The 111,599-nt window shown below is 33.2% G+C and overlaps 13 protein-coding genes, 2 long non-coding RNA genes and 2 other non-coding genes across 19 annotated transcripts; 5 read left to right on the forward strand and 12 right to left on the reverse strand.

The window, feature by feature from the left end:
• Positions 1-16,313: 16,313 nt before the first annotated feature.
• Positions 16,314-21,838, forward strand: LOC108812862 (histidine kinase 1). Its single transcript, XM_018585243.2, has 13 exons — positions 16,314-16,949; positions 17,050-17,292; positions 17,422-18,213; positions 18,292-18,539; positions 18,626-18,785; positions 18,866-18,992; positions 19,082-19,171; positions 19,251-19,445; positions 19,529-19,598; positions 19,947-19,989; positions 20,067-20,204; positions 20,283-21,278; positions 21,352-21,838. The coding sequence occupies exons 1-13, from the start codon at positions 16,698-16,700 to the stop codon at positions 21,586-21,588; spliced, it is 3,591 nt and encodes a 1,196-aa protein (XP_018440745.1). The 5' UTR covers positions 16,314-16,697; the 3' UTR covers positions 21,589-21,838.
• A 165-nt stretch (positions 21,839-22,003) lies between these two features.
• TRNAI-AAU (transfer RNA isoleucine (anticodon AAU)) lies at positions 22,004-22,077 on the reverse strand. The gene has a single exon. It is a non-coding gene; the product is annotated as a tRNA-Ile (tRNA).
• A 2,518-nt stretch (positions 22,078-24,595) lies between these two features.
• On the forward strand, positions 24,596-30,180 carry LOC108809849 (ABC transporter B family member 5). Its single transcript, XM_018581985.2, has 11 exons — positions 24,596-24,814; positions 24,901-24,955; positions 25,204-25,379; positions 25,462-25,683; positions 25,779-26,017; positions 26,231-27,030; positions 27,159-27,979; positions 28,055-28,321; positions 28,846-29,109; positions 29,287-29,583; positions 29,677-30,180. Exons 1-11 carry the CDS (start codon positions 24,596-24,598, stop codon positions 30,025-30,027), a joined length of 3,711 nt encoding a protein of 1,236 aa, XP_018437487.1. The 3' UTR covers positions 30,028-30,180.
• A 684-nt stretch (positions 30,181-30,864) lies between these two features.
• Positions 30,865-32,692, forward strand: LOC130496090 (uncharacterized). Its single transcript, XR_008935116.1, has 2 exons — positions 30,865-31,458; positions 32,122-32,692. It is a non-coding gene; the product is annotated as an uncharacterized LOC130496090 (long non-coding RNA).
• Positions 32,693-33,690: 998 nt separating this feature from the next.
• TRNAI-AAU (transfer RNA isoleucine (anticodon AAU)) lies at positions 33,691-33,764 on the reverse strand. The gene has a single exon. It is a non-coding gene; the product is annotated as a tRNA-Ile (tRNA).
• A 361-nt stretch (positions 33,765-34,125) lies between these two features.
• LOC108808110 (uncharacterized) lies at positions 34,126-37,207 on the forward strand. Its single transcript, XM_018580304.1, has 2 exons — positions 34,126-34,319; positions 34,471-37,207. The coding sequence occupies exons 1-2, from the start codon at positions 34,126-34,128 to the stop codon at positions 37,205-37,207; spliced, it is 2,931 nt and encodes a 976-aa protein (XP_018435806.1).
• Positions 37,208-39,690: 2,483 nt separating this feature from the next.
• LOC108838567 (rac-like GTP-binding protein ARAC1) lies at positions 39,691-41,902 on the reverse strand. Its single transcript, XM_056987100.1, has 7 exons — positions 41,453-41,902; positions 41,249-41,336; positions 41,039-41,148; positions 40,895-40,958; positions 40,297-40,361; positions 40,129-40,194; positions 39,691-40,021 (listed from the first exon to the last, which is right to left on the reverse strand). Exons 1-7 carry the CDS (start codon positions 41,549-41,551, stop codon positions 39,920-39,922), a joined length of 594 nt encoding a protein of 197 aa, XP_056843080.1. The 5' UTR covers positions 41,552-41,902; the 3' UTR covers positions 39,691-39,919.
• Positions 41,903-43,171: 1,269 nt separating this feature from the next.
• LOC108806484 (vacuolar protein sorting-associated protein 35A) lies at positions 43,172-48,947 on the reverse strand. Its single transcript, XM_056989250.1, has 21 exons — positions 48,774-48,947; positions 48,527-48,623; positions 48,328-48,451; positions 48,056-48,241; positions 47,735-47,822; positions 47,489-47,545; positions 47,306-47,395; positions 47,095-47,217; positions 46,801-46,935; positions 46,311-46,427; positions 45,754-45,993; positions 45,602-45,667; positions 45,371-45,460; positions 45,052-45,141; positions 44,798-44,887; positions 44,493-44,564; positions 44,332-44,412; positions 44,120-44,227; positions 43,927-44,030; positions 43,737-43,850; positions 43,172-43,644 (listed from the first exon to the last, which is right to left on the reverse strand). Exons 1-21 carry the CDS (start codon positions 48,867-48,869, stop codon positions 43,443-43,445), a joined length of 2,370 nt encoding a protein of 789 aa, XP_056845230.1. The 5' UTR covers positions 48,870-48,947; the 3' UTR covers positions 43,172-43,442.
• A 1,524-nt stretch (positions 48,948-50,471) lies between these two features.
• Positions 50,472-54,174, forward strand: LOC130495675 (uncharacterized). Its single transcript, XM_056987121.1, has 6 exons — positions 50,472-50,814; positions 50,925-51,481; positions 51,616-51,723; positions 51,945-52,073; positions 52,170-53,797; positions 53,925-54,174. The coding sequence occupies exons 2-6, from the start codon at positions 51,158-51,160 to the stop codon at positions 54,172-54,174; spliced, it is 2,439 nt and encodes an 812-aa protein (XP_056843101.1). The 5' UTR covers positions 50,472-50,814; positions 50,925-51,157.
• A 1,553-nt stretch (positions 54,175-55,727) lies between these two features.
• Positions 55,728-56,805, reverse strand: LOC108810118 (uncharacterized). Its single transcript, XR_008935850.1, has 4 exons — positions 56,660-56,805; positions 56,484-56,573; positions 55,924-56,375; positions 55,728-55,826 (listed from the first exon to the last, which is right to left on the reverse strand). It is a non-coding gene; the product is annotated as an uncharacterized LOC108810118 (long non-coding RNA).
• A 49-nt stretch (positions 56,806-56,854) lies between these two features.
• LOC108808200 (uncharacterized) lies at positions 56,855-60,753 on the reverse strand. Its single transcript, XM_056987122.1, has 9 exons — positions 60,179-60,753; positions 59,653-60,090; positions 59,502-59,560; positions 59,353-59,426; positions 57,716-58,581; positions 57,320-57,628; positions 57,202-57,249; positions 57,049-57,135; positions 56,855-56,950 (listed from the first exon to the last, which is right to left on the reverse strand). Exons 1-9 carry the CDS (start codon positions 60,629-60,631, stop codon positions 56,855-56,857), a joined length of 2,430 nt encoding a protein of 809 aa, XP_056843102.1. The 5' UTR covers positions 60,632-60,753.
• Positions 60,754-61,958: 1,205 nt separating this feature from the next.
• LOC108845306 (uncharacterized) lies at positions 61,959-64,436 on the reverse strand. Its single transcript, XM_056989020.1, has 7 exons — positions 64,214-64,436; positions 64,036-64,123; positions 63,094-63,962; positions 62,697-63,002; positions 62,548-62,634; positions 62,277-62,351; positions 61,959-62,186 (listed from the first exon to the last, which is right to left on the reverse strand). The coding sequence occupies exons 1-7, from the start codon at positions 64,388-64,390 to the stop codon at positions 62,127-62,129; spliced, it is 1,662 nt and encodes a 553-aa protein (XP_056845000.1). The 5' UTR covers positions 64,391-64,436; the 3' UTR covers positions 61,959-62,126.
• Positions 64,437-64,775: 339 nt separating this feature from the next.
• LOC108845307 (DUF724 domain-containing protein 6-like) lies at positions 64,776-66,588 on the reverse strand. The gene is made up of 4 exons (XM_018618536.2): positions 66,473-66,588; positions 66,242-66,388; positions 65,547-66,152; positions 64,776-65,459 (listed from the first exon to the last, which is right to left on the reverse strand). Exons 1-4 carry the CDS (start codon positions 66,551-66,553, stop codon positions 65,004-65,006), a joined length of 1,290 nt encoding a protein of 429 aa, XP_018474038.2. The 5' UTR covers positions 66,554-66,588; the 3' UTR covers positions 64,776-65,003.
• A 4,029-nt stretch (positions 66,589-70,617) lies between these two features.
• LOC130495676 (uncharacterized) lies at positions 70,618-73,046 on the reverse strand. Its single transcript, XM_056987123.1, has 9 exons — positions 72,152-73,046; positions 71,845-72,069; positions 71,656-71,748; positions 71,450-71,551; positions 71,274-71,366; positions 71,064-71,165; positions 70,888-70,980; positions 70,680-70,781; positions 70,618-70,623 (listed from the first exon to the last, which is right to left on the reverse strand). The coding sequence occupies exons 1-9, from the start codon at positions 72,941-72,943 to the stop codon at positions 70,618-70,620; spliced, it is 1,608 nt and encodes a 535-aa protein (XP_056843103.1). The 5' UTR covers positions 72,944-73,046.
• Positions 73,047-74,574: 1,528 nt separating this feature from the next.
• Positions 74,575-76,253, reverse strand: LOC108807436 (uncharacterized). Of its 2 annotated transcripts, XM_018579725.2 has the most exons (3): positions 75,957-76,252; positions 75,351-75,654; positions 74,575-75,263 (listed from the first exon to the last, which is right to left on the reverse strand). In XM_018579725.2, the coding sequence occupies exons 1-3, from the start codon at positions 76,026-76,028 to the stop codon at positions 74,728-74,730; spliced, it is 912 nt and encodes a 303-aa protein (XP_018435227.2). In that variant the 5' UTR covers positions 76,029-76,252; the 3' UTR covers positions 74,575-74,727. The 2 variants fall into 2 exon arrangements, with proteins under 2 accessions (XP_018435227.2, XP_018435226.2); XM_018579724.2 differs by having other exon boundaries at positions 74,575-75,654; positions 75,957-76,253.
• A 12,989-nt stretch (positions 76,254-89,242) lies between these two features.
• LOC108808908 (bZIP transcription factor 27) lies at positions 89,243-90,526 on the reverse strand. 2 transcript variants are annotated; one of them, XM_056988050.1, is made up of 3 exons: positions 89,929-90,525; positions 89,718-89,794; positions 89,243-89,561 (listed from the first exon to the last, which is right to left on the reverse strand). In XM_056988050.1, exons 1-3 carry the CDS (start codon positions 90,410-90,412, stop codon positions 89,490-89,492), a joined length of 633 nt encoding a protein of 210 aa, XP_056844030.1. In that variant the 5' UTR covers positions 90,413-90,525; the 3' UTR covers positions 89,243-89,489. The 2 variants fall into 2 exon arrangements, 1 of the variants encoding a protein (XP_056844030.1); XR_008935292.1 differs by having other exon boundaries at positions 89,425-89,561; positions 89,718-90,526.
• A 10,124-nt stretch (positions 90,527-100,650) lies between these two features.
• LOC108805635 (aspartyl protease family protein 1) lies at positions 100,651-103,958 on the reverse strand. The gene is made up of 10 exons (XM_018577563.2): positions 103,410-103,958; positions 103,190-103,325; positions 102,420-102,655; positions 102,124-102,348; positions 101,899-102,034; positions 101,758-101,831; positions 101,402-101,501; positions 101,254-101,311; positions 101,093-101,164; positions 100,651-101,008 (listed from the first exon to the last, which is right to left on the reverse strand). The coding sequence occupies exons 1-10, from the start codon at positions 103,715-103,717 to the stop codon at positions 100,815-100,817; spliced, it is 1,539 nt and encodes a 512-aa protein (XP_018433065.1). The 5' UTR covers positions 103,718-103,958; the 3' UTR covers positions 100,651-100,814.
• Between the last annotated feature and the right edge of the window lie 7,641 nt (positions 103,959-111,599).

Here is a 111,599-nt window from a genome sequence, read left to right on the forward strand (position 1 = left end):
ATTAAATTTGTTTGAAAATATCGATAACAATTTTAAAAAATGTTTATTTGAAAATTTGGATAATAGTTTTTTAAAAAATAGGTTTGTCTGAAAATATGAATAAAATTTTTTAAAAAAAGATTTGTTTGGAAATATGAATAGCAATATAAAAAGATATAATGTTGTTTGAAAACATAGATAACAGTATATTAAGGAAATAATGAATTTATGTTATTAAGAAAAAGGCACAGGAAAATTCAAATCAAAATAATAATTTAAAGTTTATTTATATCAAAAATTGATTCAAATATATATATATATATATATATATATATATATATATATATATATATTCAAACATTTATTTTTACTAAAATATTTTCCAATAACCATTATTAAAAAATGTTTCCAATTAGTTAAAAAAATATACTCATGTGGAGGGAGTATATGTTTATTTTCCTTATTCAATTCAAAATATAGATATATGTAATTATTTATATGATACTAAAATATTATTAATTATATGTTTGTTATGTTTTTAAAGGAAAAAAATAGATTGTGAACTAGGGGTGGGCGTTCGGGTACCCATTCGGGTTCGGTTTGGGTCTGTATGGGTTCGAGTTTCCGGGGTCAAAGATTTCAGTCACATTAGAAAATTTCTAAATTTTGGTTCGGATTCAATTCGGATCTTTGCGGGTTTGTTCGGGTTCAGATAACCCATTCAAATTATTTTAAAAATTCTTTAATACTTTAAATTTTTCAAAATATATAAACAAAATAATATATTACATATAAATTTGAATAACATATATCAAAATGCCTGAACTTAGCATATAAATTGGTTTGACTTAAATATGTGGATAGAGAATCAATAATCCCCTATATATTAATCCTGGAGCATTACAACATTGTTTGGTAGCCACATGTCATCATGAGAATTATTTTCAGAATTGTTAGAGAAATGGTTGGTCCATCTACACATATATTATAGTTTTTATTAAATAATTATTAAATTAATTATTGATATACAAAATAATATTATCTATTCTTTCCTTAAATAAAAGATATGGAACTTCCTAATATGATTGACATATATATCACCATAATGATTATGAATAATAAAAATTTGATAATATTTTTATCCTCTATACTTTTCGTTTAATTTAGTTGTTAAAATAAATTAAAAATCACATTAAAAGCATATAATAAAAAAAATTATATTTTTTCTTATATGTTGCATTTCGAATTTTTTAAAACGATTATAGATTACTAAAAATGGTACAACCCTCACATTGAAAATTTTGTATCAATGGTAACTTTTTTTCATTTCAGCCCAATGTTTTTAAATGGACATTGACCATTTTTTAATGATTAACTAAATAAACCACGTACATAATAGAAAGTATTTTGGTTTAAAAATTGTTGCATACCCAAAATCAGTATGAACCATTGTCACTTTCATTTGAAATTTGGTTACAATAAAAAATATATGGTTGAGAAAATAATCCGAATGCAAATAACCGAACCAATCCAATCCATAAAATAGTATGGAACTTTAATCAAATTGGTTAGATATCTGAACATGTTTAAAATTTTGGTATCTAAAAAACCGGAACCTAACCCGATCTGGACCAAATATTTTGGGTATCCGAGTATATTTGAACCAAATTTATATACTTAAATATATTATTTAAAAAAAATTAATATCTAAAAGAAATATACAAAATACTTAAGATGATTTTAAATTGTCCAAACTATTTAGAAATATATAAAATAGTAAAAATTATATATTTAAAATAACTAAACATTACTCAAAATACCAAAATACTGAAAATATCTATTCATTTTATATCCAAATATTTAAGTTAAACCAATTTTTACGTTAAGTTTAAGTATTTTGATATACATTATTCAAATTTATATGTAACATATTATTTTTATTTTTCTGTTTTGAGAAAATTTAAAGTATATATGAACTTTAAGTTTTTAAAAAAATTAAATGGGTTATCTGAATCTAAGCCCAAACCGAACATATAAAGATTCGAACCAAGTTTGCAAAGATCCAAACCGAATCTAACCAAACTAAATGATACCTATCCACATGCCCCCTAATCAAATGTAAAAAAATTAATGATAACAAAAAATGTATTATCTATTTAGATACAACATATTTTTTAAAAAATTTGCCCCGCGCAAAGCGCGGGTTATCATCTAGTTATTTTAATTATTTTTGGTGTTTTAAATATACTTTAACTATTTTAGATATTACATTTGACTATTTATATATATTTTCAATTATTTAAACCAAATTAAAAGTACCATATATATTCTGGATGTTTTTATATACATCAAATGTAAAAAAAATATATAAGTATATAAATTTATTTTGAATACATTTGGGTATCCGAAATACTTTGGTTCGATGGATTTAGTTTCAGTTCTCTAAATACCAAAATTTTGAAATTTAATCAATTTCGGTTTGGATTTAATTCTTTTTGGATCGAGATCGGTTCGATTTTTTGGATTTTGGTTTTTTGCTCAACTCTAATATTGACATAAAAAAAATATTTTATAAAAATATACATCCGCACGGGCGTGCGGATCAAAATCTAGTCAGTCTTATTTTTCGAGGATGGACACTTATCATGTATTCCCCCGCCTATTGTATTCATTGCAGACACCCTAATTAATGTAAACCCCTTTTAAACTGAGATATTCATATTATCTTCATAAAAAACATTTAAAAAGTTATAACCTTGTTTGTACTAATTAAAAAGTGACATGCTGAATTGTCATATAATTGGAATGTTAATTTTGCTTACGTGGCAGCGTAAATATTAATTAAAAATTTTGTTAGTCTAAAATTAAATTGCTAAGAAATGTTATATTATATAATATGTCTATTATAGACCATTCATTTATCAAATTAAAATTTATTATCTATTGTTTCTTTAAATAAAACTTATAGAATTATCTAATATGATTAAAAATATATATGGTAATTAATAATTTTAAATAATAAAGATTTGCTAACAATCTATATATTTTCTATCATTTTTGTTAAATTTTTTACTATTAAAATAAATTACACAATTACATTAATCATATAATAAAATTTTAGATTTTTTATATATTTTGAATTTTTCAAAACAAGTATAAATTACTAAACTGTTAAAGGTATCACATAAATTTTTGCGATCCGAGGTCTGCTGTCTCAAGCCTTATGCCCCCACTGCAACTCAATGGAAACGTCCCTGCATCTCTTCTTCGAATATGCCTTTTCCAAACAGGTGTGGAGTTTGGCTCCCTTCTTAGTACATCATGATCTAGCAGAAACCAACTCTTTACAGGAAGCCCTCCGTGCTGTCTCGGCCTCAACTTGTCTTCCTCCAACAGGTATCTCTCTAAACTTAGTCTCTTGGGTATGTTAGAACATCTGGATTACTAGAAATTTGCAGGTTTTCGAAAGTAGAGCTATACCTGCTGCCCAATGTATGACTATAGCTATCTTCAGTGCACGAGAGTGGCAATCTGCTCATGCAGCAGTGCCCCTTCTCCCGCTGGTCGACTCTAACTCCCAGCAAGCGATCATGGCTCCACAAGACACTATCGTCTGGAACTCGGATGCAGCTTGGTCCCGAGATTCCAATACAACATGACTTGGGTGGATATCCTCTTCAGGGGTCACTCACCCCATTTCAGGCACAAAATCCTATCTGAATGTAGCATCTCCATTACTTGCTGAAGCTCTTGCTTTGAGAGAAGACGTAGCTGCAGCAATCTCACTCTCCGCCAACAACGTCTGGTTCAAATCCGACTTGCAAGAGCTCGTCAAAGCTTTACACTCGAGATTATATCCGATGGAGCTTTATGGAGTTCTCATGGATGTCGAGTGCCTATCCCGATCCTTTGATTTTATTTCTTTTTCTTCTGTTCCAAGAGATCAAAACTCTGTCGCTGATCGTCTCGCGAAATCTGCCATTCGCCCTTCTGCTTAATGTCTTGTATTAAACTACTTTTAAGATAATGCAAGTTTAATTGTTCAAAAAAAACTTTTGTGATCAAAGTTTAAATTTCTTATGTAATAAGTACAATGATTATAAAACAAAATGAATAAATAATTTTATTTTAATAGGTTTTATGTTAATATATATATCATATCGTTTAAATTAAACTATACTCATATGAAAATACATACTTATATTTGATATTTGCATTGAACATATATTGAAAAGTTGATATTTTAATTTTGAAATTTTAATTTGTTTTCTAAATGATTATAAATTATTGAAACCACTAAACATCTCACATTAAAAAAAATTTGTTGGTGTAAACTTTTGTTACACAAATATACAAATAATCATAAAATCATATAAGTAGAAACCTCATTTAATAAATATTCATATTAAAAATATATATATCTATGTTAATATCATTTAAATTTAATTATACATCATATACATAGATAATATTGATTGTTTTGATATATTTACTCTAAAGTTATTGCAAACAAACAAGAGTAATCGTTTGATTTATATGCGCACGCTAATTTATTACATAATAGTAACTGATTTCTTAGTTATTTAATACATAATTATTATTTTATATTTATAATATGCAGAAAACATAAAATATATAATATTATGCACAAGAAGCAAATCTTAATCTAAGTATGTATCTCTTTAATAATTTTAAATCTTAAACATTTCTACATCTCATGCCAAAACAAAACAACAAAATGAGAATAAACTTCAAAATCAATTTATATCGAGCAACAACCAAAATGAAAAAAATGACATAAAATTTGAAGATAGATAGGATTGGCACGTGAAAGTAAATTTCTTATAACCATAATTAACTTCTAAATTGTTAAACTATGATAACAAACCAAGCTAACCTAAAATATTTTTTAAAATGAGATCAGCTCATCAGTAAACAAATTATGTAATTAACAAAAAAATAAGTTTAAAGAATTGTTTAAGGGCCAAAAATATTAATTCGATTAAGAATATAAGTTTTTTATGCAATATTTTAAACAATTTTCATATAAATTTACTCTGCGCAAATCGCATATCTTATCCTAGTAATGTATAAAACCAAACTTGGTTGATATATTTATAGGGCATTTAAAAAATACTCATATGTTTCATAATAAGTGTTATTCTAACAATTTTTCTTGTTACATAAAAAGTGTCACTTTACAATTCTAATGCAAATTATATTTATTTTTAGCTGAAAATTAATTGCAACCCCATTGATTTTATAAATTATTTTATTTATTTCAAATACTATTGATCAAATAAGTGTAATTAATAACAATTTACATATATTCCGTCAATTTCTTAATCTATCCCGAAAATATCAAAGTGACACTTATTCCCAAATGGAGGGAGTATCACATTTCCTCCCGCCGCCCAAAAAATAAAGAGTTATTCTTGGGTTCACCCCTAGGGTGAACCTCTAGGTTCACCAACCAATAATTTAGTTATTTCAAATTTGACATCATTTAAAAAAGGAAACAAAATATTGTCAAATTATATTACGTTTTAAAAATAAAAAATAAAGTAAAAATAAATAAAATAAAGTAAAAATAAATAAAATAATACTAAAAATGCAAAAAAATAAATATTTTTTCAAAAAATAAATTAATACCACAAAAAACACTAATCTTTAAATGTTAAACTCTAAATCCTTTAGTAAACCTTTGGATAAATTATAAAACTTTGATTTAAAAAAACTATTTATAACACAATCAACAAAAAACTATACCCTAAATCCTAATCCTAAACCCTAAACCCTTGGGTAAACCCTAAACCCTTGGGTAAATCCGAAATTCTTGGATAAATCTTAAAATTTAAGATTTATCCAAAAGTCTAAGATTTAATATTTGTTGGGAGCGTTAAAAATATTTTTTGAAAATATTTTTTTTTAGATTAAAAAGTTTTTTTTGTGATTAGTATAATTTTTATTTAATTTTTATTTTAAAAGTATAATATAATTCAATAATTTTTTGTTTCACTTTTTAAAAGATACTGAATTTTAAATGACACAATCCTATTGGTTGGTGAACCTAGAGATTCACCCTAGGGAGTGAACCCAAGAATAAGTCAAAAATAAAGAGTTATTCTTGGGTTCACCCCCTAGGGTGAACCTTTAGGTTCACCAACCAATAGAAACTTGTCATTTTAGATTCAGTATCTTTTAATTAAGGAAATAAATAATTTGTCAAATTATATTATTTTTTCAAAATAAAATTTAAAAATAAATAAAAACAATATATAAAAACAAATTAAAAAAAATTAATGTTGTCAACAAAACACTAAACCCTAAACTCTAATACTAAACCCTAAACTCTAATACTAAACCCTAAACTCTAATCATAAACCCTAAACCCTTGGGTAAACCATAAACCCTTGGAAAAAACACTAAACATGTTGTCAACAAAACACTAAACCCTAAACTCTAATCCTAAACCCTAAACCCTTGGGTAAACCCTAAACCCTTGGGTAAACCCTAAACCCTTGGGTAAACCCTAACCCTTAGAAAAACACTAAACATTTGGATAAATTCTAAACTATAAATCTTAAACACTAAACTCCAAATCTTATAAATAAATATTTTTTAAAATAATCTTTATTGAGAACTATTGTTATTTTTATTTATTTAATCTTTTTGTTTATTTTAAAAGCATAATATAATTTGGCAAGTTATTTTTGTTTCCTTAATTAAAAGATACTAGATTTAAAATAACAACTTTTTATTGGTTGGTGAACCCAAGAAAAAGTCAAAAATAAATATCACAATATATACACACCTAGGCACGTTTCTTAGACTTGAAGTCTTAATTGATGGTTTCATTCATGGCAAGGCTTTATCTACGCATGGTAAAACTTCGTGAAATGAAATTGTGACATTTTCTTTACACTATTAAAATGTCACAATTGTCACAGTTGCCAAAAATAAAAATAAAAACTGTGGAATTTTTGACAAAACAATTTACTTTTAGCACTACTTGTGTATATATATATATATGTGTTTTATTTTTTTGTATATTACATGGATGATCCAATTCAAAAGAGCCATGATTGGAATTAACCTCAAACATCCCGGGAAAATGTGTATTTTATCCTAAATTTTATTACATTTTCCTTAAGTGCCTATTCATATTAAATAAAAAATTTAAAATATTACATTAATTTCATTTGTCGTATCCTTTTTTTGAATTTTATATTAGTGCATATTTCATATAACAGAATTCAAAAATACTACAAGCTCTCAAAATCATGCATATATAGATTGGCCGTCAAAGGTATTGATCATCCATTCATTCAAAGGTGTTGGTCATTTTGGATAAATTCTATAACATTTAAAATTTAGAAATACTTTATAAATTCTCAAAATTGTGCTTATATATATATTGACCGTCAAAGGTGTTAGTCATTCACTAATTTATCAAAATGAAGTCATTTTGGATACATTTTATAAAATTAATATATTTATAAGAAATTTAATTTGGTCTACCAGTGAATATGCCTTACTTGTTCACGAGTATGAGAGTTCAAACTTTCCAAATTTTTTTTTTTAATTTTACAGAATTTATCCAAAATAACGTCGTTTTGATAAATTAACGGATGACCAACACCTTTGACGATCAATGTATAAGCATGACTTTTAGAATTCATGTAGTATTTTAAAACTTTCAATTTTACATTATTTATCGAAAGTGACATTGTTTTGATAACTTAACAGAAGACTAACACCTTTGACAGTCAATATATATAAGCACGATTTTGAAAGTTTGTGTAGTATTTTTGAATTTTTGTTTAAATCAGTATTTGAGCAGACACTACTATGAAGTCCGGGAATGAAAATGCATAACGCGTAAAATTCAAGTAATATTTTTAAAATTTTGGTTTAGTTTAGTGTAAAATAACCATTATTACAAAGTTTGGGAAAGAAAAAGCACGACGTATAAAATTCACGTTGAAATAGACAACTTTTCCTGGGTAACCCTATTAAAAATATAAAATTTTAATATTTAATGAAATAAAATTATTAAAGACAATTTCCATTGAGATGGTTGATAGATTTTTAAATCCGATTCTATAACTAATTACACACTCCTTTAGTTTTGTGGAAAAATATCATTTTGACACATTTCACGCAAATTAAGAATTTAAAATATGCTAGTATATCTTTATTTAATATATTTAGTTAAATGAAAATAATTTAAATAAAATTTTATTGGTTATTCGAAAAGGTTAAAAAAAATTAAATATGTGAAGTCACGGGAAAAAATCGCATTTCATCCTGAACTTACACGTCATACATTTTCCTTCCCGAGCTTTATATTAGTGTGTATTCCATACTAAACTAAAAAAAATAAAAATACTACATGAACATTACGTGTCGTGTTATTTCATTCATGAACTTTACAGTAATGCATATTCCATGTTGAACTAAACAAAAATTCAAAAATACTACATGAACTCTCAAAATCATGCTTACAAATATAAGGATCGTCAAAGGTGTTGGTCATTCGTTAGTTTACCAAAACGACGTCAATTTTGATAAATTCTATAAAATCTAAAATACTACATGAACTCTCAAAATCGTGCTTATAAATATATGAACAGTCAATGGTGTTGGTCGTCCGTTAATTTATCAAAACGATGTTATTAATTATATAAAATTTAAAATACTACATGAACTTTCAAACTTGTGTTTATATATTGACCGTCAATGGTGGTCATTCATTAATTTATCAAGACCAAGTCATTTTAGATTAATTCTATAAAAATCAAAAATTATTTTTTGGGAGGTTTGAACTCACACATTGGTGGACAAGTATAAAGTAAATAATTAAATTAATAATAACTAATTTAAACTTATAAGATAATGATATTTAAATTTAAATTCAAAAACATCAATAGTTATAGATTTTTTTATAAAACTAAAACAATAAAAAATTTATAACATTTATTTGATTAAATTAAAACTTAGATATAAGTTAATGTTATACAACTTATACAAGAAATTTACTTTTGTCTAGCAGTCAATATGCTCTTACTTGTTCACTAGTGTGATAGTTTGAACGTCCCAAAATTTTTTTTTTTTAATTTTACATATTTTATCCAAAATAACGGTTGTACATATATATATATATATATATATATATATATATATATATATATATATAAGTATGATTTTGAGAGTTCATATAGTATTTTTAAAATTCTAAGTTTACCTTATTTATCCAAAATGATTTTTTTTGATAAATTAATGGATGACTAACACCTTTGAGGGTTAATATATATATATAAGCATAATTTTGAGAGTTTTTGTAGTATTTTTTATTTTTTGTTTAATTTAGTATAAAATATGCAATATTATAAAGTTCAAAATAAAAAGGTACGACGCGTAAAATTTTATGTGTTATTTCTGAATGTTTGTTTAATTTAGTATAAAATACATACTATTACAAAGTTCGAGAAAAAAGGTACGACGCGTAAAATACACGTTGAAATATACAATTTTCCTTGAAGCTACATTCAAAATATAGAACGACAGTTTTTGTGAAACAAACAAATAATTTAAAATAACATTCTTTGAAACATAATGAATAATATATAATGCTAATTAGTATAATGTAATTTAATTTGTGTAGAAAACCTGATCACATTATGTTTTTGGAATGTTTAGAGGTTATGTGCGAATCCAGTACATCTTGTAGAATGAAGCTCAAACCATTTAAAATTAACTTTTTCTTAAGAGAGTTGACCCTTGTAATCCCTCCAATGTTGACTATCAATTCCAGAATTTTCTACCTTAAGTTCTCCAGCAAAGAAGGTTGAAAATAAGGCGGAAGACCCAATGAAAGGATGCAAGAATGTTTAAACATCTACGTTTCATTGGTCATCCTTTGTTGGAATCTACCACTAGTATAATTACCAATAAACGTTTTCAGTTAATAGTCTATGTTTTGGAATCATATTAGCTTGGACGAGTTTGCTTCGTTCAGGATCGATATGTTTAAGCTTACAGCGCAATATTTACAGAGTTTTACAAAATAGGTCTTAAATATTGCGCTGTAAGCTTACAAAATAGATCTACAGTCTTTGAGATTTATAAGAAAACTATAAAATATATGTTTTATTTTAGTAATGCATGGTGTCATTAGTTCAAACTTTACTGGCTAATAACTCTTTTGTACCAAAGGTTTATCAATTGTATTTTCAACTTACTAGATTGTTTAGCACATGAACAATTCTGATACATAACTAAATAATATGTTTATCCCCTATATATTAAAGAGAATCATTAGAACATTTGGTGTATCCATGTGTCATCACCATAATGCTTCTTAGAATCCTTAGAGAAGTAAGTTGATCCACATGAAAAATATAATAAGTTTTTTATTAAACTAACAATAAATTAATTATTAATGTTCTTCATTATTTCCTTAAATAAAATTACGGAATTTCCAAATGTAACTAAAGTATATATATGACAATTAATGATTTTGAATAATAAAAATTAGAATAGAGTATCTTTTATTATTTATTTTAAAAAATTAACTTATTAAAATAAATTAATAATACAAATTTAGATTTTTCTGTATGTGTTATATTTTAAATTTTTTTAAATGACTATAAATTATTAAAACTATTGAAAATCTCATATTGAAATTTTGTGACCATGATTTAAAATTTTGTTATGAAGATACAAATGATTACAGAAATCATATAAGTAGGAAATCTTATTTAATAAATATTAAGATTTATATATATATATATATATATATATATATATAATTAAACTATATACCATACTATACCATACAAATACATAAATATTTAATTTCAAAGCTTTGAACAATCTTTTTTGATTCAAGTTTTGATCAAATATCGACAACTTAATATTAAATTATAAATTACTAAATTTATTAAACATCCCACAATTAAAATTTTATTATCAGTAATTTAAAATTTTTGTTATAAAAAGATACAAATGATCGAAAAAAATATGAATAAAAACATTAGTTAATAGATATCAGTATTAAAAATATAAATATCATTTAAATTTAATTATTTACCATATGAAATAGAAATAATTTTTATTTGGATTAATAAAATTATTTAGGTGTTTGCACCAATCTAATTATATATATAATAGTTACTGGATTTTTAATTATTTAATATATATTTATTATTTTATAATATGTAAAAAAAATATAGTATATAAAAATAATTTATATATAATCTTCATTCCGCGAAAGGCGCGGATCTTAAACCTAGTTACTATTTAAAAGCTGTAGAGATAACCCATGTGTTGATTATTTACGATCAACTTGCCCTTTGTGGCTATTGCTCCCCAACCACTAATGACCAAAGAGCACACAATGTTAATCAAAAGACAATATTAAATCATAACTATACATATCCGTATACGAAATGCGTGTGAAACTTTGAAGATTCAAAGGCTTACAAGTTTCAGTAATGCATGCACATTTTTTTTTTAAGCACACATCATTACCATTCACCTAAGTCTTCTGATTAGCCCCTTTTGAGATTTTCTCTAGATTTTCAAATCTTTTTTCTTTGGATTTTGATCTCCTTTGTTTTTGATTTTATGCTAAAGCTAGATTTGAATCTTGCTTTAAACACAAACAACACACGGAAATTCTAATACCATATTTTATATAGAAACCATACATTTTTGTTGTCATCTAGATGATTATATATATTTTATGTGAAATTTGAATATATGAGTTAAACTTTGAAATTGAAGTATGTGTTTTATACTTCAAATAATGACATGAGATATTTTTTATCTATGCACACAACAACAATGTACATTCTTGTTTTGTTAACATGAATATCAGAATATGTAAAAAAACAAAGGGCTTCTTTAGATATAAATTTCCATAGTGCGGATTTAAATCCTAGACAAAATGATCAAAGAATATACATACATCCACTAATTTAAGGGAAATCCTTCACAGCCTTTCAGATTTGAACTTGAGATATATATTGAGAAGAGTGTGGCCGACTATGACAGTTTAAAGATAAACTAATTAATTTTCATCCAACATAAAAAATGAAATTGAAAAAAAAATTACAATATAAAAACACCTAATCCTTTAATTGAATCATCAAAAGCATTATCAATGAATTTGTTACTTTTTTACCAAGTTCACGGGTCGTTTACTAACACCGACTATGCTTTATAGATTTGTTACTTGATCATGAAGCTCCAAGATATTTTTGCTAAACTTTGGTCAAAATTAATTATCGCCGTGATATAATGACATTGTTTTTTCTTTTTTACCACCAATGACAGTTAACCTTTTTCTTTTGTTAACCAGCGAAAGTTTTAGCACTGAAAATATTTGAGCTATAAAAAATTATAGGGATAAATTGGAAAAGATAAAAATCAACTCTTGATTAAAGGGAACCAAGCTAGAATAATATTTCTTCTTTTTTTTGTGTGTAATAATCTAACTATTAAAACTGAAATACAAATAAGAAATAACCATCAATTTATCTTATTATTTATAATTTATACCACTAAAATTATCTCTTCACATTTACTAATTATTATTGATATATGTCATTTACAAAATCTTAACTAACCGACAGATTTTTTTTTTTTTCATTTCGGATAATATATTTGTAGTTTAGAAAACAGTAGATGACAAAAAAAGTTTTAGAAAACAGTTTAGTAAGTTATTTATTATTTTCATATCTTGAGTTATATAAAGATGGATTTTAAGTCTTTGTTTTATACATTATATACCCTTCATGTCGTATAGATTATACTATTTGTATCTCAGCTACAAATTATATTTTTTTTCTTTATATAAACCAAACCATGACTATCACATATTATTCTGTATTGACACTACTGTATAATAAATTACTATTTAAAGTCTACTTTTTAGAATATTTATGGTTAGTGCATGCAAATATTATCATAATGTTTTGGGGACAGAAGCTGGTATTCAAGGTTGCATCAACGGAATATTTTAAGAACCATGAATTGTATCTGTAAAACTAACTTACCTTTTTTGATACCTACAATCTTCACTATCAACAAAAAATATTCTTAATTTTTTTGATATTTCAAGTAACTTAGCTTAAGGTGTGCCTAATTATTAGAAACTACAAAACCAAAACGACATCATTTTTTTCAGTTCCATTCCAAGTCTTAACTCTTAACTACCATTTAGTTATAGAAATGAATCCTCACTACACTTATCTAATTAAACAACTTAACATATGAATCCATGAATCTTTTTTTTTTTTGATCAACATGAATCCATGAATCTAAAATTTCATTCTAACAAACTTTAACTTTGGTACACTATAAAATAAGAACAGCAAATTAATATGAAAGGTTCAAGAATTTCCGAGGAATAAAAGATGTTACATTAAAAAATTATTGCATATAAAATTATTGTGTTTAGAAATATTATATTAAACAAATAATTAATATAGGTAAATATTGAAAGCATACCGTAATATTCATATAAAAATTCAATATATAAATTAAAACAAACACTCGCATGGACGTGCAGGCTAAAATATGATCTTGTTTAAAAAGTAGGTATACAATATCATTTAAAAGTTTATATCAAATTTATATACTATTCACCCTGTTTCACAAAGAGAGTTATTTTGATACTTTTTCTTTATAATGTAAAGAGGGTCAGTTTAAATTTTCAATACAAACTATATATATTTAACTTTAATATTAATTGTAAAACTAGATCTACCACATATAAGCAAGTGAACAACAAATATGGATCAATATTTTTATATGATTGTAGTAGATAGTGTTAGCACGTTAACTATTTGAAATAACCAAATAAATAAACATTTAAAAAACATAAGCTGAATATTTTTCATTTAATTATATATATATATATATATATATATATATATTTACAGCATTAATTTTATAAGGAATAGATCATTAAAAATTGAATATTTGCATTTAACTATTACATCTAAAATTTTAGAATGATAAATAATTTATACTATATGATTTTGGTATGTATTTTAGTATTTTTATTATTAAACAAAAGTTAAATTTACATAAGTTATGGATTTTAGTATTTAGATTATTAAACATAAGTTACATTTACATATGATTTTGATTTTACTATTTAATTTTAGTATGTATTTTTATATTTCAGAAATGCTTTTTAAAAAATACATAAACATGCATTTTAAAAAACACTGAAGGAATATCAATTTAAGCCACCAATTAAGAAATAACATATATAATGTCATGATATAAATAACTGAAAGAATATTTTAATTGCTATTATACAAAAACGAATTTACTAAATAATAGTTCTTGATTTTAGTTATTCTATCCAAACCATAATCACTATACATTTCTGATGATCATAACTTACACACGTTAAAATATTTATGATATAATGAAATTAACTAATAAAAAATAAACTATGCTTACTTTTATCAATTTCAAGTACAAAAAGCCATAGCAATCATAACCTTTGCTCGAATACTTTAATGAAATGGTCTAGAGAAAATGTTATGTATGTGTCTAGCATATTTTAGCTCTAATAGAATATTTAGGATTTTTGTGTTTATATTTTTGATTTTCTTTCAGAAAATGAAAAATTGTAGTCTTTTAAGTTGATGTAATAGCTAAGTTATAATTCCACTTGCGATTCTTATGGAAACTTCTATATATTATTTTTGTAAATTTATTTGTTAACTAAAACTAGAATGGAGTTCACTTATAATTATAGAAGTGAATTAAGAGTTAATTTCAAATTGTACTATAGTTTTAATAGTATTGATGTAATGAACGTATAAATAATTTATTTATCTCAAAACTTAAACAAATATAATTATTAAAATATAAATGAACTTCAATCATTTTGTAATTTTTATAGAAAATTTTAAATAATGCTCTTTTTTTAAATGATGCTCTTTAAAAAATAAATAAAGTAATTATTATTTAAAAAGTTAGTAAGAAAATACATATTCTGTTATTCCTATAAAAAGACAAACCCTAAACTAGCAAATCAAAACACTCCAATTTTTTAAAACCTCTGAGGAGAGAGACAACTCAAAGTTAAATGATTTTTTTTTCTGAAAATAAAAAAAAAATTCTAAAGTTAGGTCCGTTAATAGTTTCTCATTTTTTTTTCCCAAATTGAAATTTATATATATAATACGGGCCAAGCCCAATTACATGCTAAAAGGCCATACAACCCGGCCCAAACAACATGAACACAAAAACAAACCAAGCTAAACCGACTCCGGTTTACTCAAACCACAAGAAACCGAACTTTAAACTGTTCATAACCGGCACCGACACAGCCCTAAACACGTGTCGTTCATCCTCTTCTTTTCTCATCTCGGCGGAACCGCCCTAAACCTGCACGGCGCCGCACCGGCGATCTTGCACGGAGAGCATCATCGCCTATCCGCGAGCTCCTCCCAAACCAAACCGGCCATCTACTGAACATTCAAAGCCCGAAGATCGTAACCTTTGAAACCTTCTCTTGTCATCGTTGCCGTCATCTGAGAGCATCATCTTCTACAGAGATTTCATCTACCATAACCCGAGCAACCACCCCACCGACAAGAGCTCCCACGCCGAACAAACAGAGCCAAAATAAAAAACCAAACACCAAACACCCAAGAGACTACGGGTTCCTTACCGACAGCGCAGAACTATGTGAGCTTCCACCCTCCGGAGCCAAAGGCCGGCGAAGACAGACGTGAGTAAGTCTCTTCTTCCCGGAGACTAGAACCGGCGTCGGCGAAGCTGAGACAGCCTCCACCTCCCAGAAAAGAGCCGGCGACGACGGATCTGTGGTAGCCTCCATCTCCCGGAAGCGATTATTTAACAAGTGAGCCGTTCTCCTCTCGTCTAGACCATCCACACGAGCACGTCCTCCCTCCAGACACAGAAGCCACCAGAAAAAAGTGATTCCAAACCAGAGCTCCGACAAAGCGTTCGAGGAGAGGTGACGAAGGAGACGCAAAGGAAGCCTGATTTAACGGAGGAGCAAGAGTTCCGGCGACGGCACGGACGCTCACGCGTCGGCCGTACGCCGGATCCGAACTCCGATCTAGATTCTCTCTCTTCTCTCTCTTCTCTCTCTTCTGTTTTTTTTTGTTCGAGCGATTTTAGTTTCTCATTTATTTATGCCTTTTTAAGATTATTAAAAAAACAATATTAAAACTAGAAAAATTCCCTCACTCCGTACATTCCTCTGTAGCTTCTGTGCTCAGTGGACCTGAAGAAGCCAAATATAATCTGTATTACCTTCTACACATTCCCACTGGCCAAAATTCGAAGATCTTTGCTTTTTCGTTTATTTGATCTTGTTAAAAAAAAAAGAGAACAAAAGATTTCATCTTTCTGTTTATTCTCTGTATATATAAATAAGAACAAACACTGTCTCTGCTTCTCTATTCTCCAGTCTCTGCTTCTCTCTATTCATCAAAAAGTTTGAAGCTTTACCATTTTTGCTTCATCGGTTTCTAATTTTATAACTAAAATATTAATTTTTTTTGGGTTGGTATTGATCAAAGAGTGGGGAGTGACACAAGAAGCAGTAAAGTCATTAGCTTTCCACTAAATAAAGAAAGCACCGAAACAACAACAACAACAACAATAACAATAACAAAGACCCCAAACATGTGTCTTCGTTTCTGAACAGAAAGATGCAAAGAGATAGCTTCTCTGTAAGTATTGAGAGTCTTCCTGATTCTCCAATGGGTCCAAGGAAGAAGAAGATCACTAAACTGTTCGATAAAATGACTGAATGGGTTACCCCTTGGAGAAGTAACTCTGAGTCGTCGCCAAGAGAGGGAAGGATCATACGTGGAGATGTCGAGCAAGAACAGTTTCAATACGCAAGCAGTCACTGCTTGTCTTCTTACTACAGTGTCTTTGTCGTTCGCCTCGCTATAATGGTTAGTTTTGGCTTGTCTAGTTATTATTAATTTTGTTTAGTTAATGATCAACGTTTTGATGAGAAAGGTGGAAGCTTTATAAGTTGAGGTGTGTGTGCAGGTGATGCTAGCAATTCTAATAGGGCTTTTAACCATACTAACATGGCACTTCACAAGGATATATACAAAGCAATCGCTTCAAAACTTGGCATATGGTCTTCGTTACGAGCTTCTTCAGCGTCCAATCTTAAGGATGTGGAGCGTTTTAAACACCACATCCGAGCTAACAACAGCTCAGGTCAAGCTTTCTGAATATGTCATAAAAAAATATGACAAGCCAACAACTCAAGAAGAACTTGTTGAGGTTACACTTTCTGTTTTTTTCATTCAAAAAGAAAAAAATACACTTTCTGTTTTCCAGTTCTATTCTTTTTTTTTTTGTTTTTTTTTATTTTGAGATGATTTATATTAATTCTTAAAACTTTATAATCAGATGTATCAAGCAATGAAAGATGTGACATGGGCTCTGTTTGCTAGTGCTAAAGCTCTAAATGCCATAACCATAAACTACAGAAACGGGTTTGTCCAAGCTTTCCACAGAGATCCAGCAAGTAGCAGCACTTTCTACATCTACTCTGATCTCAAAAACTATTCCATCAGCGAGACGACGGGCCTTGAAGATGTAAAAATGTCAATGGGTCACGGCTGGAACAACCAGACAATACATGGAAACATGACCGCCATTTGGTACCAGCAACAGCTTGATCCAATAACAGGTGCAAAGCTAGGGAAGCCTCGTCAGATTCCACCGGATGATCTCATCAACATCGCAGGAATCTCACAGGTGCCTGATGGTGAAGCTTCTTGGCATGTGACAGTAAGCAAATACATGGACTCTCCGCTTCTATCTGCCGCTTTGCCTGTCTTCGATGCTTCGAATAAGAGTATTGTGGCTGTTGTTGGGGTGACAACTGCACTTTACAGCGTGGGGCAGCTGATGAGAGAGCTTGTAGAAGTCCATGGTGGGCATATTTATCTGACATCTCAAGAAGGATACTTGCTTGCTACTTCCACAAACGGTCCTCTGCTAACGAATACATCAAGAGGGCCTAAGCTGATGAAACCCATTGATTCAAAGGATTGGGCTATACAGACAGGAGCTCGTTGGTTGGAGAAAACTTATGGTAGTAATCTCCCTGACGTTGTTCATGCTGACAATGCAAGGCTTGGTGACCAACAGTATTACCTTGATTCATTTTATCTTAATCTCAAGAGACTTCCAATTGTAAGTTTTCTCTATCAAGAGTCTTTTAAGCATAAGATTCAAATCTTGTCTAATTTTTCGGTTTTACGCATTTTGCAGATAGGTGTTGTCATTATTCCCAGGAAGTTTATAATGGGAAAGGTGGATGAAAGAGCCTTCAAGACTTTGGTTATACTGATCTCTGCTTCTGTCTGCATCTTCTTTATTGGATGTGTCTGCATTTTAATCCTCACAAATGGAGTTTCAAAGGAGATGAAGCTAAGAGCAGAACTGATAAGGCAGCTGGATGCAAGAAGAAGAGCTGAAGCTTCAAGCAATTACAAAAGCCAGTTTTTGGCAAACATGAGGTTTGTCAAATTTCTTTTGATTGTTTAACATTCTTAATGTTAAAAACTGAGATGAGATATATTATTATTATTTTTGGATACACTAGCCATGAGTTGAGGACACCTATGGCTGCTGTGATTGGATTGCTGGATATTCTGATATCAGATGATTGTCTTTCAAATGAGCAATATGCAACAGTCACTCAGATCAGGAAGTGCTCTACAGCACTCCTCCGGCTTCTCAACAACATACTGGACTTGAGCAAGGTCAGAACACTAGTTTTGATATTAGTATTACGTTTGCATCTGTAAACTGTTCTCTGATTTATTCATTTTCCGCACCATAGGTTGAGTCTGGAAAACTTGTTCTGGAAGAAGCTGAGTTCGATTTGGGACGAGAACTTGAAGGACTTGTTGACATGTTCTCAGTGCAGTGTATTAACCACAATGTAGAGACTGTTCTAGACCTCTCAGGTACGTACTGCTTCCATCTTGTGTCTTAGACTGCTAATAACTGAATCTTCATTGAAATGAAACCCGGTTTATGATTTCTCTTTCCGCAGATGATATGCCAGCATTAGTCCGAGGGGATTCAGCAAGACTTGTTCAGATCTTTGCAAATCTTATAAGCAATTCTATAAAGTTTACAACAAGTAAGTTTCTTTACCTTCTCTATCTTCTCTTGTTTCTTTCATGACAGAGATGCATTGCTAATCTATGGTTACTTTGCAGCTGGCCACATTATTCTCCGTGGATGGTGCGAGAGTATGAGTTCTCTGCATGATGAGATGAGCTTAACTGTTGAAAGAAAGAAACCATGGGCTCCAATGAAAACAAAGCTGGTGCATCACAGAAATCATCTGCACAAGTCTTGTAAGAACGAGAACAAAATGGTTCTTTGGTTTGAAGTTGATGACACTGGATGTGGTATGACTCTTGAGCTCTATACAACTTTATTCTCCATCTTCCAGGTTCTGAAAGTCACTTTATTGTATAAATCTTGTTTACAGGAATAGATCCAAGCAAATGGGACTCTGTGTTTGAGAGCTTTGAGCAAGCTGATCCTTCTACCACTCGGACGTAAGTGATCACAATAAAGTGCAGACAATAAATGTATAAGCAAAACTAGGCCTGCGGATTCGAACCAAACCAGCCTAACCGAACCAAAATTTTTGGTTTTCGGTTCAGTTACGGTTTTGAGTTCAAGATTTTGAAAATGGTTCGGTTTTTGCTTGTTGAAAAATAAAAAATAATTGATTATCAAAAATAACCGAACCGTACTAACAATCTGAGCTATCTTTGGTTAAAAAATTTAAAACCTAAACCGATAATACCCAACCCGAATAAACCAAAAAAGTATCCAAAACAGCAGGGCTAAGCAAAGCTATGTTGTTTATTTGAGTCTTAACCCTCACTGTTCTTTTACAGGCATGGAGGAACCGGACTTGGACTGTGTATCGTGCGGAACTTGGTTAGTCTAGTCCGGAACATTACAGTTTGATGAGTCAAACAAACCATCTGATACCTCACTTTGTTGTAACTTTACAGGTAAACAAGATGGGTGGAGATATCAAAGTAGTACAGAAAAATGGGAGAGGGACTATAATGAGACTACACTTGATTCTGAGTATTCCTGACAACGCAGAGCAAATCTACCAGCCAGAGTTCTCCAAGTACGGTCTTGTGGTACGTAACGACATTGATTTATGTGGATCATTGATTAAAGCTTCTTTTTTTGTGAGCAATGTGTTTTGAATGGAACAGGTTCTGCTTTCAATGTCTGGAAGTACAGCAAGATCAATCCAATCAAAGTGGCTGCGTAAACACGGCATTGCAACAGTGGAAGCATCAGACTGGAACGTGCTGACTCAGATCATCAGAGACCTCTTCGAGACGGGAAGCCGTGAAAACAGCTTTGACTCGCAGCACACCATCGCTGAATCACTGAGAGCAGAGCTTTCGAACATACAAGAGATCAAGAACCCTGTGTCTGTCATAGTGGTGGACATCGGAGTTCTCGATCTCACAACAGATATATGGAAGGAACAGCTTAACTACCTCGACAGGTTCTCTAGCAAAGCGAAATTCGCTTGGCTGCTGAAGCATGACACCTCCAACACAGTCAAAACAGAGCTCAGACGAAAAGGGCATGTCATGATGGTTAACAAACCCTTGTACAAGGCCAAGATGATTCAGATTCTTGAGGCTGTGATAAAGAACAGGAAGAGAAACAGAGGAAACGCTAGTGATGAATCACATGACTGCTTAGAAATCGATCCAACACAGTTCGACGCTTGCAGCTCTGATGACTCCTCAGAGGCACATGGAGATAATACATCTTTGAAACCAACCTCATTACCCTCTCCAGTTCTTAAGAACTACCTTCTTGACATCACTAAAAGCAACGATGAGTCAACAACATCTGCAAGTACGCCTCAGAAGAAACAAGAAGAAGAGGAAGAAGACTGGAAAGATCGAAGTAACAGGTTGTATTCAGGAGTTGCTTTGGATGGAAAGAATCAGAAGTCTCTCGAAGGGATAAGGATCTTGCTAGCGGAAGATACACCAGTTCTTCAACGAGTAGCCACCATAATGCTTGAGAAAATGGGAGCAACTGTAACTGCAGTTTGGGATGGACAACAAGCAGTTGATGCCCTCAACTACAAGTCCATCAATGCACAAGAACACAACTTGTCTGAAGAAGAAACCAATCCGCAGAGCTCCTCCTCACCTTATGACTTGATCCTCATGGACTGCCAGGTACTAACTTTTTTTATTTCTTTTATACTCTCAACACATGCGAGTACATGACATTTTTGTTCAAACATGGCAGATGCCAAAAATGGATGGATATGAGGCAACGAAGGCGATAAGAAGAGCAGAGATTGGCACTGAGCTTCACGTTCCAATAGTGGCATTGACGGCTCATGCAATGTCTTCTGATGAAGCCAAGTGCTTGGAAGTAGGAATGGATGCTTATCTCACAAAGCCTATTGACCGAAAGCTTATGGTCTCTACCATTTTGTCACTTACAAAACCATCAACAATCCTTACTTCCTTTTCTGATTGAAGTTTAAACAAGGGAGAGGGAGAGAGAGACTTTCTTAGGTTCGGGATCTTGGCTTTTTTGTATATATATGTGAAATTGTAGTGTTCGGTGAGGTTTTTGAAGGGAAAGAGAATCAAAAGTTTCTGTTTTCGGGGTCATTCTTTGTATACTACGATACTAAAGAATGCTTCTTGTACGTAAATAAATAACTCTTAATACTATATTTTGTTTTGATAAAAAAAAAATACTATATTTTGTTTTATGAGTTTTATCGAGTCCCATTGCCTTTGCTCATCTATGAGGGGTCCTGAAGCAAGACCAACCAAATATTACTGCTTTCCGGTTTTTAAGTGAAGAGCTCATACACTACATGTTGTTTTTTAAGGAGGAAAGAGGACATATAAGGAGGACATATAAGGAGGACATATAAAAAAAATGGCCTATACAGGTTTCGAACCTGTGACCTTCGCGTTATTAGCACGACGCTCTAACCAACTGAGCTAATAGGCCTTTTGCAATTTTCTTCAATCTAAATATAAATAATTAAATGTACTAAGAGTGTTTTTGATGCGTCTGATCCATTATGTCTGTTTATGGAAAGCCTAACTTGGATATTCTAATTCACTAGATGAAGTATCATAGTTTCTATAATATGGTCTTTAGGATATTAAGATACTAGCTAGCTTTGTTTGATGGCATGAGCAGTCAAATCAAGTTCATGTTATCTAGTAATTCAGTTCTGTAAAAAATACGCACCTCTTGGATTATCTCATTAAGTCTACTGATTAAAACTCATGGTATCAACACGCCTAACATCATTTTCTGTTTGATGCAATGGTGAAAGTTAACAAGATAACCTTTTTAGTGTGTGTGTGTGAATTTGATTGAATACTTACAAGAGCATCTATATGAAGCTGCTATGTTTCATTGCAGGATGGGAGTCCAAATACCCATTCGGGTTCGGATCGAATATTTTATCTCTTTGGGTATTTTGGTGTAGAAATGTACTATTTAGTTGCGTGTTTTTTATATTTTGAATTGGGTTCGGTTTAGATATATCCGAACTTTGTATTCAATATTCAAAAATATATATGATATTGACAAGTTTTGGATTTTTTTACATTTGCACTTATATTTATACCCTAACTTATATAATACAACATGAAATAATATAAATATCCATAAATTGAATTTAAGATAATTAAAATACAAAATACGTCAACAATAGATATACCATGTTTTATTATATAATTTTAGATATACTCGGATTACTTTGAATTTTGAATCTGCAATCTTGGTGTCAAGGATCGACGGATCCATGCGGCATGAAGCTTCTAGGAAAAGGAAATTTTTGAACTGAATCGATTTGGATAGTGTCATATTCGGTTCAATTTTCTATTTTCATATAAAGCCAGAAACATATATGGCGGAAAAGAAAAGAAATGGTTTAAATATTTTGCCTCCAGAAACAGTTTACAGCTATTGTAATCATTTTATGTTCCCGCTTAATGAATATTTTCCCTAGCACTAATTTAGTGTTACAAAAAAAAATCAGATTTTATGAGTTTTAGTAGAATAGTTGGTGAATTCATACTACCGCGAACTGTTAACAATACTCATATTTCTTGTAGTGATAACTGAATTAAAAACTATTTGGAGTTGGTTTGGGTTTAAATCTGAAACCAACAGAAACCCAAAATCCAAGTTAAACCGGAAAAAACAAAAAAAAAAGTTTGGGTCATTCAATTTTTGAATAAATTTTATTTATATGTATATATATTTAATTTATTATTATTTTTAGTTAAATAAATTATATTTTGGATATCTGAATACATGTTTGATTTTTGATTCAGTTTTAGTTCAATTTCGATCTTTTGGGTTTTAAGAATTATGATTTGTTCGGGTTTCTGTAAGTGTTGGTCCGATTTCAGTTTCGGTATTTTGGTTTTCGAGTTTTGGATAATATGGCCATGACTAATTGACATGATAATTTTCTTTACCCACACAATCTGAATCACTTAGCAATCCAAATTAGTTGTTAAACATAACCAAAATGTCGAATTGGAGTTCCATTTGACAAGTTTACTCACCGGTTAAGAAGATCAACTAACTAGAGTCCACATCAATTTAATTTGTTTCCAAGCATTTCCACCAGACTAAGTAACATCAGATTTAGAGTTAGATTGAGTGATTGTAGGTAGTAAACTTGTAATCAATGAAATATTTACGCATTGAGTTCCTAATACGAAAATCTAAAACCTTTTTTCTCAAGTCAACCTGACCTAATACCTTACTGCGAATCATTGGATAGACACAACTCATATTAAGCATGTTTATATATACCACAAGGTATCTACATTCCATAACAATGAATATCAATATTTAGGCCTATTTTCTGTCGACTATCAATATTTAGGCTTATTTTCTGTCGACTAATTAAGCATGTTTAAGGCCCATCAAATGCCTTGTTAGGAATACAATAAGGAATAGTGGAATACACGACCAAGTTAAGCAAATGCAGAAATTAGTCGCTCCCCATGACACAAGAATGATGATATTTTCATATTATGCCACTTGAATATTAGTGTTAAGCATCTATACAATGATTTTAGGAAAATTATTACATGACAGAAAGCTAAAATAATACTACATGAAAGTTATGATGAATTAAACTGTTTTTTTTTTAAACTGAATTAAATTGTATTTGTTAGGGAAAGAACAAAAACATTCCACACTTTCTTCTCTTAATCTTTGTTTATGTCACAAGATAACAACATCTTCAAAATAATATTTATCTTACACCTCACTAATCCCTTCTTAATTATTTTATTAATATTAAACTAGATAGTAAACGGAAATTTTGAATGATCGTTCATATATATTAAGATCTCTCAATGGTAGCTTTTTCTAGGCTTTGTTTCACTTCTCATACATGTGGGTCATTTCTCTACGAAATTCTAGGAGAATGGTCGATGTATCTAGTTTTGAGACAAGTCATGTTCATTCAAGAAGTCCCACCCAGTCGGAGATGAAGCAGGGGAGAATTGAAGAAAATGCAAAGACCGTACCATTCTACAAACTGTTTTCTTTCTCAGATTCTACCGATGTGTTGTTGATGATCGTTGGTTCGATCGGAGCTATCGGAAACGGTCTTGGCTTTCCGTTGATGACATTATTGTTTGGTGATCTTATTGATACGGTTGGTCGAAACCTATTCACAGACGACATTGTTGAGTTAATCTCCAAGGTTAGATATAGATGCACAAAGGAAACAATCTTTCAAGTTTTACTTGGTTATGTTTACTTTATTTTGTTTGGTTTTCTTCGTTTTAGATTTGTTTGAAATTTGTCTACCTTGGACTTGGGACATTTGTAGCAGCCTTTCTTCGTAAGTATAATACTCTCTCTAGTTCAAATCGAATATCTTTAATACCATGTAAACATTATTAACGTAAAATTTGGCATAAATAAATAAAATTAATCTCAAGTGAGAACTAATAAAAAGTCAGAAAATATCATGCTATTAATTAACTTATGTAAAACATATCAAAACACAACTACTATATATTACACAATTTTTTTTTGTTTCTTGTTAAGGAAGAAAGCAATTTCGTTTTATGTTTTCCCCTGTTCTAGAGGTGTCTTGTTGGGTGATTACTGGAGAAAGACAGGCTGCAAGGATAAGAAGTTTATATCTGAAGACAATTCTAAGACAAGACATTGTATTCTTCGATGTCGAAACAACCACAGGAGAAGTAGTTGGTCGAATGTCAGGTGATACTGTTCTTATACTAGATGCTATGGGCGAGAAGGTAAACAAACGAAAAATACCCCCAAAATAGATGTTATTGTATAAATAGATAGAAATATATGAACTGTGAAGTTTTTTCTCAGGTTGGGAAGTTTATACAGTTGCTAACAACATTCTTGGGTGGATATGCTTTAGCGTTCGTGAAAGGATGGTTACTTACACTTGTTATGTTGACATCAATTCCTCTTCTAGCTATGGCTGGTGCAGCTACGTCGGTTATTTTTACTAAAGCTTCTTCTCAACAACAAGCTGCTTATGCCAAAGCTTCAACTATTGTTGAACAAACTTGCGGGTCTATTCGAACCGTAAAAATACTTCCTTGCCCTCCTTTACTTGTTGACTTATCACAAAATATACAAAAGTATGAAACATAAACCATGTTATTGCACGATTCCTCCAGGTTGCTTCATTCACGGGAGAGAAGCAGGCGACGAGTGGCTACAAAGAGTTGATAAACTCAGCCTATAAATCGAGTGTCAAGCAAGGTTTCTCTGAGGGTTTAGGGTTTGGAGTGATGTTCTTGGTGTTCTTTTGTAGCTATGCTTTGGCTATATGGTTTGGTGGAGAAATGATACTCAGAAAAGGATATACAGGTGGTGCAGTGATTAATGTAATGATCATTGTGGTCACAAGTTCGATGTGAGTAAAACATATCTTCCTTAGTCTCAATTCTCAAAGGCACTTAAAATAATTAGAATTATTTTATTAGGGACAAACATCCCACTTCCGAATTAAGTAACATCTTATATCGGAAGTGGGAAGAGATTTAAGTAATATATAAGCGAAATGAACCAATTCGCTTATAGCCAATTGGTTTTATCTAACTCTCTCTTTTTGTGTTTCTTTGGATAGGTCTTTAGGGCAAGCAGCACCATGTCTAACCTCATTTGCAGCTGGTCAAGCTGCAGCTTATAAAATGTTTGAAACAATAAAAAGAAAGCCGGTGATTGATTCTTTTGATCTAAACGGGAAGGTTTTAGAAGATATACAAGGCGAAATAGAGCTGAGAGATGTGTGTTTTAGTTACCCTGCAAGGCCTAGAGAAGAGGTTTTTGGAGGATTCTCTCTGATAATCCCAAGTGGCACAACCGCTGCTTTGGTAGGAGAAAGCGGGAGCGGAAAATCTACTGTGATCAGTTTAATAGAAAGGTTCTATGATCCAAATTCCGGCCAAGTGCTTATTGATGGTGTTGACTTGAAGGAGTTTCAGCTGAAATGGATTAGAGGAAAGATTGGATTGGTTAGTCAAGAACCGGTTCTGTTTTCTTCAAGTATAATGGAGAATATTGGGTACGGGAAAGAGGGAGCGACGGTCCAAGAGATTGAAGCAGCTGCGAAGCTAGCGAACGCGGCTAAGTTCATCGATAAGTTGCCTCGGGGTTTAGAGACAATGGTAGGTGAACATGGAACTCAGCTCTCAGGAGGACAGAAACAGAGGATTGCAATCGCTAGGGCCATACTTAAAGATCCACGGATTTTGCTGTTAGATGAGGCGACAAGCGCTCTTGATGCAGAATCCGAACGAGTGGTTCAAGAAGCTTTAGATAGGGTGATGGTTAACCGGACTACTGTGATTGTCGCTCATCGGTTAAGCACAGTGAGAAATGCTGATATGATTGCTGTTCTTCACCGTGGAAAGATTGTTGAAGAAGGTACATGATACACATTCTTACATAAGGATATATATATTCTTTTGGGTTATAACATTGTTTAGCTTTTGTTTTACTTTTTTTTTTTGCTAAACATTTTGTTTTACTTTTATTACATTTTACATTTTAAGGTTCACATTTGGAGCTACTCAAGGATCATGAAGGAGCTTATTCACAGCTTATACGGCTACAAGAGATAAACACAGAATCAAAACAACTAGAGATTTCAAATGGACAGCAAGACGGATCTATCAGGAATGGACCATCCAGAGGAAACAGTGGCAGTAGGATGCATGGTGATGATGATGAATCTGTTTCCGTTCTTGGCTTACTTGCAGGACAAGAAAACACTGAAATTCCTAAAGATATGCCCCAAGATGTCTCGATTACTCGAATTGCTGCTCTTAACAAACCGGAGGCTCTGATTCTCGTACTTGGAACCTTAGTATCTGCACTTGATGGTGCTATATTCCCGATCTTTGGACTTTTTTTTGCTAAAGTTATCATAGCATTCTTCCAACCGCCTCATGAGCTGAGGAGCGATTCGAGATTCTGGTCGATAATATTTGTGCTTCTTGGTGTGCTCTCTTTGGTAGTGTATCCAACGCATATGTCCTTGTTTGCTGTAGCTGGAGGGAGACTGATTCGTAGGATAAGATCAATGTGTTTCGAGAAAGTTGTTCACATGGAGGTTGGGTGGTTTGATGAGCCCGAGAACTCGAGTGGTGCCTTGGGAGCAAGGCTCTCTGCTGATGCAGCCTTGATCAGGACACTTGTGGGCGACTCTTTGGCTCTAACTGTCAAGAACGTTGCATCCGCAGTGGCGGGAATGATCATAGCTTTTGTGATTAGCTGGGAGTTAGCTGTTATTATCTTAGTATTGATTCCTTTGACAGGAATCAATAATTACGTTCAGGTTAAGTTCATGAAAGGCTTCAGTGCCGACGCAAAGGTTGGGACCTTTTCATTAAATAGGTTTAGGGTTTGTTACTTGTCCAATAAGAAACTAAAAATAAATTGTTTGCAGACGAAGTACGAGGAGGCGAGTCAAGTGGCGAACGATGCGGTTGGGAGTATAAGAACGGTTGCGTCTTTCTGTGCGGAGGAGAAAGTGATAGATATGTATAAGAAACGATGTGAAGATTCGATCAAATCGGGAATGAAGCAAGGACTAGTCGCAGGATTAGGGTTTGGTCTCTCCTTCTTCGTTCTTTACTCTGTCTACGCTGCTTGTTTCTACGCAGGTGCTAGATTGGTTAAAGACGGAAGGACGACATACAACGGTGTTTTTCAGGTTTTGTCTTCGTTCTTTTTTTTTTGATCAAAGTCTTCGTTCTTTTTCTTTGAAAATCTATGTGTTAATCTTGAGGATAGACATGGGTGTTGGGGTTCGGTCGGGATTTTGGGTTTTGCGTTCAGCCTCCTAGGCACCATTTGGATTTTATAATACTTCGGGTTCTAATTTGGTTTGGATAATTTTAGATGTCACAACAAAGTAAACATAAAATTGAGTATCTGAGATACTTATTTAGTTCTTGAATACAATTTGGATACCAACTCGGATTTTTAGGTTGGTTTTTGGATTATTAGATTTTAAATTTTTTGGGTTTGGTTAAAAAGTAATAATACTTAGGGTTCATGTATGTTGCACACAACTCTACATGATCAATTTGAGTATTTTTGTAGTTTGGCTCGGATACGGATTCATATTATTTTTGTTTGGATTTGGTTCGGATCTCAGATTGCACTTTTTTATTGCCTAGACCTACTTGAGGAGAAAAGGCTTAATATTTTTTTTATTGGATGGGTTTGCGTCAGGTTTTCTTAGCATTGACAATGACAACAATTGGGATATCTGCGGCGAGTTCATTCGCTCCTGATTCAAGCAAAGCTAAGAGTGCTGCTGCTTCAATTTTTGGTATCATCGATAGGAAATCAAAGATAGACTCGAGAGATGAATCAGGGGTGGTGTTGGACAATGTAAAGGGAGATATCGAGTTTTGCCACATAAGCTTTGCTTACCAAACTAGACCTGATATTCAGATTTTTCGTGACCTTTGTTTCTCCATTCGTGCCGGAAAGGTAACATTTTGTATACAAATTATACCTATAAATCTTAAGTAATATGTATATATATATATATATATATACTACTTATATTCAGTTAGTTTTAAGTTAAAATATATCTAACTTAATAATAAATTGATGCATCTTTAAAAGCTTACATGTTGACTTTTCTAATTCTTGTGCTTATTTCAGACTGTTGCTTTGGTCGGAGAAAGTGGATCAGGCAAATCAACGGTGATATCCCTGTTACAGAGATTTTACGATCCGGATTCCGGTCATATCACTTTAGACGGAGTTGAGCTCAAGAAGCTGCAACTGAAATGGCTGAGACAACAAATGGGGCTTGTAGGGCAAGAGCCTGTACTGTTCAACGACACAATACGAGCCAACATTGCTTATGGAAAGGGAGGAGAAGAAGCAACCGAGGCTGAGATCGTAGCTGCCTCTGAGCTCTCTAATGCTCATAAATTCATCTCTAGTATACAACGGGTCAGTGAAACAAGACCATTTGATATTTATAGTAAGAAATACAGAGATTATAACTTGTGTACCAAGTAAAAACTCTTTCCTGTTTGGCTTCAGGGCTACGATACGGTGGTTGGGGAGAGAGGGATACAGCTGTCAGGAGGACAGAAGCAGCGTGTGGCGATTGCACGTGCCATCGTGAAAGAACCGAAGATCTTGTTACTGGACGAAGCGACGAGCGCATTGGACGCCGAATCAGAGCGTGTGGTTCAGGACGCACTTGACCGGGTGATGGTGAACCGGACCACTATCGTGGTGGCTCACAGGCTTTCAACGATCAAGAATGCTGACGTCATCGCCGTAGTGAAGAACGGTGTGATCGCTGAGAAAGGGACGCATGAGACGTTGATGAAAATCGAAGGTGGTGTTTATGCTTCCCTCGTTCAGCTTCACATGAGTGCTTTCTAATTGATACAATATCATACAAAACCGTATATTTTTTCATGATAAACAAAAGAGAAGAAACAAAATAACAGGTATGTTTCTAACAAAATGTTTTGTTTTGTATGAAGATTTTTACACCGTTTGTTTGGTCGAAGAAAATAAAGATTTTTTTTTTGCTTAAAAAATTTGAAAAAATTGTTAAAACATAACCGAAAACAACTAAATTGTTCATTTACCATAAATCTCTTTTTTGTTCCTTTTAGAATACAATAATTAATCTATGATAAACCGGTTTAGTTAAACCGGTTTATTAACTAAACTTAATTAAACCTAATTAAATTTTAAGTGGAAGACATCATCATCATCTTTCAAACATTCCGACAACTTCTGAGCTCAAGATTTCATGGATAGCTGCATATAATATCCCCGAAAAAGCCACTAAACTAAATTTACAAAATTTCAAATCCAGAACTCAAAAACGGCCGTTAGAAAGTTAGCATTTCAAACCCAAAACTCAAAAACGGCCCAGAACCCAGATTCATCTTCATCCGCTTTTAACACTGTCGTATCCGTCTTAATTGCACCATCTACCGAGCAACCTCGTACGTAGAAAGTTAGCATTTCTCCAAGCCGTTGGATATGTTTTTTTCAAAATGATCTAACATCTACGATCTATTCCCATAAACCCATATATCTAACTTTTTATTTTATTATCTTATCATTTATCGTAACTACAATGCAAACGGTTCTCTTACGGTTTGCTTCATTAAAATCAACATTCCTCTCCTTAGCAAAAAAACAAAGTTATTTTATGTCCAAATAAAGACGGCCGGCAAGACAGAGTATGCCAAAGTTACTATAGTGCTGTTCGTTTGGTTGACGCAGGGCGGCAGCGGCTGCGACAGCGGCTATTTTTTCACAAAGTTTGTTCGTTTGGTTGACGCAGATACCTGCGGCTGCGGCTGCGTCTAGACGCTGCGTCAATGCGTTAATAAAATCTGGACGCCGATAAAATCAGCGGCTGAGACTTAAATTCTGCGTCTATCTACATAATTTACCATTTTGTCCTTAAAACATTTAAGTATTTACATAAAAACCTTAACCTAATTGACGCAAGACGCAGCTCTCTCTCATCCCTGACGCAACCTCGAGCTCTCTCATCTCCATCTCAGGCAGACCTCGAGCTCTCCCATCTCCATCTCACGCAGCCACGAGCTCTCCCATCTCCACGGCTCGAGCTCTCTCATTTCCATCTCCGACGAAGACCTCGAGCTCTCTCATCTTCAACTCCGACAAAGACCTTGAGCTCTCTCATCTCTATCTCACGCAGCCACGAGCTCTCTCATCTCCAGGCCTCGAGCTCTCGCTTCTCCATCTCACGCAGCCACGAGCTCTCTCAACTCCAAGACTCGAGTTCTCTCTTCCCCTCCGATTTGGGTTTCAAGCATCGTTGAGGTAATTGTCTCTTGTCTCTGTTTTTGTGTTTCATATGAGTTTCTGAGAATGGATTTTGGATCCAACATAAGAGAATTTGTTCTGATGGGAATGGTTTATTTATGTTTTATTTCATAACTAAGACAAGAAGAAGCTGATAGTGATGGTCTCTGTTCTAAAACATTTAGGATATGGAACGTGTTAATGAAATAGAGTTTCCACATTCTGATTATTTTAATCTCTGATGATTGTTTGATGCTCCCTAGTGAGTCTCTGTGTGATGTATCTTTGGTTCCATTGTGAAAGAGACCAAGCTTGCGAGACTTTTAGCAAAATGAGTTGGGGTTTTTGAAAGTCATTAGCATCTTATAGTGAAACCATTTCATGTTCTCAAAGTGCCTGCCTTCATTTATCATTTGATTCACTTGAATATGTAGTCTGAGACTTGATTTTGTGTTTGCTACAGAGTGGTCATGCATTGTGCTGTTAAAGGCAATCTACTTTCATTCTCATGCTCTTTACTGTATTGAGATTCATGTGACTGGTTTCATACGACATTCATGTCACCTCCTTGTCATCATCATCGTATCTGTTTTTGTTTCCACCTCCTTTGCTTTTCTAAGCTTGAGATTATCATGGGTTTTGCTTTAAACCGATTTTAAATGTGCTTTGGGCATGACTCAGGTTGTGGAAAGTTCAGATGTTGTATCCAAGCTTGTGAAGTTTACTGAACAAAGCAAAACCATGAAGGAGATGTTTGGTCTGGCCTTCACGCATCCTTCCTTGTTGACATCTCAGAAAGCGCATGGTTCAAGTGTTTTTTTGCAGGTTATTGCTGGTGTTACTGGCAAGAAACATAGCTAAATACATGCAATGATTTTCCCCTGTTTTCCTTACATTTAGATTCTCTCTGTCTTTAACTCATTCCATTCTCAAATGAAATATGCTAAGACCTCATGTTGTTTTTTACATAAAGGCTTGTGTGTAAAGTACACTGTTCAATCTTTTTATCACATGTATTCGGTTCTCAATGACCAAACGAAAAGCTTTAAACTTTTGTTGCCACATGAAAGTGCACATACATACATCACAAAGATATTAATTTACATTATGATGAAATTGCTAGTTTTACAAACACTCTTAATAGCTCTTTTACATCAACTTGATCCTCAATAGGTAGACCAAAAGATGATCAGTATTTGCTTGTAAATTGTAATGCACTTGAACATATATGCTTATGATAAATATTTTGATATATTATATTGTTTTAATTTAGCTTATGATTTATGAAAAAAAAATGTTGTTATATTTATAGACTATATGTATTATTTAGCTTTTTATTTGTGATAAATTTGTAAATTTGACTAAAAATTTATGATAAAAATGAGTTGTTAAATTTGTAAATTTGACTAAAAATTTATTACCAATAAATTATAATATTTGGATAGATGTAAATATATTTAAACTATATTTTATTTATTTAAAAAATAATTTTACAAATTTAAACTACATGTTTCTTTTATCTGTAACATATATTTGCCTTATTTGTTTGAAGTGCTAATTTCGAAAATTAAATGTATGATTTAGTTTTATGACAAAATATTGTTATATTTGTATATTTGACCAAAAAAATATTACCAAGTAAACATAATATTTTTGTGGATGTAAATATATTTAAAATACATTTTATTTATTTAAAAGACAATGTTACAAACTTTTAAAAATAAAATATGAATAAAATGATAATAGCCGCAGCGTCTGTCAAACGAACGGTATTTAATTCTGCTTCCTGCGTCGGCGTCAGCGTCGGCGTCAACTTCCTGCGTCTTCGAAACGAACAACAATCTGCGTCGGTGTCGGCGTCAGCGTCGGCGTCAGCGTCTATGAAACGAACATCAGATAAACGAGTTTGACGCAGCCGCTGACGCCGACGCCGACGCTGACGCCGATGCTGAAACCTGCGGCAACCAAACGAACAGGGCTTATGTCTCTTTTTGAGCAAAGTAAACACACAATATATACTTCTAAGGTAAATTTCCCGTAGAAAAATAAGGAAATTGCTATCTATTGTAGCTAGTGGTTGTAGGGCCTGTGGCTGTCGGTATATTTCTACATAATGTAGATACAAGTTGGTATGTTTTAAGTAAAGCTCATATACTACATATTTTTTTAAGGAGGGAAGAAGACAACATGGTGTTCATTCATATTTCTTCCAAAGAAAATCTATAATGTAGAAGAAAAAAAGAAAATAGATGGCCTATACAGGTTTCGAACCTGTGACCTTCGCATTATTAGCACGGCGCTCTAACCAACTGAGCTAATAGGACTTTTGTGTTTCTAATACGGTCTACGAAAATACTTAATGTATTATTACATTTCTATGTTTTTATTACATCTAATCATAATGCATTTTAATGGAAAGCCTAACTTGGATATTCTAATTCAACAGATGAAGCGTAATAATGTCTTGTAATATGATCCTTTTATTTAGGATATTAAGATAGGCGTCTAAAAGACAATGCGGAGGTTAAACAGATCATAAAAGATACATGGAACAACTCACCGCATCTACATGTCGAGGATAGACTAGCCTTAGTAAGAAGGGCTATTTGCAAATGGAGCAAAAAGTTCTATGAAAACAGCAGACAAACACTGGACAGCCTTAAAGATCAACTGGATGAGGCAATGATGGAACCCCTACACAATGAAGAGAAGATTTATCAGCTAAATAACAGCCTACTACAGAACTACAGAAAAGAAGAAGAATTCTGGAAACAACGTAGCAGACAGTTGTGGCTAACACTAGGGGATTCAAATACGGCTTATTTTCACGCAACAACTAAGGCGAGGCAAGCAAGGAATAGGCTATCAAGATGCAGAAGGTATACCTCACTACGAGGAAGATCAAATTACAGCCTCAATCTGCGACTTCTACGACAAATTGTTCACCTCGTCAGGACAAGATGGAACTCACATCATCGAAGATGCTATCAGACCCTATATCACACAAGAAACCAATGAGTGACTGATAAGGACACCAACTACAGAGGAGATCAAAGAAGCTACCTTCTCCATACACCCCGACAAGGCACCAGGGCCAGACGGATTCTCGGCCAGCTTCTTCCAAGCTAACTGGGATGTCATCGGACCAGCAGTTGTCCAAGAAATCAAAGGCTTCTTCGAAACTGGATACCTCCGAGCCTCGCAAAATGAAACACACGTAAGGTTAATACCCAAACATACGGGAGCTAAAGAAGTAGGAGACTACAGACCCATAGCCCTATGTAACGTGTTCTTCAAGATAATTTCGAAGATGCTATCATTGAGACTACAGCCGGTACTACAAGAGATAATTTCTGAGAACCAGTCAGCGTTCACAGCAGGAAGGGCAATCTCAGACAATGTTCTTATAACACATGAGGTCCTACACTACCTAAAGATGTCTCAGGCTCAAGTAAGATGCACTATGGAGGTTAAGACAGACATGTCTAAGGCATACGATAGGGTAGAGTGGAGTTTCCTAACTCAAGTAATGCAACGGATGAGGTTTCACAGCATTTGGATCAACTGGATAAAACAATGCATAGCTACGGTTTCCTACTCCTATCTCATTAACGACACATCTCAAGGTTCAGTTATACCGCAAAGGGGAATAAGACAGGGAGATCCCCTGTCCGCCTATCTATTTATTTTATGCGGTGAGGTACTATCAGGGCTATGTACAAGAGCAAAGGAAAGAGGAACCTTACGTGGGATAAAAGTTGCCAGAAATTGCCCGGAGGTGAATCATCTGCTGTTCGCAGATGATACAATGTTCTTCTGCCAAGCGACAAAAGAGAACTGCATCACCCTCAAAGCAATCCTCCTACAATATGAAGAAGCCTCTGGTCAGAGAATAAACAAGGACAAATCATCCATCACGTTCTCAACAAAAACACCAAAGGAGAAAAGAGACATGGTAAAAGAGATGATGGAGATTCAAAAAGAAGGAGGGTCAGGGAAATACCTAGGACTGCCGGAGCACTTTGGCAGGAGGAAACGAGATTTGTTTACTTCAATAGTAGATCGCATTAGACAAAGAGCAGCTACCAGGTCCACAAGATTCCTCTCTAAAGCCGGAAAACTCACGATGCTGAAGTCAGTACTCACGCCCATACCAGTCTATTCAATGTCATGTTTTGAGCTACCTGCAAGCTTGTGCAAACGTATACAGTCAGTGTTGACTCGATACTGGTGGGATGATTCGGAAGAAAAGAAGAAGATGTGCTGGGTAAGCTGGGATAAGATGACAAAAACAAAGGCAGAGGGAGGATTGGGATTCAGAGACATACATCTATTCAATCAGGCCCTACTCGCAAAACAGACATGGAGAATCATCACAAAGCCCAATTGTCTACTGGCTAGAATCCTACTAGGTAAGTACTGCCATAAGCAATCAATCCTAAACGTAGAAGCCCCATCAGCGTGCTCACACGGCTGGAGAAGCATTCTACATGGAAGAGATCTACTGAAAGGGTACCTAGGAAAAGCTATAGGAAACGGGCAGACAACCCGAGTTTGGCAAGACTCATGGATCTCTTTGACGGAACAAGTGAAACCATATGGTCCTATCCCTGAGGCAGACCTAGACCTAACAGTCGCTGACCTACTAACAGATGATATGCAATGGAACACTAAAAGAGTCAAAGAGATATTACCTCTCTTCGAGGAGCAGATACTACGCATCCAACCAAGCCAAGCAGGAACAGAAGATATCATCATCTGGCAGCCATCGAGCTCAGGCATATACTCTACGAAATCAGGCTACTCAGTAGCCTCCAGAGCCAGAAGCCACATCATAGAAGCAGAGACTTTCGATTGGATCAAAGACGTCTGGTCTAGCCACTGCTCCCCAAAGATGAAAGTATTCACGTGGTCTATCATCCAACGAGCACTACCACTGGGCGATAACCTACAAAACAGAGGTATAAAGGCACAAGAAAAGTGTATCAGATGCAATGAACTAGAGACAACAAAGCACATCTTCTTCGAGTGCCCTTTTGCTAAGGAAGTGTGGAAAAGAATACCGATTGAGAAGGAAGTCATCATAACCTCATCAATGGATTTCAAAGACGCCGTGATCGCCTTCGGAAAAAGCATATGTCTTCCCCCGTCAGGTATAACTTCTCCAATTCTGGCGTGGATATGTTGGTCACTCTGGATCGCTAGGAACAACCAGATCTTCAAGAAGCGACTTCTAACACAAGAAGAAGTAGCCACAAAAGGGATTCGATTAGCAAGGGAATGGAGCTCAGCCCAATCACCGAAGATTAAAGGAAACAAAGGCTTACCGAGAGACCATCTACACAAGACAAGCAGAGTGAGGGATCCTCGAACCCTAATCTGCAGAACAGATGCATCTTGGGATAAATCAACAGGCAAGGCAGGGTTGGCTTGGATCATATCGGAAGGGACAAGCAACATCAAGAAGCAAGGAGCTACTACTCAGGAGTTCGTCGCATCACCTCTCGTCGCAGAAGCCTTGGCTCTCCGACTTGGAATCATCGCAGCAGGGAATCTCGATCTCCAAAAGATCATGATGCTCTCTGACAACCAAACGCTCATCAGAGCAATCAACAACGGCATGCAGATCAAAGAAATCTATGGAATCGTCAAGGATATCCAGCAAATTTCTTCTGCTTTCACCGATATCTCTTTCTGTTTTCTCCCCCGTCTGGAAATCTATGGAATCGTCATTAGGACGACACGCGCCTCTTCCGCCTCAACTTGACCATCACCGTCTCGAGACGTCGCCGGAACAACACCACCGCAACCCTCATTTCATCGGAGCTCAGATTACCGTAGAGCCTCCACCGAAACCATCTCTTTTCTTCAACGCTTTGTCTTTACATCGGAGAGCATCCTCGATACAATCGAGATCTCATCAGACTTAACAAAGACGCAAACCAACGGAACCACGAATCGAGGACCACACCTGATCCACAAGCGGGACCCAAACCCTATCCAACAAACTGAACCCCTAAAGCCGGCGACGCAAGATTGTGAGAGTCTTCAACTCCCGGAGACAAAACCGACGACGGCGGAACTAAAGAAGTCTCCTCTTCTCTGAGACAAGGACCGGCGGCGAATGATCTGTAGGAGCTTCCACCTCCCGGAGTCGAAACATAACCTAGCAAGACGATTTCACCACGCCAACCCTCCACACGACCGCCCCTTTACTCTAGAAACGGAGCCACCATGGATGGGGACTGGGTCATAGCTTAGACAAGGCGAAGGAGAAACAAAGAACTGACATCTTTAATGGGAGCACGAGGGGCTCCGGCGACGACACGCACGTTCACACGCCGGCCGCTCGCCGAACCAAATCTTAATTTACTTTATCTCTCTAATTAACTCCGGATGTATGTAATTGTTTGGTTTATACCGTTAATTCATTATATCAAACGAATTTTCAAAATCTATATTATTAAAACTGAAGTACATTTAGTACTGTTTGAAAACATGTATAGCAGAATAAATGAAAATTGTTTGGAAACATAGATAATATATTAAATACTTTCTTTAATTTACATATCTAGCCATTGCATTTACAATAAATTAAGTATTTCATTTTGTATTTCTTTTTATTTACAGATTCTACCAATGCATTTAAAATAAATTTAAATTAACTAATTACAATGATTATTGTTTTTTCGTGGTGAAACTAAAAACACAAACTGAAATATATAGTATATATTATATAAAACAAATTTTAAATACAATATTACCTTGTTTAGTTTAGTTAAATATAAAATTTCGAAAATTTAATTTTCAAGAGAACAAAATAACATAAAATTAATAATAATTCATAGAAAATTAATGCAAACAATTAAAAAATTTAGTATGTTGCTCCATTTTAAAATAAATTCATAAGAAAACAACAAGTTAATATATAAACAGTATAATTACATCAAATTGCATCAAGTTATAATTTTTAATATAATATTACGCAAAAATAAAAATTATTATTAAACATTTATATTATAAAATAATATTATTATATTCTATATGAAAATTACAGATCATAAAAATATATGTGAATTTTTTTTATAAAACCAACAATTTATGAATTTACGCTGAAGAAAAGTTAAATCAAACATTCGCATAGGTGGCGAGTCAAGTTCTAGTAAAGTTCTATTTCTAATTACGCTGGCAGGAAATTATCAAAATTATACTTGTACGTAGCCCAATAGTTATACAATTAGCTACAAAATCCTACATAAACCCACAATATTTTTATAATTTTAATTCATTCATATCGATCCAAAAGTGTGAAGGCAAAACCGCGTGTGTGCATTTTTTTAATATTGATAATAATTCATGTATATTTGGATAATTATCCCCTGAACATATAACCTAAATATAGAGAATGAAGATGAATTTCATGTGCCAAAACGCGTATCCTCTAGAAAGGAAATAATTAAATTAGTTTTCTGTTACCAGAAAATTAGTTTTGTAAAAAATAGACAATTTCCTTTAATCACGAAGATAATTTTGAGCTATTTATATGTATAACCCCTATGAGACCCGGACAAACATTAGCTAGCTATTTCGCTTTTAACATGATTCCATGCATGTACGTTCTCCTCATTCTCGGAATCGCCTTAGTTCTTCTTCTCTGTCACCTCTTCGTCTTTCTCCTTGTCGTCTTCGTCCTCCAGATCGTCCTCGTCGACCTCCTCAGCGTCCTTTCATCATGTCTGAGTTTCCTCGTCCCCCGCACTCGTCGTGAAAAAACAAAATTTTCAATCCGCATTCGTCAAAAAACTTCCCCAATTCAATTTTTCCGAACCGGACCGAAGCGATCGCGCTGTTTGTGTTGATGGTTTCAGAAAAGGGGAAGATGGTGTGTAGGAAGCTTCCCGGTTCCGGACACGTGTTGTGTCGGAAGTCTGTGTGACACTTTGCAGAGTTTAGGGTTAGATTGATTCAGTAATTTCCAAACATACATTCTCCTTTGAGGCAGAAAACCGTTTGCTAGGGTTTAGATTTGAATTCAATTCTTTTTTTTTTCCTATGTCAAATTTTGGTTTCTGTGTCCAAGTAAGAAAACATTTGAAATTTTATGTATATTGATAATTGACACAATTAAGAACAGTATCATTGTATATTTGTATGTGATGAATACTAGTTCTTGTTTGGAACGGCAACATTTGAAGTGTCTACTTTTGCTTTTAAATGATGTGCAAGTAAGAAAAGAATTGAGAGAAAGAGAGAAGCATTAGTAGTGCAATATTTGGGTCTCAGCTAAAGCTGGAAACAATTTATCAGTAAAACAGAAGTAATCATGTCTTTTTCAAGGATTAAGAGAGCTTTATCACAACCAAATTTGAACCATCTTTAACACCAATGTGTCTTCTTCTTCTTCTTCTTCTTCTTCTTCTTCTTCTTCTTCTTCTTCTTCTTAACACTTCACTAGAGAGTGGCAGAGAGAAGAGAGAAATTACAAAATGGAGCAGGCCTTTTGTACTTTTCCCTTCTTTTTCTTCTGCTTTGGAGGTTGAAGTACCACTCTAATCGCTGCATCAAACACCCCCTTCACGTTCTGCATTTAATTTCATTTTAAAAAACTCAGTAAAAAGAGCAAAAACTCATATTCAATCTTATAGTATTCATCAAAAGGGAAGTTTTTTTTTTGGTTTTCTTTCTTGCCTCCTGTGATTTTGAACTGCACTCGATGTACGAAGGAGCTCCAATTAGCTTCATTAGCTCCTCGCCCTTTGATTGCCCAATATGTGGAGAATTGTTAAGCGAGTGCCATTTAAGTAAAGGTAAGAAACGGAGTAAAACAGAACCAAATTGAAATAATATTGTGTATACCTGAGCAGTGGTAATAGGTACAGCACCAGGGTGGTCAACAAAGAACTGTTTGTCATCCCTAAGATCTGGCCCATATTTTGATGAACACAAAACCGTAAGCAGAAGATGAAAAGTCAAGTAAACAAAATAGATTTACACGGACTGAGCTGACCCGGTATATCCCTTTTTCTAAAGGTTAAGTTTGAAAGATTTAGACAATGAGTGGCTGCTTATATGCATATGGGTAGTCTCTTACAGTGGAGGTGGCAGGTTAACAACTATCACGAGAAAGTGTGAGATGCAAGAAACCATTTGACTAATAACATATCCCAAACTTGCGGAAGAAAAAACATCAGGGACGAGCTTCTAAATCTTAACTACTCTAGCATTGGTATTACTCCTGAAGATCAAACCCTAGAATATGTGTGTGTGTATTTATAGACATGAAAAAAAATCAAAACAGACCCAATGAATACTAGTGTCCACAAATATCCAGAGAAGCTTACGCAATGAGAAAATAGAAAGCTTGAGAGCTTATGTTCAAAAAGGAATAGGCAGCCCAATATATGCATCAAGAAGTTAGAAGACAGATGCAAATTAAGAAGGGAAGGGAACAAACCTAGTTTGGTTCCAACAAGAACAATTGGGACACCAGGGGCATAGTGAGTCAGCTCAGGGATCCACTGCAAACAGAAAGACAAATCACAACCGATGAAGACTTTCATTTCAAGAAACTTGAAAGCAAAGTAGTTTACTCATGCACCTTCTTGGAGACATTCTCATAACTAGCCTTACTGATGAGGGAGAAGGCTAAGATGAAAACGTCAGCACCACGGTAACTCAATGGTCTTAACCTGTTATAATCCTCCTGCCCTGTTTATAAAATAAAAATAAAATAATAAGTTGAGCAAACCCATGAAACAAAATAGCCACAGCTTGCTACTAAAAAAGAGAAGATCAGGTAAGAGAGTACCAGCGGTATCCCACAAGCCAAGGTTGACAGTGGCTCCGTTAACAACAACATTAGCGCTAAAGTTATCGAAAACAGTCGGAACATAATCCTGTTGTAAGTAACCACAAGAGTGAGAGTAAGAGATACACAAATCTTGATTAATCAAACAGGAGGAAAGGATAATATAAACAAATAAGATCAAATATAATTATTTGATAATATTACCGTAGGGAAAGTGTTGCTAGTGTAAGAAATGAGCAAGCAGGTTTTACCCACTGCTCCGTCACCGACGGTAACACACTTTATGAACCTCGAAGCGCTCATTTTTCCTCCGAAGTATCAAAACCTCAGATCTTCTACACCTGAGGAACACAACAACAACAACAACAAGATCGTCCTCAATCGAAACAAAGTGTCTCCCTGCTCCCCATTTCAATCATTCGGCGCAAAAAAGAACCCTAGGAAAGATGATGTTTAGAATAGGAAACTCTAAGCGAAGTTGGAAATGTGAGAGAATGAGAGAACAAGTGTGTATGATCAAAGAAGAATGAACGTGATCGTATTGTGGGAGCTAGGTAGAGAGAGAGGGGAAGTAGACAAGTGATGGCCGAAAATTAATGCCATTGAAGCGTTCGCAATCTCTCCTCCATCCATTAACTTCCCGATTCTTTTGCATCTGTTAATTTGTTTATATGTTTCAAAAACAAAGTTTATGTGTTTCAAAAACAAAGTTTATGTGTTTTTTCTGCTAAATAATCTTATTATTCAGTTTGCAATGTAACAATGTTAATTAGTTTTGTTTACACTGTCTAATACGAAAACATACATTTTCTACCCAACATATCGCGACATATTCAATTTATACCGAATATTTACGACTGTACAAAAATATATATGCAATTTTGAAAAAATTAAAATAACATACATTTTGTTTATGTTAAAGTAAAATTAACAAAACTTAACTAAATAATAAAATTTAAAGATTATATAAGAGATATAGTCGTTATAACATTTTAATCATATTTGTTAGTCTTATGTATCTTAGTTATGTGTTTGTATATAAACTTTTTAGACCAGTTGTAATCACTAATCATGCGACTAATTTTGTTTTAAGAAATTAAGAATTTATGATATGTTAATCGAAATTCTTTAAATATAAATTAACAACATAACCAAGATAAATCGAGAGTAATACGACGGCAACACGGTGTTTAATTTAAATCATTACAACACATATAGAACTTATAAAAATGGTATTGTGATAGGATCAAAACATTATAACGACTCTCTCTGATATAAAATTATTTTTTTTGTTATTTAATTAAGTTTTGTTAATTTTATTAAATAATAAACATTTATAAACATTTACATTTTCTAAGAAATATTTATAAAACAACTTTTTAATTTATTATTATTTTTAAATGTTGTACACTTGGTATTCTCGTTAGTAAAGTTAGCTGACATATTATCCATGTCAACAAAATCAAATTATCAAATTATGTGGCATATGTATGTTTTGACTAAAAAGGTAAACAAAATGTATGTTATTTGAAGTTTTCAAAAATACAGATATATTTTTACATAGTTATACAAGCCATATATGTTGAATATAAAATGACCGTTTTTCGTCTAATACATTTTCCAGCATAAAGTTCGAACAAATGTTCCTAAATGATAAAAATAAAAAATTCCTCTGTTTGTTTAACAATAAAAAGTATTATTGATCAAAAATAATCAGAACGGATAGAACTTTTGTTATCTTTTTGCAACATTGATATATCACATGCCCTTCTTCATAGCTGAACACACATATAATGAGTATCCGACTAAAAGTTGAAGTCTCTCTCACAAAGGTCGCGACTAGTGATGGCTCTTAATTTTGCATCATACAACTTACTGGTATACAATCATTATTAACTTGATCAAACAATGACATGATAACAGTTCTAGGAAAAAAAAAACATTTATGTATTGTATGAGAACCTCATCCAATATCCCATGCTGAACTGGGTTTACTCACCAGTGATCAAGTAAGATTCTTATAAACACTGCAAACTCCACAAGTTACAAACCTTCAAAAATCCGAGGAATAAACCAGACCTAAACCGGGTATACATTTCAGAGCAGCAATTAACACACACAGAGTCCCTTATGATTTCTCAGAGACCCAACCAAAAGGGGTTTCAAAACAAACTCTTGTTACCAATATGATATTCTATACTTTGACCTGCTCGTATCTGTCACCAACGACACCGCCTTTCTGCTTCTGGAACTCCATGAACCGAAGCGTACTTGCCAAGAAGGATTCGGCAGATTGGTCTGATGTCAACGATTCTTCGTTCTTGATCAGTTGGATCATGCTCTCCACTGATTCAACTGTGATTTGTGGAATCCCTTTCTCAAAGAAATAGAGGTACCTACACATTTTACATTACATTAGCTTACTTAACACAGATGATGTTAGTCCCTGGGGATGAGATGAAGAAAAAGAAGTAAAGGTTTCTTCTACTTGTTTAATATCTCGATGAAGAGGGTAACAGATCCTGTACTACCCCGAGCTGCGCTGGTCATTTGTTGAGCTGAATTTGCAATTTTAAGCGCTCGTTTGAGACAACGCAGAACCCTGATTTCAAATATACAAATAAGATGGGGAGATGATAAAATACACATTGTGTTCTATCGCTCATGCCAAAATATACCTTTCTCCATCTTGTATGGTCTCATGATCTTCGAGCCAAAACAGATGAGAGCAGGCATAAACAGCTCGACACTGGTCGGGTTTCTTTAGAAGTTTTGCGGAATACTGCAAGAGGAGAAGTTTGCCCTTATCAGCTATTTTAGCAGAGACGATTGAGTTTAGCAGAGACGAATTAACATATCATGAGGAAATACCCCTGTGGCCTTATGTGTTAAAGTATCTCTGTTCTCAACACCGAATACGTGCATCCTTTGCAGAGTTCCAATTATAAGTTGTAAAGCGGTCACCTGGGCCTTTGAGTCCTGTTAAAAGGACAAGTTTTTGAAGTATGAGTATAGAACTCACCCGCTTATTTTGGTTTAGACACCAGGCAGGAAAACAGTGATAGCAAGAAATTAAAACTAACCGAAATTTCTTCTTCGTATAAGATGTATGCTTGGGTGAAAAATTCATATGCAATTGGCTCTTCATCACACTTATTCGCAGCCTGATCAATATAGGAAAAATATGTGAGCATTTTACTGATGCACGTTGCATACTAATGTGTACTTAGGGAAACTGATTTACCTCAGCACATTGCAAGTACAATCGGAATGCCAAGTCAGGTGATGATGGAGCACTAGGGAGCGCTTCAATAATCTGAAACAAGCAAAAAGACTCCAGCAGATCAAGACAAACAGAGTCGGAACAATACAATTGGTCTCCTTGCTAAATCTACAAGAACTGTCGACTGAGAATTTTCAATGTCCTCAAACAGCTCGTATGAGCTAGATTTGGCTAAGTTTGACTAAGGAAAATGTAGCTCTGAAACTAAGTTCCACTTAGAAAACCAGAAACGAACACCCAATGTATGTGAAACTATGAAAACGTACCTGATTTAGAAATTGGAAAATTTTAGTAGCAGACACCGAAGCCTCTTTTCCGAAAGGATTGTCTCCTTCCTCTGGCAACCGCCTGATTAGCTACAATTAAAAACAAAATAGAGGACCAAAATATAATTTTAGGAAGAGAAGTCCCACACACTACATCAGATGCACATTTATGTATTTCTGACGAGCTTTAAAGATTGGCATCACAACACTTAAAACGTTATGCATTTTCAATAACTTCATTTAAGAAATCAAACCTTCAGAGCAGACACAACCAGGGGTGGAATGGTGAACTTTAAGCGCTTTGGCCCTCCTGTCAGGAGATGGTTCTTGAGGACATTGATAATCTGAAATTCAGTTGAACAACTTCAAAGACTGAAAGCCAAAACCTTAAAAAAATGTTGAAGTACACAATATGACCAACTAGATATATTCAAACAAGAATAGAAGTAAGTGGGAATGAATGCAATAAACCTGACACCCTCAAACATAAAAATTCTACATAGAAGCCAATAACTAACCTAATGTCAACATAAAGACATGATAGTGGATTTGAAGTGCAAGAGATTCACGCACCTTAAACATCTCTTCCGGATCATCACTATATAACATGTGAATGAGACGCGCAACAGAATTTTGCTCCTCCTCAAAGTCATCTTCATCAACCTAAAAGCGTAGAAAGATATGTTCAAAAGTCAAAAATAAACTTTCTTTTGGGGTTTAGATTCTTTTTTTTTATCCACAAATAAATGAGAGAACAGGTCTCGAAGCATAAGATGGAAAGTATCACTAAATGCTTATAACAACCTCAAGACCTTGAGGCTCATCCAGGTCATTGATAAGTCCTTTGATCAGTTCAAGCAATGCTTCAACCTACCAAAGGTAATTAAGACAAAGCAATTTAATTTTTACCATACAAATGGTTCAACCAAAAAGGCAAGTGCGCGAAGGTATCCTACCTTCTCTGCTGTAGCAATTACAGTCTTGTTTTTCATAATGCTTCGAATTATAACCGTAGCCATTACTCTCTTGTTCTCGCTATCAAGGTACTCCATTACAAGGGGATAGTTTGTTAGTTTAAGGGCGATAACAACATCGTTATACTTCTCTAGAGGAGCACTTAAAAGGGTGACAAGCTCCTTTGTTGCACGGGTGTCATGAATCTTTCCTTTTCCAGACAATTGCTTAATACATGATCCCTAGGGAGAGAAAATGGAGAACATCAAATTCATACTCTTCCATCCAGTTTATCTTATTCCAGTAGAACATTTAGTATGAAATTTTCTGGAAAGGTAACTTGTATATAAAGCACATACATATAATAGAATAATACAAAAACTGCTGAAACCAGTTTTTTATATATAAAAGATTAGCTATCTTCTGACACAGCTATCATATATTTGTCGATGATAGAAAGAAAAATTTATCTGAATAATGAAATTTAGAGAGCCATTAAGCACCACTGAAAAGATAAGACGTATTTAAACTCGGCTTAAGAAGAGAAAAGAAAACTGACCAACACTTGGTCCGCATAATCAAGCCGATCAGGGTGAACATGAAGAGTAAACTTGAGAAGCGAAGAATACAGGGTTACTGCACTCAGAATAGGCATGTCTTCTTGTGCTTCTATTACCTGCAACATCATAGTATTCCTGTAAGAAATGTTTTCCACCGAATGAAAAAGGACATCAAAACCACGTAATTTAAGAAGTGGACCAAATATGAAGAAAGAGTCATGTTTTGCAGCGAATACGTCCACAACATGAAGAATACAGCACGTTTCTAAAATCTAAACGCTGATGGAATCAATCTAAAGTGAAGATTTTTAATTAAGAAAAAAATATCAAGCAACAAAATATTCGCGCCTTATCCATGCTTTCCATGATACTAACAAGTCAGGTCAAGGATTTCTAAGCTAGCATTACTTTCCTCCCCTTTTACAGAAACAGAACTGCTATCAACCGTACATACCCAGAAAGTTGATCGCGGCCTAACATAAATGTTACCTTTCCAATTGCATTATTCAACTTTGAGAAAGCTTCCACTTGCAGGAAATAAGGTAAAACTTCAGTATTTAAGGCAGCATAACTTGACAGCCTCTCCATTAAACGTGAAAGCACTGTCATAATGTCAACCGATGGCTGAGAAGAGAGAAAGTGAGAAATATAAGAGATTAGTAAACTACTGACATGAAAAATTCGAAAATGCAGTTGATACTAATACATATCGAAGGACCATGCATGATTTCTTGTCTAAAACAGCCAAATTGCCAACTCGGATATATGAGAATTTGAGACTACCTGAAGTTGTGGACAAGCCCCAAGAAGTACATCAAGAGTCTGCAAGTGATACTCGTCGGGGAAGACTTGAATGATACAGTCCATTAGGTAATATTGGGCAATCTCATCTCGGCAGTTCACTATCTGAAAAATCATCAGACAAAATCAGCTTTGCCTAGGGAATATGTTAAGTTTTCATATGTATGTGTGTTTATAAGATATAATATTTTACCTGCTCTAAGACTCTAGGAAGAACTGTATCTCTGTACATATCAAGGTCTACACCTTCTAACTGGCTCAGCACATGAAGGTTCTTTCCAACCTGATATGTGAGGAACCCACGCTTCCATCAGTACAAATCGAATGGTAGGCACTTTCAGAACAATGTTACCAGCTGTAATAAAAGTCATATTACAAGGTCACGAAGCTCACTCCTCTCTTTCTCCCGTTTCTCCTTTTCCCGAGCAGGTCCCTGCAGACCAGAAAGCCCGAAAGCAAGCCTCAAATAAGGATCATCAAAGGATAATGATTCACAATCAATACAGAACCTACATGATCAGAATCATGCCCTCATAGTACATATATATCTCCATTAGGCGCAATCATTCTGGAAAGTTCGTTTTCAAATTAAGTAGAAGGGTCTCTAACAATCATGACTCACCTGGTGTTGCATTCTGACCCAGAGTTTATTCATCTCGGTAAAGTTCAGTAGTACAAACTCCACCGCATCCGTGACTGTATCAGCATCTCTGCAGAGAGTAGCAAACGAGTTACCAACTAGATGAATCTAGATTTGAGTATGTTAGTAACAAAAGTTTCTTGACCGTAATAGATTGGATCATAATGAAACAAATATCGGACCCAGAAGACAGACAACATCCTAAGTTACGTCAAAAAAAACCACAGGCAAGAACCCCATGCGAGTCCCAGACTCCCAGCTGCTAGGAAGAGTACAAACCAAACGACTGTGTAAAGAGCTTACCCTTCATACTCGGAACCAATATCAGGTAATTTATCTCGACTAATTTGGGCAAGGTAACTTCTCAAGAAGAGACCACGTAGAGGATGCTGAATCCCACGGCACATCTCAACAAGATCCTTAAGAATTTCCTTGGCAGGAGCTTCCTTGGTTTTGATATAAACGGATCCTGCTGTACACAGGAGATATCTACACAAGGGAATCCAAAAACTAGTATGATCTTAAAATGATCAACAAGCCATTTTCCAAAAGGGAGTTGTATGGGTCACACTTACAAGCGTGGTAATATGTTACCAGCATGCTGAACAAGCTCATAGAGTTCAATGACGGAGCAGCCACGCCGAGTTTCCTCCATGAAGAAAATCTCAAGCTTCCTCAACTCATCAAAAGCTCTCATATCTAAAACCACCAAATCAAAATCAACTTAGGGATTACACGAAGCATATGATCAAGAGACGGAGATCAACAACTCACAGAGGTCATAGTACTTGTGAGGCGAAAGCTTCGAAGTCCGCAACTCGCTAAGCATCTGAGCCGAGTACTTGAGAGCATCTTTCAGATTATTCGAATCCTAATCAAACCAAAACACTACCAAAATTAGGGTTTCTATCTAATTTCCACACATCTATTTCAACAGTCCCAAACGAATTTTAGAAACTTTCTCAATTTTCCCGGAAAAAAAATTAAGGAAGGGGAAAGAGAGTAGAGAGAGCGGAATTACAATAGCGCGCTGCATGTAAAATGCGTTCTGCTTGAAAGCCGCAGCGCCGGCGGCGAGCCATTTCTCTTCGTCTTCTCCTGATCCGTCTGCGATCATTCTCTCTTCTCTCTAAATCTCGGATCTCTCTCTCTCTCTCTCTCTCTCTGATGGGTGGGTTTCAGGTTTCTTTTCGATTTGTCAAAAACGACGACCTCGTGAAAGTCTTTTTTGTGGGAGATTATACCGTGCTTCACAACGTGTGCGCTTTCTTCACTATACACCGTTCGATGTTTTAATGTGACATTTGATCTAACGGTCAAGAGAAGCTTTCAGAATCTACAACTGTGTGAGTTGAGAGAAAAACACCAAACCAAACTAAACCAAAATTTCTTCCAATTAAGCTACACTTTAGAAATATATCATGTTCATCTATCTTATTAAATCAGAAACATTATAACTTCTTCTATGTGGATTTTAAAAGTGGACTTCATATATTTAAATTAAATGTCTCATTCTTTATATATAATACGTACTATAGTCTAACTTTGCATTGATGTATTTCCTTAAATACAATTCTTCTTTTTGTCCATATTCCATATATGATTTTCACATTTATTATATGTCGATTTCAATAAGATAGATACTAAGAATACTAAAAATATTAATCGTTCTAGAATTATCCTATACAATTTATTTTAAATTGATCAGTATACTTTCATTGGCCATTCTGATTTTATTAGTACGAATAACATTAGATAGATAAGTCATAGACATATACATAAATATATGACTATTCTTTAACTACGTTGGACCTAATCTACTTTCTAAAACAAATAACACATAGCTTTATATATTGTATTGAATATAGTAATATTGTATAGTATTATACTTATACAATAATACTAAAAACAAACCAAACTGAAATATCGAAAATGTTTTGAACCATTACACACAAAATATATTAGACCACAGAGATAAAATTCACTTTGAAATTATGTAATTTCGTAATGTACAAAAAACATAAGTTTTATATAAAATTTTGTGTTACAATAAAAAGACACAACTCGCGCTTGCAAAGTGTTATTTTTACATACGAAAGACAGTTTTGATATTGTTCTTTAAACACATAATTGAATTATACAAACTCGATACTACATAAAACTAAACAATATAGAATACATTTTAAAAATAAAACCCGTGCGGGTGCGCATGGCCTTTGTAAAAATCGTAGATATGTTTATATAATATATAAATATATTATGTTATACATATTTTCATATAAATAATACCCCAATGTAAGTTTTGTATGATAAATGTTGAAAATACAAAATATATAGCACTATATATTTAAATAATATATAAAAATCTACTTTACGTTATCATAAAATTTAAAAATTAAATTTAGTAATTAAACACATTACTTATTTAAACACATTAGTACACATTGTTATTTATCAAAAATTTATATTAATACATATTGCAATCATGTATAACATTTAGTAAAAACAAAGATAAAAAAAATTGACTCCCGCTCGGTCGAGCGGGTCATGATCTAGTTCTTAATTTAAAAAAAAAATCATATAACAAGAACACATAAACATAAATTTGTGAGAACAATTTGAATTCGGAAAACAAAATTCGAAATCAAGAAAAATTTAGGGAAATTGCCAAAAATACAATTTTCATGATACCACTTTTTAAGTTTACCCTAACCAACTATACCACCAAATTTTTAATGATCAAAATACCATTGTACCCCTAACTAATAAACCTTTTAGAAATCCTTAAAAATCTTATATAATCTTCTCGTCGAAATCAAAACCCTCTCTCCCGTGTTCGTCGACTTCTCTCCGGTGACCAATTCCGACGATATCAAAGACGTTCCGGCGACGATCGACGATTCTCCGGTGAACAATTACAAGATCGATGATGCTCCTGCTACTCTCCGGCGAAATCAACGACTCTCTTGCGTAAATCTAATTACTCCGACAAAATCCGACGAGATCGACGATTTGCTCCGGTGAACACTTACAGGATAATCGACAAAATCATAGATAGATTTGTAAGTGTTTTTGAATTCCGACTTTAATTGAATCTATTTAAAGCCCTAAATCGAATTGATGTATTTTGAAGTAGGTAGATGAAAATTATATGTTGCTGGTTTGCGTTCAGATTTTGAAGATCAAAGAAGTTGGTGAGCTGTTTGAAGAAGCAAGAAGGACTCTGAACAAGAAGTGGTTTGTGCTATCAAAGAATTACAGATTTATAAAGCTTTATAAAAGTTGCAGAGTTGGCTTCTTAACACCATCTTTTCTATCATCTCATTTAGACGTCTCTTATACTTGAAGAGGTTAGTTGTACATCTAAGTGATGTTGATCCCTGTTTTTCTTATAATCAGGTTATAATGATTGAAGTGTGTTCTGTATGTGGAGAATGGAAGCTAATAAATGGAATTCATTGGGATTTCACAATCGATGTTGATAGAGGATGTTCTTTTAGTATGATTCATGAAGATATCAGCTACAATGACTTGATTGGGGTTGTTTTAGAAGATTTTGGGATCGATGACAACAAAAACAGTGTAAATCTTAGCTATCTCTCACCTTCCAAATTAAACTTTGGTACAAAAGAGCTTCCTCCAGTTTTTATTAGGAATGATCGTCAAGTAACGTCATATATGAACAAACTTCAAGAGAATGCAGACATTCATCTATGTGTAACTATTAAGGTAACCACATGAAATTCTTTTGCTAGCGTTTTCTGTTTATAAGCGTTATCAGTTATTCTTCAAGGTAGTTTATAGTACTCATGAATATAGAGATTCACTATTACATTTATGTTTTGTTTCTTTTTATGTTTCAGAGAAAAGCACAAATATCGCCATTGATTATATCAAACATGATGCAGACACGTGATGAAATTTCCAGTACTCATGATTCACCTATTGCTGGAAGTAGTAACGCATTTGAGGTACTTTTCAAAAGTCTTACCTTAATGTTCGTAATCATAATGCCTTATATATTGTTTTAGACATTAGGATTTAATGGAGTACTACAAAGAGGTATTGTTACTAGTGTTACTAGTGAGCTAATTTTGTATTTCCAGCTATTTTTGGTTGTGATGTTGTTTTAAATAAAAAATTATTTTATAATACTTTATAAAACTTAATAGATCCATGCTTACTTTTGCAGAGAGGAAAACACACACACCTCGACAGTGAATGCAACAACATTCATAGAGTTGACGAAGTCTCTGGTATAGAACATACTCGTATAAGATATACTCCTATTTCTCCTTCTAGTGGTGTTATTGGCAATAAGGTACATATAACTTTCTGTTGATGTGAATATATCAGTATCTTATAATGTGTTATAAATTATATTTTCTAACTGTCTTTCTAATTGTTTTTGTTTTAGAGAGGATTGCACTCAATGGGACCTGATGTATATGGATCTGAAAAGTCAAAATTGTCATCTTTTTCTAGTAGACGTGGTAGAGAAAGCATGAGAGAGGATTCACATTCCCATTCGGAAATCTTGTCACCAATTTGTTTTGCAAATCAACGCGATGATGATAATGATTTGTTCTGCGGGAAGTTTTTCAAGGATAAAAAGGAAATGAGCACAAAGTTGAAGCTGCATGCTGTTAGTCAAGGCTTTGAGTTCTCCACACAGTATTCAGACAAACAACGTTATATTCTTAAGTGTGTAGATGAAAAATGCAGTTGGGATTTTCGTGCGAAATCAGTTAAAGAATCTCAGAGTTTTGTTGTGCGCCATTATGTTTCTAAGCATACATGTGACACTTCTCTGAGACGTGTTAACCATCGGCAAGCTACTGCAAAAATGTTGGGAAGTATGATCAGCAATGGTTATAAAGGAGGAAAGATTGGGTTGAAGCCTAAACAGATCATAGACAAAGCTAGGGATGATCATGGTGTTGTGATTTCATATTCAAAGGCTTGGAGGTGTCAAGAGCATGCCCAAGATCTGGCTAGGGGTACTCCTGATGACAGTTTTGAAGCTTTGCCCAGCTGGTTTCACATGTTTAAAGAGAAGAATCCAGGTTCAGTGACTTTTATTGAAGTTGATTCTGTGGGGAAATTCAAATATGCATTTTTGTCGTTTGGTCCAACTATCAGAGGGTTTAAGCTGATGAGGAAGGTACTTTCTATTGATGGTGCACATCTGAAATCAAAGTATAAAGGAACTCTACTTGCTGCGACAGCACAAGATGGTAATTTTCACTTGTATCCTATAGCTTTTGCTATAGTTGATTCTGAGAATGAGGCCTCATGGAGTTGGTTTATGACGTGTATGAAAACCATCATTCCTGACGAGGAGGATCTGGTTTTTATCTCTGATCGTGCAGCCTCTATTGAAAAAGCTCTCTTACAACATTATCCTCTTGCTCACCATGGTATTTGCATCTTCCATTTTGAAAAGAATGTCCTGGACAAGTTTAAGAGTACAACACTTATCCCACTGATTGTTGAGGCTGCGTATGCGTACACCAAGGGAGATTTCCATTATTTGTTTGATGAAATTGAGGAGTCAGACCCTGAAGTAGCTGAGTATCTTCGTAAAGCGGACTTCAAGAAGTGGTCGCGAGCTTATTCTCTTGCCAATCGCTACAACATGATGACATCAAACTTGGCGGAATCAATTAACTCTTTGCTGAAAGAGAGTCGTGAGTATCCAATAGTTTGTCTTTTTGACACTATTAGGATGATCATGACGAGGTGGTTCACTGAACGTCGTGAGGAAGGAACTCGTCATATCCACCTCTCCACATTCAAAGTAGGGGGAAAGATGAAGGAGTTATATAATCTTAAGTCTCGCTGGCTTGAGGTTTCCAAAATCAATGACTTAGAGTATGAGATTAAAGGAGATACAGGAGATCAAGTGGTGAATTTTCAAAACAGGCATTGTTCATGCTTGGTGTTTGATGTCGAGAAGTTTCCTTGTGCTCATGCTATTGCCGCTGCAAAAGCTGGAAATAAACATGAAAATGATTATGTCGATGATTTTTTCTCCAATGAAAGGTGCGTTCTCTCAGTCATGTTTATAAATGTTTATAAATGTTATCGGATTTATAGTGTTTTATAAATACTATTCTTTAACACTTGTTTTACATTTTTTCCTTCTTGGTTGTATCTTTGATCTAATTAGGTTTAAGCAAGTATATTCAGAAAGCATATATCCTGTTGGTGATAAAGCATATTGGGATATTCCCTTAGATGTAGCAAAATTTGTTTGTCGCCCTCCATCTACTCGCTTTCCTAGTGGCAGAAGGAAGAAAAAAAAGAATTCCAAGTTCGTGGGAGTATGGAAAATACCGTTCCAAATCCCAATCAACACCCAAAGGTTACAAATGCAGCAGATGTGGGCAGCAAGGACACAACAAGAGTACATGTGTTGAGCCAATTGGATAACAAGAGTCTTTTATCAAAACTTGTCTTCATTTGATTATTTTATATGATGTTATAACAATTTGAATCTCATATCTTCTGAACCTTTTATTATTACTTTCATCATTTTATAGTATGCTTTACAGAATTTATAAGTGTTTCTAAAAGTTTTACGTTACTAAAAAATTGTGTGGTCATGTTAATCAACTATTTTTTATAAGATTCTTATAAATTTTAGAGTTGAAATTTATTGCAGAATTTATATGTTTCTAAGATACTTGATGTCATTGGCTCAGATAACCAATGTGAATATAGATCTAATAAGTTTCTTAGAAAAGGATTAAGTTCAAACCAGAATGATCAAAGTACAAACCAGTAGATGTTCTTTCAGCAAAGACATTAGAAAAGACAACACTATTTCAAAAGGGAACAAAAGATAGCACTAAAAACTGAACGAGCTTCATTTCTTCAAATTCACCATGGAATCTTTCCCAGCTTGTGTCTTTTGTTTTTCCGAGATGGAGGTGCCTGCAACAGCTCTCTTTATAAACAAAAAATAAGAGAAATCAATAATGATTTTTTGAAGTAGCCAATGAAACTCAAAAGAACATTTTATATGACGTTATAAAGAGATTTATTTTACCTTTGTTCCTACTGGTCTTCCTGGTTTATTATTCTTTTCACCTTTCTCCGGCTTCTCGGCTTCATCATCTGCTTCCACTTGTTGTTTTTTCTCCTCATTTGTTTTGCCCTATTACAAAAGAAAAAAGCTATAAACAAAAACTTCATTGCAAAACTATTTTATAAGACGTTATAAAGAGAGTTATTTTACCCTTATTCCTGCTGTTCTTCCTCGTTTCTTCTGTTCAACTTGCACCGGCTTCTGGGCTTCATCATCTGCTTCCACTTGTTGTTTTTTCTCCTCATTTGTTTTGCCCTATTACAAAAAAAAAGCTATAAACAAAAACTTCATTGCAAAGCTATTTTATAAGACGTTATAAAGAGAGTTATTTTACCCTTATTCCTGCTGGTCTTCCTCGTTTCTTCTGTTCAACTTGCACCGGCTTATGGGCTTCATCATCTGCTTCCACTTGTTGTTTTTTCTCCTCATTTGTTTTGCCCTATTACAAAAGAAAAAAGCTATAAACAAAAACTTCATTGGAAAGCTATTTTATAAGACGTTATAAAGAGATTTATTTTACCCTTATTCTTGCTGGTCTTCCTCGTTTCTTCTGTTCAACTTGCACCGGCTTATGGGCTTCATCATCTGCTTCCACTTGTTGTTTTTTCTCCTCATTTGTTTTGCCCTATTACAAAAGAAAAAAGCTATAAACAAAAACTTCATTGGAAAGCTATTTTATAAGACGTTATAAAGAGATTTATTTTACCCTTATTCCTGCTGGTCTTCCTCGTTTCTTCTGTTCAACTTGCACCGGCTTACGGGCTTCATCATCTGCTTCCACTTGTTGATTTTTCTCCTCATTTGTTTTGCCCTATTACAAAAGAAAAAATCTATAAACAAAAACTTCATTGGAAAGCTATTTTATAAGACGTTATAAAGAGATTTATTTACCTTTCTTCCTGCTGGTCTTCCTCGTTTCTTCTGTTCAACTTGCACTGGCTTCTGGGCTTCATCATCCACTTGTTCTTCTTCTTCTTGTTCCTATTTCAATGAAAAACAACAACATGTTTTATTAAATTCTAATTTGTTATGTGTATTGGTAAGTTAATCTACTTTGTAGCTGTCTTATTGTTCACACCTTGAGAGTGAGATCTTCCAATACACCTTCTATAACATCATCAGCAGAAACATCCGTAGGTTGTATTTTTTTGTTTTTTGGATTTGGAGGTGCTAGCATCGCCGACAGGTTCCTCATCGGTGTTCCTCTATTTAACAAAAAGCAGTAACCCAAAACACATTTCATTTTAAACCACATTGTAAATAGAGCTTATAAAAGTTGTTACCTTTTTCTCTTTTCTTGGTTTCTTATTCTTAACTTCCTTGCAAATGTTGGTTGTATCTTCATTTACTTCTTCAACCTCTTCCATCCGATCCTATTTAAAAAAAAAAGAATTTTTAGTGTCTTTAGATAATTTTATAAACTTTTGTAAACAGATTTTAAATATTTCGTACCTTCTTTCTTTTTCCTTGCTTCTTCTCTATAACTTGCTCGGGCTCTTTGGATGCATCTTCATTTACTTCTTCATCCTTCTGTTTTGATAAGAAAAGTTATAAAAGAGATTTACTTAACACTTGAAAAGATATTTCAAGTCATAAAAGTTTATCAATTAAAAAAAAAAAGTTTATTAATAAGCTTACTTCATCGTCTTTGGAGGTTTCACTTTCTTCACCACTGTCAGCAACTTGCTCGGGTTCTTTGGATGCATCTTCATTTACTTCTTCATCCTTCTGTTTTGATAAGAAAAGTTACAAAAGATATTTACTTAACACTTGAAAAGACTTTTCAACTCATAAAAGTTTATTAATAAGCTTACTTCATTGTCTTTGGAGGTTTCACTTCTTTCACCACTGATAGCAACTTCTTCACCATTTCGTTCTGCTTCCTCTATTTGATCCTATTATAAAGGTTCATACACATCAATTAGCTTTATCAAATCATAAAACAATGACAGATTTAGAAAGACTTATATTTTTTAAACTGATAGTGTAATTTTAGAAATCTTTATAAATTAACTTACTTCTTTGTCTTTTGAAGTTTCTCGTTCTTTTTCACTGTCATCTGCATCATTATCCACTAGTTGTTCTTCTTTATCTTGAGTCTTTTTCTATTTCATTAAAAAAAGATTTTATAAATGGTTATAACTTTAAAATAACTTAGAAATTTCGAGTTTAATAAAGCATTATAAAGCGTCAAAAATATAACCTTAGAAACTTGTTGCCTTATGGAATCAAAGAAAGACTGCAAACATTCATTCTCCTCCAATTCCCTTTCCTGATGCTTATCATTTTCCTGAAAAATTATATGTGAATACAAATAAACAGTATTTACAATATCAAGATTTTAAAAATAGCAAACCTTGGTTTTTGTGGCACCTTGAGGAGTCTCATGAAACTCATCAGTTTCCTGTTACAAGTTAGAAGCATATGAAATCTGATAATTTAAAACACGATACAAATACAGAAAATATTTTTACCTTCTCGGTTTCTCGACGAATGCCCAGACGATCTTCAAGCTTCTCCACTTTTTTTTTATAAATCTCTAGCTGCTTGGTGAGGAATTCAATCTTCTCTTTATCAGTTGCATCACTCCCTGGACCATAATTGTTTTCCTCTATCTCAGCTTCCGCAACAGCAATGTTGACACTTCCACTACGCCAATCTTGTCTCTTCAAACGATATCCTCTCTTGACAAGATCAACAACTTTTCCAAACTCAGTGTCGACATCTTCTTCAACCAAGTTGCTATGCAATTCCTGATCTCCAAGGATGCATTTGGCAACAACCTGATAAGTATTAGCATGATTAGACCATAGATTAAAAATAAAAATGCAGAGACTAAAAAAATTTAATAAGAGTTTATAAAATGATACCTTTTTGTTTCCAGCAATTTTGGTCACCTCATCCAAAGTAGGCGATTTTGTTCCTATCCAATGCAAGCACAATGGAAACTGAGTTTCTTCATCTTCATCACCAAAAAATGAGCCAAGTTGATCCACAGAAGACAAAGCCCAAAGCTGAATGGCATATATAAACCCAGAAATTCCATATTGCACCTTCACCAAATCTGTAGCTTCAATCTTCTCCACTGCAGCACGTAGAGCTTCATAGGTTTCATTCCCCCAGGGATACTTGCAGAACTCTTCAAAGTTTCTAGCTCTCAGCAGTCTCTCAACGGGTATTATATTAACTGGATTGTTGGCTATCAATATCGATTCCACAAGGATAGTAGCTCCTAATCTCAGCTTCTGGTTAGCTGTAAATTCCTTACTATTTTTAACAAATAGTTTAACCAAGGTCTTCACAGTATGATTCTTCACCATCCATGGATCCTTCTTCTTATTTTTCGTTGCTGAAGCCTCTTCTTCTTTTTCTTCTTCGCCAACAAGGCAAGGTAGACCTGTTGCCAAATGGAATTCTCGTAGAGAAAACCGCATCAACTGTTCTCCAAAAGAAAACCATAAAGTCTTCTTGCCTACTTTAATTCTCCTAAGAAGCAACTCATGGATCAGATTCCTTGAAAACACCATAGCGCTATTCCTCATCCCCATCTGAATTATAGGGCCTAAGAACGAATCTTCAATCTTCTTGAAATCACTGCCCAAAGCCTCTTTAACAATAGCAACATACTTAAGGGTGCAATGCTTATTGACTCGTTGCAAAACTCCTTTCTCTGAACCAGGTTCGAACATTCTTTTTGGCAAGAAAATTTTATCAGCAGAAGTACTCATCCTTTCACCTGAAACATTTCAAATTTTTGCAAGGTCAGTGATAGGTTTTATAATGGCTTATAAAGTAAATTTTATAGGCACTTGTAAATCATAATGGAACCAAATCACTATCGAAAGAAGAAGAGATGACATATATCACAAATAACAAAAAGATATAGTCGATTGTAAGTTGTGATATACTAAAACTCAAATTTCTAAAGCTCTTAAATAATTTATTGAAATTTCTTTATATAAAATGAGAAGAAGAATCACATATATGGCGGTAAGTAAAATCGATGGCAAGTAATTTATAAACACTTCTAAACAATAGGTCAAATTTTAATTTAAAATGAGAAGAAGAATAGCATTACCGACGTTAAGCAAAATCGATGGCAAGAAAATTTGACGGATCGAATCGGCTAGGGGAGCAAAACTGATGAACAAATCTACTAGGGTTTGAAACTGATAAAGATGCCGAGATCGGCGGAAGATGGAACGTCAGAGATGATGAAAAGTGATAAAAAAACCGTAAGTGTTGATTTATACATTTTTACTTCAGGACCCAATTTGCAAGGCCCATTTTTAAACCCATCGCAAGCAACACTTTAAAAATTTAAAAGCTTGGGCTAGTTAATTTTATTTAAACCTTTATAAGTCATTATACATATATATAAGCCTTTGTATATTATTTCATAAAGATTTAAAAACTTTTATATAGATTTATAGGATTTTGTAGGTCTTTATAAACTGTTATAAATACTTTATAATCACTAATCCTTAGTTAGAGAAGGTATTATTACCTATTGGGGGCTCAGCATCAATTGTTGTACCATTATCCATTTCATGATTCTTGTTCAGGGTATCTCGAGGCGTCCTGATTTATGTTGGAGAATCACTCATCATATCAACCTCAGAGGATTCTAAAACAGGAGTGATGCTACTGTGGTACACGTCAGAGCTTATGGCTGGGGTAGGAACATTTGCATTGTCTTCGTTTTCAAATCCTTTCTGAAAAATTATGAAGGGAATGTACCAATTAATGGTTCTTATTTCCAAAAGAAGAAAAAAAAATTGAACAAAAGATAAGTGCAAGAAGGTACCATATGTGCTTCAACCCAAACATTGTTTTGCCACTCCATGAACCGCCTAATGTCAGAGTTTTTAAAAACCGCCTCTTCTTTTGTGTCCTCGAAACACACTTTGTAGTTGTTGTCTATGTCAACTTCCCTCACTACACCTTTGCGCCAACCATATCCAACAAACACTTCAACAATGTTTAGCAACTCGTACTCTGCACAGAGATTAAGAGGACGAGATGGCCTGATTTTGCAAATGTCAACTGCTGTACATTTCTCTTCCTCACCATCACTCAAATGCTGTGAGCTTGGACCCAAATATTTCTTAACCAAAAATTCTCTTTTATCACCCCCTTGAATCTCTTTAACTACTAATGATTGGACCCAAACATTTTCCTTTTTACCAATCGTACGAGTCACTTCCACCAATTTCACTGTGCTAAACATGTCTTTACTTACTTCCTTCAATTCAAGAAACAGTCAAATATTAGCTAAAGCCCTCAACAATTCAAAATCTTAAAACTTTGAATATAAGAAGAAAATATAATACCCTGTCTTTTTCTTTCTGCCATGTAAAGCCGGTCCAATGATGATGAGGTCTCAGTTGGGTTTTGTCGAATTTTAATATGTCTGGTGGATGATCAAAGTAAACCAAAAAACTTCCATCTGCCTCTTCACCTACGATAACACCATTCCACCATCCATCATTGAGATAAGCATCCACCACCACCCCTTCCTTGAATTCGACTCCTTCGTTCGGACACTCTGGCGGGACGGGTCTAATGAAACATCTTTCAACATATTCCCTGCAATGCTTTACACCGTCTTCATCGAGCAAAGTTTTGTAACAGACCCGAAGCTTTTCCTCTTTCACTTTCTCCGGATCTTGCTCGAGGATAGCTCTAAACCAAGAACCTTGGAACCCATCTTCTCCAGGAGAGGCTTCTACTTCACAACCTTTGGAAATGGGCAAAGGTCTTTCTTTTTTCTTCAAAATTCCCATCCTTGGCTACTCCTTAAAACAAAATCAGAAACAACTCTCTTCTTCTGCTAAAACCTTGGAGACAAAACCATATATAAAGGAAAATTTAGTTATTCCGTGGGTGTCATAATCATTAACAACAAGCTTCGCTCAAATCATATTTTGTTTTGAGCTACGTGTTTTCATCTGGAAGCGATATTGACTCAGATCAACCACCAAATGAACTCATAAAAAAACGAGATAAACGAATCGGAGATAGAGAGGATACACACAAGAGCAAGAGGAAAATAAAAGAAAAAAAAACAAATTAGAGTGAATTCCGACCAAATTAACGACATGCATCCAACAAATTGAAACAAATTTAGATTATAGGTATATCAATTAGGTTCCAAAAATCAAAAATCAAGAAATTGATTTCGGCCAATTTAACAAGATGAATCCAACAAATTGAGATTTTGGGTATATCAATTAGGTTCAAAAGAACAAAATTCAGCTCGAATTAGAGTGATTAATCGATTTATCTAATCTCAATCATCTCATTTACCTTTGCCACAGTGTGTTACGATTCGAAAGGAGGAGGAACAAAACGATGGAGACGCGGAGAAGAAGAAGACGCGGGGGATTGGTAATTGAAAATTCAATCGTGAATTTTTGATTCTTCTTCTTTGAATTTATGGAGTTAGAGAAGAATAAAGAACACATAGAAGAAAGTGACTGAATCTAAAAAGGAGAGTCGGAGACGCGTTCTTCTTTTGTCGGGAGAAGATAATGAAAATCTAGCTAATTTTACGATTTTGCCATTTCAATGTTTAATGATAAAAAAAAAATATTCGTTTGATTCGAACCCGGGCTTAGAAAAAGTGAAGGTTTAAGTGACAACAATTCATCACTAGACGACATTTCATTCTTGTTTTCAATTTTTTATCGCTATTATAAATCTAAAACTCTTAGTACTGATTTTATAAGGGTTTTGTAAGACATATTTAATAAGGTGTTATAAAGATCATAAAATACAAAATTGTATAATAGGTTATAAGTGATTTTTCCAACCATCTGAAATTTGTTATCATTTTCTTAAACCTTAACTCTTATAACTTTTTTAAATAAGGTGTTATAAAGGTAATAATATACAATACAAAGTTTTACAATGTATTATTATTTTTTCCATAATTCTAATGCATTATTATTTTATAAATCAAATCCAATGAGAGTTTTATAGTGGATTATAATTGTTTTTATAAATCAAATCATTTTTATAAATCCAAAACTCTTATTACAGATTTTATAAGGGGTTATATTTTTTAATTTTTTGTAATAAAGATGATAAATGCATTTTTATAATGGGTTATAAGTTATTTTGGATAGCTTTATAAGCCCTTACAATGCAAAAGATGTTTCTCATCAAAGGCATCAACAAAAGATAACATTTTGAAAAATTGAAACACTGATTTTGGATTAAAAAAATATTGGAAACTGAAAGAGCATCATTTCTTCCAATACTCTTTATATCACAACATCAACTAGAACCCCAGATTGTTTTAGTTTTCTTTGTTTTGGAGGTGCTGGCTTCAGCTTCCTTTATAAGCAAAACAATAAATTAAATCAAGAATGTGATATATTAAATACAAACAACTTTTTATAAACAATTATAAACAGAGTTATTTACCTTAGTTTCTCTTGCTCGTTTCTTCTTTTTAACTAGCACGGACTCTTTAGAGGCATTTTCATTTAATTCTCCAACCTTCAATTTTTATAACACAATAAAAAAGTTAGTTAAACTATATTAAAATATTTGAAAGCTTAAAGTTTATAAAGATTTATAAATCAGCTTACTTCATTGATTTTTTATGTTTCACTTTATAAATCAATTTATAAAGATTTATAACTTATCAGTTTCGAATTTAATAAAGCCTTATAAGACATCAAAACATAACAACCTTAGTGTTTTGCTGCTTTCGGGAATCTATGAAAGACTGGAAAGTTTCTTTTTCACCCAATTCCCTCTCGGAATTCTGTCCATTTTCCTGAAAATTTATATGTGAATACAAATACACAGTATTTAGAATATGAAAAAAAAATAGTTTACCTTCTCGTTTTCTCGACGAATGTTCAGAAGACCTTCAAGATAACCAGCTTTTTCTTTATAAAACTCTGCCTGCTTAGTGAGGAATTCAATCTTTTCTTTATCAGTTGCATCAATCCAACCATCATAATTGTTTTTCTCCACTTCAGCTTCAGCGACAGTAATGTTGACACTTCCATTAAGCCAATCTTGTCTCTTCAGACGGTATCCTCTTCTGACAAGATCAATAAATTTTCCAAATTCAATGTCAACGTCTTCAACCAAGTCGCAGTGTATTTCAGGATCTCCAAGTATACATTTGACATCAACCTAATATATATTAACTGATTAAACAATCGATAAAAATACAAAGAATGCAAAGATTTTAAAACAAATTTATAAAACATTTGTAAAATGTTACCTTCTCACTGTTGTCGAATCTGGTCACCTCTTTCATGGTAAGAGATTTGGTTTCTACCCAATGCAAGCACAAGGGAAACTTAATCTCATTATCCCTAATTCCAAAGAATGTGCCTATTTGATCCACAGATGATAATGCCCATAGCTGAACAGCATATATAAATCCACAGATGTCAAATTGATCTTTCTTCAACACTTCAGAGCTAATACCCTTCACTTCATTGCGTAAGAAATTAAAGGCCAAATTCCCCCATGGATAGTTGCAAAACTCTTTGAAATCTCTAGCTCTCAGAAGATTCTCAACGGGTATACGAGTCACTGGATTGATTGCCATTAATATCCCTTCAACAAGGATTGAAGCCCCCAATCTCAATCTCTGATCATCAGTAAACTCTTTACTGTTCTTCTCAAGTAGTTTAACCAAGCTGTTTAAAGTTTGTTCCTTATTCATCCGTGGATCTTTCTTCTTCTTCTTTTTCCTTCCAGAAGTCTCCACTTGCTCTTCATCTATGTCAGCAATACAAGGCAGACCCGTTGCCAAATGGAATTCTCTTAGGGAAAACCTCATTGGTTGTTCTCCGAAAGAAAACCATAGATCCTTGTCTCCTATATCAATTCTCCTTAAAAGTAAGAGATGAATCAAATGCCTTGAAAACACCATATTTTTCTGCCTCCTTCCCATCTCAATTATAGGACCCAAGAATGAATCTTCAAGCTTTCTGAATTCAGGGCCCAAAAACTTTTTAACTTTATCGACCAACTTCAGGTTACTACGCTTGGTAATTCTATCCAAAAAGCGTACCTCTGTACCAGCTTCGATCACTCTTTTCGGCAATACAATCTTATCATCAGAAGTACTCATTGTTTCACCTGAAATAATTCAAAATGGTAATGTTATAGATATGTTTTATAATAGTTTATAAATACTAAAATCATTATTTACCTGTTGGTATCTCTTGATGGTCAATGATTGGGGAGGCAACATCATTCACTGTGTCACCTGATTCATGAGATAATGGTAACTCCAATTCCTACACATCATTAGAAAAAAATACATATAATTCAATAGCAAGGAAAATAGGCTAGTGACAACACACACGGAGTGATAGTGTTAAACTTACAAATATTTGGGTTTCATTTTCAGTGGCTTCTAAAACAGGGGTGTTACTGTAACTTCCTTGAGGGGTTATGATTTCGGTTGCATCATCGTTCATCATATCATCTTCATTGGACTCTAAAACTAAGGTGCTACTGCTGCTCTCTCGAGTGGCAATGGTTGGAGTGGGAGCATCATTCATCAAATCTTCCTCATGGTCGTCTAAAACATGAGTTGTACGGAGAAGTTGCGAGAATAAGATGATAAATATAAAATAAATTATTTTTTATATATATTTATAGTGTATTATAAATTAGTTATAAGAGTTTATAAATACCAAAATCATTATTTACCTTTTGGTATCTCTTGATGGTCAATGATTGAGGAGGCAACATCATTCACTGTGTCACCTGATTCATGAGATAATCGTAACTCCAATTCCTACATATCATTAGAAAAAAAAATACATATAATTCAATAGCAAGGAAAATAGGCTAGTGACAACACACATGGAATGATAGTGTTAAACTTACAAATATTTGGGTTTCATTTTCAGTGGTTTCTAAAACAGAGGTGTTATTGTAACTTTCTTCAGGGGTTATGATTTCGGTTGCATCATCGTTCATCATATCATCTTCATTGGACTCTAAAACAATGGTTGGAGTGCGAGCATCATTCATCAAATCTTCCTCAGTGTTCATCAAATCATTTTTCGATTTGCTTGAATGAGTTTCTTCTACAGATTCTATCTGAAAAACGGTGAAGGAAGTTTACTAATCATTTGTTATTCAGAATAAACCAAAAGTGAACACAGTTTATGTGTTAGAATATACCTCTCTTGTAAGTATCCAACGACAATTTTTCCACTCCCGTGACGGTCTAAGTGAATAGCTTTTAAAAACCGCCTCCTCTTTTGCGTTCTTGAAGTGCACTGAGTACTGGTTACCAGGGAGAACTTCCCTCACTTCACCTAGACGCCATCCACAGCTAACAAACACTTCAACAATGTCTCCCAATATATACTTTCCCCAAAAATAACGAGGCGGACATGGCCTGAGTTTGCAAATATCAACTTTTTTAAACAATGCATCGTCTTCATCATCATCACTCAAACGCAGTGACTCGGATAATCTTTTGATGATAACTTTTCTTTTACCATCCTCTTCAATCTGTTTAATGGCCATTGTTGTGACCCAGATATCTTCTATTTTACGGATTCTACGAGTCATTTCCACTTTTTCCCCTGGGCTATAAATGTCTTCACTAAGTTCCTTCATTTCCAAAGAAAAACATATATAAGTGAAAGTGCTCATCAAACCAAATTATAAAACTTTGACATTAAAATAAGAAAACAATACCTTTTTTTGGCTTTTGACCCATGTAGAGCCGGTCCAATCAACATTAGGTCTCAGTCGGCTTTTGTCGAATTTTAATACTTCTGGTAAAAAATCCAAGTAAACCAAAAACTTCTCATTTGGAAATTCCTTTACAATAACACACTTCCACCATCCACCATTAACATAAACATCCACCACTGATCCTCTCTCATATACGAAATCGTTATTCAGATCCCCTGGCTGAACCGGTCGGATGAGGCTTTGATCAACTTTTTCTGTGTAAGGAGTTAAACTATCCTTGTCCAGCAAAGTTGTATAGCAGACCCGAAGCTTTGCCCCTTTCACTTTCATCGGACTTTGCTGCAGGATAGCTATATGCCAAGAAACTTTGAACATTTCTTTTTCTGAAGTGACTTCTACTTCACAACCTTTGGCAATGGACAACGCATTTACAGATTTCTTCTTTTTTCCCATGTCCATAAGCGATTGTGTCGGTTTCTGTTCTTGCATACGTTTTTGAATTGTTGCAAGTCTCTGACTACTAGACTGTTTCTGCTGTCCATTGGCAATAGAGTTCTTCATCTTCAAAACATCAAGTGCTTCCATATAGTTCTGCACTCTCTTCACCTACGCATATATATATATATATATATAAAACAAACTGTTACAACTAAACCTAACCCAAGAACTAAACGTCGGTCCTTATGGTCCCTTACCTGCATCTTTCTTTGTAACTTCACATCTCCTTCAGCTACAATCCCATCCAGCTTGATCAACTCATTCATCAACAACTCAATCACCTTTGCAAGATCTTTCTCCGCAACTTTCCCTCCTTTTTTAATAACCATCTCAAACGCCGAAACCTACAAATCCCCAAAAAAAAAACAATTTCAAAACTCGGTCCAAAAAAACTAAACAAACCAAGAAAGTATTAGAGAGCAAATTACACGTCCTCCGAGCCTATCAACTTCGAGGCTAATATCAGAAATCGCTTTAGATGCCTTTTCTGTTTTGGCCATTTTCCTCATCTCCAAGAAATGTTTCTCTTATAAGAAATAGAATGAAAGAAACAGAGTTTAAAAAAAACGTTTTATAAGAGGTTATAAAGAGAATTAATTACCTTTTTTCCTCTTGGTCGTCCTGGTTTATTTTCTTTTCAACTTGCCACAAAACCAATTCAAGTTTTGAAATGTTCAAGAGGTTTGGAGTTGCAGAAAGATAGAGAAAAAGATGAAGAGATATGAGAAAAAAAATATATTTCCGTGAGAAATGTTAGAGAAACAAGACACGTGTTTCTATAGGTGACTGGTAGCTGTAAACCATTTTTAATTACATTTATTCTATATAATCCCTATTTTATAAGAGAACAAGACACATGTCTTTCTGTAATATATATCTCTAACACGTGTTTTTACAAGTGAATGAAAGTTGTAGACCATCAGTAATTTACATTTCTTCTTAAAAAATTTAGTAACGAGAATCCTCATGTATTTATATCACCGATTTTACTTTTTATCATGACTTTCATAATACTTTATAAACTTCTATATCTTAGTTTTATAAAGGTTTATAAGTGATGTTCAATAAATACTAATGCTTTTATAAATTAGTATTTATGAGTTTTATAAAGGACTATAAGAGATTTTTAATAATTATTTTACTTTATAAGGGGTTATAAGTTACAATTTTTTTATAAACTAGTATATCTGAGATACATGGGGCAGCTATAATACATTATTGTATTTTATATCACTGGATTTATCATATTTTTATAAACCCTTTATAAATCTTTATGGGCTTCATGTGTAACACATTTTTTATAAATCTTGGTTAATTACATTAAACTACCTTATAAACATTTATAATTCATTTATCAGCCTTTCATATATCATTTTTTGTTTAATAAACTTTTATCTCTAAGTTTATATAATACTTTATATAACTAGTATTTCCGAGTTTTATAAAGGTTTATAAGTGATTTTTAATAAATTCCAATACATTATTGTTTATGAATCCTTAGATAATGCTTAGAAATGTTTTAATTACCTCCTGAAAATCATTAGTTGTAAGCCTTTATAAATTAATTTACATAGATTATTAAGTCTCTATAACTTATAGATATATCTTTACAAATCCTAAACCCTTATTACTTATTTTATAAAGGTTTATAAGTCATTTTTAATAAGGTGTTATAAAGTTACCTATTAACTTTATAAATTTAAGCAGAGACATAAAATCCAAGACATAAACTTATATAATTTTTAAAATTCTTCAAACAAACAAAGTTTCTCAAGTATGAATAAAAACAGATAGTTGTTCTTTCTAAGTTTATTATTCACTGTAATTCTGAGAAGATGTCAACAGCCAACTTTTCCCTAATGTAGACAACTTTTTCTTCAGTCAGCTTGGTGAAGTCAACTATGCGCATGGCATGACACTCAATCAACTTCAACGTGTAGATTCCACTATCCTCTATTTTAACAACCTGAAATCAAAATTTACAAGTATTAGGCTTAAGAACGTAGGAAATAACTTATACTATGCACTTTTTCTTCTATTTTAAAATTCAAAGATTGATAAAAATGAAGTTACCTGTGGCAAACAATCAGAGACAATCTTTATAGAAAACTTGCTTGTATCCATTGTAATATCTCTGAAGATATTGCGAAGCATGAAAGGTAGTACGGTTGCATAAGCATTCAAATATGGCCCCACGTTGGCATCTGTAAACTTCAATGATGCGCTATTGAATGCTGTGATGCTTCTTTTCTCCAAATTGACCACAATTCCAAGCCAATAATATTCTTCAACTGCAATAGCCGAATTGAGGAAAGTGATATTCTTCTCTATGTTGTACTTGTCAAAGCCACTTGCAAACTGGAAACCTTCCTTGTCATCTAAAAACTCAACATAAAATTCATCTATTTCTTCAAGGAATTTCACTCCAACAACTAAGGCAGTTTTGTTCAGAAACAAATCTGGATTGTTTCTCTTTCTCAATTTCAGCAACTGCAAACCTGCTTCAATATGCTGAGACAAAAAATAAAACATAAATAATCATAAAAACCGATCATCTAATACTCGAGTAAGATGAATTTATAAGCGATTATAAAGAAGATTTTTCAATTATAGTCTAACCGTTTTCGAAAGATTTGTTCCTGGAGTTTCAAGATCTGAAAACCACTTTTCGTTTACTCTCTCTTCATTAATTATCAGTTTCCTACGTTGAAAACACATACTAATAAAATACTATGCAGGTATATATTTTGTACACCTCACTAAATATATAATACCTTATAAAATAAATCTTACTTGTTTTTGTTTGACATTTTCCATTCTGTCATTTTTTCCTTTCTGGTCTTATCAACTGGCTCAAAGGGATGTACTATTGGATGTTTCTTCCTTGCTCCCGTAAATGGCGGCTGTGTATGAATGGATGGTATTTGACCTCTTTCACTTCTTCTTAGTTCAACGTTACCTATATCAGCTTTATTCTTCTTTTTAAGTGGAGGTTCAACATCATCATTTACCTATGCAACAAATAAAACATTTCTTACCAAGATATATGTTTATGAAACTAGACAATATTCATAACATTCTGTGAAAACAAACATCGATATCTTGTTGTACCAATCTTTTTTTAGTTTCCATTAAAGGTTGGGACACGGACTTCTCCCCCACATCTCGCATAAGAACCTGAATCATGTAAAGAATTTGTTTATGAAATTGTTTAAGAGACCTTATCAGCTACGAATTTATTTATAAGGATTTATAAAATACCTCATTTGCATCCTTTCCACTATGGCGACTTTCCTGAGAAAGAAGATCGAACTTAGGAGTAGTAAATGTTGGAGTAGGCGATGTAACCTGTAAAAAGAATTATTTCGAAACGATAAACTGTATACATTAAAATTTACAAGGCCTTATAAAATTTATTAATTTTTGTACCCTTGTCTTGAAGTTTGGAGTAGTGAATGTAGGAGTAGAAGACGTCACCTACACAAGATAAGATTACTCAACAAGCTTTATATCAAAAAATTTTATTAACCCTTATATTATGTTTCATATTTTGTACCTTTGACTTTTGTTTACTGCAGCTTTCTTCTTCCATTTTTTCAGTCTCTTCGTTTGAAGTTATTTTCTCTGTATTCTCATTTTCTCCGAGAGTATTCACTTGCGTTAGTTGATGTGTATCAGAAATTTCTTCTTCATCACATATCTCCTCACCATTTTTATCATCTGTTGCACATCTTTTAACACGATAATTTGATTCTTCTTCATTATCATAACTGGGTGAACTTTTTGCATAATCAGAGTTGGCTGCATTCTGATGATCTTCATTATCATAATTGGGTGAACCATCAAATACCTTCAAGATATCATGTCATATTAGTTAAAAGAAAATAACATTTAAAAATATTTATAAGTGCCTAGTAAAGTGATTTGCTTACCTTAACTCCTAAGACATTCTGTATTATTTCAACTCGTTTACCCAAATCATATACCATTCTTATTAGCTTATCGAGTTTCTCACTGTTTGACCTGGAACCATCTTCACCTTGATCTTTTTCTTTATTTTTCTCATACGCATCATATTTTCTTTTCTCTTCATTCTTCCTATGCTCTTTCTCCTAAACAGATTCAAGATGGGTTATAATTGTTAAAATTAAAAGTCTAATCCACTTCTTATATAAGCATATTCATCCTTCAATTCTGATGAAACAATAGGAAAAGAACATTTATAAAGCATTATAAAGATAATTATTTACCTTATTTCCTCTTCCTCGTTTCTGCCTTTCAACTTGCACAGGCTCCTCCACTTCTGTATCAGCTTCCATTTGTTCATCTTCTTCTTCCACAACTGTATGCCCCTATTTCAAAAGAGAAAAAAAAAATAAGCAATATCAAATTTATAATGGCTTATATTTTTTTTAAAAAATGATAGTCTGGGTTTATAAAGGTTTCTAAATTAGCTTACTTCATTGGCTTTTGAAGTTTCTCTTTCTTTATCACCTTCGCCCACTTCAGCCTCAGCTTCCAGTTGTTGTTCTTCTTCATCTTGTGCTTGCTCCTATACAAACATATTCATCATTCAATTCTGATGAAACAATAGGAAAAGAACATTTATAAAGCATTATAAATATAATTATTAACCTTATTTCCTCTTTCTCGTTTCTGCCTTTCAACTTGCACATGCTCCTCCACTTCTGTATCAGCTTCCATTTGTTCATCTTCTTCTTCCACAACTGTATGCCCCTATTTCAAAAGAGAAAAAAAATAAGCAATATCAAATTTATAATGGCTTATATATATATTTTTAAAATGATAGTCTGGGTTTATAAGGGTTTCTAAATTAGCTTACTTCATTGGCTTTTGAAGTTTCTCTTTCTTTATCACCTTCGCCCACTTCAGCCTCAGCTTCCAGTTGTTGTTCTTCTTCATCTTGTGCTTGCTCCTATACAAACATATTCATCATTCAATTCCGATAACAAAATAGAAAAAAAAACTTTATAACACATTATAAATATAATGATTTACCTTATTTCCTCTTCCTCGTTTCTGCCTTTCAACTTGCACAGGCTCCTCCACTTCTGTATCAGCTTCCATTTGTTCATCTTCTTCGTCCACAACTGTATGCCCCTATTTCAAAAGAGAAAAAAAAAATAAGCAATATCAAATTTATAATGGCTTATATATATTTTTTTTAAATGATAGTCTAGGTTTATAAAGGTTTCTAAATTAGCTTACTTCATTGGCTTTTGAAGTTTCTCTTTCTTTATCACCTTCGCCCACTTCAGCCTCAGCTTCCAGTTGTTGTTCTTCTTCATCTTGTGCTTGCTCCTATACAAACATATTCATCATTCAATTCCGATAACAAAATAGAAAAAAAAACTTTATAACACATTATAAATATAATGATTTACCTTATTTCCTCTTCCTCGTTTCTGCCTTTCAACTTGCACAGGCTCCTCCACTTCTGTATCAGCTTCCATTTGGTCATCTTCTTCGTCCACAACTGTATGCCCCTATTTCAAAGAGAAAAAAAAATAAGCAATATCAAATTTATAATGGCTTATATTTTTTTTTTAAATGATAGTCTGGGTTTATAAAGGTTTCTAAATTAGCTTACTTCATTGGCTTTTGAAGTTTCTCTTTCTTTATCACCTTCGCCCACTTCAGCCTCAGCTTCCAGTTGTTGTTCTTCTTCATCTTGTGCTTGCTCCTATAATATAAAAAAAAAACTTAGCAATTTCAAATCTGAGAAACCCTTATAAAACATCAAAAGCGCAATAAATTCAGAGTTTTGCTGTACATTAACCTTATATTTTTGCTGAACATCTTTGTCTTCATTTCCTCTTTGTTGACCAATGTCTTCTGCTGTAAGAAAAACATCTACAAAACCTTGTTCCCAATCGCTTTTCCTTAGTTTGTATCCTTGTTCAACAAGTTTTACAACACTGTCCAAGTCCTTATCATCATCATGTGTTGGGTTAACCAAATGTTTGAAATTCTCACATAATCCTATCACTGTAGTAACCACACCCTGTAAAAAAGATAAAACAACGCTTTATAAGTCTCTGTGATTCTCTTATTAATAAATTTATAAACGTTAGTAAAAAACTTACATTGCTTTTCTTCTCCACTTCCAACACTTCGGTTATTGTGGGAGCCCTTGTTGAATCCCAATGTAGACATAATGGATCTGAGGAAGCGGTTACCTCGCATGGCTTTCCAAAAGCTTTACCAAGAATAGGCACTGATGACATAGCCCACAAATTTTTGGCTAGCACAAAACCTCTCACTTCGTAACTATCTCCTGTCCACCAACTTGTATTCAAACGCTTGATACTCTTTGACAAAATTTTGTACGCTAGTTTACCCCAAGGCAATCTGGAAAAGGTATCGTAGTTCTTATAACACAGTAACCTTTCCTTTGGGATTAGAGAGCTCGGGTGTCCTGCAAGAATGACCCCTTCTGTGATTATTGCTACTCCCATAGACAGCCTTTCAAGCCTTTTCATTGTTCTTGCTCTCTTTTTGAGCAGATCATATAAGTTCCTTACTGTGTACTTATCGCCTTTGCTCAACATCCAAAAGTAGGGCTTTTTCTTGTTTGGGAACAGAGGCTCTCTTGGTGTTGTATCTTCCTCACACGCTAGACCTGTAGTCAGATAAAATTCCCTCATGGAAAACCTCATAAGTTGATCGCAAAACGTGAACCAGAGATCCTTCCCTTTGGTCAATACTCTTCTCTGCATTAGGAAATGAAATAGATTCTCCGAAAACACAACGCTACTCCTTCTTGCCAGCTTCACGATGCTTCCTAGGTGTGAGTTCTCTATTTGATCAAACTCTTCCTTTCCCAAGATTTGTGCAACCTCAGAAACGTAATCAATGCTCGAATGTTGGATGACCATTTTGGGAATGTCTGGTGGTTCTGTTCCAGCTCCATAAATCCTAGGAGGCAAACTCAAATTTGTGCAAAAGTCATTGCTATCTAACTGCAAAACGAGATAAAAATATGGAGTTAACTTTTAGTAATGGTCTAAATATAAACATCTCAACACTGCAAATAATAGACACTACATCTCAACACTAGAAGTAATAGACACTACTCCTCTATTGCTAAATCGTTCTTCTTTATAAATGCTTATAAATCGTCTAGTTGTAGTTTTAACAATATCCAGAAATCCAGATTTATAAGGGATTATAATTATGTAAAAAATGCGAACAAGTGTTTGCTATTCCAAAATCTCAATTTCAACTTGAACTCCAAATCAACCTTATTTGCCTTTTGGATAAAAGCAAATTTGTAAAAATCAAGGATATTCATCACAGAAACTAGTTTTCTTATATCTAACCATTCCAATTAGAAGTCTAAACCTATAGTCAATAAATTACAGAGATTAGAAACTTACAAATTGTGAATTTGGAGTCGACATTTCCGATGAATAGCTCGTCTGCTTAGGCGATCGTGTGAGAGAGAGAATCCGTGTGTTAGCTCGTCGGAGATCTCTCAACGGAACGATGGCGACGACTTTCGATGACGACCACGACGACTCTCGATGACGACGACGACGATGAATCCGGAGGAGAGAAACGATGGATCTCGACAGAGCGAAGAAGGTAGCGACGGACGAAGAGAGGTGGGTGATATGTTAGAGATAGGGTAGGGTTAATTTAGTCTTTTTCACACTACTGAAAAGTGTATTTATGAAAATGTCCCCAAAGTAGTGGTAAACTTGAATTGTGGTACTACACAAAGTGTAGTTATAAAATTCCCCCAAAAATTTATAGGTCGATAAAATTAATATTCAAATGAACAAAAATGAACAAAGAAAATCAAGAAAAACAACACAAATGAAAATAAAATCATTATTAAAAACAAAGAACTAGACTAATATCAAATAAAAAAAATTCTCTGTAGAAATTATTTTCATAGTATTTTATAAAAACATACACAATCATATATATTATTTTAGAAAATGCTTTCTAAGAAATGAAATATATGCAAATATATATGATCAATAAACTAATGACAATTAAAACAAAATTTTAGGAAACTCTTAAAATATATGTTAAACTTAGTTAATTTTATAGATTTTTTAATTTTTTTCAAATCATCAAACTGCACACAAATTCTGGTTTTAGTGATCTTCTTAATATTATCCCAAACTAAATTTAAATTATATATATATATATACTTAAATTAGATATGACAAGTTATGAATAAAATTATTATATAATTTATTTTTAGTTTATATTCTTTTGTTTGAACCAAACCAAATCCAAATTGAAATAGAACTATACAGAAAAAAAAAACTTAAAAAGTGAAACCAGAGCGAACTACAGGTAGTTATATTTGGTTTTCTAATTAAGAAATTGCATCAAAACAAAGAAAAAACATTAAAGAAGAAAAATCAAACATACAAAAACTATAACCAACTGGATTGTGTTTTGAATGCTCTCTAGTCTCTTTGTTACAAGCTATTCATTTACATTTCAAGTCCAGTAAGTCACTCTAGGAGCAAGAGAGACTCGAATCACCTTGATGTAAAACTAATTTTAGTATACTATTTATATATATAACTGTGCATCTACAAGACTACAAAGAATCACACATATATCTCCAAGTTTAATGCTACCTAAAAATGCATATAGGAAAACAATTTGTTGGTCATGTCAACCCTCTCTGAAGAGATCAGAACGGGACAGTGAATGGCAATGCGTGTAGTTCTGCTTCTGGAAGAAAGTTAGCAGTTGGCCGCCACACCATCGAACTACTTCCATTGCTGGTTGTCTGAATGCTAACTTGATGATGATGTCTTTTAGCACCAACCTTCATGAACAACCACAATTCTTGATCTTCAGAGTCGGTGAGCTTGCTCTGAACCCGATCAGGGGCCCAGTTCTCGATGAGATTCAAGAACCGCACAGCCGTGGAAGGAGGGCATTTGCTGCATAGCTTTGAAGTTCCAACAGTTTCTTGATGAGTCTCTTTACCCAGTGGCTTACTGATTCGACTGTCTGATTCTAGAGGAACAGTTTTCTTCTCTTTACTGAGTTTTGTTGTGATTTCTCTCCTTCTCTTCTCTTGGCAGAGCATTAAAGGGTCTAGTGGAGCTTCATTTGCAGAAGCATGATCAAGGGACTCGCTAGGATCCTCGTTGGTAATCATAACCTCAGCATCTTGATGTTCATGCTCTTTGCCATGTAACAAGATCCGTATGCTGGCTTCTTCAAACCCAATAATTTGAAGAAAGAGTGTCATCATCACGTGAAGCAAAACAGACCCAACAACAACAAGTAAACAAACAAACTCACCAGAGCCGTACTGCCTACCATCGAGTAGCAGCGGACTCTTAATATGATCCGGTCTGCTGCTATCACAAGAATTCTGAGACGACGTTTGATGCTCAAAATCCACTGTGAGACAGCTCTTCTCCAAGCACTCAAGCTCGTCGCCTGTTACTAATCCGCGGCCATCATCAACCTTCTTACTAGCATCTTTCCGACGTCTCTTATGATGACGGTGCTTCTTGCTTCGGTGGGCAGACTCATTATCCCTCTCCTTCCTCTTTTTGTCCTTCTTGTGTTTTCTATCTCTCTTAGCTCCCTCCTTTGCCCCCTGATGTTTTTCAAAACCAATGCAACAACAACAGTTAAGTGTCCGTAACTTTCAAAACCATTGAGAGGGACAGACACAACAACATACTCTATTGCCATAAGTTTCCTCCACATTGGTTATCTTGGAACTGTTAATCAAAATTTTAAAGTAAGATTTTAATTCCCATCTAACAACTCATGCTTTCTCTTTTCCAAATCGATTTCGAGACAAGATATTGAAACAGGAAGCTGAGCATTCAGAAACCACATGAACTTAGGACATTCAGAAACCAAAGGCATGGACTTTTTGATTGCTCAACCAACCTTAACCGATTCGATCAGAGACCCATCACGAATTATGTAGCCAGGTGGTGGGAATGGGTAACAACGAGACATTCTCTCACAGAGCAAAAGTCAGACCGAAACCCTAGATTGGTTACGAGAGAACCCGCAAGTAATTAGGGACTTTTCTTATTCCGCTACAGAATTGGAAAACACAATCGTGAGGGACATGATTTTGGGAAAAGAAGAGAAGAACGACGAAGAGGGGTCACGACAATTCCCAGGCTTCGAAGCTCTACGATCCACAATCGTTCTGTTATTCTCTTTGCCATGTGTTTTATTTATAGACGCACGGGTTGCGTTATAACGAACAAAAGGTGTATTTTGGGCTGTTGCAGGAATACTAGTTCTGAGACTCAAAAGCAAGCCCATAGAATGTCAGATAGGCCCATACAGGCCTATGATTCGAAAGCGAGACGAACCAGAATTTTTTGGTTTTTTAATCAGGTTCGGTTATGTATAGATTGAGAACTGATGAAATTCATTTGGTTGTGGTTTGATTCGATAATTTGTTTAGTTTGTTTTTTTGCCAGATAAAACCTCCGATCAAACTGGTGTAATTTATACCAAATCATATCTGAAATTGTTAATCAAATCAATTGGACTATTCAAATTCAATTAAAATCACTCGAAACTACAGTAACTTAACCGATTTTATTCTAAATTTGAACCATAAACATTGGTTCAATTCAATAATAAATTGTAAAATCGAACCCAGCCGAAATTTTTAATAGTTTAGTTTGGCAGAAACTTTCCACTACAGATTAACCGAAAATCCAAACATAAAATAAGGCGCAAACACACTATTTCAAACTTCCGACAAACTTAGAGTATCTCCAATTTACTATACTAAATAAACCTAAACATAAAATATCGATTGAACAGGTGTAGACACACCGTTTCAAACTTCCGACTAACTTAGAGTATCTCCAATCATTACATCAAATTTAATGTTGAAATTACACTAAATTAAATATTTTTCTGTTAACTTTTTTTTTTGTTATTTCTAACCATAATATAAGATATTACACCAAAATAATATTATATATTTTAATATTTTTAATGTTAATAATTTTTATAATTTTATTATTGAAATTAATAAATAATTATTCTGAGGTTGATTGGTAAGTGCTCTATCTTTAGACTTTTTGCTTTGATATTTAGGCTCTAGATATATTGCTTGTAGTTGTAGTTTTAAATTGCTCTGATTTTTTTCAACATTCGTGGCACATAATCAAGAAGGAATTATTGGATGGTTGAATCGAAAGGCATAGAATTATCTGTTTTTTCAACATTCGTGGCACATAATCAGGAAGAAATTATTGGACTTAATTGGTAAATGACTTCATTACTTCTGGTGAATTGGACATAAGGTTAAATATGACAAACATTTGCCTAATCCCAAAGACGGAGAGGCCAACAAGGATGAAAGAGTTACGGCCTATCAGTCTGTGTAATGTAGGGTATAAAATCATTTCAAAAATATTATGTCAGAGGTTAAAGGCGTGTCTCCCATCACTTATCTCGGAAACTCAGTCAGCTTTCGTGTCCGGATGACTGATTTCAGACAATATACTTATTGCCCAGGAAATGTTTCATGGATTGAGAACAAATAAGACGTGCCAAAACAAGTTCATGGCTATTAAAACGGATATGAGTAAGTCTTATGATAGAGTGGAATGGATCTTTATCCAAGAGGTACTATCAAAAATGGGGTTTGATCATCATTGGGTTAAATTGATAATGGAATGCATCTCTTCGGTTCAATATAAAGTCGTGCTGAATGGTCAGCCGAAAGGACACATTGTTCCACAGAGAGGTCTTCGACAGGGAGATCCACTGTCACCTTATTTATTTATCTTGTGTACGGAGACATTGATTGCTAATATTAAAAAAGCAGAAAGAGAAAAACAACTGACAGGCGTAAAGGTGGCTAGAGCATGTCCATCGATATCTCATCTACTTTTTGCAGATGATAGCCTCTTTTTCTGTAAAGCACAAAAAGAGGAATGTCGGACAATACTCAGAATATTGAAGGAATACGAGGTGGTATCAGGGCAGCAAATAAATTTTGATAAGTCTTCCATCCAGTTCGGACACAAGATTGAAGAAGTGGTAAGACATGAATTACTGGATATATTAGGAATACAAAATCAAGGAGGGGTAGGTTTCTATTTGGGAATACCTGAAAACCTAAGCGGATCAAAAATCCAAGTATTTGAATTTGTTCAAGAACGTCTGAACACTAGAGTCAACGGTTGGACCTTTAGATTTTTTTCCAAGGGAGGAAAGGAAGTAATCATAAAATCGGTGGTTACGGCTTTACCGAATCACATCATGGCCAGTTTCAGTATACCAAAAAACAGTTATCAAGAAACTCACGAGTGCAGTGGCTAAATTTTGGTGGAGTCCAGGAGGATCAACTAGAGGTATGCACTGGCAATCATGGGACAAAGTTTGTTTATCTAAGGAAGATGGAGGACTGGGCTTCAAAGACCTTACGGACTTTAATACAGCTATGCTAGGAAAACAATTCTGGAGATTAATAGAGAAACCTCAGTCTCTATTTTCTCGGGTTTTCAAAGGGCGATACTTCAGGAATGCATCGCCTTTGGAACCTATAAGATCATATTCGTCATCTTATGGATGGCGAAATATTGTTTCTGCTAGATCTCTGGTTAGCAAAAGACTAATCAAAAGGGTGGGATCAGGATCATCCATATCAGTATGGAATGATCCTTGGCTCCCATCCACCAGCCCGAGACCAACAAATAAAAATAATCACAATCTTTATCCGGATTTAATGGAAGACTCACTCATCAATGAGAATTCGAGAACATGGAATATTCAAGCAATTCAGAGTCTGGTTGACCCTGAAGATGTAGAGACTATTCTAAGTATCCCACTCAGCAGGACTCTGGTAACGGATCGGGATGGCTGGCACTTTACTAATAATGGGAGATACACTGTTAAATTGGGCTACCAGATTGAACGAGTGTATCCTGATAGGGAACGAGTCTTACCCCAGTTAGGCCCATCTATCACCCCTTTGAAGGCTTATTGTTGGAAAATACGATGCCCACCAAAAATGAGGCACTTTCTATGGTAAATGTTATTTCGATGCATATCAGTAATGAAGAACCTTACAGCAAGAGGAATAAAAGGCGATACTATGTGTACTAGATTTGGAGACCAGGAAGAATCAATTAATCATGTCTTCTTTGAATGTCCACCAGCAGCCCAAGTTCGGGCCCTCTCGAGGATTCCATCGAATCCAATGACTTTTCCCTGCAACTCATTATTTACAAATATGGATTATTTTTTCTGGAGGGTCCCTCCAGTAATTGATGATCATCCCTTTGTATGGATATTATGGTATATTTGGAAGACACGAAATAATAAAGTATTTAGCAATCTGGATATTGATCCACGGGAGACACTTAAGTTAGCCGAAACTGAATTCCGACTTTGGACAGAAGCGCAAGATTCCATTAGCCACTAAGTGGAACCCTCTACTGTTTTAGCGGAACCAAAAATTCCAGCTATACCAGGTCGATGGTGTTTCTCGGTCGGATCATGGAAAGAAAATGATAGGTTTTCGGGTCAGGGGTGGTACAGTACTCCGGTAGGATTTGAGGGTTTGATGGGCGCAATGAATACAAGGGTGAGTCTATCTCCCCTACACTCGGAGACTGGGGCTCTTATCTGGTCAATGGAATGTATGAGAAACTTAAGGCAGTTCAATGTTACGTTTGCAACGGATTGTTCGCAGTTGGTGAAGATGGTTTCGGAACGAGATGAATGGCCAGCCTTTGCAAATTATGTAGAAGACATACGAAGTCTGAGGAGTAGTTTCAATGCTTCAGAGGTGATCCATGTACCCAGGACGAATAATAAAAAGGCGGATAGTCTAGCACGCAGTGCAAGAAAACAATCATCTTACATCGTTCACATGGATGCGGATCCTCCATTTTGGTTCACAGAGTGTATATGAGTCTGTAATGCTGCTGACAAAAAAAAATTGCTCTGGTTTATTTCTTCAGATATCCAAAATACGAAATAAAAACTGTAGAAAAATTGATTTTCACAGCTAGTATTATTTCATTTTTCAATTTTTTTTGCTCTAGATTCATTTTTGAAAACTAAAGTATGATTGTTTCATAAAATTGCTTTAGAAAGAAAAAATGGTTGTCCAAAGATTCTACATTTACCAATCATCCCCTCTATCACATTTAAATATTTTGTTTGTTAAAAAAAATTAATTAAATGTTTATAAATTTTATTTACATTTATATTTTCTGTTTAACAATTTTATACCTTTTATGTGCTTATTTCATATAAAATGTTATATTAAAAATTACAAACTACTAATTATGAAAAAACATAATAAAATAATATATTTGTTTTAATAAAATTTGTATTAGTTAGTAATACAAGTTAAACTATATTATAAAATAAAATAAAAATTTTAGTTTAAAGTTTTGTGAATTTAATAGTATTACATACAATTTTAATTATTTACTATTAAATCTAACTTTACAATAATGTAATATTATTAATTGTTCATTACTTATTAAATATAACTTAAATAAAAACTATTATTGATATTTAAAATAAAATTATATTACAAGATAAAGTAAATGATAATAATCATCTATTGATCTCTTATTTGAAAATAAAATAAAATATATAAGTTCTATGATGTTTTATTTTTTACAATACAACGAAAATGATAAGGGCAATTCTACAAAATAGACCTTTTCAAGTTTTTGTCACAAAAAGAGACCCTAGAAAATAAAATGACCAAAATGTTTTATTTAGTAAAAAAAAGACTTTTATACCCTAGATATATAAATACAAATAAAAAAATAAAAATAAATTTATGGCAATCCTCCAAAATAGATTTTTTAAAAGTTTTTGTCACAAAAAGAGATACTAGGAAATAAAATGACCAAAATTTTTTATTTAATACGAGAAAAAATTCTTATAACCTAGATATATAAATACAAATAAATTTATTAATAAATAAATAAAATAAATTATTTTTATAGTGTAAGATTATATGTTTTTAAATTCGAACTTATTATATATTTTTTCGAAATTATTTTTTCAAATTTTCTTTTTGAAATTCGAAAACAATTTGGAATAGTTTTTAAATTTTTCGTTTTAAAAAATTTAATATTTATTTTTTTGTTTTATAAAATATAAACCTCAATCTCAAATCTCTACCCCTTAACTCTAAACCTTAATGTCTTGATTAATTGACCTAGTGGGTATAAGTGTATGTTTAACTTTTTAATGAAACATTTTAGTCATTTTTATCCTTAGAGTCTATATTTTTTACAACAAACTTTTTAGGTGTTATCCTAAGGTATTTCTCAAATGATAAACACTTAGTGATTATATTTATGTTTAATTACAAATTTGAAACAATTAATAATAATTATTGAACTATATAACTAAATCAAAGATGATAAAATATGTATACAAAATATTTGGTGTGATGAGATATAACATTATTTACTCTACATTATTTTTGGTGGAACCAATCAAAATCATTCACTCTCTTACTATATTTTCTTCTTTTATCTCTCTTTACTGTAATTCTCCAACCCAGATTTGTTCAACCTCCATATTCAATTTGGTATTTATCTTCTCCATTCGCGAAGAATTAGAAGCTTTAACTTCAAATTTGTGTTCATAATTAAGAACAATGGATCTCTATCTATTTGGATAATCAAAAACACTGGTATAATTATTAAAAAGTCGTAACAGATTAGTATTTTGATTTGATGAACTAAAAAACGTACTAAAACTTGGTATGAAAAGAATGGTATAACTATATATAATTATGTATAAACTATAACCGTACAACTTGTATAACTTGGTAAAACTATACTGGATAACTAAGTAAAATTGTATAGTTAGGTAAAATTTTACTGGCTAAACTCTATAACCTGGTATAACTATATTGAGAAAACTGTATAACTAGTTAAAATTTTATGATTAAACTGTGCAACTTTTTCTAACTTGATTGTTAATCATTTTGATTTTTACAGGAGACGATGAGTTCTTTCCAAACATACACTTTGATTATGAAATATATCATTATAAATTCGGAGATGGTTATGAATGGATTCCAAACGAAAGTAACTTGTATGCTAGTGGATAGGATAATATGACCATAAATCTATGTACAGAGAGGCTGAATTTGAGTTATATTTCATTGGTAGTAAAACTTAAGAGGCAATTGAAGAAGCATACCAACATCTTAAGGTGACTCAGTCAGTGGAAGATGTTGTTATTCGAGATAAAGAAAATGTAGGTATTGGTCTAGATAATGTGGAGAGCATGTGAAAGATTTAGTTGATTGAGCATCACACCATAGCCGTTTTGAAATTAGTATTTTGAACATTGAGCTAAGAATATTAAGAATTCTGATTTATTTCGATTAAAGTATACATAAAAGTGCATACTTGCTCTTGAAAAAGTTTAAATTCGGGAATCACAAGGAAATGCACACCATGATTAGTTGCATCTATTCTTCAAGATGATACTTCAAGACGGTAGAAAAACTAAATAAAACTTAGTAAAACTGATAAAAATACATTAATTTGAAGATACAAAATTATAAACTTGTTTGGTTGTTTACAAATATTATGCTTATTATTTGTTAGTATTTTCTAATTTAAATTCAAAATAATTATAGTCAAAATTTTCATCAAATAACTGTACTTATTTATAATAGAGGAAATACCTTGTTCTTTTATACTTTTTTTCTTAGTACTGACTTGGACATTACAAAACTTATATATGCCACAAAATTAATTATATTACAACATGATTCGATGAGATATGATTGTAGGAAACTAAATATAAGTGGTAAACTAATATAAATCTTTTGAGTACAGTAAAAGTAAAAAATGCCAAAATAAAAAAGTAAAACTTTGAAGACTTTTGTAAAACTACAAACTTGGTAAAACGTCGACCCCAAAAATGCTTTAAAAAAATTTCCAGCCCAAATTTCAGAAATTTTTCTTCCCAAATTTTTATTTTTTCGAGACCCCAATAACGAAGTTGGTAACTATAATTGCTTTAATTTTCAGGGTTTTCTCATTTCTACTATCTTCTCAATCCTCTCAACCTGTTTTCTTTTATCCTATTTCCTCTTTTTCATATTTTCACCTAATAGGCATTTTTTACTTTTTTCGAGAAAATTGTGGTCAATTAAGAAGAAAAACTCTGAGGCTACCTATTAAGTGCTGATGCAGCAGCGAGAGTATCATCGAGAAGTACTCCAAATCTGATACAAATTCTTATCATATTATTGATGTCTTCGTGTGGTTTCTCTTCGTGTGGTTTCTCAAACGACCAAGAGGATTAAAGACCCAATAATGGAAGAAAAATTTTGAAAGTTGTATGTTATCTTATTCCTACTATCATGGTATTTTTGAGATTTTGGTTGTACAATTAATTATAACTTCTATCAAATTAGTTCATTGACGAGTTTTTTTTAGTTTTCAAAATTTGACAAATGAAAAACAAAATTTTTAATAAAGTTTACCGAGTTATACAAATAGAAAAACAAAAATAAATACCAAGTTATACAAAGTTTGACATACAAAATGGAAAACTTTGGCAAATTTTTAGCTAAATACACAAATATGAAAAAAGTAATATTAAATTTTACGAAGTTTGACAAACAAAAATTAGATACTTAACCAAAGTTATCCTAAGTTACACCAAGTTCTACGAACATAAATAACAAACCAAGTAACATAAACACAACAAAGTTAGTGTGTTAAAAGAAATTATACTTCTTAAGGCAACTATGAAGATTAAGAAACCCTATAGTGCGAGGAAAATAATGATAGTTCTAATGTTGTCTTATTTCTAATAGTTATAAGAACTTGGATGTATAACTAATCAAAACTTGTATCACCTAATTGGAATGTGAATATTTTTCCAAGTTTGACCCAATTTACACAAACACTAAAACAAAATAATAATAAGTTTTATAAAGTTTGACAAACAGATATGAATTTTGACAAACTTTTACCGAGTTAAACAAACACAAAACAAAAAACAAAGTAATATCAAGATCTACAAAGTGACAAACAAAAATGAAAAACTTTCGCAAATGTTTACTGAGTTACACAAATATTAATAACAAAATATTAACCGAGTTACCAAGTTACAAAAACTTGTATTGGTTAACAATGATTGATTTTTTTTCTGCCACTTATATTGGTTGCCAATGGTTGATTTGTTTTTCATTGCTTCTTTCTCGCTTTGTTTATCCCCACGATATTTTCTCCATATTACTTCTACCATCATTCTCTCCTACACCCTTATCCACACTCTATTTTCATCTCTCCACTACTTAAACCACCATCTTTCTCACTTTGTTCCATGTCTCCACCATCAGAGGTCAGAAAGTTTCATTTTTGTTCTTTGAAACCATCATTTCATTAAAAAAACGTAACTATCAAATTAAGTCATCATCATAAAATTCAAAAAGTATTACTAAGTTATACAATCTAAACTAGTTAAATTTTTGGGTTCGTTTTAGTAATACTTTGTGAATTTTATGATGATGACTTAATTTGATAGTTACGTTTTTGATAGTTACGTTTGTGAATTTTATGATGATGACTTAACCTGTTGTATCAAGTTTTATTAAGTTTACCATTTTGGGTTCGTTTTTTCTTCTCTTTTGAAGGATAATTCGTGATTTGTTATTTCATTTTTTGGAGAAAAGTTTGATTCGTCTTTTATTTGAAATTATCCTATCTTATGTGATAAAAATGAAAGAAAATAAGATTTGATTTGTTTCATTGAAGAAATTAAAAAATGAGTAAAACTTAAAAATATATTTTTTTGATGAAATATTTAATTTATTGATCAGGGCATAATAATGTATATATACAAAATAATAGGATTTCAAGCTAGGGATATTTAAACGGGCTCAAAGCCCGCGGGCATAACGGGTGGTATTTAAACGGGTGGTATTTAAACGGGCGGAACCCGTACCTGTTTATTTATATAAAAATGTCAATGTGTTCATCGCAGGCTGCCTATTAAGAGTATTTATTAAAGGGTTTACCCGCGAAATAAAAAGGTGGCCATTAAATTTTTTTTTGTAACGGGCTGTTGGTTTACTCTGGAACATATAAATGTGTTTGACTGTTGTCTGAACTTATTTACTCTATAACTTATGGAACCAGGGCCGTCTCAAACTCTATAGAGACCCTGTTCAAAAAATAAAACAAGATCTTTTTTAAGAATTTAAAATCATTTATATGTTTTTCGGTAAAATATTATTATATCAATCTAATTTTTTAATCTAAATAACATCATTTTCTAGCTTTTTTATGCAAAAATCATCGACCAAATTTTTTTGATTTGGATGGAATAGACATATTTTGGGGTTTTAATTAAAAATTTATGAAAACACTTCTTTGAGAATAAGATTTTGTCAGTTTTTTTTTTAATTTTTTATATCGTAATCAGAAGTTATTATCTATAAAATTATAATTGAACAATAGAATCTGTATAGTGGTAAGAAAAAATTGTAGAATATTGATTTCATTAGACAAGTTTTTGAAGACTCTTTTTTTTTTCTCGACAGAAGATAAGACTAATTTTTCTTCTGTATTTACTATTTTTCAGAAATATTAGTGAAAATTATATATTTCTCTACCTATTTATAATCACTAATTAATAATAGTTTCCTAAACATAATCAAATTAGAATATTAACTTTCTAAACCTACATTGAATATTAAAACAAACACCAACTTCTATTTTTTCACTTTCCAAAATATATAATTGATATAAATGCTAATTAGTTCCTAACTTATTGCATTTTTGTTGATTGTGTTAACAAAACTAATTTTATAATTTATATTAATTGGTTAATAAATACGAAAATTAGATTTAAATAATAGTTATCTGATTTTTTAAAATATATGATTTTATATGTATAGCTATTACAAAACAATATTATGGACCCTCTAAATTTTGGACCCTGTTCGATCGCTCCAGTTGCACGTGCAAAAAGACGGCCCTGTATGGAACATGTGGTTTCTGTGTCTAAACGTTATATAGCTTATCTGATGGGAATGTCTGAATGTTACTTAGGATTATGGAAGCACGTAAATTTTAAATTATAGGACAGCGGCACAAATTATAAAGATTCCTCGGTGTATCATGGATGTTCTGTTCTGTTTGCAATATGATTTGTGATGTTGTGTTTCCTGGTTTGGCATATTTTCAGATAACGACAAGATGGAGAAAGAGGATCGTTGGTTTGAGATTAAAAGAGGAGGATGAAATTGGTTTCTATCTTGTTTTTCTATGGTTTGCTAAACTTTATGTACTTTCAAAATTTCTATGGTTTGTTATCTTTCACTTTCTAAGTTTCAGATTTTATGCATTTGCAAAATTTAAATATGTATGAAATACACCAGGTTTATTAAATGTTACTGAGCATGTGAAATAATTAAAGTGTGTAAGTATACGGACAAGCAAAGAATAAATGGTCCCTCGTCTCGTCTGGCTCGCCACAAAAGAGACAACCTTGCGGCTGACCCCATCTGCTAGTATGGTGGCCTGTCGAGCGTCTATCACGGAAAGCTAGCCAAGTGATGAAATAGAAACGAGGCACCCCTCGGGAGAACCAAACGATCTTGCTCCACTGAACTTCATCTTTGCGCTGTCTGATTTGTTGCCATGTACTCGAAGCTATGAACTTATCCCCATAGTCATCTGAACCATTCCTCCACAAGATTCCATCAAGGACATGCACAGTCAATGTTTAATGGGTACTGATGAATCATCTGCACCAGTTGCTGTATGTGCTGATCACGACAGATCCGAAACGTCCAACCACCATCAGCAAAAACTTCACAGATTCGCGCATTCCTTGTAATATGTCTAACTTTTTAGTTCCAATTTCACCTGCAATGTCTATCAGTCTCCCTGCTGGAAGCCACAGATCCGTCCAGAACTTCACATTTTGGCCATTTTTATGTCCATATGAATGAATTGCTTTGCAAGCGTACGGACTCTAAAAGATTTTCCGCCATACCCAAGAACTCAGACCTGTATCTGTCATATCCCATAGAGTCTTCCCCTGCATCAAGTATTGTCTCACCCACAGTCCCCATAGCAAGTAAGAGTGAGCAGAAAGTCTCCATATTAGCTTCAGAATAAGCATTGTACCTACTTCGTGAACACGGCGAAGATCCAAACCATCTTCGGCGAAGGGACAACATACATCAGCCCAAGCAACTTTCGACATAGATGTATTGTTTGGGGAACCACTCCAGAGAAAAGCAGAGCACATGCTCTCAATCTCATCCATGCAAGCTTGGGGATGACAGAAAGCAGCTAACCAAAAGTTTGTAATACTCGTGATTACTGACTTAATGAGCTGCAACCTACCAGCGTATGACAGAGCCTTGCTTGTCCAAGATAGAAACCGCTTCCTGGTTTTTGTGATCAAGGGCTCGTAGTCATTTTTGTTCATAAGCTTCATTTTGAAGGGCAGTCCAAGGTACTTGATGGGCAGCGCTGAGATGAAGAGACCAGATTCCCCGCTGCAGCTTCAAGTGCTTGTTTTCCTCTACCCGCAGCAAAAACAGTTGACTTGGCGACTTTGATTGCAAACCCCGACATACTGGCAAATTTATAAAACACCCCGAGTGTGTTCCTAAGTGAGTCCGGAGAACCGTTTGTAAAGACTACTATATCATCTGCAAAACTCAAGTGCGACAGATTAATATCCTTACAATGGGGATGGTGTCCTATGACACCATCAGTAGCCGATTTATTGAGTAGCTTGGATATGACGGTGCTGACAATAACATAGATATACGGAGATAACGAGCATCCTTGCCTTATACCTCTGCTACTTGAGAAGAACCCCGCTAAATTCCCATTGACAGAGACTGAAAAAGCTGCAGTATCAATACATCTCATAATCCATGTCACAAACAGATCCGGATAACCCATTGCACGCATACTTCTCAATAAACTCCCAACTAACAGTGTCAAACGCCTTAGAGATGTCCAGCTTGATGGATGAGTTAGAGGATATCGAGGACTTGTGATAGTCTTTGACAAGTTCTGTAGCAAGCAGAACATTTTCTAGTAGAAGTCTGCCCTCCACAAACACACACTGATTTAAATGTATAGCCTCATGGAGTGTAGCCTTCAGCCTCTTAGCAATTATCTTTGAAACCACTTTATAATGACGTTGCTGCACGCAATAGGCCTAAAATCTTTCATTTTCTCCGCATCACTAGTCTTGGGGACCAGAGAGAGTAGAGTCGCATTGATACTGCGAAGCATGAACCCAAACATGAAAAAAGATTGCACAGTCGTGACAAAATCTTTTCCTACCACCTGCCAAGCTGCCTTATAGAATTCCATAGGGTAACCGTCTGGCCCCTGAACCTTATTCGCTGGCATTGAGAATAAAACTTCCTTTATTTCCCAGCCAGGACTAGAGCCTGCATCATCGCCACCATCCCCGTTGGACAGCTGTGGTCAATGATCCGAGTAAGTTCTTCTATGGAGACACTCTTCTCTGAGTTAGTAGAGCCGTTTAAGAAAGATTCAAAATAAGAAGTAGCTTCTAACTTGATATCCGTTGGAGTAGTAAGGATCCTACAATCTCCCGTGACAATCCTTCTTATGGTGTTTCTGATACTTAATTGATGTCTAAATTTTTATGTTTGGATCTAGGTGGGTTTGGTTTGGGTTTGGATAGTCTACCTGATAAATTTGTAGATAGCTATATTTAGTCTCATTTAATTGTCTTTTAATAATTTTCTGATTTAAATAAATAATAAATTTTCTTTAAAAAGAAGAGTATGTGAGAATTTTTTTCTTTTCGGTTAAGAGTACTACAGCCTTTGATTCCATCTTTGCTATTATGTGTTTTATCTGTCTCTCTATTTTCGGTTTCTCGTTTGGTTTCCGAACTAGTGTAAAAATAAATGTTTCGAATCATTTTTATTTGATAGTAGTTCTAAAAACATGGAGGCATTTATAATTGTTTGTTAGACACGCCAAAGTTGAGAAAAACTCTGAAATTATTTCAATATTAAAAGTTGGAAATATAAGAATTCTGAATCTAATATTTTCTGAAAGAATATCTTTTGTCTCATAGTAGTATTCACAAGACGAAGTTGACAGTGATAAGTATAATCTTCTTTGACATCATGACTAAGACCTTTAATTGATAGTGAACCAGTGTAATAAGCAAGAACTACAGTGCTATTAAACAGTGAAAAAGTAGGCACAGGTTAAGTAGAAAAATAGTACACAAGTCAAGAAGGGTTGATAGGAAAAAAAAAACACAAGACTAGGAAAGATCGCTTCATTTTTACTAATAAGATACGTTTCTACACTCCCCAAAACTACTACATCCACAAAATTACCTTAAGCTAAGAATGTACATAGTTTCCCTGCTTCTCTTCTACATGACAGGAGTTGGATGTTTTTCTCAAAATGGAGCTGTCCAAGACCGTTGAAGCTTTCTCTTTGCTTGGTGTTGAGTTGCTTCCGCCATTTTCAACTGTTTTTCCCCATAACATACAGAACAAAGAAAAAATTGACATCACTCTACCAGCAATCTTTCACTCACAATTAATCTCCTTAAGAGTTAAGATAAGAAAAAGGTTACTGCACATAATAATGTAACATTTTAGAATTGGACTTCAAAAGATTGTACCTGCTCTTCTTGTCTCTTGAGTCTTGCATTTTCCTTCTGCAAGTGAGATACTGCAAGCTCCAGCTCGTTTGTATATGCCTGAAATATAATAAAAATATATACCATTTTTTTAATACAGAGAAGAAACTGTAGATTCAACAATAAATTCAGTTTCTTTTCCTTCAGTTCACATGAAGTTGATAAGGAGAAGAAGAGTAAGGAGAGAGACATTCCTGTTTCCTAGCCCTGGACCGAGCAGCAGATTCTCTGTTCTTGATCATACGCTTATGCCTTCTGTCTCCTCTGCTTTCATCAGAATCTTGGCCTCCTCTTTTCTTCCCAAAACAACCAAACCTCGCAGATTCATCAAAGTGGGTGTTAATGGAGCGAGGGTTCAAGCTGAGAACAGTTTCAGGAGGAGGAGGAAGAGAGCGGTGGAGAGTGGTGGAAGCAGAAGGTGGTGGTTCTTGATTCAAAGGCTTGTTGAGGAAATCTTTGAAGATGGAGTTATTAGGGTTTTGATTGCTCAACATTGGCTCATGATTTATGTTTAGCTGACGATGTTGAAGCGACGCAAGGTTTATTTCTTTCCATACTTCTTCCATGGTGACTTGAGTCATGTTATCGGCTTGTGAATGTGATTGAGGTAATGGATATGATAATGAGGAAACTGAAAAAGCACTATGATTGATCTTATGCTTTGCTGATGACAACATTGGAGATCAGAACAACACCAAAAGCTTTGTATCTTTGAGTGAGAGAGAGTAGAGAGAAGCTGAGAGACAGAGAAAGAGAGAGAGTTTCTTCTCTTTCAATCTCTCTCAATAGTCATTTCTGGTATTATTATGGTTGGGTCCTCCAGCACAAGAGACAAAGATGTAACTGTTCTTGAACAAAATAAAAATAAGTTAATGTGATGACTTTTCTCGCTTAATCCAAAAGTTGATGGTGCTATATAAATCTACAGTTGTGACGTCAGACTTTTTCTCATAAGATAATCATTTCAACATTTACAAGATTTGATTATATTAGCAATTACATGATCCTTAAAGCCGGAGTTGGTGGGTAAGAGATCCTTTTGATTTTAAAAAGGTGGCCAATAAGCCATGGTTTTGGTCTCACTTTAATATCACAATTCAACACACTTTAGATCGCTTTCAAGTGTCATATTTGCTTTAGTTTTTACTTTTTAGCCAATTTTTCTGTTTTTTTCAAATTTACTTTTAGGTAAATATGTTTTGAAACGTTCATAGTCTTATAGTGTTGCTTACATTATGTCATAATGCATCTCTAAAGAGTGGAATTGATCGTCAAACTGGATCAAGTTGACAAAATTAATGCAATACAGCCACTTTAGTTACGTATATTAGTAGTGTTTTCTTTATTTTTTACACCTTCACGAAACAAAACCAAAGGATAATGGTAATTAATTTTTCTTTTCTTCGTAGTCTTATCCTAGGGTTTTATCGTACTTAGACCATCAGCAACGCAGGTCTTTACAAGGGTTTCTAGAGGGAATCAGGGTTCACCAAATTGAAAGAACAAAAGAAAAAAATCGCGAGTAAAAGAACAAATTCGGTCTGTTCATACACTATTTTGCGGGTCCCACGATACGTGGCGGTCCACGATTAATTCAATTTTTATTTTTTTTTAATCAGATAAAAAAAAGAAAAATTTAGAAACTCAAAACGGGTTTCACGGTTAATCATGCTCTTATTGTTTATCCAATACAGTTCAGTAACAAAGCCGTAAGCACCTTATCATAACTTGGGATTGACCTAACTTCAAGTACTCTAGTTAAATATGTCTAGTGAAACAATATGCATAGATATAATAGTTAAGTACTCTCCTCCAGTTAAATATGGTCCGTGAAACAGTATGCAAATATATATATATATATCTTTGCATATTATTATAAACACATGTTGTGATATTAAGATATGAATAACATTATAGTATAGGTTATGGAAACCAACTCTTCTCTGATAGAAACAGCGTATTGGTTGAGCGAAAGATAACTGACCCTGATTTGATTGGTTTTTTCTTTTCACAGAATCGAGAGCTATAATGCAAGGGGATATTCAAAAAATATATACAGTAAGGTCTAAATTATATACAGTAAGGACTACAGATTCGAGTCATAGCACATGGTTTCATAAAACCGTACGATTTTCCCGATCTAAATCAAACCGGTTTTACATGAAGAAGATTTTACTCAGCATGTTCTATTCGATACGGGTTACAATCATATTGACAACACTGTATGGACCAAATATAATTCTTTCATAGAGAAATAGATCTATTTATCTCTGATGCACACATGACTGTATATTTCTTTATTTTGGTTGTATCTATATATTCGTTGACCCGCGTTGATCCGCCTAATTTCTGAGTTGACCCGCCTAATTCCCGAGTTGATGCCTAATTTCCGCCTAATTTCTGCGTAAAGTTTTTTCTTCTTGCATAAAACATTCTCGATTATTTTATTGAATAACAGAGTTTGTATAAATATTATTACCAAATAATAACAATTAGCTATTAAATCCAAAACCATTGTTCAAACCCAAAAAAAATACATATATACTGCATTTGGAGATTGTAACGTAGCAAACAAACCATAATCTAAATGATTCAACAAATCAAAAAGAGACTGTTTAATTGTTTTTAATAAAAAATTATATAATTATGTCTAAGAACTTGCAACATCATGTTTAAAAATAGCTAAATAAATTATAAATATATAAAATTATATTTAAAACTAGGTTCCGTGTAGTTCTGCGTAGTCTCCGAATACTCTCCGATTTTTTGATAACTCGTTAGGCGTAGTCTTGCCGCCCGACTAACGCCTAACGCCTAACGCGTTTCCCAACAGGGAATATGATACATTCTCCAATTCATAAAAGTTAAACATCTATATATACCAAAACTATTACTCTATTCTTCCACATCACCTAAACGATTTTCTTCAGTCATGTCTACAAATAACAGTGTTTCTATGCTTAACGCCATCAAGCCCTACAAACAGGGTTGGCGCATCCAAGTAAAGCTAATTCATTCATGGAGACAGAAGACCAACTATGGAGGAGATACTCTTGAGTTGATCTTCGCAGATGAAAGAGTTAGATGATTTATACTTGGATTTCAATATTTTTTATCGTTGGATTGAACTAATCTTTGTATATATTTTTGTTTCAGGGTGATAAAATCCTCTGTTCGTATAAGAGAAATTATATTTTATATCTCAAAATAAAAAAAATATTTATAACTCATATATTATTTAACAATAATAATACCAACTTAGAAGTTAAAATTTAGAAGTTAAAATAGTTGAAATGTTATATAACTATAAACGAAATTAAACACCCGTCCGGTTGGGCGGATCAAAATCTAGTAAGTTTTAAAACTGATTCTATATTTTTTGATCAAAAACTAAAAAACTGATTCTATATCATAAAGCTTAACTTTTAAAAGTAAACCAAAACATGAAAGTGGCTTTATATCTTTTGTTTCCAAAATTATTTATCAAGCCGATTTTTGATGTTTTTATTGATTGCTCTTTACAAGATATTTCTATGATGTTTTTTTCTGCGTAAATTGTTTCCTTTTCCATATGGAGTTAGTTAGATTATTACAAAACAAAATAACACTTGTTATTTTTTATTAATTTAACGCAAGACTATATTAGTTACCTTTTTGTGCAAATAAATTTTGAACCTGAACCGAACAAAAAGAACCGGTTCTAGTTCGGTCAAATCCAATATTAAGAACATCTAAAATTTGTATACCAAAATACCGGGATTGTCCACGAGACGACAAAGCATGAGTGTGACGTGGTAAGCTCCTACGTATAGAAAAAATGTAACGCTCCCGACTGGCTATGGTTAATAGGTCTCTCACGCCTGCTTTCTCGGCCTGTGAGCTCCATTCCGTTAGAACGGTTGGTTCATTAATTTTTTCGAAGACTCGAAATCATTGTTTATTGATCCTGCAATCACCACATGACATTTCTCCGTGTTTTGATCTCATTGCACGCTATCGTGAACCACTTCTCGTAGATCACATATGCTTCCACTACTCCAGATCAAATACGCTTAACTCTAGAGTTTTAAACGGATGTGTGACGGAAAAGGTAAATCATTTTGGTGGCATAAGTAGTCAAATCAATTTTCTTAAACCTTTCCAGATATCATAATGGTACAACAAATTTCATATGTATGTCTTGCTCTTTGCCAAACTTTGGTGACATATGTAGCCAAATTAATTCTGTTAAGCTTTCTATATATCACAACTCGGGATTTTACAATTCACTCCCTCTTAAAGAACTCAACGTCCTTGTTGCGTCCCACGACAATTCTCAAGACGTCTCTCGGGTTAGAATCGAAATGGCTAACCAGCTTTGATACCATTTGTAACACCTCCGACCGTCCACGGCTAATGGGCCTCTCATACCCGCTCTCTCGGCCCCATCTCATTCCAATGGTCGGTCCGTCAAGTTTTCCGAAGACTTGAAATCATTGTTTACTGATCCTGCAATCACCACATGACTTTTTCCCGTGCTTCGGCTTCACTGTATGCTATCGCGGATCACTTCCCGATAGGTCATCCATCTTTCCACTACTCCAGCTCAATCACGCTGAACTCTGAAGTTATAAACAGATGTATGACGGAAAATGTAAATTATTTTGGTGGCATAAGTAGTCAAATCAATTTTCTTAAACCTTTCCAAATATCACAACTCGGAATGGTACAACAAATGTCATATGTATGTCTTGCTCTTTGCCAAACTTTGTTTCTCTTCGTATATCAAACTTTTCTGACCTAATAGACTAACTTCAAACATGATCAACAAGTACCATTTTAATTTCTATATACCAGTCTACGTATGCATGTAGCTCTAGGAATGTATATACTGTTATATGAATTATCCATCAACCTCAGTCAATATACGGACTGACCGAAAACTTCCGTCACTTTATCTTTTTATCTTCATATCTTTTTCATCTTTTAAGAGTATGAACTGACGGACAACGAGAATGCCTCATGAGTTATCTTTGACCGTATCAGATGCATTCACTTTGGATATGCAGATGTCTATCAATAGCTTGTCTCTAGGTCGTACGATGGCAACATAGTACCTGTAATTATTATTAGAATCAAATTCTCTCGTGACCCACATGGACTACAACTATTCTCTTTATGACCCCATGTATATTTTATTTTATTTTTTATTTAAATTTAAATCAAAAATAGGTAAAATAACTAAATAACCTAAAGATTTCAAGATATTTACGCATGGATGCCATTCCTGTCTTACCCAGAATCCGACCCGTAATTTGACCCATAACCCGACCCGATATTTAACCCTAATTCTTCTTCTTCCTTTTCCCCTTTCTCCTTTGATGTTTCTTTCACTTCTTTACTTTGAAATAAAATCAAAAAATTTCTTCAATAATTTACTGATTTTCTCTTTTCTATCTCAAATTGATCAACCCATAATCATATTTAATCAATTTTATCTTATTCAAGATCAAATTTCATCTTTTATGTATGAAGTCATGATAAAGAAGAACGCAGAGTAATACTAGTACCACTAGTACAATTCTAACTAGTGCAACTAGTACGACTATAACTAGTACAACTAGTAAAACTCAAACTAATACAACTAGTTCAACTACAACTGGTACAACTAAAACTAGTATGACTGGAACAACTAGAACACATAAAAATATATTAATATGAATAGTTTGATTTTTATTTTCAGCATATGAATGATGCTATCAATAGAATGATGTAGAACCAATGAGACATGTTGGTCTAATTTTTCCTCACTTGCATTTGTCAAATTACATAAATAGTTTTTTTCAATAATATTTGAGTTGGATAATGATTTATTTACAAGTTGTATTAGTTATACTAGTTGTACCATTTCCGGAAAAAATGCATCTTCATCTTTTTGCTCCTAAAACCCAAAAAAGTTGATGAAGAGCCAGAAAAATTGCAGTAAAAGAACATTTAGAAGAGTATACTGCAAAAAAAAAAAAGAGTATACTGCAAAAATGATGTAAAATGATTATAAAATTGAAAAAGATGCATAAGCATTCATGTTTGGTGTCTGCACTACGACAATAATAATCCAAGTGGTACAACTAGTTTAGATACGAAAGTAGTATTATTAGTTTAATTGTGTTAGCACTTGAGTTGTGTTGTTTTAACATTGAGTATTAATTTTCTCCCCTCAATATAAAATTTCTTATATAGATATGAAATAATATAAAAGATAGACCAATTATAAACACATATACAAGAAGAATATGGTGACACTTGCATATGTTTGTTGTATTTCCATCAAGAGAAAGAAAGCATATAAGACACAAAATTATAAAAATGGATCATGTATGACTGAAATAATTGGTACATATAATACAACAAAGAGGAAAGATGGATCATGTATGAGTGATATAGTTGGCTATGAAGTTCAAAACCGTAGTTGTACCACGTGAAAATTATAAATGCATCAATTGTACCATTTTTTGTGTTCGTATAAAATATGTTTGAAGTATGTTGTCACAAACAGAATATCCATTTTTATTTTATTTTTAAAATGACAAAGTTTTACCAGTTTTACTAGTAATATAATTTTGAATAAAATAGAAAATTACACCATTTTTATACAAGTATCTCATGAATTAAATACATCTTAGCATTTACTTTTAGTCATTTAAATTATTTAAGGTGAATCTAAATGTTTATATTGAATATGCATGTGTATATATATATATATATGTGAGTGCACATTTAAAAAAACAATTAGGCTTAATTCAATTTTTTAATATAACTAATATAACTAGATTAACTATGATAAAATTACTCAGATACAACTAAACTAAATAAAATGTGGTGCATATTTAAAACTTGGTGCGCATTTAAAATGTGGTAAACAACTAAAACATGATAAATATATTAACATGTAGTTGTACCAGTATTTTAGTTGTACAATTGTATATATAGTTGTACCGAGGTTTGAGTTGTACAAGTTTGTACATAGTTGTATTTTGGTCTAGAATTTGAAATATGTAGTTGTACCAAATAGTAAATAAATATACATCAGTTGTACTACTTGTATATACTTAAATACCTAGAATCACACACTATGGAATCATTAGTTTTGTTAAAATATATCATGTGTATGTTTTTCAAAATATAGTGAACAAACAAATAAACAAACCTCTAAAGTATAAGGTAGATGATGGAAACTTATGTGATTTTGTAATAAATACGGAAAAATTGGTAAAACTTCAATAGTTAGGATGTACCATTCTAAGGATCTTCCAACTTGGCTAGTCGGTGGTTAAATATAATTTTTTAAAAAATTAATTGAAGAAGTTGTATTAACTAAAACATAACAAACCTAAAAAAACATAACAAACTTATTAATAAGTAGTAGTACCAGTAGTTTAGTTGTACAATCTAATACATAGTTGTACGAAAATTTGAGTTGTACAAGTTTATTCATAGTTGTATTTTGGTAGAGAATTTGAATTGGGTAGTTGTACCACATTAAAAATATATATACCTCAGTTGTACAGCCGTTTAATTCTTAAATGCATAGAACCACATACAAAGGAATCATTAGTTTTGCTAAAATATATTATGTGTAAGTTTTCCAAAAATATAGTGAACAAACTAGTAAACAAACCTTTAAAGTATAAGGTAGATCAAAGAAACTTATGTGATTGTCTAATAATTGCAAAAAAAATTGGTAAAACTTCAAATAATTAGGATGGACCACTCTAAGGACATTCCAACTTGTATAGTCTGTTGTTATTTAATTATAGAAAGCCAAATGAAATTTTAAAATGTTATATTTGAAGAAATTTTACCAGTTGTACCAGTATTTCATTCCTCGTGTATATAATGTAGTTGTACTAGTTGTTCTAGTATTACATCATATAGTTATACTAGTTGTACCAATATTTTAGTTGTACAATCTGATACATAGTTGTACGAGAATTTGAGTTGTACAAATTTGTTTATAGTTGTATTTTGGTAGAGAATTTGAATTGTGTAGTTGTACAACATTAAAAATATATATACCTTAGTTGTACAATCTTTGAATTCTTGAATGCATAGAACCACATACAAAGGAATCATTAGTTTTGCTAAAATATATTATGTGTAAGTTTTCCAAAAATATAGTGAACAAACTAGTAAACAAACCTTTAAAGTATAAGGTAGACCAAAGAAACTTATGCGATTGTCTAATAATTGCCAAAAAAATTGGTACAACTTCAAATAATTAGGAATTGACCACTCTAAGGACATTCCAACTTGTATAATCTGTTGTAATTTAATTATAGAAAGCCAAATGGAATTTTAAAATGTAATATTTGACGAAGTTGTACCAGTTGTACCAGTATTTCATTCGTCGTGTATATAATGTAGTTGTACTAGTTGCCTTAGTATTACATCATATAGTTATACTAGACGTACGAATATAAATTAATAATGTTGGAAATTTGAAATTTTATTAATTTATAGAGATATTAATTTACAAAAGTTTCCTTATATAGATTTCTTATTTTAAGTTCTTATTTTAAGATATTTTTTATTTTAAGATAAGAAAAATATTTGACTTAAGTGTATAGAAATTTATTGTTATTTTTTAAAAAATTAACATTTATATTAATTTTATTATATTATTTGGTGTATATAATATATATTGCATAAAACTTAAATGTGGTTTTAGAAAATAAAAATATAATTCCATTGTGAATATAAAACAAACAATGTAATAATAGATTCTTACTTATATAAAATATGTATATATATAAATTATTAATTTATAATTTTAATGGGGTCATATATTTACATAGAATTTTCAAAAAATCATTATCTTATTATTTTATTGATTTGTGTTAAATTTTGAACCGTTCCAAGTTGGAATCGGCAACATTTATTAACTTATAGAGATTATTAATTTATCGAGTAAATTTATCGAGATTCTATTGTAATTATTTAAGATTTTATTTAGGTGTATATCTTGTATTTATGCATCCATTGACATATAATAGGGTTTGTAATGAACAATTAAGAGAGCAAAAAATCATCATATTTCACTATTTTTATTAATTTTAGTATTTGTTTTCAGTTCATTTTAATCATTTTAGGATGCATTTATATGTAAATATTGCATTTGTTTGTTCATTTGCATTTGACAGGTTTAAAATGTACACTTGAGAAATTTGGGACGAAATCCTGAAGTTATTCATGCAAATTATAAAATCTGTGGCTGATTTGAAAATCATCAAGAGACAAGGGACCATCATGCAATTTTGAAGGGTCTGATCTTCTCATTTAAAATGTTTGGGACTAAATCAAGAGGACCAATCTGAAAATTTTAATAGTTAGGCCACATTCGTGAATAATCAAGAGTTTGAGAGCCTGTTTTGAAAATATTGAAGAAGTCTCCATTGGAGGAGATCGAGCTTGGCTTCAACACAGACGACGGACGCGGGGTTGAGCAGGTCGGGTTCCATGGACAGAGGAGTCAGAGATCGCCACGGTGCCGTATTTTCACGGGGTCCTTGTAGCCGGCGTGGGCTGAGCCACTTTCACGATGGTTCGATCGCGGAGGAGACGAAGTTGGAAGAGCTGGATCCGTCAAGGAAAACAACGGAGGAAGCTATCATGATGGTTACGACATGGCTCAACCATTGGGAACGAAGCAAGCTAGGGTGGTAGAAGGGGAGGAAACTATCCGTCCGTCGACGACAATGGACGACGACCAATTTTAGTTTTGTTTTTATTTTATTTTTAATTTATTTTATTTAGGGTATAAACGTAAATCAATATCTTATGGGTCATACAAACTGACTTGGGTTATAGGAGAATAAAAGAAGAGGGTTATGTCTCATTTGAGAATAATGTCCTTATTATTACCACACTAAAACTTGCAAAGGAGTAAAAAAGAAAGAAAGCAAGAAGTATGAGGTTAAAGATTCAAGTCAATGCTAACCGTCGGATGGAGAAGAAAGCTACTCCCTCTGTTTTTAAATAATACATGTTTTGAGATTCACACTTTTTAATAAAACATATTAAAATTTACTTATTAGTGCTTATTTTATATTTCCTATATTTCTAAACCAATAAAATTTTAAGAAATGCAATTAATGTTTTTGAGATTCACAATTATTCATAATTAGTTGACAAAAATTACATTGAAAATATGAAAAATACATCTTTTTGAAACAAAAAAATTCTTAAAACATACATCTTTAAAAAACAGAGGGAGTATATAGTATCTTTGGTCGTTTCTGTTTCAGTCTTATTCCACGTATAGCTATGCATACACTACAAAAAGGTAGAGTTATTGGGACGAAATTTTGACACCAAAAACTATTAGTCACAAATCAAGTCACAAATCTGTTACATCTGACTAAAATTGTAAGTTCACAAATTAGTATTGTGGCGAAGTAAACGTAATCAATTTTCATCATGGTTAGTATTGTAACTGTGAGATAATTGTGACTACATTTACCATGGTGTGATGAATTTGGGATGAAATGGTTAGTCCTAATTTGTAACATAAGGTAGATTATGTCTAAAAATATAACAAACACATCACAATGCTGTAGCGTGCAACAAACACTACTTTTTGTCAAAAACAAATTTCACTAAAATCAATTAAGGATTACAAAATTAGTATTAGAAAAATTATTATACAAAAGAACTTAAACAACATATTTAGGATTAAGAATTATGTAATCTAGATCCACTGAGAAACAGTGTTTTGTAATCCATTCGATTCATGTAGCTTGTATGTATCCTCCCCATTCATATCATAAATATATACATCACAAGTACGAAATGGGTAATTATTGTGACCATATGTGTTAATAACTCTTAAATAATTGTGTTTCAAAAGAAAAAAGATAATTGTGTTTAAGAAAAAGAGAGTAAATAAATAAATTATCATATATAACACGGAACAAAAAGTACAACTGTAGTGCAATATTTGCTGGTGATTTAATCTTCTAAAGAATATAAATTCGTGTGTAGCACCAGATGGCTACGTATATATATATATATATATATATATATATGTATAATATTGTATAATCAAAGGAAGACCAAAACTGAGAAGTAGAAGAATGAAATAGAGAGCGAGAGAGAATAATAAGAGGAAGACGACGTGCTTGGTCTTTGAGATGGTATGTTGGTGGCCTCTGGCTCAAACGAAGAAGCTGGCGGTCTAGCCAATGAAGATGAACGGTTCGATGGAAGCGCCCTAGCCGAGGTCTCACTGGTGTAACCTTATCCATGAAAGTAAGTCAGATTAGAAAGGTAAAAAAAGATAAATAAATATGCTCTAGTTGATAAAAAAAAAAAAAACTCACAATCAGATTCTTTCCAGCCAAGAATCAGTTTCTCACGATCAAAGACTACACGATAGCCAGTCATGAAGTTCTCTACAAAATGTAAAGAAACCAAGAAATTCAATAAAGATCTTGCATTGTGTGGTTTAGAAAGACAAACATGATTTGAATTTGATACTAACGTCCGATGATGCTAATGTCTTCGATCTTCATGACGCCTAAACAGTAGACATCTGTGTCCTGAAAACATTATAAGAACAGAGAAGCCAAAAGGTTAAGTCTAATGACAGAGATGGAACAGAGCTGTAATAACAGAGATGCCTAACTAACCTTCATGGGGATCACTACTAAAGGGTGATAAACAGGATATGAGCCCCCGCCTTTCATTGTCAGATTCACAGCTGGATACTGGAAGCTGTCTTTGTCTGGACTGCAAATATATATATATATTATATTAGCAACTAAAAATAACACTATTGTATTCAAATAATTCATATACACTTTTAAAAATATGCTTAATGTTTATATTATATATCACTAATGATGTAAACACAAATTTTATTTTATGTAAATATAAATAAAAAACAAAACATCCTCGCGGTTGTGCGGGTCGAAGTCTAGTATATATTATATTAGGAACAGTTTAAAGAGAATCAGAGAGATAGTGAGTGGAGTAGAGAGGCAACCTTAATGCATAACAGTACTCAAAAGGCAACTCGGAGTCAGTCTGATAACGTTTGTCCAAAGCTAGAGAGTTAAACTGCAAAATCATATCAGGTTTATTACCCCCATGTAACTACCAAATCAAGATCAAGATGAAGGCTTACACTTTCTGAAATAAGCGTGTAAGCTTCAGAAGTCAGATAAGTGAAGGAGGTTCCTGAGTCGAAAACAGCATCAAATTCAAGATCGCCGGTGTTTCCTCCGACGCTTATTTGAGTGACGGTGATGTTGTAAGTAGGACTAGTTAACAGTAAAAAAAAAACAATATGGTAAGCAGAAGTATATATCAAGAGTTTGGTTAAAAAGCATTAATGACAGCTTTTGCTTACTGTGGTTGTCTTATGTTCAATGGTGTTTCTCGTTGGTCAACGCTACCTCTATCCCCAAAACTGATCCTACCAGCTCCATCGTTTCCAAAACACATTGAGAACGAGTTAGCTGCGATACGTTCCTTTGCTAATACGCTTGGAACCGATATGTCTTCTAAGCCAAGCCCGAAAAGACCGTTTGGAGCTGCACCATCATGGAACACACCGGTCTGAACTTGACCACATCTGCTCCAGCAAAATGACTTAAGTCTTGGGACACAATGGAGAAACATGAAAAGTTCTATGATATTACTTACCCCAAGGTAACGCGAGCGGGAATAGCTTTGGAGTTTTTCTCATTAGAAACTAAGTGAATCACATCTTCAACCAAGACTCCAGTAGAAGAGGTGCCGTTTGAAAGATACCGTATCTGGTATGGGCAGTTACTATTTGGGGAAGCGCATCGATCACCTCTTGTGCATAGAGAGCTATTACAAGGAACTTTGGAACTTGTTGAAGATGCATTAGGGCTATAAATATTGAGCTCCAAGCTCTGTTCAACAGAAAGAGAAGAAGAAAAAACGCATTTTAGGAACCTAACAACAATTTGAAAAAGTCTAAAGAGACAGCACATTAGAAACAACTATTCTTTTGAGACTAGTTCATTGTAGTAGAGAAGTGTCAGCGTTTGAAGACTTGGTCAACCAAGAGCTGCCTATGTCAGATTTCTATCCTATAGTACATCTTTATCTCGATAAACTGAAGTCTCAAATTAGAACATATCAACTAGGCCTTGGCATCTCAGGTATAGGTTCAGTTCGGGTATTTTGGGTGGTTCGGATATAGGGCTAGAGGATCTATTTGTTAAGCTAGATGGACTTCCAACTTAAAACCGATAAGAGGTGTGACCCATTATCTTATATAATGCTTAGTATCTTTTCCAGCTACGGATGTGGGACACTTTGTGTCTAATACTATTTACTACCTGACCTATTTTCGGTTCTATTTACTACCTGACCTATTTTCTGACCTATTTTCGGTTCGGGTTAGGAACTGGAAGATAAATAAGCAAAAAAGGAAACATTACCGAGCCACCAGGCGCTTTGAGTTGACGGACACAATTGGTACAGTCACAGGGCAACCAAAACAAGTCACTTCCAGTGTCTAAAGCAACCAGAAACCAATCAGACGGCGTCCCGACCGTCACATTCGCGTAATGCAAACTGCACAAAAAAAACAACAACAATTCAAACACAAACACCTTCCAAGTCTCACAACAATCACAGGTAAAGGAGGAAACTTTTTACAATCCAAGGGCGTCCACACGAACAGTTTCATTGCCGTCAGCGAAACTGACGAGGGACTGATCCTCGGTGGCGAGCCTACGCCCTCTGATCACTCTATCTCGATGAGCCATCACTCTGTAATACTGAGACGAGCCTCGAGTAGGCAGCAACCCATCTCCGGGCAAAGCCCCAACGACCCGATCCGAGAAACGGTGGTGAAATTCGAACCCGAATTCGCCAAAGGCTTGGACTTTATCCGAGACCCAGCTCGAAATCGCCATAATAATCAGACCCATAAGCATAATTCTACAGCTTGAGTGCGAAACCATGGCGGCGGTTTCTTCACTACTCCTCCTCCGCCGAGATCTCGGAAAGTTTGTTAAAAAGAAAAAAAAAAGTTGGAGACTTTGTAAGAGAAAGAGATCAAAAGAAATCAAAAGAGAGTTTTTGATACGAAACTGAGAGATTAGGCAATCGGAGGAAGGATCGTGGAGGAGGAGGAGGAAGCTAAGAAGCTCCTCTTTTGGTATTATGATGAGCTTTCTTTCAAGTCAATTTCTTTACCAAATTTAAAAAAAAAAAAATTCTAGTCAAATTTATTTTCCTCGGAAAATAATAAAAATGGGGGTTTTAAATGATTTATTGTAGTATAAAGGTGGCAGGTAACTCTCCTTCTCGACCTCAGAAATGGCAATAGTCAACGTGTAAGTCGTCAATGTGGGGCCTGAAGTCGTATGTGTTGAATATTCAAACTATGTGTAAAACATATTTAATCGATTGCTAATGAATAATTACGCTATTTAACTGTTGTATATTTTGTCAACACACGTCATTGATTATTTAAAGCTTGATATCGGTATATGTCGTTGGACCAACTTTTCGTCATTTTTCATTTTCTTCTTAGTGTACCTATCTGTGTTGTGGTGTTAATCCCTAACTTATTAAAGTTCAATAAACCATAATTCAAAGAAAGAGAAACAAGTTAAAGACATTATAAAATAAGTTGAATTAAAGTCGACTCGTGAATAAATGAATGAATAAACCAATGATCTATTAAAAAATACAATAATTTTTTTTTTTTGGGCAAAAAAAAAAAAAAAAAAAAAAAAAAAAATACAATAATTAAAGTATTTTTATTCGTAAGAATCGAATCTGTTTAAATCAATATCAAATCAACTGAAATAGACTTAAACGTTTAACATGATTTCAACTTATGTAAATAAGATGAAACAAAAAGATATAGTGAAGATTCTAGACATACACATATTAGACACATTTTTCATTAGATTTTTTAGATTATAAAATCATCAATATTAAAAAGAGAAATTCTTGGGTTCACCCCTAGAGTGAACCTTTAGGTTCACCCAACCAATATAATTTCGTTATTTTATATTCAGTATCTCTTAAAAAAGGAAACAAAATATTGTCAAATTATATTAATATTTTTAAACTAAAAAATAAAACTAATAAAATTAATATTAATTGCAAACAAAAATACATTTAAAAAAATATATTTTTAATACCATCAGCCAAACACTAAACTCTAAACCGTAAATCTTAAACCCTAAATCCCTGGGTAAACCCTAAACCCTTGGGTAAATCATAAACCTTTATGATTTATCCAAGGGTTTAGAGTTTAGTATTTATGATTTACCCAATGGTTTAGAGTTTACCCAGGGGTTTAGGGTTTAAGATTTAGGGTTTACCTAAGGGTTTAGGATTTAGTATTTATGATTTACCCAAGGGTTTAGGGTTTAGTATTTAGGGTTTAGGGTTTAGTGTTTTGCTGATTTTGTTAAAAATATTTAAAAAAAAATCCAAAGATTTAAGATTTATCCAAGGGTTTACCATGGATTTAAGGTTTATGATTTAGGGTTTAGTGTTTTGCTGACGGTATTTTAAATATAAATTTTTTTTTGCGACTACTATTATTTTCTATTTATTTTTTATTTTAAAAATATAATAAAACTTGACAATATTTTGTTTCCTTTTTTTAAAAGATACTGAATATGAAATAATGAAATCATATTGGTTGGGTGAACCTAAAGGTACCTAAAGGTTCACTCTAGGGGTGAACCCAAGTATTTCTTTATTAAAAATCACTTATCCATTCTACTAATATTTCATTTCCGTTCAAATTCTTCTATATTTGCTTGAATGCCATTTATTAGAGATATGTTGGGCCGGAAGATATGTAATACTCCTCCGCACGACAAACGTGGAATGCAACACGCAAATCTGCAATCATAAAGCAGACCACGTATGTCGTGAATACTATGTCGAGGAAAACAAATCAGTAGATTCCTTCGAGAATAAACTTCAACTTAGACAAGAAGGATGAAAACTTCAGCTTTTCTTTGGTCTTAACAATGGGAATACATCCCATGGGCGCAACTGCAGCTCCAAAAACAATTGTCCTTAACTTGGACAGTCCATAAACCGGACTAAAAACTGACTTAAAAAGAATATGAACGTTCAACTAGAACTCCCCCGTAATGCTTAAATTATAACCAATAAATCTCAAACTATGAGAAAATAACACTTTGAAATATTCTAAACTATAGAATAAATCTCATAAAACAATAAACAACCGTGAGAACCTTTAAAGACCCCCTTTTTTCAATAACCTGTCGACCAACCAAACCCATAAGAAAAAAAATATCTGAAGTAATAAAACCCAAAACCAGAAACTTTAGGTCAAAATCAAACCCAAAAAAATAGAAAACTGAAAAAGAAAAACATGAAATCGTTTGACTTCATGACAGCTCCACATCGTCATCATCATCATCTTGATCGTCTCCGTCATCATCGTCAACACCACCGATGACTACCATTATCAACGCAGAAGCTTTAGTTTTGATCAACAAGAATCGAATGCTCTGATACCACACAAACTTGGTTTGTAAGATACATATCTTCCGGCCCAATATATCTCTAATACCATTTTAATTTGTTATATTTCCGTTTTAATCATTAGAATATTTTTATCTACAGTTTTTGATAGTTATGTTATACCAATATGATTTTTGCTCGCTAAAATTAGTTAGAGTTATGAGTATACCCCACCAATGATAGTTGTTTTATTTTATTATAGCCAAGCCTTTCACAATTTGTTATTTCTATAGGTAGACAAAGGTGAGCTAATTGTTTAATAGGTAAAACGGTTTACCTGTATGTGGATTGGGTGCCTCGATTCGCCTTCATCACCTGGCTTGAAGTTAGAGATAGACTATCTACTGGTCACCGCTCTAGTCGATGGGGTCAACCGCAACATTGCCTCTTTTTGTGGTGAACCTGATGAGACGAGGGATCACCTCTACTTTGTGTGTCCCTATACTTTCACTCTCTGACTGAAGATGGCTGGTAATCTGTTTGGGATCGATCCTGATCCAGACTGGACCACTACGCTGTCTAGACTGTCGATAAGGTCCTACGATCGTCTCACATACATCCTTTTACGACTGGTCCTGCAAGTCACCATCTACTACATTTGGCGCGAGCATAACGAAAGGAGGCACCATACCAGCAATAAGACAGTCGAGCAGCTTGCTAAGTTGATCGACAAGACGGTTCGAAATCGTATCACTTCAACTAAGTACTCCACCAATCCGAAGTTACATGGCCTGATGACTAGATGTTTGCAGCACATGTTTCAGTTTAAAGTTTTCTTTTAACATTCAAACTCTAAACTCCTTATATCTGTATATATATTCTTTTGTGATGATCAATAAATTTAAAACTTCATAAAAAAAAAACAACAAAAAACCAACCAAGTCATAAATTGAGAACTTCATCTCGTAAGTATTGATGCCCAATTTCAGAGCAACTCCATCCATGATATGAGAATTGAGTTCTAAAGTGATTATATGCTAACTAATGCTAAAATGATAGAAGAGATTCTCAAAAACCTTAAATGCATATTCTATAAAAATTTAAATGAAATTTTTTGACAACTTATTTGATGAGAATCTAAAATTTAAAAAATAATTTGACCATTTTAACTTTAATTAGCATCTAATCATTCTTTTGATAACCCCATCTTCGGTTGAAGGTGCTCTCAGTGCTTAGCAAATTTCTTTGGAAAACACCAGATCAGTTTCTTGACTAACTTCTTATCTTTGTACTTTTAGCAAGCATTATCACTTCATTAGCAATTGAATTTTGTGTTGAGCTGAATATTGTAACTGATTCATATTTAGACATTATTAGGCTAGAATTGAGATGCTAAATAATCAAGCCTCGTTCACATAACTGTACACACAACTTCATAGTAAATTTACAAGTGTATCTCAAACATCTTTTGTTGAAGAACAACCTTGAACAAGCTTGAACTGATTTGGAACAATTGTATTGGAATAAGTTAGATTTTCTAAATAGATATATGCAAATATGTACTCTTGCCTTATCTCACAAGATCTAGGATCTTTTGTATTGTATAAATATATGACCTTATAGTCCATGAAATCCCCTACATATTATTTGAGAATCTTTGTAAAAAGTTATAACCTCAATTTTGTATTAATTACAACATGAACTTGCTTATGTGTCAACTCTTAATCACACCATTTTGCTTATGTGGCATCACTAGAATTGAATTTGAATAAATGTTTTTTTTAACGTCTGGATCGATTATTATCGATTTAATTATGCTATTACAACGATGAGAATATTACAAAGACGATTTTACAGCCGACAATTCTACCACCATATGAGAATAGACGCCTGGCTGCACCACTCTGAATCGTCCTATGAGATTCATGTTCGATGGTACGCGGTCTATGCCAATATTGTTTTCTGGTTATTTCCGAAAAGATATTTATTTAAGGAATATTTCTTTTATGTTTTCTGTAAATAAGGAAATAAAATATCTTTACTTAGTAATAATCTTATTATATACAGAGTAATTATCTATTATTGAATTAATCTAAAAGAGAAAAAAAAAACACAAACGAAAACCTAATAACTTCGCTAGTTCACAGTCATCATCATCGTATTATCTTGTTCTTCTCTTCTTCTTTTTAACAACATATCTTTTTCCTCTTATTCAAAAAAAGTCATAAACTCATGTTTTTCTTATTCATTGGTTTCTCTGAGTTTTGATTTGAAAAACTTCGATCAGCAACAATTGAGGTTTGTTAAATGTTCACCAATTTGTTATCTTCTGTTAGCTGCATCTTAATTTTGTATAACGGGATATTTATTTACATATATTTTTTCTAATTCAATGTCTTCAAAACGAATAAAAAATAAGAAAGTAAGCGCAGTAAAAATAAGAGAAAAAAGAAACAAGAAGCACTAACAAATTCAACGGCTGGTTCCATATTAAAGTATGTTAAATAATTTGGCGATCATATCGATTGAAAAGAAGATGGCTAAAAAATTGGACTACACAAGTTTGATGAATGAGTTTGCTAATAAGACCGCAAGAAGAATTATTTTCGAAGTCTAATGTATTTTCATCTTTCAAATACTTTTGAACATTTATATCTTTGTTTGACATTAGTTTTTTTTTCATATATACGTTCAAGTTTTTTATACGAAAAGCAGTCCATATCTCTTTCGCTTCTGGTCTTTCAAAACTCAAGACCGGCACTGTTGCTATGGTCTCTATATAATAACATTATCAAAACCAATTCATATAGAGAGTGCCATTGGTGAAAGATGCTCAAAGTTCTTAGAAAGTAACTGAATTTTATCTGAGTACAGTACCCAAGTTTCATATACATTCCTCACCCATGAACAAGAACATTCTGCAAATAGCAAGAAGTAAACAATAAAATATATGCAATCTCATTAAGGAAGTTCTGTTTAAGTTTATATATTCCTCATATAACCGACTGCCATGTACATGAATTATACTTCTAAAACAAAGTACGTGGAATATTATTAGCAACTGCATTTGAGAAATTTTAACTTCTCAACAACTGCCCCAGTACACTATGTGTTATAATTCTTTTAGATACTTTCTTATCATGCTTACATAATTATCTACAAACTGTCCAAGAACATAATCTATTAGTATCTAGCATTTGATCAACATGAGGTTAATGTTAATATATTATTGCAATTTATCAAACAAGTTCATGCTTAGATGTATCACCTAAACGCCAATCTAAAGGAAGCACATTGTTAACGTTACAGCATGGTTTAGATTTTTTTTTGTAATTGTATGATTTTGATCCCAATTAAACCGAACCGTTTAGAAAACAATTGTGGCCGGTTATTGGAAGAAGTGAAGTCTTTATAATTTAGCTTCTTGTGAAAGTATCGTCTCGAAATTTATTAAAACATCGTGAAATACAAGGTTAACATGCTCTATAGAGGAAAATATTCCCTTAGTATATATTAACTAACAAAAATAATTCCTATATATTTTGTGACCAAGTTTAAAATATTTGGTGAATATATTCTCAATTATACATCCTAAAACTTAGGGAAATTAAATATACTTTCACAGAAAATCCTTTAAATATTATTTTCATTTAATGTATGGATCGAATTACCTATAAGTTACCATACTTATACATCACATTAACTTACATATAATAATATTAAAAATACTTTATATGCAAATAATAGTAATTACTTAGTCCATTACAGTACAAAATCTATAAATTAATATTTTATAAATTAATAAGCACTATAGGTTAATAAATTCCTTTGGTCTAGAGTTGGGCCGGTTCAAAATATGATATAAATTGATAAAATATTTTTTTTTTAGAAAATCCTATGTAAATATATAATCCCATTACAATAATATATTAATAATTTATATATATGCAATTTAAATATGTACAACCGGAATACCGTATAATTGTTTTATACTTCAAATGGAATTATTTCTATTTTTAATACATCAATATATTTTGATAATATAAATTTATATCTAAAACCACATTTAAATTATATAATACATTTTTTCTATACACTAAATAATATAATAAAAGCAATATGAAAGTTGAATTTATAAAATGTAATTAATGTGTATAGGGTAAAATCAACTATGTTCTCAACTTATATAAATATATATTCTAAAATAGAACAATCTAAAAAGGAAAGTTTTTATAAAATAATAAAATATCATAGTACCAATCAATTATAGAATCTTTAGTGTAATTACATAAGCATACCATAGCTATGATATATATATCAATGTTCTAAAAATTGCTAGGCGGTGATTAGGCTTTTTATAGAGGATTATTGTTTATGGGGCCGCTCAGCCTCTTATACTCATACTTCTCCTTTTCTTCTTTTACCTGGTATTCTTCTCTGTTTTGTTTGACATACAATCACGGACGATCCGAAACGCAAAACTATTTCACCTTACGACTTATCTTCTGGAGATAATCCTGGAGCAGTAATCTCCCATCCTCTTCTCAATGGAAACAACTATGATGAATGGGCTATTAATCTACGGATGCTATCAGTTCGCGTAAAAATTTAGGCTTCTTTGACGGATCTATACCTAAGACGGTTGCTGACTCCTCTTATATCGAAGATTGGATTGCCAATAATCACCTACTGGTTGGTTGGATCAAGCAGACTATTGAACCTAAACACCGTTCTTTGATATCAACACGAGAAGTGGCAAAGGAGCTTTGGGATATTATCAAGAAACAATTTTCTATCAAAAGTGAAACTTGAATCCAGCAGCTTCGTAATTCTCTTACTACTTGTAAACAGAATGGTTCGCACTACAAGAAAAAAAGATTTAATAGCAATAGAGGATAGCGTTTTTTTTGTCTATCTGCTATAACTGACATACTTCTTAATTTTAGATAGCGTTTGTATATTTGGTTCCACTAAATTTAACCATCACATTCAATTTTAGTCTGATGTTTGAAACCATAGTTCTCACTTCGCCGGTTAGAAACGTTTTATGGATACGTTGTAGGACTGGGCATGATTACCTTTTACTTGGTTTGTATTCATTACTTACTTCGTACTCGTCTTGAAAAATCAAATACTTGGAGTTCTCAAGTCAAGTAGCAAATCAACAAATTTTATTACTTGCAAGTTCAAATCAAGTATCAATTATCCTTACTTTTTATTACCCATCTTGATATTACTTGTAACTCATTGCTTATTCCACAAAATACTTAATACTCGGTTGAAAATACTTATTACTCATTTAAAAAAATTTATTACTATTCAAAAAGTAGTAGTTACTCATTAAGAAATACTTGTTTCTTGTAAAAAAGTACTTGTTAC

The sequence above is a fragment of the Raphanus sativus genome, chromosome 6 (genome assembly GCF_000801105.2).
Source record: "Raphanus sativus cultivar WK10039 chromosome 6, ASM80110v3, whole genome shotgun sequence".
In the NCBI taxonomy this organism is placed as follows: domain Eukaryota; kingdom Viridiplantae; phylum Streptophyta; class Magnoliopsida; order Brassicales; family Brassicaceae; genus Raphanus; species Raphanus sativus.

Bases quoted from the DNA above. Each gene is read 5' to 3' on its own strand.
- LOC108845307 (XM_018618536.2), bottom strand. From the start codon at position 66,553: ATGAGGAAAATGGCCAAAACAGAAAAGGCATCTAAAGCGATTTCTGAT. The intron at 66,389-66,472 runs GTAATTTGCTCT...GGGGATTTGTAG, and splicing joins TTGATAGGCTCGGAGGACGT to GTTTCGGCGTTTGAGATGGT. The intron at 66,153-66,241 runs GTAAGGGACCAT...ATATATGCGTAG, and splicing joins AGTTACAAAGAAAGATGCAG to GTGAAGAGAGTGCAGAACTA.
- LOC108806484 (XM_056989250.1), bottom strand. From the start codon at position 48,869: ATGATCGCAGACGGATCAGGAGAAGACGAAGAGAAATGGCTCGCCGCC. The intron at 47,218-47,305 runs GTAAAATATTAT...ATGATTTTTCAG, and splicing joins TTCCTAGAGTCTTAGAGCAG to ATAGTGAACTGCCGAGATGA. The intron at 43,851-43,926 runs GTATATTTTGGC...ATTTGAAATCAG, and splicing joins ACCATACAAGATGGAGAAAG to GGTTCTGCGTTGTCTCAAAC.
- LOC108812862 (XM_018585243.2), top strand. From the start codon at position 16,698: ATGCAAAGAGATAGCTTCTCTGTAAGTATTGAGAGTCTTCCTGATTCT. The intron at 18,540-18,625 runs GTTTGTCAAATT...TGGATACACTAG, and splicing joins CAGTTTTTGGCAAACATGAG to CCATGAGTTGAGGACACCTA. The intron at 19,446-19,528 runs GTATGACTCTTG...TCTTGTTTACAG, and splicing joins AGTTGATGACACTGGATGTG to GAATAGATCCAAGCAAATGG.
- LOC108807436 (XM_018579724.2), bottom strand. From the start codon at position 76,028: ATGTCTCGTTGTTACCCATTCCCACCACCTGGCTACATAATTCGTGAT. The intron at 75,655-75,956 runs GTTGGTTGAGCA...GAAAAACATCAG, and splicing joins CTCTGATCGAATCGGTTAAG to GGGGCAAAGGAGGGAGCTAA.
- LOC108809849 (XM_018581985.2), top strand. From the start codon at position 24,596: ATGAAGCAGGGGAGAATTGAAGAAAATGCAAAGACCGTACCATTCTAC. The intron at 25,684-25,778 runs GTAAAAATACTT...CGATTCCTCCAG, and splicing joins CTTGCGGGTCTATTCGAACC to GTTGCTTCATTCACGGGAGA. The intron at 28,322-28,845 runs GTTTTGTCTTCG...GGTTTGCGTCAG, and splicing joins CATACAACGGTGTTTTTCAG to GTTTTCTTAGCATTGACAAT.
- LOC108838567 (XM_056987100.1), bottom strand. From the start codon at position 41,551: ATGAGCGCTTCGAGGTTCATAAAGTGTGTTACCGTCGGTGACGGAGCA. The intron at 41,149-41,248 runs GTACTCTCTTAC...TTTTATAAACAG, and splicing joins TGGCTTGTGGGATACCGCTG to GGCAGGAGGATTATAACAGG. The intron at 40,362-40,894 runs GTTTGTTCCCTT...AATATGGGCCAG, and splicing joins TCTTGTTGGAACCAAACTAG to ATCTTAGGGATGACAAACAG.
- LOC108845306 (XM_056989020.1), bottom strand. From the start codon at position 64,390: ATGAATGATGCTCCCACTCCAACCATTGCCACTCGAGAGAGCAGCAGT. The intron at 63,003-63,093 runs GTAACATTTTAC...AATATATATTAG, and splicing joins GATTCGACAACAGTGAGAAG to GTTGATGTCAAATGTATACT. The intron at 62,352-62,547 runs GTTGTTATGTTT...TAAAAATTGAAG, and splicing joins GAAAGCAGCAAAACACTAAG to GTTGGAGAATTAAATGAAAA.
- LOC130495676 (XM_056987123.1), bottom strand. From the start codon at position 72,943: ATGGTCATCCAACATTCGAGCATTGATTACGTTTCTGAGGTTGCACAA. The intron at 71,552-71,655 runs GTAAGCTAATTT...TCTTTGAAATAG, and splicing joins AAACTTCAAAAGCCAATGAA to GGGCATACAGTTGTGGACGA. The intron at 70,782-70,887 runs GTAAGCTAATTT...CTTTTGAAATAG, and splicing joins AAACTTCAAAAGCCAATGAA to GGGCATACAGTTGTGGAAGA.
- LOC108805635 (XM_018577563.2), bottom strand. From the start codon at position 103,717: ATGGTTTCGCACTCAAGCTGTAGAATTATGCTTATGGGTCTGATTATT. The intron at 102,656-103,189 runs GTAATGTTTCCT...TCTGTTGAACAG, and splicing joins TCAAAGCGCCTGGTGGCTCG to AGCTTGGAGCTCAATATTTA. The intron at 101,502-101,757 runs GTTGCCTCTCTA...ATATATTTGCAG, and splicing joins GAGTACTGTTATGCATTAAG to TCCAGACAAAGACAGCTTCC.
- LOC130495675 (XM_056987121.1), top strand. From the start codon at position 51,158: ATGATTGAAGTGTGTTCTGTATGTGGAGAATGGAAGCTAATAAATGGA. The intron at 51,482-51,615 runs GTAACCACATGA...TTTATGTTTCAG, and splicing joins ATCTATGTGTAACTATTAAG to AGAAAAGCACAAATATCGCC. The intron at 51,724-51,944 runs GTACTTTTCAAA...TTACTTTTGCAG, and splicing joins GAAGTAGTAACGCATTTGAG to AGAGGAAAACACACACACCT.
- LOC108808200 (XM_056987122.1), bottom strand. From the start codon at position 60,631: ATGGGAATTTTGAAGAAAAAAGAAAGACCTTTGCCCATTTCCAAAGGT. The intron at 59,427-59,501 runs GTACCACAGTAG...AACATAAATCAG, and splicing joins CCAGCCATAAGCTCTGACGT to GACGCCTCGAGATACCCTGA. The intron at 57,629-57,715 runs GTATCATTTTAT...AATACTTATCAG, and splicing joins AAATTGCTGGAAACAAAAAG to GTTGTTGCCAAATGCATCCT.
- LOC108808908 (XM_056988050.1), bottom strand. From the start codon at position 90,412: ATGTTGTCATCAGCAAAGCATAAGATCAATCATAGTGCTTTTTCAGTT. The intron at 89,795-89,928 runs AATGTCTCTCTC...TTATATTTCAGG, and splicing joins GTCCAGGGCTAGGAAACAGG to CATATACAAACGAGCTGGAG. The intron at 89,562-89,717 runs GTACAATCTTTT...GGGGAAAAACAG, and splicing joins TCAAGAGACAAGAAGAGCAG to TTGAAAATGGCGGAAGCAAC.
- LOC108808110 (XM_018580304.1), top strand. From the start codon at position 34,126: ATGGAACCCCTACACAATGAAGAGAAGATTTATCAGCTAAATAACAGC. The intron at 34,320-34,470 runs GTATACCTCACT...GTGACTGATAAG, and splicing joins AGGCTATCAAGATGCAGAAG to GACACCAACTACAGAGGAGA.